This window comes from Amblyomma americanum, chromosome 5 (genome assembly GCF_052857255.1).
Source record: "Amblyomma americanum isolate KBUSLIRL-KWMA chromosome 5, ASM5285725v1, whole genome shotgun sequence".
Taxonomy (NCBI): Eukaryota; Metazoa; Arthropoda; class Arachnida; order Ixodida; family Ixodidae; genus Amblyomma; species Amblyomma americanum.
Genome location: NC_135501.1, coordinates 112,172,397 through 112,291,163, shown reverse-complemented (window position 1 = coordinate 112,291,163; position 118,767 = coordinate 112,172,397). Strand labels below are relative to the sequence as shown.

The 118,767-nt window shown below is 48.0% G+C and overlaps 3 protein-coding genes across 3 annotated transcripts in view; 2 read left to right on the top strand and 1 right to left on the bottom strand.

Moving 5' to 3' along the window:
• The first annotated feature begins 24,379 nt into the window (after positions 1–24,379).
• Positions 24,380–53,414, top strand: LOC144134126 (uncharacterized). The gene is made up of 12 exons (XM_077667103.1): positions 24,380–24,581; positions 27,174–28,477; positions 29,287–29,485; positions 37,613–37,755; positions 40,216–40,454; positions 41,664–41,739; positions 44,511–44,671; positions 45,630–45,936; positions 48,613–48,828; positions 50,616–50,738; positions 51,918–52,124; positions 52,515–53,414. Exons 1-12 carry the CDS (start codon positions 24,380–24,382, stop codon positions 52,707–52,709), a joined length of 3,372 nt encoding a protein of 1,123 aa, XP_077523229.1. The 3' UTR covers positions 52,710–53,414.
• Positions 53,415–63,467: 10,053 nt separating this feature from the next.
• Positions 63,468–100,070, bottom strand: LOC144134125 (uncharacterized). Its single transcript, XM_077667102.1, has 10 exons — positions 99,839–100,070; positions 97,320–98,437; positions 85,740–85,975; positions 81,567–81,642; positions 79,058–79,218; positions 74,037–74,343; positions 70,525–70,740; positions 67,133–67,255; positions 64,965–65,171; positions 63,468–64,084 (listed from the first exon to the last, which is right to left on the bottom strand). The coding sequence occupies exons 1-10, from the start codon at positions 100,068–100,070 to the stop codon at positions 63,890–63,892; spliced, it is 2,871 nt and encodes a 956-aa protein (XP_077523228.1). The 3' UTR covers positions 63,468–63,889.
• Positions 100,071–107,290: 7,220 nt separating this feature from the next.
• LOC144134124 (uncharacterized) overlaps positions 107,291–118,767 on the top strand; it is an 11,853-nt gene continuing 376 nt past the window's right edge. The window contains exon 1 of the mRNA XM_077667101.1: positions 107,291–107,560. Coding sequence (XP_077523227.1) covers positions 107,291–107,560 — 270 coding nt within the window. The remainder of the gene's footprint in view (positions 107,561–118,767) is intronic.

Genomic DNA, 118,767 nt, shown 5'->3' with positions numbered 1-118,767 from the left:
GCTAGAGATAAGTCGAGAAAGCGGGCTCGTCGAGTTTATGGAACCGATGAAGAATGGGAAGTGCACCTGCAGAAGCAGCAGCACAAGCAACAAGAGTATCTCAAGTGGAAAATGATAGCAGGTGCTGTGAACGTCTCCGCTTCGACATCGGCCACTGGTTCGGTTGCCTTCCACTTCATACATATAACCTGGCTCAGCTAAGTTGAGCCACAACCATCTTTTGAAGTAGCTTAGTTTTTAGAGTGCTTCGCATATTGGGCTACAATGAGGCTACTGTGGTGTTACATTTGATATTGCAAACAGCTGCGATCTTATGTTAGTAATAATGTAATTATCCGAAAATGGCAGTACTGAAGGCAGATCACACAATAACACAGTGGGTTGCAGACAAGGTAACCACAGGCTGTTGCATTTAAAACTGCCCAACACGCACCCACCTTCATCAGTACGAGATCAGGCGCCAGGCAAAATTTTAAGAAGTGGCTCTACTACACAAGAATATCAACCTAAACAGGAGTTTAAACTGTTGGCATCACCCTTTGAACTGCACATGCGGAAACATTTACTCCATCAATGTGGAGCAAAAACGTGCTAATGACCTATTTTACTCACTGCAGTCAATAATGGGGTATAAAGAAGATTTCTCCTTACAACTCCCATTATTAAATGTAGTTTCTTGTTCTCAATTAATGCGCCAAAGTCCGCAGTGGAGTAAATGAACACCATTTTGTGGCATCCACCCCGCCACTTAGCGCCTTGTCTGCTTCTGGTCAGTCGTCTGATAATGGCGGTGAGTGACGACCCCCTGGTTACCATCGTTGCTGGATCTCTGCTCACTTCTGCTGCTTCGAGCGTCTGTCGCGGTATAAGATATCGGCTTGTCGGTGTTTTCCGCTACAGTAAGCTACATAACTGCACTGCTCTTGTGAAGCCTGCAGTGTTCTAACCATAGTTGACCTTCCTTAAATTTGTATCGCCACCCCGTTACAGCCCCCCTTGGGCCTAATTCTCACAGCTCTTTTCAGTGTAGTTCTCGTGGTGTGTTGCAGCAGATTATAGTGCGTAATTGAACATGGAACTGTCAGAGAACATAGTTTCAACGCTGAGGTCCTGATTAAGCTGATGAAGCTACATTTTTCCTCAGTCATGTTGAAAAGGGAAGCCTTAAATAGGGGGAGGAAAGTGCGAGCCACTTCCGTCCCGGCTAATTGAAAAACCTCCGATGAAGCCGTCACTCCGCACACCATCTGTTGTGAACGTAACCGATGGTAGAATTGGCGCTAGCGTCTGTAGTAAAGGACAACATATAATCGCAAGAGGGTTCTGAAAGGATAAAGAGTCTGTCCTCTCACTCTCTTTCCCTTTTCAATTTCTGACTCGGGCGGCCGCTGCAACCGCCACTCATCCTTTCCGTGTGTTTCGCGAACTACGGCAGTCGCGCGTTATCTCCAGCGCTGCCGCATGCCTTGCGGCGCCGGCCATAGGCACTTTGGCGTCGTGTTCCTTCATGCGTTAGTGACGTCGGTGCTTCGACAACTACGGTTATGTTTTGTTTTGTGTTCGTCACGGACCTCCGAAACTGCAAACAGTATGTACAGCGATACTCGCACGGATATGACGGGAACCGCAACCTGCGCTCGCTTTCTCGGGAGCCACCGTTCAATCATTTCGTCGCCGTGGACCATGGACAATGATTTGGTCACTGCTGTTGACGAAGAAGTCATCGGGCTTGGTCCGCAAGAGTCGCGGCACTTCGTGGGAACAGATTATGCAACTGTATGTTAACTGAATGTGGTGTCGCATGTACCAGCATGGAGAGTGAAGTCCTTTAATTGCGTGATAGTGGTTTGCTTTCACGTGTTTACATAAATACTGAATTTTTTTTTGCTATTGTCTATATATGATTGTAAGGTACATCATGCAAGCATTAGCTGCGCACAGACTGATCCTAATTCTGTATTGCGTGAAAAGTAGGCAGGAATGATCGCATATGTATTGCGTGAATGATGTATTGAATGTGTCAGCTGCGCCATTTGAGATAAACTTAACACCTATCTTGTGTGTCAACACACACTATCTGCATTGTACGGAATGCTGGCACTTGGAAATTTATGTAGAATGCTTTGAGAGATATCTCTTAATATACAGGTGTCAATAAAGCCACAAAAAAGTTCTTTGTCCTCCATACATTGGCTCAGCGCTGCGGTTACCATTATTTGTTGACCAGGAGCGCAACCAATTTTTCAACATGCCACAGCAGCAAATGAAGGGCGCGACCGCGCGCAGCAAGCGGACGACAATACATTCACCCACCTTTCCTAGGGGGCCCGATTTTGGACCACTCCGCGCGCGAAGATGGTGCCGCCGCGGTGGCTCGAGTTTATGGCGCTCGGCTGCTGGCCCGAAAGACGCGGGTTCGATACCGGCCGTGGCGGTCTAATTTTGATGGAGGCGAAATTCTAGTAGCCCGTGTAATGTGCGAAGTCAGTGACCGTTAAAGAACCCCAGGTGGCCGAAATTCCCGGAGCCCTTCACTCCGGCATCCCTCGATCGTAGCTCGAGTTGCTTTGGGACGTTGAACCCCCATCAACCTTAAACAAGCCATGCGAACACCCCCGCGCCCGCGTGTTTCGGTCGTCTGTTGCCATGGAGATAACTCTTACATCAAACGCTATGAACGCAACTGAAGGAGGAATTAGAGCTAGCGTATGTAATTTGTGGCCGCTGGGAGGTATACAAAGTTTCAACCCCCTGCCTTGAAGTGAATATCAAAGCAGACACTGCCATACCAAACTACCTTCAGGGATGTTTTCATTTTCAACTTTGGTTTTTAGTCAAACATCAGAAGAGTAACGGATCGGGCTAGTTGGTGCACGTTTGACATTTTTCGAAAGCGCGTAGACAACACGGACAAAGAAGGGACAGCCTCGTCCCGGTCTGTTCCTTCCTTGTGGTGCATGGCCGTAAAAACCACTCCGCGACTCCTTTCAGTTTTGAACTATTTACTCTAATGTTGCATCCCTTCATCTACGAACATAGCCAACCAAACGAGCTCGTACAGCAAAAGCAGACGACTCCTGCCACCTACGCCGCCGCTGGCCTTGCAGACGGGCATTAGGGCAGCGCAGTTTCCAAAGTTGGGTTGTCGGCTAACCCCGCGGCTACTACCCGTTTCCGCCGCTGGCACTCAATGACACTGAATGAGGATAAACAAATGTCATGGCGCCATTATTTTTGTTTTATTTTTCAGGGTACTAAATATTTTACTCCCTTATACTCCTAACACTTCTCTTGTATAATGGAGTAAGAATAGTTTATACGGAGTAAAATGAAAATGAAATGAAGATTGGTTTTTGGGGAAAGGCAATAGCGCTGTATCTGTCTCTCATATCAGCGGACACCTGAACCATGCCATAAGGGAAGGGATAAAGGAGGGAGTGAAAGAAGGAAGAAACAGGTGCCGTAGTGGAGGGCTCCGGAGTAATTTAGACCACCTGGCGATCTTTAACGTGCACTGGCATCGCACAGCATACGGGCGCCTTAGCGTTTCGCCTCCATCGAAACGCAGCCGCCGCGGTCGGGTTCGAACCCGGGAACTCGGTAGCAGTAGCCGGAGTTTCCGGGTTCAAAACCTCTTTTTGGGCGTGCACTAGAAGATAAGCCATTTAATCACACTAGGGCGGTTTTTTGCTCACAGTGTGCCACGGAAGGCACCTGACGGTTTGTTGTTACACAGGTGAGAGGAAGAGGAGACGAAAATAGGGGTTTATGGGGGTTTAACGCCCCAAAGCGACTCAGGCTTTGAGGGACGCCGTAGTGAAGGGCTCCGGAAATTTCGACTACCTGGGTCTATTTAACGTGCACTGGCACCGCACAGTGCACGGGCCTCTAGAATTTCACCTTCATCGAAATTCGACCGCCGCGGCTTGGATCGACATCGCACAGCACACGGGCGCCTTAGCCTTTCTTCTCCATCGAAACGCGGCCGCCGCGGTCGGGTTCAAAACCTCTTTTTGGGTGTGCGCTAGAAGGTAAGCCATTTAATCCCACTTGGACGGTTTTTTGTTGACAGTGTACCACGAAAGGCACCCGACAGTTTGTTGGTACACAGGTGAGCGGAAGAAGAGACCATTTTGTTGCAGGAAGATAGGGGTTTATGGGCGTTTAACGCCCCAAAGCGACTCAGGCTATGAGAGACGCCGTAGTGAAGGACTGCGGAAATTTCGACTACCTGGGATTCTTTAACGTGCACTGACATCGCACAGTACACGGGCCTCTAGAATTTCGCCTCCATTGAAACTCGACCGCCGCGGCCGGGATCGAACCCGCGTCTTTCCGGTCAGCAGCCGAGCGCCATAACCACTCAGCCACCGCGGCGGCTGTTGTTGCAGGCAAATGTTCCTCTCTTAAGGTCTGTTGCCCATTGCCCGTACTTAACACACTCGGCTCGGAAGAACTCTAGTATTTCGAGCGCTACATCAAGGTGGCAATGTGCACTGCCTTCGTCAGAGATGTCAAAGCACGTTGGCATTGAACGCGAAAACCGATATGTAATTCTATTTTAACATCGTTAGGAAATTACACAGACTTCGTTAGAGCCAACAGCATAGCGATGGTAAACTGAAGTAAAGCACATACAATGCTGGATTTTTTTAGAGATTCGCCAATGGAGTAAATTGCGGAAACTTCCTTTATGCAATGCGACAGTGAGAAGCAAGCTCCTTCTAGGGTTTTCAGTTGCATTTAAATGACGAAACATATTGGGACACTGAACATTGTACAACACCGTTCCCGGTGTAATTCGGCTGATGAATTCAATCAGACGCGAAGCGTCGGCGGCACAAAATCGTTAGCAAAATTTTAACACGATAGAGACGAAATCCTATTCCACGGCTTCATACAGACAGATTTTCACAATGACTAACAGTAATGATACATTAGGGCAGCGGGCTGCAGAAATACCAAGTGATGATAATATTTGCACGAACATAACGAAGGCCACATGTCGAGTCTCAGAGCTCACAAAGTATAGAGTTTTGTATAATGCGCCGTAAACATAGGTTTCGTGCATATAGAAGGTTATAGGGAAAGTTCCGCGATTATTAATTGACAGCAGTTTACTTAAACGTTCTATATGTCTTAATGAGCACTTGAACCAAACGCCAGAACAGCACCTCCTGATGCATGCACCAAAAGACACTTCTGGAAACGTGTGATCTCTCACACGGGCTCTCCTCCCTCAGATGTAGTCGCGCATGCCCGTGGTGTCGACATCAGAACCGTGAAGACAGGCGAACGCTCTCAGAAAAGGGGCAAACTTCTCCAATGCTACCGTACAGGGATAATTTGAGGGGACGCCCACACGGTCCACGTAACAGCCTGTGTGGCATGCGGTAATAAAGAACAGTTGGTCAGCGCTGTATGTCTCAAGGCCTTTGATGGGCAGATCTGAGGCTTCATTCCAAAAGCGAGCGTACGCTGAATAAGCGATGTCAACAGCTTCGAGTACAGGAAACAGCCTGGCGCTGCCGTTGGCATAGGGGCACCAAAGCGGGCAGGGCGTACTCTGCAGGGCAAGCCGGCTGTCGGCTTCATTGAGAAAACCCTTGCCGTCTTTCAGAAGGCACAGCATAGAGTTGAGAGCGTACACTAATTCTTCGGCGTACATAAAGCCCAATCCGCCGTAGAGCATCGCGCTCGTACCCGTGGAATAGTAGAACGGGGGCGCAAGAAGTCCCACGGACATAGAAATTACGCCCAGACCAGCGTTGTACTGGGCCAAGCGATTTGTGTCCATGCTGTGCACGCTGCTTGCCGCTGCGTACCGAGTCGTACCAATGGCGCCCTGCATCCGCTCTAGGATCCACGCCCACTCACGAAAGAAGCTCAGCGAGCCTTTGTACGCTGGGCCGTAGAACTTATCCAGGTTTTTGATGCTTTCGAGGTGTTTATCTGGCCAGAAGACTGTTCTTGTCTTACTGATCATATCTGCGAGCGCTGATCTTGCTGTTGGGTTCAGCCTTGATGAAGCGTGCACCTTAAACAGAGTGACCTATTCGACGTTCCTCAGCGTGCATGCTATTGATAACGCCTTGCTCAATAGCTGGAAGACGTCTTGCGCAGAGCGGCTAGAAGGGCGCCGTACGAAGCTTCGACGTGTAAGAGGCAATGCACAGTCTGGATGGACCTCCCCAGCGGATGTGTCCTGATTGCGGTGAACAACGAGTCACTAACTAGGGGGCCCATAATTTGAACCAACCACCAAGATGTGTGGAACCAGATCTCCTTGGCAGTGTACGCTCTGAATATAGTGTCCACAGCCTGCAGAACCATTCCGTTTAGCAGGAGCAGGCTGTCACTCCCTAGCGAAGTACTGTTAACACACTGCAGCGCTACCGCCCAGTCCTCGGGGCTTAAGTTAGCGATCGATGTCAGCCCTCGAATAGTCACAACCTTGGGTAAAGAGTACTTGAAACCGACGGCGTCACTTATGTTGTCGAAGACGTCACTTTGAATCGTTTCACATTCTCGCCGGAAAGTCTCGAATACACGAGCAGCTGGCCTATGTCCTCAATGTACCTTTCTACGAAGTACGAATACACGTCCTCGCCAATGGTGATGGACTGAAGACGACCCGAACCCGTAGCAGCTGTTTGAACTTCGGTAAGAAGTCAACGCGGAACCACAGAGGCAGCCCTCACAGCACGGCCAGCTCCACTAGTGCACGCAGAGGTCTCCAGGACGGTACCACTTCTTCTTCGTCCCAGTCCCGAGTCGGCCAGGCGAAGATGCGACCGTTCACAAAGTTCACCAATTCAAGAACTTCGTCACTGCCCTCCCCGCTGCTCTCCTTGTTCACACAATTGCGCATCATCTTCAGGGGCCTCTCTAGTACGGTGCTCGTTACTCCGTATTTCCATGATCCAACTGAGAATAGCCTCTCCACGGACGTTGAATGCTAGGTTGCTGTGCCTCATGGTCCATCCGGAGGAAACAAAGTGGCCAAAGTTTGCGCATGGCGCTCTTACCTGGCTGATGTTGATCCTTATGATGTGGGCATGGTTAATGCAAGAGATCATCGAGCAGACTGGTTTTGTATCACTCAAGGTCCCGTTATTGCACAGCTGCAGCAAGACTGTTAACGCTGCAGCGACAACAATCGAAAGTGCTGCCAAGACGCAAACCAGGACTAGCGGCTTGGGTCCAGTCTGTTCTCGCATTGTGGGTGGTGGCTGGTTGACCTTCGCATCGATGGAAGGCTGCAACAGAGTTTCAAAAATGAGGCGGGGACTTACAACCTTGCGCAAATTACACGGCCCCACGGTAATATTTTATTCAAAGTTATCCGAAACGCATTTTGTGTGGTACGAATGCTACGCCTCATTGTACAAATGAGCACTGAAAAAAATATAATGCCTCAATGGCTAGTAAATCTGTTGGGTGAGTTTAGGAATATCCACTAATACAAATGCATTGCGCTTTTACAGACGTCGTAGCTAAACGCGTTGCGATGCAATCCCCAGGCCGTCGTCTCTTAGCTGTATCACTTTAGGGAAGGTCACAATAGGCGAATATAATCGCCGAACGCGTCCTTTCTTTGGTGATACCGCTGTTAAACACCCCACTGCATGACATTGGCTCCAGAATTTACGATCCTCTGTGATACACCCAGCTGTGGAAGGGACTGATGGTGGATAAAGAAGCCCTGAAAGTGGCCGTAAATTATTAAAGCAGCCCAGTGTATACGGTGAGCTCGCTGTATGCTTCAAGCTTTAAAATGAAGCATTCAGACTTCACTTGCATCCCATAGGGAGGGTGTTCATGCTGAGGAGGGTGGCACTTAACAGGCTGTTGGTAGCCACCAAATAGAATTACGCCGCACTGTAGGTATTGCTGTGCCTGCACCACAAAGCACCCATATTCGATCGCGTGACTAAAACGGGTCCCATGTTACAATCATAAGTGTGCCGGCCGTGGCTTTTTCCCCAAGGAACATTGTGCGTGTAATGTGAGGTGTTCAATTTTATTTTGCATAAGCATATAAGGCTAAGATCGTATCCAGTACGCAAGACATTTCTCCTCGTACCTGCTCGCACTGCTTTTAGGCGCAACGTCCCTGGATTAGCACTGGTCGGCGTTCTTTTTGCCGCGCTACCGCTTTTCTGTCATGTGAGGCTGTTATTTCCGGATACGATTTCACTTTTTCGATGAAACATCGAAAACGTCAAGCACTAGTTTGGTCTAAAGTCACTGGAACGGGAAAAGTACCGCATTCGTTTTCTCTCGCCGCCGCGCCGGCCGGCCAGCGCGCGCGCGTTCCCGATTCGTTCTTCGCGGTGACGCGGTCATTCCCCGCCATAAATGGTCCGCTCGCTTCTTTCTCGCGGCTGCCGGCACACAGATAATCCGGAGCATTACGTAGCACTTGCTCTTACGGGCAGAGATAAGCGTGCACGGCAAGCGGCGCTGGACCAAATATGGCGGCTGGTTGCGGGACTTTTCCCGTTCCAGTGACTTTAGTTTGGTCCAGAATCGTCTACGCCGATCGAGATTGCGGGACCAAAAGTTGGCAGCGCCCGGTTTCCGCCGATATGCGGTGGTGGTGCCATCTGTCGTGTGCAGCGCCGCAGACGAACCCAGATTTTCATGATCAGCGGATGAACCAGGGAAATGCCGTTGTCAGACAAAGGTTAACGCAATATGCAAGCACCGTACGAGGTTTCAACCAAATAAGCCACCGGCTGAGGTCGGAGGATTTTTAAAAGCAGCTAGGAAAAATATTACATCTCAAGTTATAAGCAATGCACATTGAGACGTGACTAGAAGGGTGCATTTATCTAAAACGAAACTCACGGAGCACTGTTCGCGCAGACCTATAGCTTTAATAGCTTTATATTTTGTCAAAAAAGATAAAGAAAGTCCAATTAAACATGTAGCTGGTTATGCCGTCCTTCAAACTTCACTGTCCTCCTCCTTCAGGCTAACCTTTGCAAACATAATTGCAAGTTAGTAAAAAAAGGTTACGTCTTTTTCCGAAAGCATTTGCCATTGGAAAAGAAACTAGAGCCACAAAATAAGAGGAATTTCCGGTCAAGCATTCGGACTTAGGAAAGATGTTGCATACTCAAAAGATGTGAACTGTTATGCTTCCCAAACACCGTCGTTATATTGAACGCTAACATGTGCCTCCTGAACCTCCGTGCACTCTCCTCGAAGAGGTCGCGCTTTCAGCCAGCGCGGAGATCAAAGAGCATCTCAGCCCTCGCAACACCGCCCCGGGAAAACATGTCGATTCAAAGAGCAATAAAAAGGCGGCACTGAAACAAGTCAAGTAACCGCAGGCCAATCGCGCGTCGATGGCTAGCTGCGAGAGCAGTCATTGCCTGCATATTCGCCGGCTAGACAAAGCATTGTAAATGAAAGAAGCCCGGTGCATGGGCGCGAGACAGGAGCATCATCGAAAGCGAAGCTACATGTGCAAGCACATGGTCGTCGATTACCAACAGCAGTGACTTTAGCAGTTTAAATGCCTTGTTGGCCTTGCTTAACACATGGTATGGGTCGCCTTCCCCCGTTGGCTTCATTTTATAAGATGCCATACTATGTACAGCCAGCGTCCGACAGCGAACAGTGCAGTTGATGTATTCTGTGCCACGAGCTCTGCGCTGCTTTCTTCGTTGCATGGGCCTAAAACGATAGATGAAGCTTGACAAAACACGCGTGGTCAGACGCATGTTGATTTGTGGCAAGGCGTATTTGATACATATCTTGCCACATGTTTCCTCAGATGACTACGCTCCTACGGATCACATCATCATAGAGCCGCGTGCTCTGACGAAGCCGTTGAACGCCAAGGCTGAGCACTCCCCTAACGCAAGAAATCTGATTCATGCAGCCGACCTCCCTCGAGTTTTGACGCCTGAGGTGCGATTAGTTATATCCAATCTAGGGTGCCTCGATGCAGCTGGACCGAGGGACCCTATATCCTGTCCCGAAAGTTGATTTTGGCAGCAAGCGTCTCACCCGACCGTGGCGGGCACGCTTCGATTGAGGCGAAACGCTAATGCGCCCGTGTGTTCTGCAATGTCTTTGCACGTTAAAAACCCCCAGGCGGTCAAAATTATTCCGGAGACCTCCACTATACGGCACCTCTTTCTTCCTTTCCTCTTTTACTCCCTCCTTTATCCCTTTCCTTACGGCACGGTTCAGGAGTCCGCCGATATGTGAGACATACCGCGCCATTTCCTTTCCCCAAAAACCAATTCCAATTCAAAGAGCCTCAGTGACCTCCCCTGAGAGCCTGGAAAGAGCCGCGGTATGGTCTATTTTGCACAAGTAGACGCGCAAAACGTAGCTTTTAAAGAAATAAACGCCACTCTTGGCGGAGTAACACTTGGCGGCTATAGGGACCATCCAATTATTACGAACAAACTGATATAACGGACCGAATCTGCGTCATTGTGAAGCTCGATATAAGTGAGCTCCACAGCAGAGATTTGTTAACCTGCGCATTAAAGAAGCCAACAACATTAAGTACTAAGAAAATAACAGGTCGCAGATGTGCTGTTCTGCTTCGGAGGCGGGTTTCTGTTCACTGACTATTGCCTTTGAAGTGTACCTGCAGCTCCTCGACTGGGCAAGCACTACACGTTCATTGAATCTCCGCTAACAGCGCAAAGAAAATGAGGACAAAGAAGTACAGGAGGTCTATCATGAATTACGAACAGACTCGGACGTCGACATTGCCTTTTGCAGTTCTACATGATCCTGAGTAGATTTCGACCGCTTAATATACGGAATGCTTACTCTTGGAAAAGGAGGCATATTCCTATTGCAAAGCATAGTGGCTTGATGCCGCTAGGAATGGCAGCAGGCTTTTAAGCGCGGCCCCGTAGGTATTGAGGCTATAGCAAATAGGGGAGATTGAAACTTCGGTTAAAGTCTTCATAAATGCCAGCATTTATCATGTTTTTGAAGAGGAAATTTATTTCCGTGGCCATCCGTGAGTTTTCCGCATGATCAGTGATAAAAATCTGCCCCCGGCGATCGCCCACCATAATCTACCAAAAAAGGAAGTGCGCTATAAATGACAGCTTGCTGCCTTTTAGCTAATATGTAGGCTAATTCAGGTTTATACTGTAGTGCGATGTGGCATCCGCTCACCCCCCATGTCCATCTCTCTATACACTTTTTCTGACCGCAGTGGCAGCCATTATTCCATTCTTCTTGATAGCGTACAGCTCTTACGCGGAAGAAGTACATGGTGTATTAATCAGGCGAACAACGTTCTTTTCAGGTCAAGCGATTCTGGCCTCTACCATGATGTCCATTACTAAGAGTATACAAACTTCGATACAGCATTCCAGCAACATTCTGGGGCCTGGCTGTCTAAAAGCACGTGGACCTACTCTTTAAATAGGGCATGAAATAGTGAGAACTTAAGAGGAGATGACGTAAAGACAATGATTGTGCAGCTGTCCTGCGGCCGGAAAAATACAGCCCCACCATTAACATGAGGTAGCTCCCTCCTCTCCTGGAAGACGCTTTCCTGAGTGCGCCACTCTGCCACTGGCGCCCATGATGCAGTGTTTCATCATCACGATCAGCTTAACTACTCGCACAGCAAAACAAAGTCCTTTCCAATATCTAATTAACCCTTTCCTGTGCCAGCTGCCGCAGCCTTATCCCCGTAAACTGCTGTCCCCTGAAACAGTTGTCTTCTCGCAGAATCCAGTCCGTTGCCATTAACGACCATCGACTGTCTTGCCTTCGCATTGCATGTTCATGCCATGCCTGTTTCTACTTGATTTCCACGGTGGTGTCATTACTTCGAGTTTGTTCCCTAACACACACTGCTCTCCTTCTGTCTCTGAACGTTACGCAAACCATTTTAATGTGGAAGCATTATATGGCTCATCGGAATCCTAACACACTGTTGTTGACCACAAGAGTTAAGAAGGTATCACATGGCGTAACCGTGACATCAAAGAATAATAGAATTTTTTCCGAAGGCGTGGGGAATTGAACACAGGACTTTCAGACAGCGAAGTGAGCACGCAACCCATAGGCCCTAAAACCGCGTTGCTCGCTTGCGAACAAAGGTGAAATCCGTTGCCTTAGGTCTGTATGCTAATTGGTACGTGTGTCACTGGGAAGAGAAAAAATAAAATAAAGCCAAAATAAAAATGAAAGGGACAAGAAAAAGAAAACAATGTTTTCGGATTCATATGTAAGTACTTTTGAGAGCCCTCCGTTAATTTTCGTTTCATTAGCTCGCTGCTTTGTCCTTTCGACTAAAACTTTGCACTAGCCTCCAAGTTTCTTACATACAGGCGGGTACAGGTAAAATACAGCTGTAGCATACTTTTCTCTTGAGGATACCGGTAAACTGCCGTTCATGATCTGAGAGCGCAAGCTTAATACTCTCAGCCCCATTCTTATTCCCCTGCTTGTATTACTCTTGTGGTACGGGTACGGATTTCATGATCGGTAGACGCCGTTCCTTTTTTCCAGTAAATAAGCTTAGCAATGACACGTTACCGCAGACAAGCTATTTGGAACGCATCTGTCATGCATGGGGCGCTTCCACTGCGTTTCCCTTACTCTATGTCTTCTCCAGATGAAAACCCCTTTTTCAAATGTTCGGTGGTTAATTTCATGTCGCGTTTAGTGCAACGATCCTCCGCAGTACTATCTGCAAAGCCGCTAAGTCACCACGACCTCCTCTCCGCACTCTACAACATGCGAGCAGTGCTACAGGCACAAGAGGGGATTTCAGCCGACGTTGACGACTCAGTGTACGGTAGTCAGTCAAGGACTGACCGGGTGTCGGAATTGCGCCCAACGCTGAACTCCGTGCCAGGTGTCCTGAGCCGACCTAGCTGCGCCAGCGCCCGTGGCTTGGGCCTCGATCGACAGCCACGTCCCCGAAAGAGCCGCCTCACGAGAGGCCTCCCTTTTCGCCGCCTTCGACACAGCCGTCGCGTGGACCTGGGAGAGCGGTCGGCTCTCGTCCGGCGGTGCTGCGCGTAGAACAGACCCTCCTCTAAAGAACGACGGAATTTAGTCATTTATCCAACTTCGCCTCCTAATCTACAAATTATATGTTTTGTTTCCTTTTTGTCGCGTAGTGAGGCGCTGTCTTGGCACTTCTATTGTCTGTGGTACGTGATGTCTCACTTAGAGTGTCAGATCACTCCGTCCTATAAAGCTTCCTTCCTTGAATAACTATTCAGTACTAACAGAATTTTCTCACTCTACTTCGCCCACCAGAACTGCTCACGAATACTATCGTTCGTTTTAAATCCAGAATTTTCCGTGTGCCCCCCCCCCCCCCCCCCCCATGAAGACAAGCTCCTCTCTGAATAAAAATAGAACTGCCATCCGGTCCTTTCTATTAAGGACGAAGTTTTTTATCTTAGCTGAGAACTGAGAGTGCACAGGCCAGAGTAAATTGGCATTTCCTTTCCTGCGTTCCTCATTTCTCGTTACCGTTAAGAATGTAGGTTGTAATGATCCATTCATGACTAAAAAATAATTGTCTGTCGTCGCTGGTTCAGGAACGCACAAATACACTTTGACTGCGAAGATGACTAAGCCAAGCAGCACACAGATATATGATCTAGCGAGGATGTCCAATTCGTTTAATGGAGATGTACTTAATACAGTAAGCAATGTGCGCGAACATCACCTTTATCGCTGAGTGGTACGATTTCTGCTTGTGGGATTAAAGCGAACCACTCCCGTCTTGCTCTGTCTCCCAATATATTGACCGATGGCCGTACGTCGGTCTTCACTGCTTTAGCGATCAATTTATTGATCTGTCTGCTGTCCCGTCAAAGGATAGTACTACAAATATGAGCTAACAAGGCATCCGCGTGTGCTGGCCTGCCTGCTTTCAGGGAGCTGATCCTTCTCGTGGTGCCAGCCGCAGTGAGGTGTCTCTGAATTGCGAGGTTGCGGAAATTGTCGCCAGCCCATACTCACCCGGTAGAGTCTCCACTGCGCCTGCACGGTCTTGAACAGCAGATTCTGAGGCTGGCGTCCACGTCTCGGCCTCAGCAAGTGGTGAACGGGCCGCCAGAGCTTGCTCATCGGAAGACTGCAGTATACGTGCCGAGAGAAGACGGTGCTTTTCACGCAGAAAGCGGAAAATTTTAAAGCACGAATGCTTACACCGTTGGCGTTATTCCCCTCCCTTTGTCCACCATTTCTGTTCGTCCATCTATCCACACCATCCAAAAATAAGCGCCAGAAAATAAAATATACCCAAAATATTTGTCAGTTCCCATTGCGATCAGAGCCTATGCCCCTCGAACGCAAAGCCCGAAGTGAACTGATTCAAGCAGGATAGATAAGCGGGCGAGTTGGTGATACATAATGCAAAAAAACAGCGCGAACAAACGGGGACTAGACGAAGAATACACAGGAACAAGCGCTGACTCTCAACTAAAGTTTAATCACAGGAAGCACACTTATAAAAGGAAACAGAAAACGAAAAAAACACAAAATCAGAACGCATGTGTTACTATGTGATGTCCAGATATGCAACCTCACAGTCACGCAGGAGCAGGGATGGATGGCTGACACATAATCTTGGTTTCTTTGTCATGTTATACGCCTCGATAATTTCCCTGGTCAACTGGTCGGGGTGTTTGTACAAAATGTCAGTAAAATGCAAGGACGGAAAACATGATTGACACTCTCGGCAATGATCAACTAGATTAGTGGAGCGATTAGATTCTAATGAATTGAGATGTTCTCCGAGTCGTGTGTTAATACAACGTTGCATATCTGGACATCACATAGTAACACATGCGTTCTGATTTTGTGTTTTTTTCGTGTTCTGTTTCCTTTTATAAGTGTGCTTCCTGTGATTAAACTTTAGTTGAGAGTCAGCGCTTGTTCCTGTGTATTCTTCGTCTAGTCCCCGTTTGTTCGCGCTGTTTTTTTGCATTATGATTCAAGCAGCTCAAAATACACGGGCATATATGGAAGGGCGTGCGCGATGCCTACTTTCTCTCTGTCGTGTTATTTTTTGCGCAGAAAAAATAAGTCATAATCGTACGCAAGCACCCTTTAACCAGGAGAAATCCACTCACACCGCTAGCGTTCTAAAACGCCCTTGTCTTGGCGTATCGTTGAGGCGTTGCTCGTCGAAGTTAGTCCTGAGCCGTTCAGAGCACAAAGTTGTACTCAACGAAAGCATTTCATAGACAGTGTTGTCCGCGAGAAATGACGTCCCTATCAGGTGAGCGTCTCTGGTGACATCATCATTGGTCGCGTAAAAAATGAGTCATCGATCCGTGACTCACGGGTCGCCGATGCGCATCATTGTCACTGCAGTACACCCTGTTTCCGCAACTACTGGCAACTAGGATGAAAGTAGTGAATCGAGCCATTTTCCCTCCCTCTCTCTGGCCCTCCTATGCCTTCTGGTTTTTTGTACTATTACAGCAAAGGCAAACAGAGTAGGGTCACTCTGAAGTGCGCCGCCTCGCAGATGTCTGGCGGACGAGGCGCCCGGAGTGATTTCGTTGGAAAGCAGATGATATGTTATAACCACTGAAAATGCTGGCGTTGCTCACGTAGCAGACGCTACGACTCGTTGTCCCATAACTAATTATCAATTTTGTTCTGATGCTCGGACACCTCACTCTAACACTTGCGTGATCTAACACCCCCAATGTTTCCCTGCTCACCTGCTGTGTGGGGTTGGGGATGCATGGCGACGCTCGCTTCCTTTTTGCGCCGCGTCACCCGGGGAGGTCTACCTACGGCGTCCCTGAGCTGCGCGCCCGGAGCCTTTCGCGGTTTTGGCGCAGACTCCCGCGACGTGTCGCTAGGTCCCGTAGACGCGTTGGAAGACGCTCCTGAGGGGCGTCGGCGTCGTTGACGACGCCGGAGGCGAGTCGTCGGGTCAGGCGTCTCAGCAGGGGCGTCTTGTGCTCCGGAGAGAGCTGTCGCGGTGGACACCCCTATATCCGAGTCGAGGGCCTCTGGAGGAGCAGCTTCCGCGGCCGAAGCCTCGGACTCTTCGGGAGGCGCCGCAGGAGGCGGACGAGTTCCCTGGGACGTCATTCGAGAAATTGCTTGGTCGGAGGACAAAGCGCAATGCCTTCTCGTGGCAGGAGGGACAAAATGACGCTGCTATCCTGTTCGGTGCTTCTTCGTTCTGAAGCACGTGGGCACGGGATGGTCACTGATGGAAGGAAGGAAGGAAGGAAGGAAGGAAGGAAGGAAGGAAGGAAGGAAGGAAGGAAGGAAGGAAGGAAGGAAGGAAGGAAGGAAGGAAGGAAGGAAGGAAGGAAGGAAGGAAGGAAGGCCTCATACGTTGCTGGCACATACCCACTACGGGGGAGTGGCCAAGACACAGGCGGTTAATTACTGGATACAGGAAAGTTTTGACGGGAAAAGCAGTGGCAATAGTATGTAGTCTGATAGATTGGAAGAGGGAAGGAACGGGGTCCAGTTAACTTGGAGATCGAAGACGGGACAATTGCTTAATGTGCATAATAGTACACAATGCCTGTAATGTTGCAATGTCGTACTGACTGAGAGCGGGAAAAAGAAATTAGAATGGGAGTCGCTGCGTTTCTTGGAGAAAATTTTGCACAGCAGAGCGCACACTCCTGTCGCTTCGTCCAAGCAAAGATGCGCCAATGGAAAGAACAACCGCAGAAGACACAGGCAAGCCCAGTTGATGAAATGGAATTTGCAAAAGACGCTTCCTCAAATGAGAAAAGCGGCGGCAGAACAGCAGGAAGTGATCTATTGTCTCAGGTTCGGCACAAAGAGGGCACAGTGGGGAAGCTGCCAGGCCAGATCTGTGAAGGTAGAAATTTAGAAGGGGAACCCTGCAACGCAAGCGCGTTAAAGAGACCTCTAGTCTGCGTGAGCGCCAGTTTTTGCTACTCCAAGGATGCAGAAGATGCTGATATTCGGGAGATGATGTAAGAACCGAGGCAGCAAATTCCTGAAATATTGTGTAGCTGCGAAACCTCACCGCAGCTGTATATGCACACGATGGTAGGACAGCAACAATTGGGCCGCTGAGAGAGGCTCTTGCTAAGGAATCTGCAACCTCATTTAAGTGAAAGCCCATGTGACCTGGTACCCAAAGCAACCTTACCGAATTTAGATGGAGCGGAATCAGGAACTTAAAGAGGCGTAATGGCCGAGAGTCAGTGGGTGACGATAAGGAAGAGCAAATGGACAGAGAGTCTGTCATAACCACGACCTGGGAAACGGTAGATTCTAATTTTCGTAAGGCTAAGATTACTGCTAATAATTCAGCCAGAAAAATTGGAGTGAAGTCAGGAAGACGGAGAGAAAAAGACCAATCCAGTGAAGGTGAAAAAATTCCAACACCTGCCTTTTCGCGATCCTGCGACGCATCGGTAGCAATAAGAACATGAGAGGGAAAGGACCTTAGGTGGTCCTGAAATAGACCCCGAAGAAGCGGGAAGGGCTGCAGCTTTGCATTCAATGGGAAAATGTCATCGAATTCAATCTGGACAGATGAGGAGTTGTTATATATTTGGCGGACATCTGTGAACTGAATATTTATGCGATCAAGGAGGGACTGCACGTAACATATCTGCGGGGTATGAAATCGAGACCAGGCAGCACTAAAAAAAGGCGGAAGGTTGACTGAGAAATATTATACTGGAAGCGTGAAGAGGTGAGTCGCACAATTTTAAAAATGTTTGAACTGTTAAAAGGCGAAACCTAGCTGATAACGAAGGCATTCGCGCCTCAAGGTGCAGAACAGCATTGGCGACATATTTTGGAAGCCCCAGACAAAGGCGCAACGCCTCACGCTCCAAAAGCACAAGAGGGCGAAGTTTAAAGGCAGGAGCTCCTGAGAATAAAACATACTCTAACTCCAAAATTGGGCGGACGTACATTTTATAAATCATCAGAAGCGTATGCCTTCTCATGCCTGACCTAGCACTACAAAGCCTGCGCAGGATGCCAGTGGCCCGAACTCCTTTTGCAGAAACTTGCTCAATGTGTGGCTGCCAGGAGAGAGTAGAGTCGTATATTACACCGAGATACTTCACCGTCTGAACTTGAGTTATTATGTTATTTCTATAGACCAGGCAGATATTTAGAGGAACAGAAACTGGAAATACTAACAATGCGCATTTCTTCACATTAAGGAACAGATGAATTCTTCCTAGCCAGTTGTCAAGAACATTGAGGTAATTTTGCAACGTTCGATAAAGAGTGTGAATGTCGCCTGCTGATGCAAAAAATGCAATATCGTCGGCGTACACATAATTTTTCACATTTTGAATGCATGGAATTGAGCTTAGAAAAATGTTAAAAAGAACAGGCGAGAGAACTGATCCTTGCGGAACATCTCTTGTCTGTGGAAATCTCCTTGAGGAAACACCATTTTGGCAGCAGTAAAATTCTCTATTTTCAAAAAAAAACAGAAATCCAGGCTCAAAATAGCTTGGGAAGTTGAGTTCCTGTAATCTTAGTAATAGAGTCGAGTGCTCCACGCTGTCGTATGCTTTACTGACATTCAAGGCGACAAGCGCAGCAAACTTTTTTCTATTGCGAGCTAATTTAATACGACTCTCAAGGCCAGTATAAGCACACCAATTTGAACAACCCGGCCTGAAACCAATTTGACATGAATTCAATACAGCATTTTCTGAAATGAATGACATGACACGGTTGAGAAGGACCCTTTCCACCAATTTCACTAGGTTCGATGTTAACGAAATAGGGCGTATATTGTCTAAAGTTAAGCCCTCCCCTTGCTTTTTAAGCAATGGAACTATTTCAGCAAGACGCCACTCATGCGGTATCCAAGGACCTTTAATAGAATGGTTAATTAGAGCCAACAGGTCTGCAGGAGATTCATTGAACAAAATTTTGATCATAGATGAAGTGGCCTTATCGGGGCCAGGAGCCGCTGGGGATAAGCGCAGAACAATTTGCGACAGCTCAGGCATAGAGACCTCAGTGAAATCACTTGAGGTGCATGTGAATATAATAGGAGAAGGTAAAGCAGATGTAAAGTGAAGCTCTAGGCCATACGCAATATCCTCTAAGGCCTTTGCGATGTCAGCAGGGGACTGAACGAGGGATTCAATGTTGGTAGCCGGAGGAATCACCTTGTTGCGCCTCATGAAATTAAACAAAGCTCGTTTACTTCCTGATTGAGAAAGGAAATCATAATGATTTGTATTATACTCCTCCTTTGCACGGGCGGCAGTGCGCTTAAATGTTGCTGCAACATACTTATAATCCAGCCAATTTTTTGGGCATTGATTGATGAGAAGTTTCTTCCAAGCTGCTTTCCGTCGTCTATATGCACGCGTGCACTCAGCATTCCACCAATTGTTCGCGATTGCACCCTTTGTTCTCTTAACCGAAAATTCAGACTTTTGCCTTGCATGGTCCAGTACTGAACATAGATGTGCAGCCTTGCTTTCGGCACTTCTCTGAGCGCGAGTGTTTGAAGTGATTTGGAGGACTGATTTTAGCGTGTCTTTAAAGCAATTGTAATTTATTAACGTGGGCTGATGTCGCTCAGGAAGAGTTAATTTACACGCAAACTTGAAACTAATCGGTAGATGATCACTGTTTGTTGCACAGTCAACAGGCGCCCAAGACATAACAGAGACTCCTGGGGCGGAAAAAGTAAAATTTAAGGCAGAGCGGCATTGACTGCGAACAAACGTAGGCAATCCGGAATTGTTGCAGATCAAGTTGTTGCCAGAAGCCCAATCAAATAGTCTTGAACCAAAGCTGTCTGTTTTAAACCCCAAAATCACATGGTGCGAATTGAAGTCGCCAAGTAATAGAACCTGAGATCGGCTACTAGACATGAGTGAGTCAAGGGGCCGAGTGTCACGCACACCATACGGGAAATATGCATTAGCTACCGTAAAGGGCTGTTGACCTGGGACACTGAGGTCAACCGCAAGGATTTCACATTCATTGTCCGCATATTGAAAAGAAATGCATGCCCTGTGGCAAACCTTTGTAGATATGAGCACTAACAACCCTCCCCCTCGTGATGACCGGTCAAGCCGGAACGGATGGTAATCCTTGAGATGATAATTGAAATTTGAAGTTAGCCATGTTTCCTGTAAAGCAACTAAATCTGGTAGAAGCTGATTGCATAGGCAATATAAATCTATTGAAGCTGAGAATATAGATCGACAATTCCACTGGAGTACACTTAAGAACCCTATCTTGGCGGAAGTGCCGCAGCCGCGACTGCCTTTTCTAGAATCCTGGTCTTAGCGTTTGGCTTGCGTTACTTTTCTTTGTCTTTGACTGGGGGCAAGATGAACATGCAATATTCAGAAGAGACCCACTTCGTTTCTGGGCGCGGAGATCAGACTCCATATCCATACAATCCATAGAGGATGCGTCCATAACGCTATGTGAAAGAGAGGCCTGAGAGGTCTTTTGTTGCTCACATTGTTTTTGGCCCTGTGGAGCGGAATCGATAATTACAGAAGGAGGGGTAGCTTCCGAAGCCAAAGAAGACAAGAGCGGAGCGGTGGACACCTGCAGAAGATTGGTCATCTGAGCAGCTATGACCTGCGAAATGCACGTGGACACGGTTTCCATAATGCGATCTATTGCATTTGCCACAGCTTTCTCAACTGCCGCTGTAATAGCCTGGGACCAACTAGAATCCATTATGGGTGGACATTTGGCGGCCACACTAGAGTAGGCTGAGGTTCTCTCCTTGACTGCGGCAAAAGCCTCTCTCCGCGTGCATCTGCGCTTGTCTATGAGCTCGAGCACCTGAACTTCTTGTGCTCGCGCAGGACAGTCAGGCGAATCAGCAGGGTGAGCACTGCTACACAAACAACATTTCTCTTGCTGTTCAGGACATTCCTCTCTGCAATGACGTTCCCCACAGGCACAGCAGCGTAAGGCCGATTTGCAGGCTTTGCCGGTGTGGCCAAATCACCAGCAGTTTTGACACTGAGGGGCCGAGAGTTAAAGGCATCTACTCGAAAAACCAATGGCCACACCAAAATCTCTGACGGGCAAAATATTCCTGCAAATGATGGCACGAGCAAGGTAGCACGACATCATCTTTGTCTGTGTCACTAGCCGCTTGGCTTAGGAGTTTGAAAGGTCCCCAGGCAACGCAGGTGCTTTTTTCTCCTCTTCCAAGCGCTAGGCGCCAGTGTGCTACGCGATGTCAGTGCGTGGTACAGAATGATACTTAGTGGAAACTTATCCGGACCTTGCCAACGTCGCGTCCCTCAAAGCGCCTGTTGCTTTGGGACGTTAAACACTATTTGTCATGCCATAGCTTCCCCATACGCAGATCAGCAGACCAGATAATGATCCTTCTGGCCGAGCTCAGTGCTCTTCTATGAAATTAACCTGTCTATCTTTAATAAAGGGCATCGCCTCTAGGGTGCATCTCGACAGGCCAACGTTGATAAAATTACGGCTTCGACTAACGTTGCCAACAGGCAGGTCTCGCGGCGCACTCTAAGCATTTTGAAATTCGCTGATTGAAATAAGAACTTCGAAAAAAAACCTGCCATCAGTCGAGAAAGTCAAGAAAGTCGAGAAAGTCACGTGGCCTTGTGATGTCAACAAACCTGGCCACCGGATTCTGAGCAGTATGCACAACGCGGCAGGGCCATTCAATTATTTGCTCGAGGAATGTGACGTGAATGTGTTGTGACGTAAAAAAATGAAATTGGAAATTTGTTTTCACCAGCCATCACTCGGAAGTGGCCGCAGTACCGAGAATTGTTTCCTCAGCGAGGGTGTCCGATATGTAAACACGAGGACATCGAGGCCGACATTCATCACTTACTGTGGGACTGCCCAGCTCTCAAGCCTACAAGGATCCGGCACCTGATGGTAGCAGGTCTTTCACGAAGCAAGCCTACTTCATACATTGCCTGGACGCAGGGACCGTACCATCGATCTCTACTGGACTTAATCAAATCAGCTAACCTTCTTCCATTCATCTAATCTCTACTACATCATTCATCACACCTTCACCCATCACTGATGCCCTGGGACAATAAATTTCGCTTTAAAAAAATTTGGTTTTCAGGAGCGTGAAGCACGAGCGATAGGGCACAAACAAAGGTGTCGCCCGAGGCTGTGGTCTTTGCCGAGTGTTGTCGCATGATCATATAAGCGATGTCTAGCCAGGTGGGTACGTCGGTCGGGAAGCTGTCGTCACCAGCAAGATGTAATCGTCATGAAAAGAACCGAAGAATCGTCTTAGCACTTGAGTGGTCGCAGGAACAAGTTCTTCGGAACATCGTGCTGCAACTACGAATGTCAGCCCGAAGTTCCAAGTACTGAACGTTTGAGCAAGGGCTGGAAGAAACAGCGAAGGAACAAAAAGAAAGCCAAAGTAAGGTGGTTAACTAGAGGTAAATCTTAAATCAGGGAGTACTGCCCACGGCGTAAAATGTTTTCCTGCTTGGGGGACCCTCTAAACACAATAGGTGAGAAGTCGAGTCGACTCCCCGTTAGTTAGAACAAAATCACTAAAATGAGCTCATGCAGCAGCAGTTAATTTGTGTTTATAGTCCTGCCATTCAATACCCTACCTCCAATCTATACATCCATGCGAGGTACATTGGATTGATGATGGTGCAAGTATGCCTAAGTATGGCCGAAGTGAATAAATTTAAGCTCTGTCTAACAATCACCTGCAATAAAAAAATTTCATTTCGACAACATCTTCCAACAGCTGATTTTATGCTGCACGCTGAGGAAACGCGTGGAAAAATAGTAGACATAGGCCAGCGGTGTTGAACCGATCTAGCTAAAACGTCATTCTATAAGATGAGCATATTCGTGTCCCGGAATTATGATTGACGAAGAATGAGTACATGGTTCACATCTGTTTCCTAAGATGTCAGTGAGTAATATCTATGCACAATCTAAAAATGATGTAGATACAACGTCACGAGTATTAGAAGGGTAGACGCGAAAGCCAGTCGCATACTCGCAGTCGCAAATATATTTTCAGTTTTTTGTTGTCAACAAAGATTAATTTGCGGGACGCCAGAAAGATGGTGCCTATGGACGTAGACTTTTAGACTCAATAGAGTTTGAGGTTTCGAGTGTGCCCCTCCTGTTTAACGCGCTCAGCGTATTGAGACGCTTACTGACAGGAATAAATGAAAGAGTAACAGCAAAATGAGACGCTCTTAGCCGGGGGAACCTCAATACAGGCGGAAGGTGACTTCAGTTCGAAAGCACGAAGACTGTCTGTTGTTGTAGTTGGCTCTGAAGCGATGGCACGTACCCACTGTGGGGGTTGGCCAGAGTTTGGTGCACATCCAAACAGGGGAAAAGTTCATCAAGACTTATCTGAAGCGGTTCATAGATAAAAATTGAGGAATCTTCGAAAATGAATCATAAAATTTTGAAACATTCTGAGGGAAATTGCAATGAAAATCAAGTAAAATAAAGGTGAGAGAAAAAGTAAATAATTTAAAAAGTGATAATACTAAATAAATAAATTTTGAGCGAAAAGTAAAGGAGGACGGGTATAGTAAACAACAGCCCTAATCGAGCGATGGGAATTTTTATATACTTATAATTCTCTACCGTGAAAACTGCCTGGCAGGAGAGGATAAAATAATCTAAGGATTCAACGTCCCCGCATAACGCACCCTCAGGAGAATTAATCGACCTCACTTCTATTTCCTCTCCTTGAGCTAATATGTTCGCGTTTTTTTTTTCGTTGGTACTCATGTTCTCTTGTTCGCGTTTCATTTGTTGCTGACAGTACATTTCGCCATACGGGCGTCCATACACATTGAGCTCCCAGCAAGACTCACCCTCACTCCTTCTTTGAAGAAAAAAAGCAATTTTGGTCTGGAAAAATCTTTCCGCAGTTGTTATCATCCGCATAAACTAGGCTCATTTAAAGACAGCCATCTAGTCGTTCTTCATCAACAGCCTGTTATAAGCCCACCGCTCACATAAAACCCACCAGTTCTTTACTGGACTTTATCAAATCAGCTAACCCCTTTCCATTCATTTAATCTCTACTACATCATTCATCACACCTTCACCCATCATTGATGCCCTGGGGCAATAAATTTCGCTTCAAAAAAAACCCACCACCCGAAGGAGCCCTTGAGGTACACCAAACAAATGGAAAAACAAGATCCAAATAAATAAATAAATAATTTTTTTGCTCTCTGTTCAGAGGAGTAGGTAGGTAGGTAGGCCTCAGGCATTGCTGGCACATACCCACTGCGGGGGAGTGGCCAAGACACAGGCGGTTAACCAGAAGAGTATTGGGAATAAAGAAGAAGAAACGGCGGCTTCGCGCGATGCGCGCGCAGTGCCTGGAAAGGCAAGAAGAAGCCGACCGAAGAGCCTGCCGGACGCCATGTTGTCACCGTCCTCTGGGAGCAGCGAAGACAGCGAGAGCCCAGCCACCGTCGACGACGGAAGGTCGCCGACGAGGCCAGTGCCGCCCAGGCCGCCGCCTCTAATCGCGGCGACCTCGGACAATGGCCCTCCTCACACACCGCAGGCCTCCGAGGCGTCGCCAGTGGACCTGGGAAGAAGAGCTGCGAGTCACGGAGGCCGTAAGTGTAACCCAAAGATTGGAGGCGACCAAGGTCACTTCGTAATGGTGGGGAGTGGCTCTATCTTCTTCCCTCTGCGAGGATCACTGCTCAGAGGCAGGGGAGGGGGTTCCGGGAGCTGGGGCTCAACACACACGAGGCAGGCCACTTGGGAGCTTGGCAGGTAGGCCTTCATTGATGGTGCGAGGTGGTGGCGACAGAAACTGCTTCACCACGACTCAGTAGGCAGCGCACCATAGTAAAACTTCGCTGCGGTACGTGGAGGGGCGTATAGGGGAACCGAGAACTGCACTCCGGAGGCGACCTGCATTTAGGTCATCAGGTCATGCTCTGAGACCTTGATCAGCCCACAGCGCAGTAAACATGAACACGAATCACACGTCTCTCGGCGTAGGAATGGGCAAGGTTTGGAGCGTGACGTAACACCTGTCGTTCGTATTCAGCCATTGCCGCGCCGACAAAGCAACGCAAGCGGGGAAACGGGAGGCTCTAGCTCTTCATTTTTCTATGTGCTTGGTTATATTACGCCTTGTTGTCTTTACCAAAAACTAAACAAACAAACAGGATACTGTCTGCCGTGCTTGTCATTGGGCCGATTTGCTCGCTCTAATCGATTCATAACTAGGGGCAAAGTTTCATGCTGATTTTTTCTGTGTAAAATAATAAGGTTAAATTTCCGCTGGGTTAATATCAATTGAATAGATAGCCGCGCTCTTCTCGAAGGTAAAGGAACTTTCGAACCTGCGTTGTTAACCCATGCGTCTACAGCTATTTCCCGAAGATTGGCACCAGCTATCGGTGAGCGCGCGAGTGAACGGGAAATAACGCAGACCCGACGACGACGTGGTAGCACCGTGGTCACGAGTTACCAAAAAAAAAGGCGTTTCATGTTTAGTCGAGTTGAGTCGGGGGCAAGAGTTGCTCCACGTATCTCATTGTAGCCTCGGTTATATCATGAAACCAATTTGGCATTTAATAAAACGTCTGTTTGTATGAAATTTGTTTCTCGCTATTGGATGTTGGATGATCTCTTTTAAGAAAATTTAGACTGTTGGTTACTACCTAACCTGTCATGTACAAAATGAAGGCTGTAGCGCTGCGCTTTGATTTTGACTTGTTACAAACAGCTGCTTTCGCGGCGTATGAAACTCGGTATGCAATTTCTAAAAAACTTCCAGCTCACGTCATCAGCTAATTTAACAGCTGTCGGTGCCCCATTATGCTTTCTTCGTGCTGTGTTTATTGTGTACTGCTCATATTTTTTTTTTGTTACAGCCTACCACATTGTTCGCGCTATGTATTCAAACATGTTAGATGTTATCTTTTTTATGTTTGTGTGTGTGTTGTACATAGCCGTTTTTACACGAATTTAATGTTAACCCCACTCTTCTAAAACCCAAATAGGGGCCGCAGTATATAAAATACATATTTATCACCAGTAACCATCGAGCCTGTCCGAACGATCATGATACTGAACATTTCACTGTCCTGTTCGCCCTACTACAACCGGGAAAACACCAAAATTTAATAGCCGTAACCCTTCTTACAAATTCGGAAATTTCCTATTTTTTTGACGATTGTCTTTAGCACTATTAAGAACGCAGTAATGCGATTTCTTCATTCTCAAAGGATCGCTCTATTTGGACGGCATGTACTTCTGCGGTGGACGCACAGAAGTATTGATTTATTGGTAAACCCGATATGTAAAGTCTTTCTAACTAAAGAATAGCTGTTTGCGACAAGCGCTAATTGCCAACTGAGACCTATTCAGAACAGCTCACTTATAAAGCTGCCTACTATTCGAAAACTATGTCATTTGTGTAAAATTCAATTTTTTGAAAACAAACTTGGACACCACTATAGTGGTGTAACTATAGTTACAAATCATAGGCGTTTTGGGGGAGAGTTGAAGGGCGGGAACGCAGAGTGTTTTTAACACTTCTAAGTACAAACGTGAGGGCGTAAGCAACCCTTTTGCAATGACACCATCAATGACTAATTTGTAAACACTTCTCCGACAATCTTAGAACAACTTTCAAGACTACAATCTGCTAACCATCCTGTTAAGGATTGTCCATTAATGTCCTTCTTCTCCTCCTCCTGTTAAAGATTGTGCAATATGTTTTGAATTACACAGAAGCAATAAATAGGAAACAAAAACTGAAACCGGCCTTTATCACGATGTGGTTGTTAGTTAAGAGCGCTAAAGCCACTGACCAATTCATTTTCTTCATATAGTGTGATTGTTGTTTGGACTCCATGTGCGCAACTACGCCTTAAACGTCCGTGATTGGTAAGGGAGCAGATATACCAGAGCATTCCGGATAGCGAGAGCAGATCTTTGAAGTTGGCCAAGTTCAGACGCTGGTGCCATGTTGCAATATTTGCTCCACAGAGGTTGTGTCGCCCTCCGTATACGACGCCTTGGCTATCAGTTTCTTCTCATTGTATGTCGGTGTAGTGGCGCAAAGGCCTTAATTTCTATCAACAACATAGTCCTGCTAAATTATATGTCTTGATCATATATCATGTGAAGTATACGCCGAGGTGAGAACGTAACCCTTAACTGTATTTTGCGTTTCTCACCTACAGACCAGCGGGATCTCGGCTCGACCGCTGAGCCGCATGGGAAGGTCACTTTGCCAGCTGTGCCTGACGCGAGCGGCTTGAGCCACTCCGTAGACTATGATGACCGGCCAAGAGACCGAAAAGAGCTTACATCATCCTTGAAGACCACAGATGGCGTGATACGGCGAGAGAACCAGCACGGCCGACAGCCACAGGGAGGCCCCGCACCCGGTGACGACACCAAGCGGATCAGTGTGCTTCCTGGTCAAGTGGCCGTCGTCGGAAAGCACCCCAGCGCTGCCAGTGGCCCGGAGTCGACATCCAAGCCGGCTTCTGCAATACCACCGCATGCACCGCCGCCTATGACTTCGCAGTCCGTGATTCAGATCGACAGTGCGACACCGTCGACTGCACCACGCCTCATCCTCACTAAGGACCAAGGCCTCGTCCCGGTACAGCCCCTTCCGCAAGTCGGCGAAGCCGTCAGACGAACCGCCGCACCGCCTGTTCAGGAACAAGGCGGCACGGCAGTGGAATTGCCTTTGCGAGTGGTAGCTGCTCTGCCTGTAGCAGCCAAGAAAGAGGAGATGCTGTCTTCTAACCGCACCAGCCAGGGATCACATGATGAGCGCGCACATGGAATGCGGGGCCGTCCTGTGCAACACGATGAGTCGACATCTTCGGAAAGTGAAGATTACAGCTCGTCGCCTGCCAAGCGATCGCCGGTAAATGTTAGGCGTCCAATGGCAGAGGCCAGGCGTACGTCTGAAGAAGCCAAACGTGCCATTGTGCACGACAGACGCGCGTCGGCGGAGTCCATGCGTTCTCCGCTAAAAGCCAGACGTGCGATGGACGACTTCATTGAGATGAATGTAGATGACAAAGGCCCGTTACGACATGTCAGGCGTCCGTCAGTGGAGTCCGTACGTTTGCCGGTACAAGCCAGACGTGCTACGGAAGACTCCTTACGTGGGCCTGTAGATGACAAAGACCCGTCATTACATGCCAAACGTATATCTGCAGATTCTGGCCGTCGATTAGTATCAATAGGTGAACCACCCGCTCAGCAAGCCACTCGAAAAGCACCAGAACGGAGCGCTGTGGCACCGTCCGAGAAGGCAGTGACAGCAGCCGGCAGCCAGAACTCCGAGAGGCCGTCGAGCGAAGAAGGACCGCCTCCTCCACCGCCGAGTGCAGATGCGATCGGGGCGTCCACCAAGGCCGCCGCATCTGCAAAGGCAGGTATGAAGAGGAGCGGAAGCATCGCTCCGACGCCCGCCGCTCAGCCGTCTCCCCCACCCAAGCCCAGCTGGTGGTCCGCCTTCGCCGTAAGTCGGAGCCTGAAAACTGGGTGCCGGTAATGTGCGCTGCGGTGCGTTTATGGTTTAAGGAAGTAATCACTCATTAGCGCAGCCATACACGGCTACAAAGAGAAACCATATTTCCAGCTTTCACATATATATCAAGAAGAATTGAGTTCAACTTCACTTTCCTTTGAAGCGTGCTCCTGGATTGGGGGTGCTAATGAATAATGTCTCCCTCGTCTGACGTTGCTCCGAACTGTGCGAATCCGCTTGCAGCGGTGGCTCAGGCGCTTTGGTGTTTGGCTGCCCCTTCCAAGGTGTCACATGTATGCCTGCCACGGCTCCAGTATTTTAGGTGGAGGCAGCATATAAAACTCTCATTTGTCGCTCGATGTCAATGCATGCTGAAAAGCGCCAGGTGGTCCAAAGCATAGGCGTTTTCTGTCTGAAAACAGGACTTTTCTTTTTGAGGAATAGTACCCTATTGACGCTAAAAAATATTTCACGTGAATCACATTGATAAATTCCGCCCGGAAGGGTTCGTTTTCACGTTGCACATCTTTGGTCAAAAGTCCCCTGACCACAGGGTCTGCCTTTGGGCCTCATAGCCGAGTCCTTATTAATGAAGATGAGACTTCATCGCAACCTCCTCAGATTTCGTGCTTGTGAGATTCAGTAAGTGCCGCAATTTAAGGTTTAGAGGAGATCCTCTGCAGACAAATGGGAGGGTAGTCGAGCAAGCGGGCAAGCGGGCAGGCGGGCACGCAGGTGGCATTGGTGATTGATCCAGCAATATATTCATTGACCTTACACATGGACGTGGCACCTCACAGAATCCTTTCTCACTGGCGGCTGCGGACGCCGTCCCTCCGGCCGGTGGACACGAGGAAGCGGCCGCTCCCTCCCACGCGCACCGCCACTCCGTTGCGGTCGCAGAGAACCTACGCGCACTGGGTCGCACCAACCTGCGCATGAAGCGGACCCCGGTCATCGCCGAAGAGCTGAGGGAGTACGCCGCCGCGCTCGATACTGGTGCGTTGGTCTCTGGCCACAGTCCCAGCTGCCCGTCTAGAGGAGCTCCGCTGCGGCCCACGTTTTCCGCACGCGAACTGCAGATAAGGTGCAGTAGCAAACAGCAACGACGATCAAAATCCTGCAAGTTTCAATTTTTTCAGCTAGGTCATTCGAACCTGAAGGCAAGGACATCTACCATCATCAGCATCAGCATCAGCGTGACTACACCCACTGCAGGGCAAATGCCTCTCCCATGTCTCTTCAGTTAACCCTGTCCTTTGCCAGTAATGCCCACCCTCTGCCTGCAAACTTCTTAATCTCATCCGCCCACCTAACGTTCTGCCGCCCCTGCTACACTTTCTCTTGGTATCCACTCCGTTACCCTTAAGGACCAGCGGTTATCTTGCCTTCGCATGACATGCCCTGCCCAAGCGCATTCCTTCCTCTTGATTAGGACTAGGATGTCATTAACCCGCGTATGTTCCCTCACCCACTGTGCCTGTTTCCGGTCCCCTTATGTTACACCTCTATCATTTTTCTTTCCATGGCTCGCTGCATTGTTCTTAACCGAAACTGAACCTTTTTCGTTATCCTCCACGTTTCTGTCCCCTATATAAGTACCGGTAAGGTACAGCTGTTGTACTCTTTTCTCTTGAGGGGTATTGGTAAACTGCCATTCGTGATCTGAGAGAACCTGCCTTATGCGCTCCACCCCATTCTTATCCTAGTTATTTCCCTCTCATGATGCGGATCACCTGTCACTGCCTGCCCTAAGTAGTATTCCTTTACCACCTCCAGTACCTCGCTGCCAGTTGTGAACTGTTGTTCCCTTGTTAGACTGTTGAACATTAGCTTGGTTTTCTGCACGTCAATTTTAGACCCACCTTTCGGTTCTGCCTGTCTAACTCATTGATCATGATTTGCAGTTCACCCCCCGAGTGACTCGATCACCAAGGCAATGTCACCAGCCATTGATACCAAATTAGCCTTATCTTGCGTGGGTTGCAGCTTCTCATCCGAATTGGGTGTCGGCCGGCGCAATTAAGTTTTGGAATGGCATTACTTACCTAAAAGACCGCAGTTTTTCAGTTCAGCTCATAACTTCTCCTGTCCCACTCTATATGCACATCTTGATTTTTTACCTCGTTATCATAAACTCGCGTATTTTTCTTGTGCACACTGGTTTCTTTGTCTCTTGATTTTTCGATTATAATTTAGCTTTAACTCGCTGTGATCTCAAACTTTAATTTCCACAATCTCATTCACGTTCCACTTACATCATTGCTAGCATTTAGAAGTTAGGTGGAACATAAAAACTACTTAAGCAAGTAATTCATTGTAAATAATTAAAGGCGCCAAAATACACACGCAAGAGAAGACAACAGGATAGGGCAGCACTCGCACCAGCTTTATTTCAGAGAAAGGCCGTACAGATAAACCCTCAGCAGGCGCATGCTCAAAGAACACAATAACGCATCGGGTACGTAAGACATAATGAGCAACGGCCAAACAGCTTTTTTGAAGTTTCTCTGACGCATATGCTACCTTTATTTTTGAAGGAGGAAGCTTCAGTCAGCTCCCTGGCCTTCGTATTGTTACCTTTGGCAAGAATTCGCGTGTAGAAAAACGTGGCTCACGAGAGAGTGAGGGACAGGTCCTAATATGCTTAGCTCGAAGGCCTTTTCCCTACAGGATCGGAAAACGAAAGGGAAAGGAAAAAGGAAGAGGCTGTGGACCAAGCATAAGCGACCTTTCGTGAGATGCGCCTTAGGTGTAGTACATGAAATTCCCCTCCCGCACGGACAAACCGGGCGCTATGCAACTGAGAGAATCAGAAAGTACGAGCGAAACGTTGAGCAAAATAAAGACAGCCCAAATTTGCCAAAGCATAATGCCACGTATAGCGACTGCCTTCCGGAGAGCAGGAAGACGGCGAAAATGGCGTCCAAACAAACCTGTTTATTTGGGCTGACCAGCGCTCACAATGGACTGAACCACTAGGCCGTAGCATAGCAACAAGCGTGCTATACCACAACATTCTAGAACAACGTCGAATCGGCTCCACCTTGAATCGAGATAAATCTGGCCACGTCTTACATCGCAAACAAAGCGATAATGCCTGGTGCCGACAGCTTTGAAGAATGAACGAACAAACACGACGAATATTCGCGGAATTACGAGAACCTGCCCCTCAAGCTGTTGTGGGCCATGTTTTCCTGACGCGCGCATTCGTACCAGACGTAACAATAAGGAGGCCAAGAAGGTGATTGAAGCGTTCATCAGCAAGAAAGGGAGCATGTGCTCCAGTGAAACATCAGTAGCATTGCATATAGTGGAGCAAAAGTTTTGTGAGCGTTGCTTCTCATGTCACATTCCATGCGCGAATATGTTTTTTTCTTCATGCTCTTACTGAGAGTATATATGTGCTTGCGTTCTGTAACATGAAGCAGTTTTGAGTGGCACTCGTTACGTTGTTTTGTTTTGTGTGCGTATTTCTGCGACTATGATTATTTACAATGAACATCAGGCAGTTCTTGAGCCATTGGCTGGAAGAAATGCTGCCCGGCTGCGTTTTATTGACTCTTTGTATTTAAAAAACTAGGCATTCAGCCACAGGAGTACTCCGAAAGGGAAACAACCAGACCTTCGCGACATAAGCATAGTCATAGCGTCAATCCAATATTTGCCCGCACGAATTTATACAAATATTCATTTTTTCCTAAAACAATAACTGGTTGGAATTTTCTGCCTCATGATTCACCACTCCTTTCTACAAACATTTGAAAGCCTATGTTTCTGACTGTATGGTTAGAATTGGTTATTTATTAACAGTGCATAGTGTGCTCCTTTGCCTATGTGCATTTGTTTGGGGCATGTACGTACTCTCACAAAGTGTAAGTACATTATAACCTTGTTTAATTTTGTTAATATATTTTCTTGTTGTAGATTGTAACTTCACCATTGTCGCTGATCTTAAGGCATAGTGATTACTAACAAATGTATGTGCCCTCTCCTGCTCGGACCGATTCGGTCTGCAGTATTCTGTAAAGAAATAAAGTGAACAGCTACCAACTCGTCCGGCAAGAAGCTCTCCTATTCGATGAGTAAAATATATGAAACAATATTTAATACAAATCCACCCGGCATGTGATATAGTGCTGCGGCGTTCTGCTCACGTGCTCAAGTTCTCGGCATCGATCCTGGCTGTGGCGTCGGAATTTCGGTGGGGGCTAAATGAAAAAAAATACCTCTGCTCTTAGCGATGTTGATGCACGTTAAAAATCCCAAGTGGTTGATATTAACCCGTAGAACTCAACTGTAGCATCTCTCGGAGCCGATGTGCAGCTTCGGGACGTTCAAACCATACAATATGTTTTTATTTTTTCATCTACAACGTTCCTTGCGGAATTGTGGTCCCCATACGCGAACCTGGAGCAGAGTCCCGTTTAAGATGCTACATTTATATCTGGCGCTGCTACATACAGCCGCCGCGGTGGCTCAGTGGTTATTTGCTCTCGGCTGCCGGCCCGAAAGACGCGTGTTAGATCCCGGCCGCGGCAGTCGAATTTCTATGGAGGCAAAATTCTAGAGGCCCGTGTACTGTGCGCTTTCAGTGCACTTTAAAGAACTGCACGTGGTCGAAGTTTCTGGAGCCCTTCACTACGGCGTCCCTCATAGCGTGAGTTGCTTTGGGACGTTAAACCCCCTTACCAAACCAAACCAAGCATTGTACTTACACTACTTAAAAGCAAACTCAGGGCAAGCATATGTGATTAGTGTTATCACAGAAATGTTTTCCCACGCTCTTTCTGGCTATCGCAACGCTGGTCCGGCGGCATTTATCACCGAACACATTAAGCATGAATAGCTTACTGCTAGTGAATTAAAAACCTCTGCCGTCCTTACTAAACCGGGTGGGTTCCACTTTTGTAGAGTGAATGGATGGGTAGAGTAGCCTTTGGGATGCGCGCTCTAAAATTGGAGGGGACACTCAAGCTCCGCCTTAAGGGTATACGATGAGATAGATTAAATGGGTTAGTGCCCATATATGCAGAATGGGCATTCTCTATTTAACATTCGTAGAACCATAGGAGTCCTCATACCCCTAGTGGCGCAATGGTGCAGCGGTTTAAGCGATGCGCCACTGCCCTGCGATGGCAGCGGCCGCCACCGGTGGGACTTGTGCGACCCGACCCCGGTTGTGATGACACCACAAGGTCACGTGACGTAGCTGGCTCGCCTACTTCGAAGGTTGCTTCTCTGGAGATTTTTCGCTGTCGCCCCCTAATATTATCGCCTTAAAGTCAGTGCCGACGCACGCATTTCGCTCGTGAAATAGGCCCGTGGTGGAGACGTAGGGTTCCTTGGTGTTTTCTAACGGATTAAAGCTCCGTTTTCGGCGTGAGCGGTCCCTGCGATTACAACACGGCATCTTTTTAGTACAAACCAGTTTCTATGTATTTCTTAGAGTGCCCTTTAAGGAGTTTAACTTTCCATTGTTTTGATTGCTGTCGCGCTGATGCTCTGCAGCGCGCCTAACCACTCTTCCTGTTTAGCGTCCTCACGTAGTGGTTTAAAGATATTATGAACACTGCTGATTCAAAACTATTTGACGAGCATTCTCAATTACAAGGCCAACCCTGCGAATAAAATTCAATTTTCTCATCCTTGATAATGCTTCGGCAAAATACCCCGAGAAGCACAGTATTCAAACCTGGCTTTATCTTCTAACGTGGAACATGGTGTTGTCATAGTACATCTATGTTTTTTAGTATGAAAATTATTACTTATATACATTGCTCTAAAAATGCTGGAAAAAGTTGATATTTCACTAAACACACTGTTTACGCACTCTCCACAAAAGCAGAAACACAAGTGGAGTCACGGGTATCACAGTACAAATGTGTCCATGAGAAGTAATTGATCGTTTATCAGAGGTACTACGGGTGATCCATATTTGAAATAGACCGTCATGGTTTAGAAGCACAATCTTACTTTTCAACAGTTCTGAAGCATGAAAGACGTGCTTAAAGTTGTGTTCAAAACCAGTGTCGCTTCGGACTCGGAACCATTAATAGTGTTTGTACGGTCTTCACTTTATTTTTCATTTATTTTACTTTAACTGTACTGCACTTTGAATGCAGTAAACGAATTTCCTTCTTTTTAAGGGTAATAAAACAAGTTTAGTGAACATATTTGGCAACGGTTGAAGCTTCCACTTTCCATTTTCCGACGTCTAAATAGAGCACGACTCTCAAAACGCAACTCACCCCAAAAAAAATGATTGCAAAAATATGACCTGCGCATCATCCTTTGCGGAGCACAATTTCGACAAGCAGAAGAGTCGCATTCTCGCCACACGGTACTCGACAGGAAGACAAATTCATAAAGTTGAGCTCACGAATGACGAACTCCGTCAAAGGCGCCTTCATGATAGCTCATGGGCTTTAGCTTTCGGCTGCTAATCCCCAGGATACGGGTTCGATACCGGCTATAGCGGCCGCATTTCGATTGACGCGAAATACAAAAACGCTCTTGTGCCTTGCAGTATAAGCCGGCATTGGAGGATTACAGTAGTTTAAATAGGCGGAGGTCCCTATCTTATCCCACCCGCTTTTTTGTTGCGTGGTTGTACCATATTTATTCTGACACGCTCCTGAATAAGATTTAGTCTCTTCTTCTTCTTCTTCTGTGGTTGTAGGGAAGGATGAAAGTGGGAAGACACGGGCTTGTCTACTGGAGGGCTAGCCTCCACGCCCACTGCCAGCGTGAAATAGGAGGAAGGGGAGGGGAAAAAGATTGAAAGGAGAGGGTAGGCGCGCAGCCGCAGTGATCATGTCAGATGACATGTGCTGCCCCCTGTGGCCTATAGGCGGCCGGAGAGGCCGGTGGCCTCCAGGAAGGAGAGGAGGTGCCGGAAGGCCTTGGCAGGATGGTGGCCGCCGGAGAAGAAAAGGTGGTCCGCTGAGCTGCAGGGGAGGCCCAAGGAGCGATAGCCCGCCTCCATGATAGTCCTTGCGGACACAAAGGCAGGGCAACCACACAGGAGGTGATGGGCTGTCTCTTCTGGGTAATTGCAGAGGGACCACCCAGGGGAGTCGGAGAGGCCCATGCGGAAGAGGCGGGAGCCGGTGTTGGCGCAGCCTACCTTCAGCCTCAGGAGGAGGCTTAGTTCTTGGGGAGTGTGCCGCTTTAGCCAGGGAGTCCACTTCCTCATTGCCCAGGGCACCGACATGGGCGGGACCCAGGTCAGCCGGATGCGGGTTCCCCTGGTGCACAGTGCGTCGAGCCGCCAAGCCAGCCTGCGGGCGATGGGTGGGTCCTTGAAGGGCCTCAGGAGGAGCTGGAGGGCTGCCCTGGAGTCAATATAGATGGCTGCCTCCTTGATCCCAGGGCATTCGTTCAAGATGTCAGCAGCCAAGTGAATGGCGGCCAGTTCGGCGGTTGTGGACGAGGCCACAAATTGGAGCCTGGCCTGTCTGCTCGAGTGGAGCGATGGGGCAGCGCAGGCTGCAGCCGCAGATGGGCAGGGTCCTGCGAGAACGGAGCCATCCGTGAAAAAAGGGACAGTGCCAGGAGGTTCGGCCTGGAGAACCGCAGCGACCTCCTGACGTAGGCCCAGAGCAGCAGTGTTCCGCCTCGTCCGGGAGCCAGGTAGGGAGAGGTGGACCTCGTAGAGGTGTCCAAGGTCCGGGCGAGGAGAGAGGGGGAAGGTCTCGGGCTGTCCCCCAACAAGATCTTCGAAGTACTGGGCCACCTGACCCATTTTGGAGTTGGGCCTCGTGAGAAGGCGGTCCAAGAGGGGGCGCCCATCGGGCGCGTTGTGGAGGCGCTATATGTGGCGGAGGTAGGTGCGTCTGGAGAGGAGCTCCAAGGGCCATGAACCTGCTTCTGCCAGGGTGGCAGCCACAGGAGAGGAGCAAGGGAGTCCCAGGCATAGTCGTATGGCCGCCCACAGTTTACGCTCGATGGCCAAGTGTTGGGCCACAGTGAGCCGGACGAGAGGTAGAGCGTAGGTGAACTGCGAGACGGCCATGCCTTGGTAGAGCTGGAGTCCCAGCCTGGGGGTGATGCCGTTGCCCTTGACTAACAGGGACCGTATATCCCCCTGGATCCTGGAGGACTGGGCCAGGAAGTGGCATACTGCCGGGTTCCAAGTGAGCCGGACGTCGATGAGCAGACCCAGGTATTTCCCTTGGCGGCTCCAGGCAAGGTCGCGGCCACCAACATGGAGGAAGGTGCGGCCGGGGCTGGCGCCAACCCTGGTGTTAAGGAGCATCGCCTGGGTTTTAGAGGGGGAGATGCTGAGGCCTGCACGCACCAGGAAGGCGGCGACAGCATCGATAGCCCTCTGCACGTTCTTAATGATGTGGACCCTGTATCTGCGGGGCCCACGGCACCAGATGGCAGTCATCCGCGTAGATAGCCACGTGGATGGGTAGCCGGAGGTCCTTGGGCAGGAAGTTGGGCAGGAGGGCCCAACTTCCTGCCAACTAAGATTTAGTCGTAAGTACAGCGCTTGTCCCTTCCATCTGTCCGTATTCTTTTTCTGGCACGCAGCTCCTTATTTGAGTTTAAATGTCGTTTGGGACATTAAACACCATAAGCCCTGTACCACCTGTCCTATCATTGGCTCTCGGATAATATATGCAGAACGGCCGATGCAGAGAAAAAATTCTGATCCCTGTTACCTCTTACCTTACTTCGCTTTCTCTCGCTGCTTGCAAAACGCTTCGCAGGATTAGCTGCAATATATAATAATCAGCAACCCAAGACAAATGCAGTTTCACACATAAAATCGAGACGTTCAAATTAAAGATTACGAAAAGTCCTCCGGAGAAGCACTTGTTCATGATAACACACGGTGACATTTTGCATAAAGTCTCGTCCCTGCTGAAATACGTGGAACAGAGGTCTTATGCGGAACTTCTCTGTGAAGAAGTCGTCTTTTTTGCACTATAAAAAGCTTTACCTCTTTCGTTGGCGTTAAGGATGAATTTCGGCTTCGTTCATTTGTTTTAACGCTCCACCCCGACTGAAATTCGAATCCTCAAATTGGCGCTTGCTAGTTCACTCTGCGACCACTGACCCTGAGCGGTGGGGCCCCTGATCGTAAATACCTGACGCGGCACGGTTTATTCTCAGGTGGAGGTGGGTGGACAAGTACTCCACCTGTAGCGCCGCTTGCCACCACCGGGGGCGCTGCCCCGCAGCAGAACGTGATGATCGAGGACTACCTGGACTACGAACACGGTCCCCGACTGGAGCACAGCCTGGACATCGAAGTGGTGAGCGCGACACTTCAAAGCGACGCTGAGAACAAATAAAGCTTGGCCTGCATTTTTAGATTACCACGGTGTTTTATTTTCAGTTTAAAAGGGGCTTTGAACGCTAGAAAAGTTCTAAATACGCATTAAAGGTCCCGCCACCACCAACACTTTTCGCAAGCAAACTACAATGACGAGACGGCAGTTATTGCACGGCACGAATCTCTCAGGCTAGGCCAAACCACCATTCATTTCCAAACGTTAATCACGAATCCCCTTTCAGTCTTGGCGTGACGAATTCGAATCGAACATGGGGAGGGGTGGGGGTAAATTTTTGAGAAAAATTTTCAAATGTGTATTTGGCTTTCAAATTTTCAAATGTGTACATGTCTCCATAACTAGAAAGTCTCATAGAATCAAACTTTACTCAGATCAAACGTTGGATGGAATTGCCTTCACACTGTGCTGTATTAGCCGTAATTTTTTTCCGCATATTGGTGACATATACGTCAAGACTATTCTATAAGATGCAGAATGCGTCGCTATTGCCGTAATGTGTCGGAACCGAATACACGTTCGCTTACCTGCCCGGTCGATAAGCATAAGGTAAACCGGTGAGCAACAACATTATAAGCCTGTGATCACGTGACCAAGACTGTCATCACTCGGCTGAACCTTGGAGACTGAGATCTTCGATTAGGCCAGTTGGCAAAATTCAACAACCCGGATATGAAATTGTGCCGCTACGATTGGAGAAAAATTCGTAGGTTAGCAGACTGTCAGACCAAATTCGTGTTACAAGCTAAACACGCGTATCCCTTGACCGCACTGCCCACACTAATCCTTTGATGCCTAAATGTTTGTTTTGCAATCCAGGGAACTAAGGAGACTAATATTGTTTGACCACACATAATAGCATGAAACACTACTGAGCGCAGCTGCTTTTGCGGCGGCAGGTCATTTTTCTATATAGTTCACATGACAGACAAGTCTCTGTGCTGCCACATCCAGGTAGGCTTTCTTCTAATTTCATGGCGTGTCCGGTATTGGCAGCAGTGTTAGGCAGCACTTCAAAGGAACCGCTTGGCACTCTGTTGTCCTTATTCTATGGAGCATTGTTGTTTCGAAAAGTATTAACAAATTCAAGTGGGAAATGGTCAGCGAAAGAGCTCTCTTGCCTTGGGTCACATTCTGTGTCGTCCTAGTAGCTCTCGGCGTCGACGTCAGATATGCGATAGCATGAAAGCCTCATAGACTGCCGTCGCCACACCTGTCAGGAGGCCACATCTGCCATATGCCCATCTGCCACCAATTCTCGGCGACGACCGCAGCGGTGGCCAAGTAGTTGACCCTCCGCCTCGCACGCGGGAGGTGCGGGTTTCGATCCCCAGTGCCGCCGGGTACCCACCGGTGGTAAAATAGGGTACAAGCTTTCGCTTGGCCTGGTGTTTGGCATATATGGTTTGTAATGGTCGGAAATCGGGTCTTTGACCCCACCTTGAGTAGCCGAATACACCTTTTGCCATGGCGCTCTATGGCCTCAGATGCCCTTGCGCCATAAAAAAATCCATAATCATCATCAATTCCCGGCGACGAAATTTGATTAAAAAAATTTTCCACAACTGGAATCAAATTCCTTACGCCAAGATTTAAATGGACTATCTGATCACCATTTGCAGCTCAGTGGTGGTGTAACCTGGCCTCAGGGATCAGCGACTAAAGCTCTCTTGACGCATCGCAGTTTACTTGCGAAAACGGGCGGTGGTAGTGACAAATTGGGCAGGATGCCATTTTCCTTCCATTTTCCATTGCCCATTTGGCGTTCATTTGGTCCTCTGTCACTTGCCACTGAAATATGGCCGCGTCTTTTAGGCATCTGTGGAAAGCGACCCTGCCATTAGGCAGTTGGCGACGGCATTTCGCCACTGGCTGCCATTGGCAGCGATAAACAGCCAATGATGAGCTGTTTGGCAGCGCTGTCAACGGCAGGCGACCGTATCTGGCCAGTGATTGCCATTGGTTGTTATATGCAACCAATAATGAGATGCGGCTGCTAGCCACGCAGTGGCTTTGTCGCTTCTGATGTACGCTTGAAGGCTGCGGGTATATCTGAGCAACCAATAACAGTGGACCAAAGTAACGCGAAATGCACAATAGAAAAAGACACCTTACAGAATGCGGCCCCTGCTTTTCATTATTTCATTTTTTAATCTTCTAGCTTACACGAGCTCTATTTTCAGTTGAGTAGCGTTTTTGACGTTATACCGCGGGAATCAGTGCAGGATTGCCGACATATGTCCTCATTGCCCCCTTCAAGCAAGTTCTACAGTAGCTATCAAGCTCACACTGAGTTGTACAAGCGCACTTGTACGCAAGCTGTAATGGCGTATAATTGGAATCCACCAGTCGCTGTCGGATGCATCAAGCCCCGCTATCATTCTTGGCCGCGATGGACATCGGTTCGCCGCATACCCTTCGCAGAGCATCGACGATTCGTCTCGACGCCGGCGCCGCAATCGTCGCACCTGTGCAGGCCTCATGGCCCGGTGCCTGCTCCTGTTGATGCTGGTCATGGTGCCCTGCACGCTGCTCTTCTTCACCTTCCGCCTGGGACAGCTCCTCTACAAGACCACGCAGCAGTATAACATCGCCCAGACGAAGACCACCGAGACCACAACTAAAGAAGAAACACCCACAGCCGTCACCGCCGTCCCCACCGGGTAGGCACTTTAATGCTGGAATGCACTGGAAGACTGCGTTTTCGCTTCGAATCTCCTGGTGGACAGCAGAGCCCACTTGTAAACCAATAGATACCTTTGGAGACTAGTCAATTCGGCTTTCCTGCTTTACACGTTGCCCCACTAATAGCGCCTCTGGTTACTAGTAAAATGAAGGTCATCAAGTTAAACATTACTGCTTCGCTTGTGCATGCAGCATTGCGACGATGAACTCGTAGACACAATTCGCCGCATGATGTGCGCCTTATTCGACTTGAGGTTCTTGGGGCTACACTCCCCATAACGAGAAAGGGACCGGGTTGCTGTTACAACCCTCCATCCATGGCCACCACTATCTTCATGGGCAGTCCGGCGTCCCGCACCGAGGACCGCTGGAGCTGACATCACACATACCACTCCTATCTGCCAGAATGTACAATGCGGCAAAGACTCTCTAAGAAACGACGTTCTCTGTAGCTCGAATCGGTTGACCAGCTATATTTAAAGGGTGGCAGTGGCACTTCTATACAAATCGCAAGTGAGACTGCCGCGGATACTATATCGCTATTCTATCGGTGTACATGACTCGATGGCACATTTAATCAATATTAGCTATTAGGAGTGTCGAACTCGTTTCCACAACGTTACGCCATGCTCGGTAGCGTAATGCGGTGTGCTTTGTGTGTCTGCGACCGCACTCTAGAAACCAATGCCCGTTATACTCACAAGTTATTGTTCTTATCGCTAGGCCATGTGCTACGACACCGCTATCACTGCGGTAAACGTTTTTGATGCTGTCCATTGAGCTGGCGCGTATTAAAGCAAACGCTAACTCGCAACGCTCTTGGCATCACCAGCAATTTCTTTTCTGCGAATTGTCAATACATTTCCGGCACTCAAAGCCAACGAAGTGCCGGACAATGCTGCAGGCTAGTTTTCCCTTTAAGTCGATTGCATACAAAGTGTCTTACCTACTAGGTAGAGGTGTCCCATGAATCGAAGACGCTGCAGTCTTCAATATACTGATCGAACCCCAAGCAGCGCGCACTTTGACACTGTTCATCGCTTAACACGCCAGAACAAATGACGGTCGCTTCAGTGGTCGGTCGGTCAAAGTGATTACCACTTGGTAAGTGGTACTTGTGTAAAGTGACGCCTGCGCCTAGAACACACGTAGTCGCCTGTGACTTCATTATCGGCGTTTAATCGCAGGTCGCAGAGCATTGCTCCGACCTCTACCACTGCCGCCACAACGACGTCCAGCACTACCCCTCTGTTTCCTGACACGGTAATGGCGTTTCCAGCATTTTACCACTTAGCTGGCGTTGAGAAAAAAAACGAAACACTTCACCTGTAAGCAAAATTTCTCGCAGAACAAGATAGAAACATTAGAAACGTGAAACCCTCACAAAATTTATCGTATTGCCAGTTCATCAGAGTTTCCACGCGAAGAAGCGCAAGAGAAGGGTCCAGAGCCCAAGCTTATGTGTTGTATATGCCTTGTTGTGTTAGACACAGGTGGCTAGTCATAGCCAGTCGATGTTGGAATGCCAGATTCTGCCCATAGCCTATGCTGCGACACCGCCACCAGGCCCGTGCAGCGCTTGAGCTATCAGTTCAGAGGCTCACAAATTGCTTGATTAAGCGGTAAGTGCCGCTACTGAAATTAAACAGTTTCACCCGTGTTAGTGCGGATGACCAGAGCCAGACGGTCGACATTTTGGATTTGCAGTTGTTGGTTTTCCCTTGAGCGCTCCTACCTGCTATGAGTAGGCGGCAATTGCGCGGTTAAACCATTGCTTTATTATGTGGAAAAGCTGTTGGTATGGACATGAGTACTGTCGCGAGTAAAAAAAAACATTGGCTGTGGTTTAGCTCTGGTTAACACTAGTTGAATTGGGAAAGCTTTGTTTCCTCGGTACGTCGTCTACGCATCGTCTCATTCCGACGCTGTCGAGAATTCCGCAGTTGAAGAGTCACTCCGGGACGTGGCACGACTTCTTCTAGCTGCATCTTCGTTACAATGCTTCCCGAGTCGTGCAGCGCGTTCTTCTGGCGTCTCTTGAGCGCGTTGCCTCTTCCTCACTTGGATCTGTCGTTGTTGCGTCTCTTTCGCGCTCTCTATAACGACTACAATACACTGAGGCGAAGCGCATATATATAAACACACCGCGAGGCGACACCTCCTCTCCCTCTACCCCAGCGGAGCACATCTGGTGGAGCGAGAGGAGATGGCAGCGGCGTCGACGGCGGCGCCATCTATTGGAGCGCGGCTGCGGCGTTGCTAGGCAACGGCGGCTCAAGGTCGGCCACGGCATACGGCATACGGCGCGGCGAACCGAAATGGCTCGCTGGCTGGCGTAGTAAAGCTTGCTCTTTGAAAGATTAGTACTAGTGGCGAGCCACAGGAACGTCAGTAGCAACGCTGCGTGCGGCGGTTACGAACACTCCGATAATAAAAGTTCCAGGCATGATCGCAAAGCACGGCGCCGCGCCAGTCACTGTTTCGATGACGTCATTCTGCTAAATCTTTTTCACTCGCGACTGTACCTTTACGGGGCGCATTTGTGGTCAGCCTCCCGAGAGCGTTCGTCCTTGTTCGACCCGCCGCATTTTCGTGGCACTGGACGTGTAGCGTTTGGAGCACAACGCTCTTCCTAGTCTTCATTCACGGTCTCCTGGCAAGGGAACTGACGTACCGCGTATCCACTGGCGGTTTCATCATTACTGCTGCGGAAGCTTCTGCGCAGGCGTTTGGATGGAGCGTTATGCTGACATTTGAGGAGTGTATGGCGGACGTAAGGAAGCTCAGCGCGTATTATGTGACTCACGTTATGGGCTGCCGGGAGCTGTGTTGCTGGCCAGCCACCAGCGGGAATGATATGATGTTCATGGTGGTGGGGCGGAGAAAATGATGTGATGAACGAGAAAATGTCTGAAGGGGTCGAGACGTGCATTTCCTCTTCAAGCTCAGTGGATATGGCACTCGGCTGCGGACCCGAAAGACGCGGGTTCAATTTCAGCCGCGGCGGTCGAATTTCGATTAGGGCGAAAATCTAGAGGCCCGTGTTCTGAGATGTCAGTGCACGTTAAAAAACCCCAGCAAGTCGAAATTTCCGGAGCCCTTCACTACGGCGTCCCTCATAGCCTGATTCGCTTTGAAACGTTAAACCCCCTAAAACCATAAATCTTCAAGTACCGTGTCTTAATTAGCCCGTTTGAGAACAACAAGCGCAAATAGAGACTCATAGATTAAATCTTTAGATAGAGCTATTATTTAGACCGAGAGGTGCTCCTATTTTGTTTTAGGTATTCAAATTGCAGACATTTTTCCCGGCTTTCTACGACCATGATTACCACCTCCTCTTACGCAGCCTGTGAAAGCCATGCAGACATAATTATCGACCTACAAATAGCGTCTTATGCATTGGAAAGTAGCTTTACCGACGTATCTGCTACAAACCCAATATGATGGGTTCATTCACTCTGGTGAGAAGGGCAAACTGCGAACGCTTTTTGAAATTTATATTCACAAACTGCACGCAAAAAGCCCTGGGGAGCAGCCCTGAAATGCGGTCTGCATTAAGAAATGCAGAGGAAAAGACACTTGAGGTGCGGAAATGCCCGTGCAGTGCAGAGTAAACGTACATTTAAAAAACTTCCGCTCACCGAAAGTAACTTGCAGCCCTTCACTACAGGCGCATCAATAGTCCACGTGCACCTTCGGGAAGTCAGAGACACGTATACCGAACCAGATGCCACACCACACTACATACCATAACAAGCTGCCTCATACCATAACACACCACTACAAATGCCACACATCACACCACACAACAGCAAACCACATCTAGCACAGCAAACACCACACCATAACATACGATGTCATACCATCACAGCTTCCCTGGGTCCGCTGCAATCGGGTACGTTCGGCGTCATTTGGCTTTTACGGGGAATTGTTTTCTTTCGTATTGATTGCTAACCTGCACTGCCTCTGCGATGTCTTGCCGCTGCAAGTCTGCGGCACCCGCCCTGTCACGTCTAATGCCGACACTGCAGGAGGAGTTCTACGACGACACCTCGGACAGGGACCCGAGTTGCGCAGAACCGGTGTACACCGCGGGCGCAAACCTCACAGAGGTGGTCGACTTTAGCAGCCGTAGTTACACCAACCGGACCACCACCCAATACCGGAAGCTGATCTGCGTCCTGGACAGCAAGTACGATAGCGACAAATGTTTTCACGCTTCATTCGTAGTCTACTTCAAGCGGGAAAAAAGCACCAATTCAAAGGACATGGTGAATTGAGAGCGACAGCAGTGAGCTGGATTAGTTGAGTCTAATTTAATCTTCTTGGAGTGTAACACCCGCCGTGCAAAAATTCTGACCCCTGATTTTTCGGACATGCTTGATCCTTGGTCGTCTGCGGCACTCTTAGATGCTTAATTTGTGGATCCACTGTAGAAGAGCACCAGAAATTTCGGACACGTCTCAACTGATTGCTAGATTTTTGGGGTTCAAAATCTTTTTCGGATAAATTAAGCGAAATTCCAGCTAAAAGGTAGTCACTTAAACTGCCGGACTGATATTCTCCGCAAATTCGCACTTCGTGCACGCGTGGTTCCCAGCTGGTACCTTTCTCTGTCGTCGTCTCCTGCCCAGCTGGCACCTTTCTCTGTCGTCTTCTGCTCTAACTCGAATACTAGTGAAAGTTCGCGGAACTTCTTTTACCGAGTACTCGGAACGTTCCGCTTTTCATTCCGAATATGCGTAGAGGCAGCAGCGAAGCGCGCGGTAGGCGTACGACTTCGTGGATACAGCAAGCGGATAAAAACTTGTGGTACTTCTGAAAGCCAAAAGCTCTTTCCCGGGACAGTCCGCTCCACAGATCAGACAGTATTGTCGCAACACCGTCAAAGCTTGCGTTTTAATGGCAGGTAAAATGCCTATCTTTATACGCAAGCCACCGTACAGCGTAAAGTGACGTACCGTGTTTCCGAGATTGGTTTTGGGCTCTAGTCACCAGGGCTAATTACGAAAGGCAAACACCGATGAAGCACTTCATACAGCCGCTTGTCGGCTTTCTTATTGATCATAGCGGTCCGAGTTCTTAAGGCGTTCGCGTAGCCTTCCAGTTATCACAAACGACAAAAGCAATGCGCTGCTGTGTTCATGCAGGCACTTCTCCCCCCGGCGCCTCTACGTCCTGGAGCGGCTACCCATCGCCTACTGCTCGGAGCTCATCTACTACGCCCTGCACGTGACCAGGACGGTGGCCATGAAGCGGTTCAGCCTGGACAGCGACATCTTCAACGCTATCGTCCACCTTCGGGACAGGCGTCTCCACCGGGGCAAGAAAATGCGTCTCCACGTCGCCCTGGGAGGATCACGCCGGGACTCGCCCTCGCTTGTGCGCTTGCTGGAGCACTACGAGGTCCGCGACGCCGCCATCAAAGATCTCGATGCGCTCAAGCAACACTTCGATGTACGTGCACAGCAGTACTTCCAGCGCTGAGTGGAGAGGGCGAAATTTTGCAGTGGTGTCTTTTTATAGGCTGTCGGCACCGGTGTTTTGAGTTGGCTATTAGTCCCTGAAAGGCATATAACATCGCGGCATATTACATCATTTTGTTCACAACACCTCTAAGAGAAGTATTTAGAGCGCAGGTCTTTAGCATGGATTTTGTTGTTGGATTTATATAAAAGCTGTAGGCGGACTCGAGTCACGAGACCATGTGTTCAGAGAAGTGGGCCGCCAGTAGTCATAAAGTGCGCAAGAAGTTCCACTCTTTTGGTTCATTGGGGCAACGGCAAGGTGCTGTTTCAATCAAGCAGAGGAAATGATCAAAATGAGAAGACCACTCTCCGATGCATTCGGGGCCAAAAATGAAAATAATTCCATCAGTCAGTCCTCAATAAACAACTGTTTTTCTCTGCGGGAGTAACTGTAACTGACGTCTATTGGCTATTAGTCCCTGAAAATGTTCTCGGTGCTCACTTGAACGACGGGGTTGATGCAGCGCAATTACATTGGAAGAGTAATTCCGGTGTTTTAGTCCATTCTGTACAGGAGCGTACAGATCACATAAGGTAACTTCACAAAATACACAACTCTAGACTCATACAGTTAATGCTGTATAGAAAACATTTATTCAGACGATATATAGGACCCAAGCTCTATCCAACTCTATATTAGCGGCAGGAAAAGAAAACCAGCGAATTCTGAGCGTCATTTTCGTTTGTTTTTGACTTGGTCAGTGTCCCAAACTTCACCCTGTTATTGAACATGTAGATTAATTTGATGTCATCACAGCACCAGGCAACGAGCTGAATATAACGCGCTCCAAATCATGGTTTTAAGCATAAAAGGAAGCCCTAAATGAGGTACATACATCAGGATTACTGCAGGCACTCCTTAGTCAAACACCCTCAGAGTCTGTTTTGAGAGCAGGGAGAAAACTTGAAGCACAATCATTGTCTAAGAACGCGTCATATCACATCATTTTGTTCACTACACCTCTAAGAGAAGTATTTGGAGCGCAGGTCTTTAGCATGGATTTGGTTGTTGGATTTATATAAAAGCTGTAATAAAAACTAGTGCGGGCACTTAAGTTTCCTTAGGTTCTATGAATGCAAAAACATTGTGCACTACAGCTGCTTCCGTTGGTGCGACTGTTGTCGATTGTGCCTGTGGTATTTTGTGCGTTTGTGTAACTTAGTTTGCGTTGGCCACCAAATTGCACACCATTCGGAGCTCCGTGGGTTAATGCCCATATATGCAGAATTAGTTCTTCTCTACTTAACATTCATAGATGACGGCGAGTTCTCATACCACTAATAGCGAGTGCAGTGGGCGCAGTGGTTAAGCGATGTGCCACTGCACTGCAGGTGGCTGTTCCTGTCACAGCCACCCGTAGGGATTGTGCGACCCGTGTTGCTCTTCCCGAGCAACTTCCCGCGCAGCCTGCGCAGCGCTCCTCCGAACCCACCCGAGCTTACCCGAGTTACTGCCCGAGCTTCCTCCGATTGGTTGCTGCAGCTTGCGTGTTGCTCCTCCGATGTTACCCGAGCTTAGCCGAGTGGCTTTGTGAAGAGAAAGTGCGGACACTTTCGGTGCACGCCACGCATGAGGCAAGTAATGCTTACGCATTATAAACAAGTCAGCTGTACAGACCGTACTAAGCTATTGGCACTCTTGACGCAAAGAAAGCTAGCTTGTTGCCCTAGGAGTTATTTGGTCACAGCTGCCTTTGCGCTGTGCAATTAACTTTATCTGTTCAAATCCCCGGATTAAGGTTTATACAGGAGTTATCGGGCATACCTAAGCCATCTGTGACTTTATTAAATGCTTTCCGTATGGATTAGAGTGTTATACGTATTTAGGCCGTGAACATGCATAGTACAGCGGTAGGCTTAGAAACTGCGAAAAAAAGTAATTCAACGGTCAAGGCATTGGCGAAAGGGGCACGGGTGCAGAAGGCCTACAGTCATTAGAAGGAGATCCGGATGTCTGGCCCTGCCTCAAAAGTGATAATGGGGCAACTAGCTAGTCTATTCTACTCCTTTCCTGGCCTCGCACATTGTTGGGTGGTTGCACCAAAATTTCTCCACGCCGAAGGCCGTGTGCAGCCATGGTAGCACACTGGTCGGATGCTAGACTTCCGGTACATACAAGAGTAGATAGCTGGACCGTGATCGAGCATGTCTCAATGCGAAAGGGGGAAGGAAGACCACAGAACACAGAAGGCTCCACTGAAACACTAGTGGCGGCCTCTGTTTTGTGTCCCCTTTTTCGTGCCTCTCACAGTCAGAACACGTATTCATGCACAGGGCGTCAGCTAAGTGTACGGTGATGAAAAGAGGACATGACAAGGGCGCTTGTGCCCTGACCAAAAGACTGCGCCTGTTGTGACAGACCAGAGGGACATTTATGCATCAGTGGGCGTGCTTTTCTCGGTTCGCGGTGTCTTGACTTGGCAGGCTGGTCTATGGCAGTTTATATTCATTTATTCACGCCCAAGCTGATAATTATCTTTCATTTACACTGAACCCATCTGCGGCAGGAACACGGGTGGTCACCATGGCTTTTGGGGCAGCGTTAGGTTGCCTGCTGGGCAGGGCGGGCTGGAGGCACAGTGTAAGCTGAGGTTGCATTGAACAGGGAGTGAACATCCACTGGGACCGGCCGGGAGACGCCTGCGATAAGGAGTTCACGGGGACCTTCTTCCGGGCTCTGATCGAGGAGCTGCGCCGTCGCCGATTTGTTGTCATGCTTACGGTGCCGCCCGTGGTCGAGCTGGTGCGCAGGTTCTGGCTCATCAACATCATGCGCTACCTAGAATACGTCATCGTCTTGACACACACGCTGCGCCGGAAGGTAAGACAATGATGCCGCTCTTCACGCGGACCTCGCTATCGTATCCTTATAGGGCAAAGTTAACTGCCGATCATGTTAGTTCTTTGCTGCAGTTTGATGGTGCTGGGCGATCCAGTCATTTTTCTAGTTTGTCAGATTAGGAAAACCATTTACCTAGCTCCTAATCTGGCATTTCTACGCACTAAAGTTGCATTCAGTCGCCAAAAATTTCCTTAGACAAAAAATTAATATTATAGGCTATCTTCCTAGACGAAGCCTTTCAGAAAGTGTCTGCATTCACCACTGCGTTCTTTGATAATCATTTTTTTTATTTATTCATACTGCTTGATTGGGTTCATAAAATCCAAACGCAAGAATTTCTAAAGTATGCTACCTTTTGCTCGTGTTTGCCTTATTTCCCGCGACTCCAATTATTTCAAGCGAGAAGCAAACACTAAATAATGTCGCGCAGCACCGCCTACGGACACGCGTTAAAAAGAAATAAAGTATTTCCAGTCAGAAGCAAACCCACAATAATGTTGCACAACACCATATATGACTATGCGTTAAAAGTAAATGTTAAGATTCCGCTTTCAAGCTGCGTAATTCGAATACTCTATTTAATGAAAGCAAAGGAAACAACGTCACGAAACGTCATATGATAATATTCTTCTTTGGTCTGTGGTGCTGTATATTTAACCATGTGCAATTCTCACCAGACGGGCTTCTATCCAATTCTTTGCTTTAAAACACGTAAATTACGAAAATTAAATCCACGAACTCCAATCTCGTTGTGAGTTTTGCAACGGAGGGTAGTGCCAGCACACCATTATTATCGAACTATCCAAGCTATCCATGACTATGCAAGGCTCAGCGCTTCGAAGACAAGGAATGAAGAAAGAGGTGAATACGCAGAACGCTAGCTTCCTACAGCTTCATTAGGAAACTATCCATGCATGCATTGCCGTGACGTGAAAAAACGTGTGAGAACTCAGTGGTAACGAATACAAGCAAGTTCTGTTTTGAAAACTGACTGATGGGGTGCTTACGCAAGTACTGCCACTTCTGGCTTACACAACATGGCCCTTGTTAATATATTCATTTTCATTCATAAAACTACACGGAGACCATGAAAGATGTTCCTATTTCAGCGTTGGCTGGTCGCTTAACCCCTCTTGTAATGTTAGTGGCAAATTAGCCAGTTAAGCTTAAAGCTTCCACTGAACTTCGTCACATTTTACACAGTCCTTCGAAGACCAAACATGCGGTGCCAAACGAATAGGTTCTGCCGTGACGCTTAAAAGTCCAAGTGGCACCCTCGTGGTTTGCCTGTCTCCACCACAGCAACAAGTGATTGAGTCGCGGCTCGCTCAGAAACCAGGCACCAGGAGCCATGAGGCGCTTCAAGCAGGAATCACGCTCCAGCTGTTGCGGCTTTGGCTGGCGTCAGTATGACGGCTTGACTTTACCCGAACGAGGACGACATAGTGCCTCCTGACACCCCAAAAACATCTAAATGTGTCGAATTCTGGACGATCAGGCGGGTGCTGCCTTCACTGATGGACTGCTAAGGCTCGTGGTGCGTAGGGTTATGGTTATCTGATTAATGTGCGAAATGTTGCAAGTTTTTTCATAATTTACACGTTGTCTCAAGCGTTTCGGGCGACGGCGTTGACGTGGCCACACGGAACATCTTTCCGGCCAACCTGGAAACCGATTCTGTTCGATCGCGAGTCCTTCTGGTCGTGGCATCTTGCACTAAAAGGCAGCCGTTTATACTCAGAGTGCGAACCTTTGCTCTGTTGCAGGGAGTGCTGGACTGTCCCGGAAGGCGACAATTCGCGGCAGCTTCGTACCACGCCATCCAGGAGCACGTCTTCAAGGAGACGTCGAATCCCCTGCACGCCACGAAGATTGTCTACTCCATATCGGTAAGTGATCCCGACTCCCAGTCTGTGTTCACTAACATTGTGTTCATAGCATGCTAACTCAACGAAGGTCACGCAGGCCCTGTATAGATATCGCTTCGAACAGCATGAGCGAGCTAACTTGTTGAAGCCTTTAAACTCCGTATTTTGTATTTGTATTTATTCACGTTAAAAATAGTGAACGTTGAGGTAAAAGTTGCATTTAGCAGGTTGACTCAGCCCTAAGAATAATGGCAACAGAGAAGACCATAGATATACATGCATTGAGACGTAAATATGAAAAGAAATAAATTAATTACCGAATAAATACTTTCAGTAAAGTTGTTGCATTGGGATATTATTTCTACTTCACGTGTGTAAACCTATTGTTTTAGAACTTTTCGGTGAGGTGCGAAATCATGTGAATGCACAAGAAAAAGCACACCATTTGGCAGACATTGCTGAAGAAAACACAAAGCACAGAATATAATTAAAGGGAACCGTATGAGTTGGGTGCAAGGGTTTACGGTTTTCTTAAAGTGAGAGAGCGTAACAGTGGTGACATTTACGCGTTGTTTGTGGCATGCCATTAAGCTACGAAGTGTATTTTCGATCATGTGACCCCCATAATTAGTTCGTGAATGAGAAATATACTTTTAGGAACAACGAGTGACATGCGGTGGAACACTTTCATGTAGATTAATAGCGTCATGTTACTGCACTTGGTGTTAAAATAAATGTCTGTCAACAGCACACATTTGCACAAGGGGTGTACCTTCCTTATCTCATATTGTTTAAACAAGTGACTCAAGTGCTGTTATAGGAAACGTTCCAACATATTTAAAAGGACATAAGAAAAAATGTTGAATAAAACTTGTAACCTAAGCTTTTATTTAATAGATGTTATGTTACATACATTATTTACGCTATGCTGCTGGGGCCATTCGCGGGACACCGTTTCATTTTTTTCAGAAACCACTATTATTATTAGGGAGTCTCAATGCGTCCACGCAATAGAAAAACGCACGCTACTCCAGAAGCCTAACTTTTCAGAAGGGGCCATCTAAGAGCACGCTACGCCATTCCAGCAATCAATATTGTCTACCATTTTTCATAAAATGAAAAATGGTAGAAAAAGTCACTTTAAGCCATACGATGGACTGCAGCCTTTTACTCCAGTTTGAGCACGCGCGCTTGGCGCAGTTGGGTGCCGACGTGTTCAAGGCGACGTTGCCTCTCAACCACCCCCGGCTCCTGGACGCCGCCACCCCCTCCAGTGTCTTCAACGGCCCCACAGTGCAGACTTACAAGACCAGCTACGACCACGTCTGCCGGCTGCCCAAGCACGCCTTCGACAACGACGGCGAGTGCGTGTGGGTCCTCGGAGCGAGCAGTGCCAGCGGAACCGAGGTACGCCGCACAGTGCCTCCAATGGTTTTAGTCTGGAGGTCGCCATCAATTTACTGCTCTAACCAACACATCCTGTATTTTTCCGTGTCTGCCACATAAACCAAAAATACCAAATCCAGCTCAGAAACTAATCCTTTGGTCACTTCTCTTTTGACATCGGCTGTACTTGTGCAAACAAGACGCTATGTTTTCATGATGCTATGACCGGGTTAACGCGAACCCCGAAGAAAAGCATCAAGCCAGGCTTCAGGATTCCTCCACCTCGACGACATGAGCAAGGGATGAACGTTAGCTGAGCAGAGCGGAATCACAGCTGCCAAGTGGGCTCGTTTTCACTACGGTATTCTACTGCATGTGGTGAATACGTGCTCGCGGCTGTCTTCTACTCAGGTTGCCCTTTACTCCGGCCCCGAGGAGTTGACGCTGCGCATGCGCCGTTCGTACGCCGACCGTATCGGGGATGCCACGGTGGCCGTATACGACCTGTTCTTGGACGACTTCGACGGCCACTGCAGCCGTCCAGGACAGCTGGTGGCGGAGTCGCCCCTGGTGGCGGCCATTGCCGAGGCCTCCCTGCCACACTGAGCCAGCACGAGCGCCTCCTATAAGGCCACTATTTCATGACCAGTGCTACCCAACAGACATGCGTGCAGTGCTACGAGAGATGAAGGGATCGCAGGCTCTAACTTTATTTTACTTAGTAATCTTTTAAAGCGCGTTCTCCATTGAACGTTAACTGCTTACGAATGAACGTTTTATTGATGAATAGGTGACAGACGAATGTAGAAATTTTAAGCCATACATATTTTAGGTTTTTTCTTAAGCATTTCGCGCTTTTTCTTCTAAATAATGTTTAGGTATAATGCCTTCTCGCGTGCCGCAGCCATTTCTTCTGTCAAGCTGCGCGTGCACCCACGCAATTGGCAAGTTTTGAGTAGTTTCGAGGCTTCTTTGGCTTCCTCTTGTGGAATGTTTTTTTTCATCCCTTTTGCTTAATTTGACGCGTCTTATTTCACGTTGATACTCTCTTACCACCTGTCGGGCGCTAGTTTAGCCAGGGGCTGAAAGAACGCTGTTGTAATCGTCGGTGAGCATGAGGAGCATATTGCATGGGGTATACTGTTTAGCTCCTCAAAGAAATCTGCGCCTGTCCTCCGCTAACATCGGCGAATACAGACAGATAACACGCCATTCCAAAGACGATAAAAAAATCGCATACAATAAACCACCTTGAGGGGCATGACGTCACAGCCTCTATTTTGGCTTCAAAGAAATGTCGCATTACCAACCCGCAGCCGGAAAAAGCTACAGCACGGCTCACTATAGCGCAGTATCACGCTAAAAATTGGCGCATCATGCCCCCGCTTCCCTAATCGCCCTCGGCCTTTGTCTCCTGCACTGCTGGAATGTCCATGTCCCAGCAAACAACGTACCTCCCCAGCAGCGCCCAGAAAGGATGGAATGTCCCCGTCCCAGTTCAACATTTATCGAAAATTTCCAGACCGTAGAGGCAGGACATAGAAACACAAGCAAAAGGAAAGAGCGTCCACTAATGTCCTAGGAACGTTTTTTCGAGGGTGTTAAGCAGAAACAAAAAAAAAATCATAGCATTTTGGTTCAAGAAAGGTAACTGGAAGAACGTTTCTGGAACCAATGCTTTTCAGCAAAAAAATACAAATTGGCTCCTCGCTCCCTTTTCTCTCTCCTTCGCGCCAAAAGCTACGGGGAGAGAAGGTTTTGCGCTTGCACTCGCCGTTTTGAAAGATCAGACAGTTTTGTTCGAACAGCCGAAGGAAGCGCAGTTCACCCCGCATCTCTCTCGTGGGCCGTCGGCTCCATGCTGCAGGGAGGCAGGCGACGGCGGCCTGCCTTTTCATCGCATCGCCGGGAGCGGCGGTCACCAACGTGCCCGTCTTCAATAGTGTTTCCAACTTCAGCACGGTGCGGCGGTCCCTGCAGGCATCTCCACCTACCAGCAGTCCTCGTTGCGCCGCTGTCTAGCAGAGGCGCAGCAATGGGCCTCCCGTCGCTCGCCAGGCTTTCTCGCTGGACGGAAGCCATCTTGCGCACACGTATTCGCGCGGCCCCTAGCCGCTCGCGCGCAAGCCTCAGCGCGCGGCAGCTCTTGATCTCATCACTGGGCGGTCGTGAACTTCGTAGCTGCGGATTCATGGCAGCTTTTCCGCGCACCTCGGCGTACCCACATAATTCCTTTTGGAACTGGTGCAGCGGCGCGCGGCGCATCGCAAGTCATTTGCACAGCTTCACGGTTCTACACCCTAATGATGCTCTTACAGGCGCCGTTCGCGGCAGCGGATTTCAAGGCAATGGGCGACTCCTAGCGCGTACTCTGCATCCCTCAGCGCCTCCCACGAATGTGGTGTGTTGTTGGTGGCAGCGTGGCCGTCCACTGCGGTCATAGGCGGGAGAGATCTGCGGAAGCCCACCAGACTCTTGCTGCGAGTGCCCATGGATTAACCTGCTCTACTTACATTGCCGTCCTGTCGCAGCGGTATAGTTTGTGTTGTGTTCGCGTCGCTGACTCCCAACCCACCCCCACCAAATTACTTGTGCCTTGATCACCTTGATCTCGCCTCCCACGCCGTATTGTGCAGCAAGCGCGGTCTGCTGTACCATGGGTGCGGCGAGCCAGGGCTCCTACCTCAAGACGTCCCCCCTTTCCATCCGGCTCCAAGCAGTCTTATCTCCACACTTAGTCACAAGAGAATAAAACGGGAGTGTAACGAGGATGTAACGCGTATGTTTGAGCGTTCGGTGTGCCGTGAGAAGGCGCAAGACAAGGCTGCGTTGAATTCATGTATAAAGTTGCAGCATTTTATTTCATCCCCGGGTTTCTGTTGGCAACGTCAAGGTATGTGGTTTATGCTCGTTTTTTATTTTCGCCGCGTAGTATTAATTTTTTTTTCCTGTTTTGATGTGCGAGAGGCAAAGCGAGAGGGAGGTTTCACGCTGCAGAATATCCGTAACCTGAAACCGGATATCTGTATCGTACGCCCATATCGTCTTTTCTTTTGGCACCCAGGTTGCTCTTTACATGGGTTTGCTTTTGCGTGTGCATATATGCTTTTGTACCCTTTAGATTGTTTGCTTCAGGTGCATCAACTTTCAGCCTGTATTATGTTTTTATTGCTCCATTTTTTCCAGATTTCTCAGAGCCAGAGAAAATTTCGGTCATTATTATTTGCTCGTGTCGTAGTGCTCCGTACATTGTGTGTTAAATGGTGCACACATAAGCGTGTCCTGTTTGTACTCATTTAAATGCAAAGAGCACATCAAATAAAATGAAATTACTTCTGTATTGCGCTGCTATTTCCTGTTTTATGGGCGGGATCGGGCGACTCTTCGAATTAATATTTCCTTTGTGTGTAAAATTCTAGCACATTTCATGTTCTTGTGGCGGGAGCAGCGCTGCACGAAACAAAGAAGAGGCGGGAATCAACGCTGACTAACAACCAAATTTTTAATCCACGTTCGATTGAATATATACATCTCGCTCGTGCAATAAGGAAAGGACAGAAGCATTGACAGACGCATAAAGTGTACACATGGTCAAAGATTAGAAGAACGCACGCAGATAATCAATTTCGCTGTCACGAAGCGCTAAAGTATGCTGACCCATATACGTCGCTCTTTGGTCGGATGTTGAAGGCTTCTTCAATCTCCCTGGTCCGTTCATTAAAATGCGACGGGATGACCATTGCGTTGATAAGCTGCGGAGCGCATTCATGCTCTCTGCAATGTTTTGCTAATTCATTGCTCATTGCGCCCTTTAGGGATATTTTGTGCTCTCGAAGCCATTCATTCAAACAGTGCCCTGTTTGACCAATCTAGGTGCGTCCGCATCACAAAGGTATTTCCTAAACCCCGCTTTTCACACATGACAAGTTTATTTTCTGGTGCTTTTTCTTGCATTGATTTTTCTTTGCTCGCGTTTGATTTTGGCGCACAGGCTTCTTAATTTGTTGGGTGCTGACGTGCGCACTTTTACACCAGCTCTTGCGCCTACCTTTTTGAGACTGTGGGAAATGCCAATAATGTAGGGAATGACCGCGTACGGCTTCCTTTCTTCTGATGTGGCTGTGACATATTTTCTGCCTCTAAATGTTTGCAGAATCCCTTCTGCGACACTGGATAGCAGTCTCGTCGGGTAAACTGCTGCTTTCAGCCGCTTGTTCTGGGCGTCAAAACTTCCTCGAACTTCATGATGACAGGATCTCGTCAATGCTGCTCTCATTACTACTTTTGCTAAGGACTAGAAGAACTAGGACTAGAAATAACAAGTGAACTCCCAGAAAACAACGTTATGCGAGTTCTTGACGCTAGCCTTTCTAGGCGCTCACATATGCTGGCGGTACGGACCACGAAGCTAGAAGGAACTGCTCCCCTACACATCTGCGCAATCCAAGATCATCAAGTGGGGGTAGAAAAAAACAGCAATGAGCGCCGCATTGACGAGATCCTGTAATCGTGAGGTTCAAGGCAGTTTTGACACCCAGAACCGTGGGCTGAAATCAGCAGGTTGCCCGACGAGACTGCTATCCTGTGTCGCAGAAGGGATTCTGCAAGCACCTAGAGGCAAAAAGTATTTCACAACCACATCAGAATAAAGGAAGCCGTACGCGGTCATTGCTTGCATTAATGGCATTTCCCACAGTCTCAAAATGGTAAGAGCAAGAGCTGATGTAAAAGTGCTCATTTCAGCACCCAACAAGTTAAGGAGCCTGTGCGCCAAAGTCAACAGCGAGCAAAAAAAAATATCAATGAAAGAAAAAAACACCTGCAACATGTGAAATGTGTGAAAATCGGGGTTTATGAAATACCTCTGTCATGCGGACGCACATACATTGGTCAAACAGGGCGCTGTTTGAATAAACGGCTTCGAGAGCTCAAAAGATCCCTAAAGGGCACCATCAGCAGTGAATTAGCAAAACATTGCAGAGAGCATGAATGCGCTCCGCAGCTTATCAACACAATGGTCATCCCGTCGTATTTTGATCAACGGACCCGGGAGGTTGAAGAAGCCTTCAACATCCGACCAAAGAGCGACATATGCGTCTGCATACCTTGAATAGCGCTTCGTGACCGGGAAATTGATTATCTGCGTGTGATGTCTTAATATTTCTCCACGTGTACATCTTATGCGTTTTTCAAGCTTCTTTCCTTTCCTTCTTATACGAGCGAGATGTGTATATTCGACGAACGTGCATTAAAAATCTTGTTATTCAGCGTCGTGTCCCGCATCTCTCTTTGTCTCGTGCTGCGCTGCTCCCGTCACAAGATCATGCACCAACCAGCCCAAATTTTCACCTTGTTAAAGCACATTTCATGTAAACAGGTAAGTCTGAATGGGCTAGCCAGCAAGCATTCACGCTAGTTGACAGATGTATTACACCACCTGTAACGTAAGACTGTGCCTGAAATTTGACACATATGTGCGCTTAGATGCCTGAAGTCTGCATGAAAAAGAAAATTTTATTGAGTCAGAGCCGAAAAATCTAGCATTATCCTTTTGGGGCTGTCCCTGGGACGCACAACTTTTTGGACACGGCTAGTTGTGGGGACGTTTTTTGGACGTCTTCGGGAAAAATGAGAGCCTCCTGGGGACATTCCAAATGTCCTGATGGGATATTTCTGGGAGATTTTGAGGAGGTTTTGTGTTTGTTGGGTATCAAAGTAGCTTACCAGTCGATACAGTTGCTTCTGCTTCCTCCTTGAGGCAAGCGCACGCACATTTAAAGTCGCGACAGAAATTGTCGCATCCATAATTACATCGTAAGGCGGTGACGAGACCGGGGTAAGGACGCTTACCTTACATTTGCGCTGTGTTCGTCAATGCCGTGGAACGAAGCAGTCCTCACACCGGCAGTAAAGGCGGCGCCTCCGCTGTCTTCCACTCCGCCGAAGAGTTCGGCCGTGGCCAAAAGGAAATGCGCCGCACGGAAGTCGTCTTGTTTGCCGGCTCATCCGTTGCAACATCACTAGGTCCCTTCACTACTTCGCCTTCATCGTGGGGCCATTTTCCCGGCGCACTGACACTGTCACTATCTGTCCCGGTCATTAGATCTGGCTCGCTGGGAGTCGCTGTGGCTCCGCTTGAAAGGGCGTTGCCCGCACTGCTTGTCTTAATTTGATCGCACCCACTTTCCGCTTGTCCATGCTTACCCGAAGCATCAAGGTCCGTGGCTGCATGAGTGTTGGACAATTCATCCTAGATAGCCAGGCTACGCCCGCTCTTGCTGCTTCCCCTGAGTGCCTTATCCATGATGTGGCCGGATGAAACATTCGCATCCAGTGGTCCCGCTACGCTGGCGTGCGTCTTTGGGAATTGTGCGTCATTGTAGCCGAAGCAGCGGCACCTTGCACTAAAGATGTATGTGCTCTGTGCTCTTAGAGTGCAGACACTGTGGCGTGCGGCCCGGCAGAACGCAAAGGGTCAACTTTCCCGATATGTTGAGCTCATGTGGCATTCCGTCCTTTTTGACCGTGGTGTGCAATTTAAACGCCACTATGCGAATCGTTGACCCTTTCTTGGTGACGCCAAGCGCCCGCCACTTCTCCCGCGTGACCTCCGACGCCTTTTCGTAGGGTGAAAATGCCACATGAACGTCTTCGTCGATAACTCCGTGCAGCAGCCATTGTGTAGATTAAATCGAACCTCCTGGTTATTTGGCTAGATAGTCAAACATGGGTGATTCTTCACATTCACATCGACGACGGAGAGAAACTCCTGAGCGGTGTCAGCACTTGCCAAGTCTCACAGCCCACACGTGGTTAATCTGGTACGATCCCAACGCCAAAACGTCGGGGTTCGCACCGAGGTTGGCCAAAGTGTTCTAGTCGTCCTCGACACGAAACGCTGTACGACTAACGGTTCCATCAAAATTTTGATGGGAAGGCATATAAATCGGGCATATAACCGGGCATATATAATTGAGTCGGTCCGCTAGCTTCCACAATGACTAGCACATGTAAGCAATATGTTACGAGAAATCGTATCACATCACCGGGGACGCTGACGACAAACTTTCGGTACGGATGTCGGGAGAACTGGCCCCACATAGAGGCCGACCAGTGACGAGTATATATAGATGATAGACATGTATAGTATTACACTAAGCGGCGGTGCGCGGCTTGCTGTGTTGCGTCAAATGGTCGCTTGGTGACCTCACCCTACTTTTCTTGCCATCGCTGGAATTTTCTGCACCTTCTTCGGCCGCGCACACAAGCCGCCGGATTTTCTCGTAATCGAAATAGTAATACATTGCCATTAATAAACCAGCAACAGAACAAAGGAAATAAATATTGTCACAAGTGAATGACGACGCTGATTTCTGCTCGAAGATTAAAAAGACAACATGCTATTCGTAAAGGCGCAGTGCACAGCTCCACAAGGTACAAACTGGGTTTTACATTTGAGGATTGATACAGGCAATACCGCCTGGTACTTTGGCAAGTATTTGAGTCATGTAGTATTGAACATGGTGGTTCGATCTTGGCCGCGGCGGTCGAATTTCGATAGAGGCGAAATTCTAGAAGCCCGCGTATTGTGCGTTGTCAGTACACGTTAAATAACCCCAGGTGGTCGAAATATTTCGAGTTCTTCACTACGGCGTCCCTCGTAGCCCGAGTCGCTTTGGGACGTTAAACCCCCATAAACCGTGCCACTCTTTTGGCAACGAGATTCCTTGTGCTTACGGTAATGACATGGTTACCTCTTTTAAAGCACTTTCAAAATAAAACACCCTGCTTTTCGGAATTTGTGTCTCCATTCTTCTGGAACATTTACTGGTAATATGTTATTTTTCGATTCAACTACTCATGCAGATTTGAAAAGAGACAGAAGCATTTTTTTGCCTTGGCAGTGTTTATGTAATGACATTTTCAAACGCACTGCCAGGTCCAAGGCACGTGCTTGTGTTGTAACTTTCAGCCATCTCACAGTGCTCAGTTTAGAATGTATAAATGATAGTCTGTCAATGAATATTTTAATTTCTATATGTTCATTGAAGGGCGACTCCAATTTTAGACCTTACTTTAAGCGCCGCTGATGGTAGATACTGGAGACCTAAGAAATCCTTGCCTAGTGTCTTCACCAGCTGCTTTATATTGACTAACATTCTTTTTTGTTTATTTTGGGTTTTTCGTCAATTTGCTCATTCTAGGCAGAATTCCCGTTCGGCTTCTACTCTGTTTAGTTACAATTTTATTAGCGCATAGAACAACCCCTTTCTAGGCCTCGCTGCAAACAGTCGGAAAATATGCGTTAGATCTGCGGGAACCGAAAACGTGCTCATAATCGGAAAGGATGTCTGAAGCACCGCCCTCCAGTGCATGCCACTCCATGGCGCAAGAGCAGCGTGACCATATCTGTACCGCCTGCGCTGCGGTGCTCACCGCTACTCGCTGCTTCAGTCCACACGAGAAAGAGGCGGTGACGTAACACATGCGGCATGAAGTGACGTGGCTGGCGTCGTATATAACTGCGTCATGAGCAATGCATCAACTTCGCACTGCACATGCTAGCTCTATTTTTGTAGGAAGCGGTTCTTGGCAAAAGTGCAACATTTGGTGTTATAGAACTGCGGTAAAACACCCACATTTTTTTCCAGGATTTCGCTACAGAGAAACCGAACCAGAGGCTAGCCTAGATAAAGCTCGCGCTTATCGAAAAATCGGTGGTTGCCCCACGACGCCGCATGGGCATCGAAACATGCGCCTCCACTATGCGAGGCAAATGTACATGCCTGATGGAGAGAGTAATGCAAAGGAACCAAATCCAACCAGTGCTAAGAGAGCGCAAGTTTGTTGCCCTCGGTTATGTTTAAATTGGCGTTGGCGAGCCTGTAGTAGCAAACTGCGCCATTATCAGGTGGTCCGAGGTATCGTTCGAGGACAGCGCTTGCACCATAATGTCTCAGAATGGAGCGATTTCCCGCCCATTTTTCACCGGTACGCTCTCCATGTTGTTCTCTTTCCCGTCTTATGACAATCGGATTCGATTTTCTGCCTTTGTCTTAAAGTTGTGCAAATCAGCAACGGGGAACTGAAAAGGAAATCTACTTTCTTGATATTCAGCATCAGTCTAGCTGCAGATTTCCACTTGGAATTCCACACCTGCTTTTGCTGTTAATAACACCTAGCAGTTTTCGCTTCAGCTATTTTGTGTGCGAACTCAGCATCTGATAACCGAGGAAAAATTTCAGTGCATTTTGTCTCCCAAGTTTTCTCCATTAAGCTTCAAGTGCTTTAATATTTCGTCAGCTCAGTCTGGCTGTGTCCAAATTCGAGAGACGAACTGCTAGAAAGATAGCAACACGGAAACAAGCCCCAGGAAGGTAGCACTGGAAAACCTGAGGAAAAAACGGATGCTTCATTCTGACTTCTTTAACTATTAACAAAGGAAATATTTTTATTTTAATACACATAACAAACCGATAACTACTCGCATACTGTTTCAAACAGCAAATGCAAGAGCAAAAGAAAAGGGTTGAAAATATGCCTAGTTCACAATTTCCACATTTTTCTTAGTAAGACCGACGGTGATTCTACAGTTACCGTGCAGTGAGCGCGACCATCCGACGTAATCTGGCTGTCTTGCTTGCTTTTATATTCTGTGATGTTCAGGCCAACGACCATTTTTTTGTGGCATGAGGTGAATGCTGATGTTTCGGGCTGTCGTCCGAAATGCCTTCTCTTCAAGGTTCGTTAGACTTAAATGTTCCAAAATAACGATGAAATGTGACTTTCTGTTGTAATCGAGGGCTTTTTCAAATACCGCATGCGACCTTCCTCCCGCTGAAGAAGACACCTAAAAACGAGGACATATTTGAAATGTAAGAAAAATATGTAAATAAGAGAACGGCAAAAATACAAGAAATATCTCAATTTAGCATGAAAAACAACTTAATCATTCCCTCTCTGAAATCTATTTTAACAGTAGCGCCGCAATTTCCCTTCGAGTTGTTGCTTCTACACCTAGTTACGAATGACATGCATGATGATTAGAACTGATGCTTAAGCGAGTTGGTATGTCATTTGAAAAAGGAACAGCGCGACTTTTGACAGCGACGAAAGAAAAGACACGAGGACAGGCGCTGACTTGCAGCAAGAGTTTTACTGCTTGGAACGACGAAATATACAGGACGCTCCAATTTTTTTGCTGATGTTGCTACAGAGGGGCTGCTAACACATTCGTCTTTGGAACATGCGATGTGCGCGGCTTCACTAATTTCACGCGTTACCTTATTATGGTACCTGCTCAATAACTTTGCATGAAACATCGGTGGAAATGTTTAGTTTCGCAATCTCTGCAATGTTTACCGAAATGCCCGTTCACAGTTTGGTGCACATTGTTATCGTGCTCCTTTAGGCGTTCATTAATACGTATTCTCCTCTGGCTCTCCTAGTGCTTGCCACAAGATAGTGAGATGGCACAGACGACACCATGACATGAGACGAACCGATTCTCGTTGCTTTCTGGTGCACCCTTGTGGAATGAATTCGATGGTAACTTTTTTGCGCATCTTTGCAAGCTTATCGGGAGCCGAAAAAACAACTATAACGTGGGGTGGCCTGCGAGAGGAGCGATGAATGTAGGGAACAACTGTTGTCTTTTATTTTTTTCGTCTTGGGTTCTGCCAGTTCCTCCGTGTTTCTGCTTAACCTTCTCAGGACTGCTTCTGATGCAGAGACAAGCAGCATCTTGACATAACCCGCCTTCACAAGACGACCTATTTGGTAATCGAAGATTTTTTGCATAGAGTGAATCAATATGGAATTTTGCTATCCAGATGATGTCGGCAGGTTTAAAATCCGCGCCACGTACTAGCTGGCTTAATAATTGTCCAACCTTATGCCCAAATCAGTTTCCCATCAGTACATATGCTAGTCATTCCGAGTGCATGTACAGAGATTGTCAAAAGTCCCCGGGCAGCAGGGTCTGCTTTTGCGTTTGGAAATGGCGCCACGACAATCAGCTATAGCGTGGGTGGTACAGCTGCAGAGCGCTTCGTGTTTATATCCGCAGCCTGCAACAAACCAGCACGTCAAATCGACAAGGCGTACGAAAGAAGCTGGATCGCGGTTCGAAAGAAGCCAAGCGCTGGCATGATCGAGTTTCATGTGCCTTATGACAATGCATTATTATTTTTTCCGAATATATGAACAATTTCACATTGCGACACATGTGTTCGAGCAGAGTATGTAGTGAAGCACTATACTTCGCATGGAACAGCGCCTACACGTGCATAGGTAGAGCCGTTCAAACTTCAAGCCGGAAGAAGAGCAGCACTCTGAAATAAGGGGTGCAAAAAAAATGCGCAGAAAAAAAAACTTCACTCATCAACAGAGCAAAGTAACAAAAAACTTCTGGTGAGCGTGTGCAAGCATTACCATGATATACCAAGCATTGGTCCCGGTACCCGTGAAGGCATTTCACCGAAAAAAATAGTTCACAAGCAAGAGTCAACTACGAAAGAAAAACAGCATAACATCATCCATGTCTTAAAATTTGTCCATTGTCGGTCAGCTGTTCATCGTGGAAACGTTCACTAACTGTCCCAAACGCCCTATTCGTCGTAAACAGTGAACGTTCATCAGAGAAATTATTAGAAAATTACTAAGTAAAATAATGTGGAGTAGGTGTTCCTTTCTCCGCTGGTGTCGCTGCACGCATGTCCGCACAGAGGCTCGCTTCGGCGCTCTGGTGGTGTCGGATTGGCCTGTATGGGGGCGCGCGCATCAGCTCATTGTGGCAAGGAAGCCTTGGCAATGGCAGCCACCAGGGGCGAGTACACCTCCTCCTCCCAGGGTAGTTTGCAATGTCCGTCGAAGTCGTCCAAAAAGAGGTCGAATACCGCCACCGGCGCCTTGCCGATCCCGTCGGCATACGAGCGGCGCATGCGCAGTGCCAGCTCCTCGGGGCCGGCGTACAGCGCAATCTGAGTAGAAAAAGAGAGCCACGTGCGCGTGTTCAGCACAGGAACTAAAGCACGTAATGAGAACCAGCTAAACTATACCAGCTAAGACTGCGCTCTCCTAAGCTGCTGTTGCTTCCTTGCTCACATCGTCTCCTTAAGGTGACCTTGCTCAGCCCGATCCTTGATTTGATGCGGTCCTTTCGGGCTCATCTAAACCAGTTTTTGTTTGTCAGCAGAACCTTCTTGGGACCAAGTAAACAGCAGCAGAAAATACCCTCCCAGTAAACTCCAATAATCCGTACCTAACGATACTGATGTGTGTTATGGCGGTTTAGGTTTGATTGCGCATGGCGTATCTTTGCTACCAACTAATTGTTTCTACGGTTACTTTTATTTACGGACAATCTTAGCTCCGACGTTATCCGGCCGAATGCTTCTGTAGTTCATTCCGGAGTCGGTTCCAATATAAAACTTAAAACAAAGTTCACAAAATGTCAGTGTCACGAGAGCCACTCCTACTCCCTCCTTCGGCTAGAAAAACACATCCTATATTTTCAATGTCTTTTCTATCATCCACTCTCATTAGGATGGAAGCAGAGGGGACGCCCTCTTCAGCAGTAATTCCTGAGGTGGCTCGCTTCGGCGTGAACCTCCTTTCCCATCACACAAGCTGCGGCGCCGTACGACGTTTCCTACGTCCTCTGCGAGGAGATACCGGGACCCTATGCGACAGGCCAGAGCCGGAAGGGCAAAAAAGCTAGGCAATATTAAATAGCAGTAGAGAGTGGAAGGAAAGGGCTGGATTCGCGTAACTGAGATGACGTGAGAGGCATTGAAAAACATGGGATGTGTTGTTTAAATCAGAGCAACGTCGACGCCTTGAAGGCGCTGGGCGGCTCACCTCGGTGCCGCTGGCGCCGCTCTCTCCGAGGGCCCAGACGCACTCGTCGTCGTTGTCGAAGGCATTCTTGCGCAGTTGGCAGACGTGATCGTAGCTGGTCTTGTGGGTCTGCACCGTGGGGCCGTTGAAAACACTGGAGGGCGTGGCGGCGTCCAGAAGCCGGGGGTAATTAAGAGGCAGTGTCGCCTTGAATACGTCGGCGCCCAACTGCGTCAAGCACGCGCGACAAACTGTATATAGTACAAGGTACTATACAAGGCTGGAAGTCCGCCGTATGGTTTAAAGCGACGTTGAGGAGATATTGATGTTGTGATGCACCGATAATCACCGCGCTCTAGTGAGAGAGGATACCTTCACTGCAAACGCAGCGAGCTATATGGAAAGCAAAATGATAGGTGTAACGTTAGAAGACCGGAAGCGGCCAGAGTGGGTGAGAGAACAAACGAGGGTGGATGACATCTTAGCCGAAATCAAGAGGAAGAAATCGTTTTGGCCAGGGCATTTAATGCGAAGGAAAGATAACCGCTAGTCCTTAAGAGTAACGGAGTGGATTCCAAGAGAATGCATGCGTAGCAGGGGGCGGCAGAAGGTTAGGTGCGTGGATGAGATTAAGAAGTTTGCGGGCATACGGTGAGCGCGGCGGGCAAAGGACAGTGTTAATTGAAGAGACATGGGAGAGGTCCTTGCTCTCCAGTGGGCGTAGTCAGGCTCTTGATGATTTCCTCGTCGTCAAGATTAAGTGGAAGGTTGATGTGTATTTCTCGAAACGTGTGGCACAGTTTTGGGTAGTTTCCTCTCGAAAACGTCGGCTTCTAGAAAAGCGCGCGTTCCCCCGCTGGCTAGACCCGTTCAGCCGTAGTGGGAGAGTGGTACTGAGAGGGGAGTTGTGCCATACCACTAATATACGAACACACAGACCGATAGATCTACTACACAGACTCTTTACCGTTGGTCAGCGCTCTATATTATTGACTCACCACGTTAGTTGGTTAGCCCTTAAGGGATGGTCGAAGCACACGCAATGCTACGCGCTTCTATCATATGCCCAATCTTCGCCCTCTCTCGACAACCTTCAAAAGCCATCACAGCGCGCTTTTGCTCACAACACACCGGTTCATTTAGCGTCCGTCCAGCTGCATACCGCCGCAAGGGAAAGTTTAGGAAAGTCTGCTTCATGTTCGGCGTCAAGTTCGTTGTCAGGTTTGCCATCTGCTTTGACGTTAAGTTCGGCCTGAGGTTCAGTGCGGCTTCTGGATAATGTTCACCTGAGCTTCCCGACGACAGGAGCTAGAACGATTCAGATGCCTAATACAGGCTTCACCGCCAATGGCTGCTTTCACAAGCAAGCTGCGATGACTTCAAAACGATTTTTGCTGCTCAGGTCTCTAACGCTAGGGTACAGCGTTATTATTTTCAAAACGGCATTCCCAGACACATTAGAAGCTTGATCAGCAAAAAATGTGTTGTTGGTCAATAACTTGGCAGCTCGACTGAAGGACGTGACGTCATTAGACCGTATAATTTCCTTGACCGGAGAGAAGTGACTTCCGAAGACAAGGTAATTCTCCTTGGTTAAAGAGAAGTGATGTCACCAGAGTAGAACTGCCTTCATTTCTGCTAAATACAACAACATTATGATATCCCATATTCAACTCATAATATAATTAGATAAGCCTGTGAATATTTTACTATCGTCAAGATTTTCAGTCGAGTACCGGGAAAAAACTCAGTTTTTAACGCAATTCGTTCAACAAAAACAGTCTTTTGCTGCTAAACAAATATCAGCGTAGCCCCAGAGAACCAAGAATCCGAATTTTGTTATGGGAAAAATTACATGGAGTAATCCCCATTGTCATTTAGGTGTAAATTGTGCCTGAGCTCTTGCGACAAAGCAGACGCAACTGCACCAACGGTCTGGATGGCGCATAGGATCATAACTTATGCAAGATACCAAACCTAGGGTATGTGAAATAATAACTGAAGTGTTCGAGAACTCAATTTCACTTTGACCTTTGAAGCTTTAAAAGCTTCTAAATGTTTTTTTTTTTGGGTGTACTGTTTCAGGCGACATCTACACAGCGCCTGTGTGACTTCCGTCTTGCTCGCAAGTTACCAACACAACATGCTCGTGGTACGACCAGCACACACTAGGAGTCTGGATGACTTGCCGATACGGAATAGACGATGATCGCGGAGTGCAGAGAATTCGACGTCTCGTTGAAGACGTGCTCCTGGATGGCGTGGTACGAAGCTGCCGCGAACTGCCGCCTTCCGGGACAGTCCAGCACTCCCTGTACCAACGGAAAGGTTTGCCCTCTGAGCGTAGATGCACTGCTTCCATTTAAAGCAGCAGCTGCATAACGTACGCGTAGGATGCTCTAACCAACTAATCGCACAGTCACTTGCTGACCAGAGAAATCGCTCTGCAGGTTTGTCGGGAAGAGGGGGGGGGGGGGGGGGGAAGGGGGAGGCGAAACGCAAAGGCACCCGTGTGCTGTGCGATGCCAGTGCACGTAAAAGATACCCAGTAGGTCTAAATTATTCCGGAGACCTCCACTACGGCACCTCTTTCTTCCTTTCTTCTTTCACTCTGTCCTTTATCTCTTCCTTCAGGTGTCCTACGAGATGTTAGATATTGCGGCATTTCCTTTCCCTCAAAACCAATTTATTATTATTATCGTTTATTGTCCGGAAGGAAGTAGCCTAAAGAGTGCTGTCCACGTGGCCAATGATCGAATTTGGTGAGGATAGGAGTAAGAATGCGACAATACAAAAACGCTACAAATTTTAGCAGATTAGTCGGGTCAGGATCACCTTGTACTTTGCGAGCCCTAAGGAACAATCAGTTATGTCGGCACCTGCTCCATCGTACAGCATTTTACACCAACACGTCTTTGTCCGAGAGAAGTGAAGCCGTGTGCATAGTGACGTATGATTTATTCGCAACAGCCCAATGATTCCTGGTTCAAGGTTTGCGTGCAAGGCTCGTGGTTCTTATATTGTGGTAAATAAAATTGGAGGGGACAATTTAGCTTCATTCAAGGGTATGACGCGATAGCGGTAATGGGTTATTGCCCATATATGCAGAACTGGTCATTGTATCTTAACATTCGTAGATCTCTTGGAATCCTCATAAAACCCATAGTGCAGTGGTGGAGCTGTTAAGCAATGAGCTACTGCCCTGCGATCGCAGCTGCTGCCATCGGTGTTTCTTGTGCGACCCAGGTTGATCTGCCTGAGAAATTCCTCGCGACCATTCATTAATTTAACCGCCACCGCCATCAGTTTGCTCATATTTCAGTGGGCAGGTTGTGATGACGCCACAAGGTTACGTGGCCTAAGTGGCTTCTTACGTTGCTTCTCTGGGGATTTTTCGTGGAATATTCGTTGAAGGTCAACGACGCCGGATTTTCTGCGACACGGGTTCTTTAATGCTCCTCGACTACAGCGCGACGAACGGGACATACAAGAAGGAAACACGCAGGGACACAACACTTCTCCTATGTACCGTTCGTCACACTGTAGTCATGGAATATCGTCACAAACTCGCCCAACAGCTTACCTTGTCCTGAATGCTATCGCGTCAAAAATTAGCGCCACACGCAGCACATGTACAAGAACGTCCAGAACCTCTTTGAAAACGAGAACCTAAGCGACCACTAAGTGTAGCGACGGAGCCTCACGCCTTGAAGACAAGAGAAAACTTCCACAGAAAGAGGATTGTGACGAGGGAGTTTCAGATGCCGAGATGAGATTTCCGCCGGAATCGCGATGTGTGCGCCCGCACAGCGATGTTGCCACACGTGACAACACACATGAGAATGATGGTGCCGCTTATGAGTGTGAGCCTCGTTTCAAATGCAATCCACTCGGCACTGTACGCCCGTTCTGCGAGAGGCCCTCAAGGATGCTATGAATTTCCGTCGCCCCTAACCGGCTCAGTCATAACTGATGTGAGAGGAAGGTGGGGTAGAGTGGCCAGCCAGCGTCGAAGTTCGCGGAATCTTTGAGAGCCACACCGGGTAACTTATTTTGAACAAATCAGAACAAGTTACCAAAATTGTAGCTGCGTAATTATGTGAGAGGAGAAAAAAGTGTCCAGGGAGTGCCGGTATAAATCAGAGACTACCAGAGTACTGGCTAACATGACAAGTTACTAGAGATTATGTCAGAGCGAGCACAACTGAAAACAAAGTTCCACTGCCCCCTTTCATGGCACGGTTCAAGCACGAAAAGATGAATAGAATAATAACGGCAAGGAAAAAATTAAGAGATCGAAGTGATGTCCTTATACACGGCCGTCCTATTCAAGGCGGGTGATTCTGTTCCGCCAAAAAAGGCGTCGCTTTCCTGACTACGGGCGTAAAACGTATTCTTTCCTTGAACCACTAAAGTTATACTTGAGGACTTCCTTTTGTTTTTTCAAATAAGTTTCGCTCTAAAATGGAGGCTGAAGGAAGATTTGTGAGTTTTTAGGGAATCTGTAAAATTTTTTCTTGTTAAAGATAACACCAAAATTCCAGGAAGAAAAACTGTGCTACAGGACGGGAAAGAGATACATGTTGGTTTAACTATTACAAAAATGGTCGAAAAATTGCTGGTAAAAATGATGACATCGATAACACTACGGAAGTCCGTCGAGCATTACTAAACCTAAAAGAAGGCGGTTTCATCTAGAGGCTTTCTGCGCGTGTCTTCACGCTCGCGCTTTTTTCCTTGGTGCAAATACAGAGCTGCATCTTCATCGGCGTTGTGGTATACGCAGTCGCTGACATCTTAGTCCTATGCTCGCTGCTCAAAGATTTGGTTGATCAAGCACTCCCATTCATCATCTAACACCCAACCTTATTTTTTTTAACTTCATGAAGTTCAGGTATGAAGTAAGCGCAAAAAACGGCCGAGTGACAGAATAGAGGACGCAAAAAACGTTCACGAGCGCTTCAGGTGTCAGCGTGCATGACGGATTGACCAATTCGGAGTTAGCACGCTAGTCTTTGTGTGCTAAAACTAACCTGTGTTGTATAACTCACGTAGGAGATATCAGTTCACGCTATTCGTTGATTCGCTTCAAAGTCAGCGTGATTGAAGCCTCTCTGGTCGGAATAGTCTGGCAGAAAAACAAAACACTGAATTCCTAAAGACAAATGGAATGACGTTTCGGCTCCCACGTTACAAACACGGCTGTCCGTTCGGAACCGAAACGTCTTTTGATTCACTTTCTGTTGGCATCGTTTATTTTTGTCACCAGCGTGGTTGTTTTAAAATGTTTGAATATTTAAAAGTGGATTCTTAACAACGCGGAAACGAAAACACAAGTGCAGCGAACAGCACATGCGAAACACTTTCCTTTTGTTTTTCATGGACCTTACTGCTTTACACTGCCAGTTTCACAGATAGATATTCAGTTTTCGGGCGGAACAAACCAGGAAGATAATTGTAATGTGCGAAATTTATCCCATAGGAATGAAATATAGTAACATGATCAGGGGTTTACTTTGCAGTCACTCGATAAGAACCTACGTCGGCCCCGTGAAGAGCGGCGTCTATTGCGTACATATACCTTTCGGCGCAGCGTGTGTGTCAGCACGATGACGTATTCCAGGTTGCGCATAATGTTCTTGAGCCAGAATTTGCGCACCAGCTCGACCACCGGCGGCACCGTGAGCATCACGGTGAATCTCTGTCGGCGCAGCTCCTCGATCAGAGCCCGGAAGAAGGCTACCGTGAATTCCTTGTCGCAGGCATCGCCCGGCCGGTCCCAGTGGATGTTCACGCCCTGTTCAAGTCCAGCCTCCGCTAAGAGTATGCCTCCAGCCCGCTATGGCCAATGGCGCTACCTAACTCTGTCTTTGAAGCCACGGTCAGTACGCGGGCTTTGTACCCGCGAGAGGCGTCAGTCATTATAAACATCACCATCAGCCTGACTGCGCCCCCTCCAGGACGAAGGCCCCTCCAATACCTCTTCAATTAACCTTGTCCTGTGTCAGCCCGCGGCAAACTTACACCTGCAAACTTATTAATCTTATTCACTGAACTAACTTTTTGATGCCCCCTGCTAAGCGTGCCTTCTCTTGAAATCCACTCCTTTGCACTTAACGACCATCGGTTATCTTGCCTTCGCATCACATGCCCTGCCGAAGCAAATTTCTTCTTCCTGTAATCGTCCAGGATGTCATGAACCCTTATTTATTCCCTGACCGACTTTGCCCTCTTGCTATCTCTTAACGTTACATCTATTATTTTCCTTTCCATATTTCGCTGCGTCGTCCTGAATTTAAGTTCTATTCCTTTTCGTTAGCCTCCAAGATTCTACTCCATCGGTGAGTACCGTTAAGATACAGATCTTATATACTTTTTGTAGTAGTGATATTGGCAAACTGCCATGGATGATCTGAGAGTACTTTCCTAAAGCGGTCCCACCCCATTCATATTCCTATATAGTTATTTCACTCTCGTGGGCGAGATATGCGGTCACTGCCTGCCCTAAGTAGATGCACTCCCCTACCACTTCTAGCACCTCACTATAACTGGTAGACTGCTGTTCCCTTCCGAGACTGTCGACAATTTCATTAGTTCCCCGCATAATTTTTAAACGCGCCTTTCTGCTTTCCCTGTCTGTCTTTCATCATGCTTTGAAATTCATCCCTTGGTGGCTTCACGAGGGAATTTGATCACCGAAAAGCACGTTGCTACGATATTATTCTTCAAAACTAATCCTCATCTGGCCCCACTCCAGGTCTCAGCATAAAGGCATAGAGTCAGCACACAAAACGCAATAAATATTATATTGCCCTGTCCGCTCCGCCGAGGTAGCTTGAAGAGGGAAGAGAGCAAGAGGCTCTCGCGCTGGCTTATCACGACATTCGCTGCCTTTTTTTTTCATGTAGAGTTGCACTTCCATCTCTTCTTTCGTCCATAGAGCGCTTATCTACCGCCCCTGATAAGAATCTATATATCCCCAATATGTAACGAGAGAAGAGGGCAGAACAAGCCAGAAGACACCGCTAGCGCATGAGTGTGTAATCTTCAGTCTTGCGTCACCTTCTTTCCGCCTTTCACGCAGAGAAAATGCGCGATCTCGCCTAACAGTCTGCCATTTTGAAGAATCTATGTAGCGATGAGGGCAGTATCCGACCACTGTGCGGACGTAACTATACATGGAGCCTGCGGTGTAATCAGGGGGAGTTTATTGTGCCTACCCAACAATGTGCGAGAAGGGGACAAGAGCGGGATGGAGTAGCTGCCTGCCGCCCTAACAAGCCGAGCCAGGGCTAAAAGTCCGGGTCACCTTCTAATGCCTACGCGCCTTTCGGTTCGTTTTTTCTTTTCGGCCACGCGCTGGCCATCGCATCCTACTGCTTTATACTTTTTTAACGCGACAGCGTTAAAGGCCGCGTTGTCCGCAAATCCCTTGTCGGCGTTGAGAGCGAAAAATCCCCAGAAAAGCCACGTATGAGGAAGGTGGGCCATTTAGGTCATGTGATCTTGCGGCTTCATCACAACCTGCCCAACGGATAGTGAGCAGACTGCCCACCCGGGCAGGTGGCAGTTAAATTAATGATTGGTCGCTCGGTAAGAGCAACCTGCGCCGTACAAGGCCCACCGCTTGGGACACCTGCCGTAGCAGGGCAGTGATGCATTGCTTAACCGCTACACCATTGCGCCAGCAGGGCTATGAGTACTCCCTGAATGTAATGTAGAGAATGACCTTCTGCACATATGGGAATTAACCCAATACGGTATCGCGTCGTATCCCTAAGGCGCAGCTTAAGGGTAACCTCCAATTTTTTTAAGCCTACCGCTGCGGTTTGCGTGTTTAAATCCTAAATAGGTAAAGCACCCTAATCAATACGGTGAGTTAATCAATAAATCTAAGGTCACTGATGTATTCTCAGTAGCACTCCGCAATGATCCATCGAACGCTCAGAAAAGATAAAACTTTTCAAGGCGCAAGGGCTGTAGCGACCCAATAGCGCTGAGATGCAGCAGTTTTCTTAACGCCAAGAGCGTCAATAGCTTTTACTGCTACCTGCACACATCACTCGGGTTTACCGCAGCTTTGAAACAAATCCAAGAACTCATGGCTCATGCTGAAGTTCTGCGCTCTGAATACATCTCGAAGAGGAGCAGTGAACAACAACGATGAGGTAGGCCTCGTTCCCCTTATGCCACTTACGCATCGTTTTCTCACTTCCCTAAACACGGACTGCTTTGCACTGGCCCTATACGTGTTTTTCAGAGCAGTTGTGTACGCCACCTGGAGGGGGTTGATTACTGAGCGTCTGCATTAGTCCTGATGTTAACATGTAATTCAGTGCTTCCCGTCATAAATAAATCCATGATTTGGAGCTCATAATTTTCAGATGGTTGCGTGTAGTTTTGACGGATGACATCAACTTAAACTACTGCTGAGTACCTTGCAGAAATTGAGTAATTTTCCTTTGCTTACACAAAACGAATAATTGTATTGTGTGCACGTTATAGCACCTGAATCATATTTAGGAGCCGGTAAATTTTTTTGTTTTTCGCGGTACCTTTTCCGTTCATTGGTACTTTATTATTTTTTTTAAGTGTGCGGCACGCCTGATGTTGTTGTAACAATAAAGAACCAATTCTAATCTGTACACCCGTAGGTAGTAAGAACAGAAAGCGCCGATGCACTATTCTTTTCGGAAGACAGCGTCGTGACAACTCCGTCTCTCAAGAGAGCAACTATTGAACCCTAAGCTGCTAATTGCATTTAGACTTCAGCCTACCTACTCTCTGGACTAACCGTCTTGCCGTGCGGACTAATAGGTGCAGTTAGTCCCATTTGTTTTACTCTAGCGTTACCCTACATTACTTGTCCCTCCCGTGATCATTTGCTTTCACTGATTTCGTCTTCTTGAATGACTGCGACTTCACCTTATTGTGGCTCAAGTCAACCAAGGACAACAGACAAGTGCAGGTGTTCTCCTGTTAGAACGCAACATGCCAAGGCTGTCTACCTAAATCAAAATTCCTTTAAAAAACCATCGCTTGCAAAAGTTGGCCCTCTCAGCAGAGCGCTATAGAGCGCGGCCGTATACGTACGTCGAAGTGTTGCCTGAGTGCGTGGAGCTTGTTGATGGCGGCGTCGCGGACTTCGTAGTCCTCCAGCAAGCGCACCAGCGAGGGCGAGTCCAGGCGTGATCCTCCCAGAGTGACGTGCAGACGCATTTTCTTGCCATTTTGCAGCCGCCTATCGCGAAGGCGGACGATGGCACTGACAATGTCATCGTCCAGAGTGAGGCGCTTCATAGTCACCGTCGTAGTCACGTAGAGGGCGTAGTAGATCAACTCCGAGCAGTAGGAAGTTGGCAGCCGCTCCAGGACGTACAGGCGCCGCGAGGAGAAGTACCTGCAAGTGGGGAAAAGCAAGGAGCACTCCAATCTCGTTTTTATCTGAACGCTGCCGTTGCCAGTTTGTGGTTTTCTGCCATGGTGCATGACCTTTGTCACTATGATGATCGCTCCTACTTCTTCCAGATAGGAAGAGAACAAAATTCTTCGAGCTTTCAGAGTTTAGAGCCGACCGAGAAGTGCCTTCAAAGTTCACCGTTCATGAACCTTCCTAGTGCCTAATAAAGCCTTAATCAAAGCATTCGGACCTTTGGGCCCTTTCGAACCTTGTAGTGGGGGCACGTAAGGCACGTCCAGAGCTTAAAACCTCTATATTGCGACGAGGACTGCGGTATCCAGCCCTCTAAACTATGCTAGATGAATAGCCGCCCTAAGTGTTCCACTACACCGCTGAAATGGAGACCATTTTGCCCGGAGATATGTTACCAACGATGCACACAGTGAGCGCGCGCTCAAAGGTTTAGGCGTGAACGAGCAGGATTCATGAGCCGGTCATATGCACCAGTCCATCGTGCAAGCGAAGCTGGGTGACTCCATGCAAGCCGGGAGCAAGCCCAATCAATTACTCATCTGTCATATCGGCGTTCTAAAAGTGTGGTTTAAAGGAGTATAGACAAGTAATTTTGGTGGCATGTTTTCTTCTTTGCAATGGTGCATAAGGCATTACTGTACAGCGGTAACCACGTGGTATCTGTCTACAACTGATAAATATTTTAAACTAAAATTTATCTCAGTCTGTGTCAGGTTCGGTTTCAACAGCTCTGTGATGTTAATGTTCCGCAAGGGTCACGTGAGGCATGAAAAATTTGAAATATAATCACTGCTTCTTTGTTCGTTGTCATTCTGGCTCTTCAGGCAGACTGGCTTTAGCGTTGCAGTTATCTAAAACGACAAAGCAGTGATTATATCGCATTTTTTTATTTTGCCTTGTGCGACCTCTACTCAATTCCGACATCACAGCCATCGTCCGACTGTTGAAATCGAGACCAATTTATTTGATTAGAAATTATTTAGCGTCCGCAGGCGAATACCTCGTGGCAACGAAGGAAACAGGTACCAAATAATTAGGTGCCCATGCTCATTTAACTGCAAAAAATAGCACTTCAAGCAGAAAATAAACCTTTTCCAATATGGCTAATGGCTACGATAACCCGGATAATTTCGCTGAGATGTATAGGTGAACAGAAAGTTTTACTCCGACTCGCACACACCAACTCAATAGACAGCATTTTTTAACTAGGTGCGCATTTCTGGACAGTTCATGTAGGCAGCCATGCTGTATATAACTAAATTGAAATAACAGCGGCTGAAATGAAACTCGGACGAACAATATTTAATCGAGTCCGGAATGCTCTATCGGTGGATAAACAAACAGGTGTCGTTAAAGCAATAGCCTCTACTCCACATCGAAAAATATCAAAACGTGAATATTGTCAGCGCGCTCCAGTGTGTCCTTAACGTCGCGTATTCTTAAGAGTGCTGTGGCGTGGTTCTTTTAGAAATATCGCTGGCAGCGGGCTTCGAATTACACCGAAATATTTTGCCTGCCTGTGGTCAAACATTAAATGAAGGGGTCCTTAATTCGGCCAAGCGTCAGAGCCTGCTCGCGGCGACTAATTGCCATGGGCAGGTGACTGGTGAAAGTGACGATGTGACTTCTCAAGGATACCATAATAAGGCAGCTTTATAAGTAATTGTGGTGTTCCTTGTATATGGGCTCGGAGACGTACAGCCGTCCATATCTTAAACTATCGTGCTCGAGACCCACATTTTCTGTGCTCCTGCGACTTACGACGAAGCAAACTCGCTGAAAGCAAAAGATTAAGCACGGGCTTAGTAAGCCTGTGCTTAATATTGTCACGACTGGGTAAAACCCCGAGGATAAGAATGGTTTACTGGTCAGCCAGAAAGAGTCCCTGTGCGTTTAAAGCTTCTTCCTCTTCTAGCCTTGCGCTCGTAGATCCATTCATCTTTTAAATCTTCTTGCATGCGGCATTTGCCCCCCTCCTCAGGAAGCATCGTCTCGATGATAAGAAAAAGGAAGTAGGAGGTAAGGATCGGTCCGAGTAGTACGGCTTCATACGTACAATATGAACGACGTCGACTTGTTGCTGGCGTCGCTTGGATGTTGATAACCCGTCTGGCGTCACCTCATACGTTACGTCGGTTAAACGTCTCAGCGCAACATAGGGCCCGAAGTAATAATAATAATAATAATAATAATAATAATAATAATAATAATTGGTTTTGGGGGAAAGGAAATGGCGCAGTATCTGTCTCATTTATCGTTAGACACCTGAACCGCGCCGTAAGGGAGGGATAAAGGAGGGAGTGAAAGAAGAAATCTTTCACTCCCTCCTTTATCCCTCCCTTACGGCGCGGAATACGGCGATACTTCGGGCTGCTGGCACCAGACTTGGAGGGCAAGTCTGGTGCCAGCAGCCCCAAGTATCGCCGTATTAGTTTTTCGGAGAGCCCACGGCGGCGAATAGGCGTCCAGACCCACACCTTGTCACCAGGTTCATATATGACATGTCTGTGGCGAAGATTGTAGCGTCGTGCATCATACTCCTGCTGAGTTCTGATGCGCACACGCGCTAGTTGGCGAGCTTCCTCTGCACGCTGTGCGAATTCCTCAGCGTCCTGATCGACATCGTCGCCGTCGGCATTCGGGAGCAACATGACATCAAGCATAGTTGTCACTGGTCGCCCAACGTTGGGCTTCCAGCAACCTTGCTTCGTCCTAAGGCGCTGCGTCGATGGCGCTGCTTAACGCATGCGCAGAGAAGTCACTCACGGGTGGGTGCGGCGATGTGAGACTTTTGGCGTTCGTGCAGGTGGCACGGGGAGTTAACATCCATATTATAAAACAGACAGACATTTGTGTCCTTGCCTGCTGCAGCGGCCAGTGTAGAAATGCATCGACAACGGAACTCACTGATTGTTCATGACTTTGAATAAACGTCCTGAGGGCTTCGGACTCGTTTGCGGGCCTACGAAATGAATTTGCCGATTATTGATTTTCTTTGCGCTCCTCTCATGTTTTCCTCAATGCAGAAGTTGAAAGATAAGCTTAACCCCTGACTACTGCCTCTGGCTAACCGAGTGACATAACACAGATTGTGAGGCTGGCTCGTACCGCCATAGAATTCAAGGCACACGAGCACCGTGAAGAATGGCAATAAAATTACAAATAAGCCACGAGCACGTTCCAAGCGTAGATACACTTGGCATGAATGCACTTCTCAAGGCTCCTTGTGTTGTTCAACGCCTGCAGCACCAGATATGGCCCTAGTGTTCCAGTACGTTGCTGTAGGGCTCAGACAACACGGATACAGTGGACTAGAATAGACAGTGCAGCTGACAGGCTCTCCACGTGGCACCAGCGACGTCGCCAAAATTGCAAATTTTGTTTGCAGCACAGGCAATAGCGCCGCGGACTTCGAGCGGCATTTTCGCGAGCGGACACATATTTTCACCTTAATCGGAGTCAGTAAACCGCCTGCGTGACCAAAAAGAAATATTCTGTGTTTTTAAGCACCAGGCACACAGCGAAAGGGCCGAAACCACTTCTGCTTGCAGACGAATCCTCCGACGTCTTCAAGAGTGGGCGACTCAAGCGCCGCCGCTTCATTTGCCTATGGCGGGGACCTATGCCCTAATGCTAAGTATCTGCTTCGCACTCCACTGCCTCTCTAGCACACTGCAGCACTGATTTAGCTTGCAGGAACAACGCCGTATTGCTGTCTCTTACTACCGGCTCCTCCGGTGTTTGGCCTGGTAGAGGTCGCGGCGGAAGGCAGTGGGTCTGCGAGCGTACGCCACTAAACCTTGCAAGCATGTATCTCCTTAAATCCCTTGGCGTAGAACTTCGTTTCGGTACCCCTTCGACATAAACGAGCCTGCAGCTCGTAATCATGTTGTTTTCGATGTGGCGTTAAGGAGTATATACACCTAATTTTGGTGGCATGTTTTCATCCCTGCAATGATGCGGAAGTCCATACTCTGCATGAATCAATACTTGGTATTCGCCTTCGACCGTGAATAATTTACAATACAATTTTGCTGTCAAGCTGCCTCGGTTTCAACAAACGAATGATGACTAACGTTATCGTGTGCTCATAGGTCACGCGAGACATGAATAAACTGCAATATAATTGCTGCTCCTACATTCGTTGTCATTTCGTCTCATGGGACAGGCTGGTTTTAGCATTGTAATCAATTATAACGACGACGCAGCCATTATACAACAGTTTTTTTTCTTGCCTCACGTGACCTATGAGCACGCGTTGCCGCCACAGTAATCATTTGGCCGTTGTAACCATTTTTCCTCCATGGCTGTAACCAAAACTGAAACAGCACGAGAAACAAATTTGATTATAAATTACTTCAGTGATCGCAGGAGAATACCTCGTCGTAATACATGTATAATAATGCCTTGGACATATTACAAACAAGAAAACATGCGCTCACAAGTTAGGGCTTTATACTCCTTTCAGGCTGGGATGCTGGCAGCTGCGACGTGCGTTCTGTTCATCATATACGTCAATGAGAACAAGTGAACTAATACTTAAAGGATAAAAGAGTGGGGTTCAAGCACTCGATCTCACAGCCGCAGCTATCAGTTCGTCATATTGCGCGAAAAGCACATTATGTAATTCTTGGCTCTACTGGACAAGGAACGAAACGGGTAGGGAGTGTCTTCTTCGAACTTGCTGTCTAGGACGCAGAGCAACTTCCGGTGCTGGGTGGCATTCCGGTCGGTGTAACTGCGGCTTCCCGTGTCCACCACATCTGCCATGTTTGGACCCGCGGTGTACACCGGCTCTGCGCAACTCGGGTCCCTGTCCGAGGTGTCGTCGTAGAGCTCCTCCTGCAGTGTCGGCATTAGACGGGGCAGGGTGGGCGCCACGGACTCTTACGGCGGCAGGACGTAAAGAAGGCAGTGAACACGAATGTCTTTGAAAAATAAAGACAAGATAGCCTTTGAAAATAGGTGACGCCGGGCCAGGTCACTGGTCAGGAAGGGATGATTTACTTTGCTGGTATGCTGCCACATGGTATGGTATGGTATGGTATGGTATTGTGTAGTATGGTTTATTATCACGTGACACAGTATGTTATGATATGGTGTAGTGTGGTATGGATTCATCGAATGCTAGCATCGCGAAGCACACGGGGTTTATCGATTTGCTTTTGCGTTCTGTCCGTTTCTTTCCTTATGGTATGGTATGGCATAGTATGGTATGGTATAACCTTGTATTGTATGGTATGGTATAAGAGGATTTAAGGTCTATAAGGTACACCTGGGCTTCCGCAGGCTTCTTCATTGTACGCTAGCGTCTCGAAGCACACGGGGTTTCCCCATTTTCATAGACCTCCTGTCCAGTTCCTTTCATTAATACGTGGCGCACTGCAGGGCTGCTCTCACAGGTTCATTGTCCACAGTTCTCTGATATAAATTTCAATAACTTCGCTCTTTTAGCTTTCATAAGAAAATAAACGCAGCTAGCCTGGGATTGTAACGATTCCATCTATAAAGCTCAGCTTCCCTGCAAACTAAAGACGCAATTTGTACGCCGCTATTTATACATGGGTGGCTTTGACAGGCTACTGAAGACGACGTGGTAATAGTATTCGTAGAAAGTTGAAAGGATCCCCAGTTTTAGCTCTCTTACTGAATGCCCTTCTGGACCCTGCAAGGTGTTTTGAGTAAATAAATAAATAAATAAATGAACTACACCAAGTGGGTCGCAATGAGCTTTTATCTGAGCATTATTACATATTATTATCCGAAGATGTCATTTACATTGTCATAATTGCGTTTGAAATATATTAACGAGTTAATACCGGGAGACTGGAGGGAAAATGCGAGTTTCAAGCCTTTGAGACAATTATTCATCGATAACCAGTGCGTTTCACCACCATTATAATCATAATCATATCGCCTTGGTGACTCGACAAGAACGCTAAACGTTATGCACTGACCATCATTACGTCCACCGTTTTCTTCATACTGCTTAGCGAATCGTTTATTGAAACCACATAGTTTGTTTTTCAGTGACGTATTTAACACCTCTTCTTGGGCTAGTTTGGGAGAAGGGAAGCGTAGCAGAGGGCGGCAGAAAGTTAAGTAGGCGGATGAGATCTAAGAAATTTACGGGGATGCGGTGGCCGCAGCTGGCAAAAGACACGGTTAATTGGAGAGACATCGGAGAGGTCTTAGCCCTGCAGTGGGCATTGTCAGGCTGATGATGATCTTCTGACAGAAGCACTTCCGAGCGTGCCTTGTCAGTCTCCCTCCTGCTCGTCCTTCCAACTAATGGCGACAATAAGGAGCGTTGTTCCAGCGCGAAGGCACGGAAGGGAGAAACCAAGACTAACCCTAGCAGCCTTAAAGCGTGTAGAGTCACTTTTCCTTCGCCAGGAGACTGAGATGTTGGAATTCTTTTGAGCCTCGTCACCCGTCCCAATATCTTGACAGGTGGCACACGCGTCCACTTTGTATTCCTAATCCAGTCACAGCCTGATGGGGGCTGCGTCGTTCGCTTGTGCACGAGCAAACGCTATGTATTTCGGAAGGGCATGGTCTGATGGGTTCCGACTACTCCCGCTGCTGGCGCACGAATACCCACCGACGTGCGAGTTCTGCCGCCAGGGCGCGGGGCTTTGTTCACGTTCCGAGGACTTTTGGTTCTTCCGACACCCGTGGCAGTTGTGCATAACGCCAGTTTCTCCTGGCCTATTTTTTTAGAGTTATGGCAGGGCAGTAGGTTACCCTGCTTTCTGAGGATTAATGGGGTATTCACAATGCCACTTATCACTAAGTAAGCATAAATTCGCTCAGTTTAGCGCATTTTGTCCTTCAGCGTGTGAGTTCAAGCACGTTTCAGGGCCTTGCGTTGCTTCTAACTTTACTATATGACCCGAATCCCGCACATAACACGGGCTGTCTACAGATAATCTGTGTCGAGCTGTCGTTACGGCTAATACGTGTAAGACCTGCATGCAGGCAGACTCACAAGTTTCAGTAATGAAAAATTAACTTTCTTTCCGCTACATACGTGATAGAACTGATAACCAGCGTATGCCCGACAAAATTTTGTTTGACCAACTTCCCGTGTCTACTTTTTCTTTTCCATGTAAATGCGTGAGTTGTGCTTCGGGGTGGAGCCCTCTTTCAAAGTCAGTGAGGCGGTACGAAGGGAGAAGTGCCATTACCAGGCGAGGCAACCTCGCGGTGGTGCTGGGCGTTGTTGAGGCGACAGTAGTTGAGGCGGAGAGAGCGGTCGGCGACCTGCGATCAACGGCCTGCCATTAGGTCGAGCAGAGGTTTCAGGATTTGAAAGCAGCCCAGTAGCATTCGGCCCGGCTAACAGTAAATTACCAATACGCCCATCTGGACATTCTTGCGACTACCGTCGGTGTTGCGGCCTAATCGACCGAGTTAATGTCCAGCATGAAGTGGAGAGGTTAAGGGACGGAACCCTTCCTTGCTACGTGCTCGTTCAGGTTCATCCGTTTCGCTGAAGTTGTCGAGCGTGGTTAGAGAAATTCTTTTACTCCGCAAGAAATTGAGCTGCATAAGAAAGATATAAGGGTAGACGCACGGGCTTGTGGTTTGTTAATTTGTGAGAGCATGCATGTTAACGGGGTTTTAGAACATTCGCCTTTTTTATCAGAATTCTACTTTCGCCAAGTTCGAAAATAGTTTGTACGTACAAAAGAAGAAATTGGCATTGTTCATGCATTAAACAAATTATTAGCAAATTACTTTTATAGTTTTGTAGCCACTGAATGCAAAGGCCTTGAACCACGTCCGTTACTCGTTGGCGGTGAATACATTCGACTGAATGAGTAAGTCGCCGTGGAAGTTTGTCAAACGGCATTTTCAGCCTAGTTAGTGTTTTCAGACTGAAGCAGGACCTGTGACATCGGTTCCTGCAAACCTTCGCTCCGTGACCGGTGTTTCGGTAAAAAAATGGCTGGGGTTCAGCGTGGCTTGAACCTAGCTATACGAGCGAAAGCTCTCTTAACCATGGTCTCTATTGTCTCAAATCTAATTTCAATGTCAAAGGTCATGGTCATGTACCCAATGGTCATAGTCATATGATCGCGTGGTAATATTACCATAGCTTGGGCCATGCCACCCCGCAGTTAAGTTCGGTTTGACCTTGTGAGACATTGAAGGTCATTGTCAATGCGGTGACGACTGTCCGAAAGCAAATGTCAAGGGCAAGGATTAAGGTCAAATGTCAAATTCAGGTATCCAATGGTCACAGAACATTTACAGTGTGCAGATCTTCATACTCATACAAGTAGAGCAAAGCTGCAGTGTTTGAAATTTCTTTATTTACTTCTTCACAATTCATTCCAGCTAAATTTTTCAGTCTTGTTAGATCTAAGACACACGCGCCAAACCAGACACATACATCTAAAGTAGAGCGAAGCTGCAGTGTCAGACTACCACAGCTTAGGTCATACCACAGCGCAGTTAAGATCAGTATGACCTTGTGAGGCATTTAAGTTCATTGTCTCATCCACATCGAAATCAGAAGTTGCCCCCCCCCCCCCTCCCCAGCAGTAGTGCTCTCGCTCTAATAACAGTGGCAAGACCAGGGCCGTCATGCCAATGGCCAACACGGCCCGCAGAGTGTCCCTCCAGGAAGCTAAGGATCGAGGGACTGCTGCGAAGAAAACTTAACACCGGAGGTGTAAACCCCCTGCCTTCGTTCCGCGTTCGGTAACAACTTGTGTGGGTAGACTCCGACAGTTACGAGCCCTTGCAATGTAAAGATTTTTCTCTAAATGATATCTGAAATGTCACAGGCCCCTTTGAAAAAAAAAATTATCGGGGCGCATAAGGAAATTACGTGCGAGTAGTGCGAAAGCATTGCACTTCTATTCGAATCCCATTCTAAATATAATCCAATTATATTCTATTCCTTTGCAGCTGGTGCAGTTGTAAGTACTAGTACTGACCATTACTCGTTAATATTTAGTATTTTCCCGCATTTGATGACATGACACCGTTTCGACCAATCGCGAGTTCAGTAAAGCCTCCACTTTTTGTGTGACGCCGGGTTTTCGTGTCGATGAGTCTTCTAATGTTTTCGCATTAATATTTTCTGCCAAGTCCGCGCTTCCACCGGGCTAGACCACTAAAGTAGTGCGTTTCTGCGGCGCCGTATTCTGTTGCCACGCATAGGACAGAGAAAAAATGGTTGTCAGGAAATGAAAGGCGCAATAACTCTCATCTCGGTGTTCAGCTCAACCGCCCCGTAAGGAAAGAGGGCGAAACTGAAAGAGGAAAGAAAGAGGCGCCGAGGTAGAGAGCTCCGGAATAATTTCGACCACCTGTGGATATTTAACGTGCACTGACATCGCAGTGCACATGGGCGCCTTTCGCGTTCCGCCTCCATCAGAACGCTACCGCCGCGGTCGGGTTCGAACCCGGGTACTCCGGCTCAGTAGACGAGCGCCGTAACCACTGAGCCATCGCGGCTTTTTTTTCCTTTATTGCTGAGCCACCGCGGCAAGTATAGGACACACCGAACGCTGTGGATCGGTCGCGGAGTCGGAGCTGCAGGTCAGCGCCTCTTAGTTACTGCGCAATTCCTCAGCTCTTCTTTCTTTCACGGGAACTCCCGCAGAAGCTGAAGCACCTACTTCTGCTACTCGTACCTTTTCTTCAAAGCACGCATGGACCAGCGTGTAAGCCTGCCTTACTACCCACATGGCTATGTATACATTGTGTATATTTCTGTAAAGAGATCCGTCTTCTTATACACCGCCTTTTGTTTTATTCATTTATTTGGAATACTGACAGCCTCGCGGGGGTCACTATAGGAGTTGGCTGAAAAATCAAGACATTAACAGAAAATGTACACACATGGACAAACAGGGTCAACAGTGCGTATAAGAAATAGCTGTACTTTCAGTGAGCACAATAATGTTTTTGCAATTATCGCCGCGCGGTGACACACGGTTGCAATGCGTTCCATGCACGTACGGACTGCAGAAAATAAGAATGCAAGAACGAGTAATTATTGCAAGAAAATTCCTGTATCATATTTGCGTGTGTGTGTCTGGTTTGGGGAGTGTGTCTTATATCTAACAAGACTGAAAAATTTAGCTGGAATCAAATGTGCAGAAATAAAGAAATTTCAAACGTTGCAGCTTTGCTCTACTTGCCAGAGTATTAAGACCTGCGCGCTGTAAAAGATCTCTGCCTGAGTCGAAGCTGTTGTGGCGGTTAAATAAAAAACGTACAGCTTTCCTTTGGACCATTTCCTGTGTGTAGATATTGCCTTTTGTGCGCGGGAATCATACAATATTTGCATATTCTAAGGTAGGTCTGGTAAGTGTGACGCACATGTAAGGCGTTTGGTCTCCGTTGTGGCTTGTCTCCAAGCTCTTTTTATAAATAACAATTGCCGCATCGCTGTGTTACCTTTCGCACATGCACTGTCCAGGTAAGAGTAGAGTAGATTAGAACACCTAGATATTGATGCGAAGTGACACAAGGTAGTGTGGTCCTGTTCAGAGAGTATGAAAAATTTAGTTTCTTTTTTTTTTTCACAGCACACATTGAAACTTTTTTTTTTCTGCGTCAATACACATATGCCATGTGTCGCACCATCTGGACAATTTTGTTCAGAGCACTATTAAGCTTAATTTGGTCATTAACATCCTTGACTTCTTGGTAGGGCACGCAGTCGTCTGCAAATAGTCGGATTTTAAAGTCACTTCATTGTTTATATCATTTACGAATAGTAAGAACAGAAGCGGAGCTAAGACAGCGCCGTGTGGAAAACCGGAACACACTAATTTTGTCAGCATTATGGTTGCTAAGCTGTACGAACCGCCTCCGATCAGCAAGATAATTGCTTATCCAGCGTGTGATCGGCCCGTTTACGAGAACGGAAGTTTGAAAACAATTTTTGCTCGAGAGACCCTGTCAAATGCTTTTGATAGATAAAGAAAGATCATATCAGTTTGAGATTTGTTGCTGAGAGCCTGAGCTAGGTCATGTATAATTTCTAATAGCAGCGTGACGGCGCAATGTCCGCGGCGAAAGCCATGCTGATTTTGGTGATTTTGATTTGGGAAGCCATGTTGATTTTGAGTCCAATGCACTGAAAACAAAGGAAAGGTTGATTTTTGTAACAGAAGATACAGCCGTCAATCAGTGCGTTTCATGACATGTGACGAGACCATGTGCGCAAGCGAATCACTAACATGACAGTTGAGCACCTTATTCTCGTTTTACTGATTACCAGACACGCTAGACAGCCTGCGATATGACAAAGCCAAATTAACTAATTATCAGCTGCGTCTACTGGTAACCAGGTGGGGCGAAGATAAAATGAATTGCCCCATTAGAGTGCCTACACAGTGGGGGCGATGGTGGTGGCTGAGGATGCTGCAGTTTTGGTAGCGTTCTCAGTGGTAATCGGCCGGCCTATGTTGGGTTGCGGCACGGGCCTGTACAAGATCTGGGCCAGACGAAAGGTGAAGAAGAGCAGCGCGCCGGCCACCGTGACCAGGACCAATAGGACCAGGCAGCTGGTGAGGAAGTCCGAAAAGGTGGACATCTTGCGCCGGCGCCGGGAAAACTCGTCCACGGTCTGCGAAGGGTGCAAAGTTGGTGCATTTCTTTGCGTTGCAATTAGGGGTGTGCAAATATAGCAATTTTCGAATACGAATCGAATACGAATGTGATGAAAAAATGGCTTCGATAATCGAATCGAATATCGAATATCTGGTCAGCACAAAAAATAAATTCAGAAAAGATAACAAGCAAAATTTGGTGCTGATATTTTTTTTTTCAAACTAGTGTATTGCCTTTGCAACTGAAATAAACAAAACTATAGTCCCTGAGCATCGTATAAAAAAAAAGCCGTGCGCAAAAATGTATACTACTTAAATGAACTGCATAACAGTATTTAACCTGTAATGTGGTCAGGCAAAGTGCAATCCATAATATGACAAGACTGGAAACAAAAATAACATGATGGCTAGTAAAACCTCATTAATTCGGAGTTCAAAAAACCGACAGAAATGCCCAGGTTATTTGAAGGTCGATTTATAGAATGCCCCGCGCCCCCGAAAAAAAAAATACCGAAAATGCGGTAGTCTTATGAAGCGGCTGTATCGTGAAAACACCTGTAATCCCGTGACGAGCACAGTTTCGGCGTGCTGGAAGACATCGCGAACGTAAGCGAGATGGAGACGCGCATTGACGTCGTAATGGCGAGACTGCTTCTAAAAAGAAAAAAAAATTGACCAGCGACGCATCAGTCAGCATCTCAAAGAGGCACGGTGCTGAGATCGAACTACTGGCGAATGCGCGGGCCAACAGTTGCCATTCCAACAGGCGAGTGGCCAAGCTCAGAAACTAAAACTACGCGGACAGGTTTATTTTTTGACCTAGTGACAGGGGCCCCCCGAACGTTGTCACGCCTGCCGTTAGGCCCACTTAAGAGGCGCATGGGTTACAGTGTACCATGCAATACGCAGGATTTTTACAGGATCGCTAGCCCTGTTGCGACATCTCGACTCGCCCCTTAGGGAGCCTCACGCGAAATTGCGCAACTAGGCTTTCCCGCATAGCGTAGTTGACCAAAATAAGATGGCGGTGGCCACGCTCAGAGAGTTAAGGTCACAAAACGAATGCCATGGGTGTGGGCATTAATTAGATAACATATTACGGAAGGATAAAAAATAAACGCGCTTTCGCGTTGCAATTGTTAGAAGCTGGTCATCACCCATGTTGTTCGCAGCACGTGTGATATGTGGGAAAGCCCACTTGCGGAATTGCGCACAAGGTCAAGCCAAGCAGCATCGGAATGCGATCGGTACACGCGATAAACGATGGAGAAGAAAGAGAACAGGGCCTTTATATTGTTTTCCTGTAACTTTAAACTCTATATTCAGATAATTTGCCCAGATATTGCGCTTTTGCAACAATCAGATTTATGAAAGTCGGCGCAGTATACGATCGCTACCGAGTATTCGGGAATTTTCGAATGTTCGGAAATTCACGAATATCATTTCTCGAATACGAATATGAACCGAATATGAAGCATATTCGCTTCGTATTCGAAGTTTTGAATGTTCGAACACCCCTATTTGCAAGGCTTAATGTGAGGCTGTACGCAGTCGACAGAGACAAGCGGGTTCCTAGTGTATGATGTTACAACTTGCATAAAAGCACATTTGCGCCGCACAGTCCGCAGAAGTGCAAGTTCTTTTTCGCGCTTCATGTCAGGTACAGAGTGCTTAAATGTGCATTGAGGATAAATTTACGTTGTTTTCCATCGATACATTCCGCCGTTGTAATGACAAGCTAGAAAAGTTCACAAAATTAAATACAGGTGTCGCCACCACCTGCCGTTGTAGCCACGTAACTTCGGTACGTACGGTGTTTTAACCACGGATAACTGAGGCTATGCTGCACTCCCACTCAGCTCCAAACGGCTATCACTGAGTTCGTTTGAATTTGGACGTAAGAAGTTATTAAATCCAGTGGCGGAAAATTTTTTAATCCAGGTCGGCTCCAAGAAATGAGTCATCTGCTGCGGCCCAAAAATCGGCATAACCACAGTGTGGAAAACGATCGATTTTTGCTAACAAGAATTATATGTAGTCGTCCTCCGTGTCCCTTTAACACCTTTAACGAGAAAGCAGGGCGCCACCCCGAACGCTCCAAGACGGAATGTACAGCATTTGTAAAAATAAAGCAGTCCAAGAGGTTTGGTTCTAGAAACATGCTGCATGGTTCGTTACGCGTCGCCAGCGTTACAAATCTCTCGAAAGTGAAGAGAGTCCTCGTCCTAAACTGTGTAAGCAATTCCACGGATACTACGGAAGCTGCTCTCCACCGGACAGAAGCAAACCGCTTCGCCTAAAACTTTTGACAAAAACAATGCAAAGGTTTTTCAAGGTTGACCTAGACTTTTGAGTGTAAGTAGGAAATATACGAAACTAGAGACACCGAACTATGATAAAAGAAAATGATTTCCTCTGAGCGGCTACGCAAACCGCTTCCATGGATCTGTCAGCTCCACGACCCCTTTGGTGTGGAGAGCTGTGGGCGGCTGTCGCACCCATTGTACCTCATCTCCCGGCAGAGCTTCACACTTCTCGAATTTCGTCCGTTCAAAGTGAAATGATCACTCGGGGCTAGGTCTGGAGTCTAACGTGCCGGGCCAAGGATTCCGAATGCAAGCGTTGCAATTGCTCCACTTTCCCAGTTATGACGACGGACAATACGATGCGACAGTCACGTTGACACACCACATATTGCAGGCCTTCTCTTCCAAATCGCATTTCGTACGGGCCCCTAACAAGTGTGGAGTAATATCCGACGTTTATTGCGGCCTCTGGCGGAAAAAAAAAATATTTAAATGGGGATAGCACATTCGAGGTAATGCAATAGATCAGCACTAGTTGGTTTCCCATTACGCTTTTTTGTAAACGATTCCACGAGTTTTGCTTCTGCAAAAATCTCCGATCTGGCTTATGCGTCTATCACGGGTGGCTTCCACCTAGCGGGAAAGATCCTTAGGGTCCTGGCCTCTTTAACACAAGGCTTCTGCTTGTTGAGCCTGTACACGAGGATCTTACAGTCTTTCTCCGGCGGTTTGGAGCTGTAGCCACCACACTCTGGAGTTCACACGCGCCTTACCTTTGGCCTCGGCCCAATGCTCCTCCTGCGAACGCTTACAAATGTAGATGCGGAGCATTCAATAAGTTTTCATAGGTGATAGAATTAATTTACTAAGATTTCATAGGTCTTACGGCTTCTGTTATAAATTTCATCGCAGAATGCAGGATAATATGGCTAAAGGAAAGTGTAACAGCTTTCGATGTAATACATTATTTTCTCTCACCACACAGCTAACACTAAAACATTCGCGCCAAGCAGTTGTAACCGCCATTATAGATTTTCAGCTTTTCTAAGTTTTAAAAGCTCAGTTATTACTCAGAAACCGTATTTCCCATTAGAACGCGGTAATTAGCTAGTATATATGGCGCCAAAACTTAAATTTATTCTATGAGCCTTTAAAGCGTAGCACTCACCGTTGAGGAATACAAGCTGCTGCGCCGCAGTCGGGTACCATGCCCGTAGTCCTCGACCGCCATACTCTGTTGCGGGCGAGTCCTCCCGGTGGCGGCTAACGGCGCCGCGGTTGTTGAACCCGTCCACCATCCAATGCCTGCGGGAATGCACGCACCTCAGTTATTTGCGCGCAATGGACGCACCGCGGTGGCTGGTTCGCTGTGGAATTCTGTTTCTCAGCAAGAATTGGAGGATTTGAATTTCGCAGGGAGGAGATAAGAACGGAGACCATCTGCATACCGTGATTTTGGCGTGGCTTAAAGCAACCTTGAACAGAAAACAGCGCAGGAAGAGGGAGAAGAATGAAGAAGACGGGGCAAATGCTTGTCCCGTCTTCTTTTTCCTTTTCCCTTTTCCTTTTTTTTTCAAGTATGTACCAGCCCTTGCCGCAGATACAATTGTTGCCGGAGATATAATCAAGAAGTTTTTCAAAAAAACATTTTCCTGCCTAACAGTCTGGCAGCAGCTTTGTCAGGTACACACCAATTACGCGCACTGCATTAGAAACAGTGCGCCATTTGTGCATTGTTCAAAAAAAAAAATTCACTACTCTTCCTAATTTGCGAAATTTGCCGAGAGCCAGCATGAATGTTTCCTTCTTTTTTAAACCTCCGCCCCTTTCACCCTTTCCTTAACCACTTCCTACAGGGCACTGTGCATGTGTCCACCCAATGTGTCGAGACGAGGCGCGGTTTATAAATGACGCCATGGTGGAGAGCTCCGGAATAGTGTGTGCCTCGATTGTGTAAATTAAGCATCCATTGCGATTCGGAACAGCAAAAAGGAGGGGGTAACGTTAAGATATAGTAGAACAACAACGTGGGTTACGATTAAGGTCCTAGTAAGTGATTTCCCAGAAGAAATCATAAGGAGGAAATAGGCGTGTACGAATGCATCTTTGAGAATATGTAGCCGTTCGTCTGTTGTGGTACGGGCCTGGGTAATAAGAATTGGTTAGAGTAAACACATGACCCGCACCGTGAGAAAGGAATGACTTTGTGAGATAAGAATGAAAAAGGGGGAAATGAGAGAAGGAAAGCAGACCAGCTGCAACACATGCTTGCTCACCCCAGTGTTGTGTAACCAGGCATAAAGAGAATCTGTAAGGGGACAGGGGGGTTGCAGCCACCGCAGGACTGGGCTGCTTGGAGATCAATAAGAAAAGCCTTTGTTTTGCAGGGCACATTAGCGCAGAGATGATGATAACAAAATAAAAATGAAATCGTAGAAAAAAGAATGGCTTGCTGTGTCTTTGGTTGGACATCTCAATCTTACGGCAGCAACACAACCCATATAACCTAGAAAATAAGGTATTCAGCCACTATACTTTGCCGTTAACTAAAAAGGGGAGATAAAACGAAAACACAAACTAGAAGTCTACACCCTAAAAGATTCCACCTAGACATGACTGGTTCCTTCTGATCTTCACCTAAAACCACTGTTCCGCATATTTCAGCTGGAATGGCACTTAATTAGAGGTAGGTCACCTTAGTATGCCTCAAAAGAAACTTATGCGAGCCCCTCACGCTTCTTTAACAACGAACGCGCGATTTTATTTGGAAGACCCGCATATTCTTTTTTTTCGCTCTGTGACAACTGTTCTTTTCCAGTTCTGTTCCAGAAAAGAGGTAAGACAGAGGGGACACCTTTTTCGGGGGGCCGTTGTACAAGCGTTATCCGTGAAAAAATAACAGGAAAATGGAGTAAGTGATCTGTGTCCTTTAACGCCATGAACCAACACATGCGGTTCTGCGGGACGACACAGTAGAGCGTTTTGCATTAACTTAGACCACACGTGTACTGACATCACTCTCCACACAAACGTTTTTACATTCTGTCTGCATCTAAATGCGATCGCCGTGGTCGGAATCGAACTCAGGACCTTGGCATCAGCAGATGAACGGAAAATCCATTGAGCCAGTCACCGCAGGTGACGCTAACAGAAGCCACCGTTAAATTTCACACATCTCCTCTGCGGGACCAAATCAGAAAGATGCCTCTGGTGAAGCGGGGTTTCTCATAGGTTTCAGTAACGAGTTGTTTTGCCTGTCGAGCACCGTGTTCAGCACAGAGACTGCCGTACTCGACTAATGTGTGCTCTGCTGGTATTCGCAAGCGTCTGGTAACTTCCGGCAACCAAACGGCCGTCTACACGGAGTATCAACACTAAATTTACTGCTCTGTGTTTTCTTCTTTACACTGTAAACAAGAATAAACCCAAATGGGAATTTAATTGGTTGGCGCCACCATTTATACCCTATACGCGGAACATTTACTCTGTCAATATGAAGTAAAGATGTGCTAAATAACCTATTTTACTCCTTGCACTAAATAATGGGGTATAAAGGAGGATTCACCTCCTTATAACTCCCATTTTAAATAGAGTTTCTTGGCCTATATGCGCCCCAAGTCCCAAAATGGAGTAAAAAAACACCATTTTGCGCCGTCCGCCCCGCCACCTAGCATCTCGTCTGCTTCTGGTCAGTCGTCTGATAATTGCGGTGAGCGACGACCCCCTGGTTACCATCGTCGCTGGATCTCTGCTCACTTCTGCTCCTTCACGGGCGCTTGCCGCGGTACAAGATATCGGCTTGTCGCCGTTTTTCATTGCAGTAAGCTACATAATTTAACTTGATGAGGTTCACTGGTCACTGACCAAGGTCAACAAATAATTACGTTTCGGGAGCGCTACGACTCCCTTGTTCACAATGAGCAACCAGCTGGACGTCCCGGGATTTTTTGTAGCGGTTACTATCGTTCTGAGGCATTTCGCGTAGATAGGGTGCACTGTGCCGTCATTCTTATTTATTATGTTGGGCGTAGTCTGGATGATTAATGACTCTAGATTTCGGCGGGCTGATACAGTCTTTTCCGTCATCACTATATCTGATTCATCTCAGTCATTATTTTGTTGACCTTGGTCAGTGACCAGTGAACCTCATCAAGCCATGATTCCTGACCAGACGGTATGCCGTCGAACCCTCGACTACATAATTTAACTCCTCCTTGAGAATCCTCCAGTGCTCTAACCATATCTGACCTTCTTTTGTTAGTGTCACCATCCCGTTACAGCCCCCGCTTAGGCCTAATTCTCACAGCTTTTTCATTGTGGGTCTCGCGGTGTGTTGCAGCAAATTATAATGCGTTGCATGAACATGGAACTGTTTAGTTTCAACGCTGAGCTCTTGAATAAGCTGATGAGGCTATATTGTTACCTCAGTCATATTCAAATGCCGAGCCTCAAAGAAGTGAATATGAAAGCTAACACAGTCATGCCAAACAATCTCCAGCGGTGTTTTCATGTTCAACTTATTCTGCTCTGGTTTTTACTCAAATACAGCGTGCATGATGCAGACAGTGAAAACTACCCCACGACTCTTTTCAGATTTCAACTATTGATTCTAATGCTATATCCCTATATCTACGAACATAGCCAGCCAAATGAGCTCGTACAGCAAAAGCAGATGACAAGCAGACGCCACCTGCCGCCTCCGCAGGGCTTGCAGACGGCGAAAAGAACAAGTGACGTGGGTTCAATTAGGGCAGCGCAGTTTCCCAAGTTGGACTGCCGGCGGCCCCCGCAGCTACTGCCCGTTCCCACTCCTGGCACTGCTGTAAGAATGAGCCTTAGTGAGGAAAAATAAACATGGCGTAATTTTTGGGCTCCATTTCTGTAGGTAGTAAAAAAATTACTCCCTTGTACTCCTAAATGCCTCCCTTGTATAAAAGAGTAAACAAAATACTCCATTTATATAGAGTAAATAAAACCTCCATCTGGGTGTGCGCTGGAGGGCAAGCCATTTACTCCCATTTGGGCGTTCACTTGTTAACAGTGTAGAGTGGCGAACAAGACAAAAGTTCGCATTAATCACAATTAAATTAGAGAAAAATTTGCCAGAGACACTTAAGACAGGTTACGTGTGGGAATGCGAAAGCATTAGTGCCCCTGGCTGCATTCACAAACATACAAATCTCCCACACACACGCGCGCGTATGACACCACCCAGAACAGTGTACGAAAAACGATTGCATCACAATTTTTATACGTGAATTGGTTTTTGAGGAACGGAAATGACGCAGTAACTGTGTCACATCTCGGTTGACACCTGAACCGGGCCTTAAAGGAAGAGGTAATCTGGAAAGACAGACAACTGAAGGTACATGTGTTGTCGGTTCGAACCCATGTCGCAAGCTTGCTTCCAAATTGACTACCACATGTAACCTACGTGCAACGAGAAATCATACGACTCCTACGCTTGCCGTTCAGCTGCTATGCTTGCCTTCTCTTGGAATCCACTCCGCTACGCTTAAGGACAAGCGGTTATCTTACCTTCGCATTACAGGCCACGCCTAAGCCCATTTAATCCTTTTGATTTCGACTAGGATGTTGTTAACCCGCCTTTGTTCCCTCACCCACTCTGCCCGCTTTCGGTCTCATAGCGTTACACCTAACATTTTCCTTTCCGTAGGTCTACGTTGTCCTTAATATAAGCTGAACCCTTTTCGTTATCCTCCACAGATACAGCTGTTGTATACATTTCTCTTAAGAGATATTGGTAAAATGCCGTTCATGATCTTAGAGAACACGCCATATGCCCTCGACCCCATTTTTATCCTTGTAGTTATTTCCCTCACTTGATCCGGATTAGCGGCCACTATACCTTCCCTAAGTGATATCCAGGCGAAAATAAAGAGGTGGAAATGAATCGGGGCATGAGCTGCACTGCAAACGTTTAAGCCGTGGTGTATTAGGGTAACAAAGCATTGTAATCCGGAGGTTCTTGATTCGGATTCCACCAGCAACATGCAGTTTTCTGTCGTTTTTATTCAACTATCATTCAGGCAAAATATGAAATATATTATAATTTCGCAATTACGCACCCAATGAACACACCCCCATGCTTTCCTAGGCTCAATCGCTGTTACCATCCGCCATATGTGTACTTTAACGAGGCCCTCATTTCCAAACCCTTCTTTTCCTTATAACTTGAACGAGGACCTCGGTTCTGACTGTTGATACCACCGGCAGCTTAAAAAGATTCGCGCACAACTCAAGGTCGCCCCAATCACGTTACACATCGCAGTTGTAGTAAGACAGGACGTTCTGCGTCCGCCGCAATGGGCGAGGGTATCGCTGCTGAACATCCTCAAGGTTAGGCCACACGCAACATAAGTATACTAGAAATCAAAAAATTGTACACCCGTCGTCATTGCTCAGCTGGTAGCACACCGTATGCGAAATTCGAAGCACCATGAATCGAATCTCACCGCAGCATGTCGTTAATTTTTTTATTTTTTTTTATAAAATATATCTGTTCGGGGAAAGATTGCAAAGAAATTGCACATTGATTAACACACAAATAAAAAGATGGAAGATTCCCCTATGCTTCCCAAGGTACAATGGCTGTTGGCCTCCTTGACATGCAAAAGCGCGTTTATATTCCGACCTTGCGCGCGTGCGCGGTGCAGCGAGATCACGTTGGCCAAAGCGCTACCTTGTACATTCCATCGGCGCAGCGGCGACAACCAGCGCCTTCCCGCGCGGAAGAGAACCATCTGTTTCGCGCCGAGCTAGCCAGCCGCCGCCGGCCCGACCAGACCCTCCTCTCATCGATGAGGAGGCTGCGCTGCTTCGCGAACCCACGTCGTCCACGACAGATGGCGTGCAGGGCGTTCTGCGCATGCGCTTATCCAGCCACAGCGCTGTGCCGCGTATGAGCAGTTGGCCTCTAGTATACCTGTAGGCAGGCCAAATTCGCGCCTGTCGCGACGTGCTCGCGGGTCCTCGAAGAACGAATTTCTTGCTGTTTTCGGCCGCGCTAGATTTACAGCTAATAAAGAACGTTCGAGACAAGGCACCAAAAGACGCTACGCAAAACCTCGAACGATATGGAAGCAGTTGTGTCTGGCTACAATCATTACAGATAAACTTCGTCGTATCTCGGTCCTAGCTGCATAATGGCCGCTTTCGAGCATGAACAAACAATCAGTGCAAAGCTTAACATCAATATTGCTGGATTGGGATCAATCATAGAGGTCTTTGTTCTGCATCATAATTGATCTGGATGAAAACTATTAAACTTGCATTATTTCTCCCGCCACTTCTGTTTTCTGCTGCACCTTATCTTCACCGCTACTGTCCACAAATCGTGTTAGGGCGGAGCGCCTCTGGACACGCAGCAGCGGGTTGGGGTCCACTGCAACATACCAGCATCCGCCGCAGCGCTGTACTCCCCCAACTCTTCGGTCATGTCCGGGGATCCTATCATCCGCGGGGTGGTGCGACCTGGTGACCGTTGGTTCTCGCCGACCGCAACGGAGGGGCGCCGTGGACGGGAGGCACCCGCCGGTTCCCCGTGTCCACCAGTCGGAGAGACAGCGACCGCAGCCACCAGCAAGAAGGGGCTCTGTGAGGGGCCACGCCAGTGCGCAAGGTTGACGACTACATTCAGTGACAAATCAATGGTTCATACAAAGAAACCATCTGGTCCATCCGTCCGTCCGTCCGTCCGTCCGTCCGTCCGTCCGTCCGTCCGTCCGTCTGTCTGTCTGTCTGTCTGTCTGTCTGTCTGTCTGTCTGTCTGTCTGTCTGTCTGTCTGTCTGTCTGTCTGTCTGTCTGTCTGTCTGTCTGTCTGTCTGTCTGTCTGTCTGTCTGTCTGTCTGTCTGTCTGTCTGTCCGTCCGTCCGTCCGTCCGTCCGTCTGTATGTATGTATGTATGTATGTCTGTCTGTAAGTCCGTCCGTCCGTCTGTCCGTCTGTGCACGGCAAGCATCGTCTAACGACGGGCACTTTCTAGAACTGAATTTGGCCTAATACCGCAGCGGAAAAAAATTATCTCACTGTGAAGCTCCACATGCGAGGCCTCCAGAGGAGGCCACACAACCCTGCACCGCCTCTCTTGCAGCCGTTCAATAATTCTGAATCTTAATTATTCTGAGTTCTTAATTTAAACGACTTTTAACCAGTGCATAAATCCATCAACCTATATATCAATTCATAATGTGAGATTATCCATCCATCCATCCATCCATCCATCCATCCATCCATCCATCCATCCATCCATCCATCCACCTACACACCTGCATGCATGCCTGCCGGCCTGCCTGACTACCCGCCCACCACACACTTGTTAACCGATTTACCTGCCAAACTGAAAGCAGGGGCGCGAGCCCTGCAGTCCTTCATTCTTTTGTCGTCCTGTCATAGCGCTTTTATATATTTTCTCGCACTTGACTTCTTCCTGACCTAAAAGCCAGCTAGAAGTCGTTAATATTACGATGTGTTTGGCGAATGCCGTTGTTTTCTGTGCTCCAGCTTTTAACGTCCCGAACCGACACATTGCTTAAGACGGACGCCTTAGTGGAGGGCTCCAGGTAAATTTAGACAGTCTGAGGTTTTCTAACCCGCGCATACGTCACACGACACACAGGCATTTTCGTACTTTGCCTGAATAGAAATGCGGCCGCCGCGACGGGACCGAACGGGATCGAACGCACGAGCTTAGGATCAGATATCGGACGCCAGTTACCGAGCCACACAAGCAGGTGGAGTCCCACAGTGCTGAGCAATACAAATAAAATAGTACTTTTTCATATCCATCCATCCAAGCGCATGCTACGAAGGAAATCTATAAAGCTTTAACACAAATCATGTAGTAGAAGTCTGTCCTCATGGTGGAAGAAACATTGAAATTTTTTCAGTTTAGTGGTTCATGTGAATGCCGCACTAATTTTGTAGCCGTATATGACTGTGCTCCGGTAGATTCGAATGATTAATTACTCCCTTAAAATATAAGCTCACAGTAGCGCACCTCAGCAGCGCTAAGTTTTAAGGCTTGCAACTTACCGCGAAGGCGGACCACCAGCTGGGCTTGCGTGTAGGGTGCGGCTGAGCGATGGGTGTAGGAAGAATGCTTCCTCTTCTCTTCATGCCAGCCTTGGCAGATGCGGCTGCTCTGGTCGACGCAGCGATCGCATCTGCATTCGGTGGTGGAGGAGGCGGTCCTTCTACGGTCGACGGCCTCTTTGAGCTCTTACCGGCGCCCGCGGTCGCTGCTTTCTTGGACGTGGCCAGAACGCTTCGTTCTGGTGCCTTCGAACCGGATTGCTGGGCGCGCGGCTCACCGGCTGGTATTAAGGGATGACTGGAATCTAGCGATGCACGTTCAGCATTTACTGACGGGAGTTTGTCGTCTGCCAGCGCACGTGCGGATTCCACCGACAAAGGCCTGGCTTCTGGCGGTGGACGCCTGCTATTTACCTGCGAGCGCTTTGCAGGCGACGAGCTGCGGTCTTGACATTCCGAGGATGTGGACTCACCGTCCTGTACACGACAGGCCCGCACGGCATGTACGCGGTCATCATGGTATCGCCGACTAGTGTCATTGGAGCACAGCATCTCCTCCTTCTGGGCTGCAACAGGCAGATCAGCTTGCAGCTCCAAAGGCAATTTCGCTTTTGGGTCGCCTTGTTTCACAGCAGGTGGTGGGGGGGTTGGTCTGACGGCTTCGCAGACAAATTGTGGGATGAGCTGGGTCGAGAAGAGGCCTTTGCTCATAGTAAAGATGAGTCTTCGTGCGGTCGGAGCGGACGCTTCGTCGATCTGCGTGGGCTGCCGCGTCAACGTTGACAGGGCAGACGCCGCTACTGCAGAAGCCGGCTTGGATGTCGACTCCGCACCTCTAGGAGCGTTGGGGTGTTCAACGCTGGCCCGCTGACCGGGCAGCATACTCACCCGCTCCGCGTTGTCATAAGATGCGGCGCCTGCATGCGACTGTTGTCCGCTCTGGTTCTCCCGACACCTCGCGCCTTTATAGATCGAAGATGGCGCAACCCCTTTCCGGCGGCTTGGCCGGTCATCGTCGTCTACGAAGGCGTAGCTCTCGCTGGTCGCGTGAAGTACACCTGGTATAGTCTGGCTCCCGTGTTGTTCATTGGCCGAGGCGAAATCCGGCTGGTCTGTACCTAAGAAACGTAATTTACACTTAAGGCTTCTGTATTCGGTTTGCGCATACTTCAAGTAATAAATGCGTCAGATATACAAAAAACACCACGCTCAGTTTATATCAGGCAATGAAGGACCTTTCACCGCAACCTCGATATACATAATGCGGAGAAGCTCAAGCCAACGGCGTCATATAGCAAGAACAACACCCCTGCTGCGGCACTAAGCCATATTGTATGATGGCAACGGCGTCTGAACATGCTGAGGAAGAACGATATGCTCTCGCTGTCCGGAATGTGCCAAGGAACCTCTGATTTACCCGCCACGCACATTTAATCTCCTTCTAGGCAGGCTGATGATGATGATGATGATGATGATGATGATGATTACGAATTTTAATGGCGCAAGGGCATCTATGGCCAAAGATCGCCATGGCACAAGGTATTTTCGGCTTCTCAAGGTGGGGTCAAAGACCTATTTCCCAAGCATTAAACCTTAAATAAGCCCAGCATCAGGCCAGGGGAAAGCTTGTATCCATTGTATCACCGGTGGGTACCCGGCGGCACTGGGGATCGAGCCCCACACCTCCCACATGCGAGGCGGATGCTCAACCACTCGCCCACCGCTGCGGGCCTTCTAGGCAGGCATTAGAGACACCAATCACACTATCAAAATATATTGCCCAGTGCCATTCGTGCCCTAGGCTCACTACCGGAAATAAAAAATTCACATTGATGTTTCTTGCCACAGGCGGGTTTCCGTTTTACTTCTACTACGAAATTCCAGCGTCCGCGTGTAACGGACAACGGGAGTGAACTATCCATCCCGCAGATGCGTAACCCACTTCACCCTGCGTAGATGCATCGCATCCGTTGATTTGATCAATGGGCACTTTTTCCGAATTATTCCTTGAAATAAATTGCATAAAAACAAGGCAATAACAGGCAAGTCAACCAGTTGTACTTAGGGGAACACCTGAAAGCTGTAGGCAGCCGGTAATCTAACCTAACGCAATCTGCCATCAAATTTTAATCCAGGTTTTGTCGTTCACAGACGCCACACTAGTCTCGTCAGCACCCAACACCTGAAAACTACCGGCAGCTGACAATCTAACCTCATCCAAAGAAACCTAAAGCAACCGAACCACACCAACGGGTACTTGAGCGCACAGACGGCGACACTCAGTACCACGCGTCCAGAACCAGTGAGTCAAGAAAACACTGCCGGCATTCTTTTTATCGGAATATTTTGTCGGCTGCCGGCCAAACATCCAGTTTTCTCCAGCTGGGTTGTCCACCTATTCCGTGTCGAGAGCTGTTCAAGATCCTCATGCATCAGCTGCTGGCTTGACTGCAGGTCACCTCCAAAGAGCATAGTTCAGTGTACCGCAATCGGTGGGTGACCATTAAGTGAATACTTACAGCCTATGTTACTCGCAGTCCTGTCTTCTAGGCTCAGTGGCGGCGCCACAATAGCCTGAGGTGCGAGAGGAGGGCCATTGTGCAAGGTCGTGGCGATGGGAGTTGGCACCCTGGGCGGCAGTGAGCATGTCAGCGGCCCCGCGCAAAGCACTGTTGCCGACGATGACCCTGTGTCATCAGGGAAAGCAGGGCTCTCGCTCCTCTTGCTGCTCCTAGACGATGGTGCAGACATGACGTAGGGCGGCCTTCTTCTTCTTCTTCCTCTTAAAACATGGCACATGTCCACATGGAGGGATTGGCCGCTTCGCTCGGCTTCTTCTTTTTAGAGCGCTACGGGCGCATACCAGGCGAAACATCTGTTTCTTCATCATTCCTAATATTATTGGCAGAGAGCAGCGAAGCTAAGTTGCATTTTTAACGCGACAGAATTAAGGCTCCCGTTATTATTGTGGTTGTTGGCCTCTCGTGGAGTGGCACACACCTGCAGTAGGTGATTTTGTTGGTTGGCCTAAAATAAAGATGGCACGTACCCACTATGGGACAGTGGCCAAGGCACAGGCGGTGAATTGCAGGAGACCGGAACGTTTTTGCGTAAAAACAAGAAAAAGTATTAATAGGTTATTGTCTGACAAATTATACGGCGGAACTTGAGGGGACCTGTTAACTAATTAACCTGATAACTATGAGATTTATAAATCCAGCGTCGTCGTCGTCGCCGCTGTGAGCGAAAAATCTCCAGAGCAGCAATCTAGGCGGGCCAACTAGGTCATGTGACCTTGTGGCGTCATCGAAACCTGCCCACCGGATGGTTAGCAAACTGACCTCCGTAGCAGGCAGCAGTTAAATTAATTTTGGTCGCAAGACGTTGCTCTGGATGAGCAACCGTGGCCTATCAAGCCCCACCGGTGGCAGCGCCTGCTATCACAGCAGCGCCATTGCGCCAGGAGTGCATGAGGATTGCCAAGGATCAGTTAATGTAAAGTCTAGAATTACGAATTCCGAAAATGTGAGCAATAACCCATTAACGTTGTCACGTTATAACCTTTATGCTGTGCTTAAGTGTCCCGTCCATTTTTTTTTCTTCACACTGTCTAGCTGGTGCTGCTGCCACTGAAGCGATGGCCCACTGCGTCTTCATTATTTGATGATGATGATGATGATATATATTTTTATGGCGCAAGGGCAACCGTGACCAAAGAGCGCCATGGCACAAGGTGTTTTCGATTACACTTCGTTATAAGAGCGGCAGGCAGCCTGACGTGTGAGGCTAGTGAAGGAAGCGTCGCGCATATCTGCCACTGTCCTCGTTTTGATGCCTAACATTTCACCCTGGGAACAAACTTAGCCCCCTTGGCACCAGGTCGTTCTGTAAGGCTAAGATACCTTACCCGTTGCCACGCCGTTCAGTGGTACTTCCAGGTCTCAAGGATCGATCATAAACTCTATGAGCATTGATGCGAGTGCCATTTACTCTCTGTTTTTTAACTGATCACTTTTCTTTTCAAACAATTCTGTCATTTTATCCGTTCACCCAGTGCATGGGGTCTACCCGGCTCATGTCATTTCTAATGTGCTTAAAATATCCCCCAAGGTGAAATTGTTTCTTGTTCAGATTGAACAATAATCTATGTGTAGAAGCACCGAAATGGCATGGCCCTGGAACAAAGTTGTGAAAAAAATTGCTGACATTGGCATGGAAAGCAGAGCCCTAAATCGTCATCATCAGCCGAGCTACATAGACTGCTTAGCAAAACACTCTCGATTTGCCTCTAACTCTGAACTGCGTCACCTGTGGTCTCTCTTTCCTCACAAAGGTCAATATCATTTACACACTATATTCCAGGACTCCAGTGGTCATGAATTTTTTTCTTGCTTATGACACCAGGTTACGCTGGATCCTCAGCCCAGAGCTGGACAGAGCGGCCTCCCACTGCTTCTTCGTGTAGTGTGTTTGTAGGTTGCCTGGTATTTCGCCCCTGAAGCCCCACGTGACGTGGTATGTTGTAGGTCCATCGTCGCACCATTATCATGCGCCTTTATAGTGTCAAGGAAATATTATACTCTATTTATGTAAATTGGAGAACGTGTAGGTTTGGAGTTGCCCCAGTCCCGAGCCTCTTGTGCTCTCAGCCCCTTGCGTGGATGAGGGAGGAGTTGGCGCATTCACCGATGGTATTGTAATCTGGTGTTGTGGGTCGTAGGTATTGCTGTGGTGTCTAGTTGGGACGCGTGAGTCCCTATGTAGCCTGCTCAATTTGTATGTCCTCAAGCTATGTTATGCAAGACCTTGTTGCCCTCGAGTCCTGAGTGCGCTGGTATCCACTCCTGGGAAGCAACCACGTTCAACAGAATAGTATAGCTAGCTAGGAGGATCTTCCAGCGCAGCATTAAGTACACCAAGGAGCACTGCTCTCGGAACACAGAGCGATAACTGTGGTGTTTCGGCATGTGGGTACACCGTACGGCTCTTCTACAGACTCAATAGCCCCATCAACACAAAGCTATCACAAGTCACAACACGGTTTTCCTCAAGAGGCAAAGAACATAGCATCACTGCAAAAAATAAAACGGCGATAAATGGTCCTGACGTATTGCACAGGCGGAAATTCACCGTCCCTTTGCACAAACACATGCTTATCATGAAGCCCTGTAGGCAGTGTCGATTCATCCCTTTGACTAAAAACATTTTTCCAGCAGATTGAATGCACATTTGCTCAACACGCTATGACGCACTAATGTCAAGAAACCCCGGAGAATGCTGCCGATCGAACGGTAAACGGAAAGTAAACATCGTCTCACTAACAACTTGAGTCATCTGCCGTCTGGAGAAACTGCTGAGGTAACCTAAAGAAAATCGCACAGTGAGAAAATTGAAGGCCAGCAACTTCCGTAAGGAATCCTTATAGAGTCCTCTCGCGAGCTTGTCCAGTAGGTGCAAATAGGTAAGGCAACTGAGCATTAAACGCCGAATAAGAGCGGCTATTAAAAATTAGTGGTTTGTGAATATTAAAAAGAAAGAACGCAATGCAAGTTGGTCCACAAACAAGTGAACAGGGTCTAATCCCCCAGACTTTAAAAGAAGAAGCAAGTCGGCACGACGCATGATCTCCCATTGAGAGCACCGCAGAAAGATTGCGAATCTTCTATGCATTACCTGCACCTTCTCTCACGCACAATGCTGGATTTGTAGGACGTAGCAAGCTTTGCAACCTAGAAGGTGGTGCAGACTTGCGCGCAGCAAACATTGAGAGTTTTGCCTGAGTTGCGTCACAGGCGCAATGAGAATGGTGGCTTTTAATTCCGCCGTTACCGTTTCTAAAAAAATATTCTTGACGTCTCGGGCATGCGCAGAACATAATACGAATGTTTTCTGTTCGAATGTTTCGAGTATGAACACTAAAATATTTCATGGTTGGAAACAAACCTTAAAACCAGTGATTAATGATTGTAGGGACTCGCCCTGTTCTTTTCCCTTGGGTTTGCTTCCCCGTGATGACGTCCTTCCTGGTTACCTTAACAAGGGAGGGCTCCTCTGTCGCAGCGATACTAGCGCCACTGGAAAGCGGGAACTATACACGCGTAGACGTTTCGGCGAGACGCTCCGCTCTCCGCCGTCGGGGCGGACCTCGTGAGAACGTTTTCGCGAGCTCGAACCGTCCGGCCTCGGTGTTTCTCTCCTGCTCTAGAGTTGGCGAACCTTCGCTCGTAACCTTGCTGGTGCGCTGGACGACCTTGATTCCATAGCACATTTTGTTTCTCGCGGGTTTTAGTGCTGCGGAAGCAATAAATGCCTTTCTGTGTTAGCCCATGTTGTTACATCCCAGCAGAGCTAGGCCCTCTTTGATCCGGCGTGCGCGATCAGAGGGTGGGGTCGGCAGTTTGGACGGTCAGCAGCGGTTGGGTGGGCAGGACGCATTTATTCCGTCTAATTCAACCTTACGTGACCGAAGCGCTTATAATATTCGTTTGCCATACCGTCTTTTCGTTAGCCTCCCCGAAACAAAACGTGGAGGCAAACGAAAAGGGTTCAGCTTAAACGGACCCTGAGGATAAACTGAGGTCGGCTTGTATCGATAGAATACAGCTCCAGATCGCAAAAACGCCACTCTTACTTAAAAACAAAGCTCTTGTAAGGTAGCAAATAGCAAGCACCAAAATACAGGTATCGCCGCCACAGGCCAATCTCACAAGTACAAGCGTGATGACGTCATAAGACAAGAGACGCCACCTTGGAGGAAATTTTTAATCGCGAATCTCTGAGGCTGACAAAGGAAGGTTGCGCGGTTCAATATTGAAGTAAGTTTTGTATTAAAACCGATAGTTCACTTTTATCACACAAGGAAGACAGACAAAAGACAACCGGAATGTTGGAGGCGAAGGAAACTGATGCTTAGCGGCGCCACAGGCGGCCAGGAGAGTTTCGATTTGTTATGGCGCTTCGCGTCTATGCGGTTTGCGTGCCCCGTGGTTTTGTTTTTGACGCGCCTCGATTTACAAGCGCCGAACAGCAGAGGAACTCCAAGTGCCGCTTCAAGTGCTAGTTAACCTTTGAAGTAGCCTGTTAAGGCTGGTCCGATGACCGCCGCGGTTGATGAAAAACTATGATGGCATGGTGGTCGGTGATCACACAAGGCAGTCAAAGGCCCTTGTGTCTTCGCACGCTCGCCCGGCAAAACATGCCCGGCTGTGCCAGTCAACTTCAAACTACTTAACGGAAATCGTTTATTAGGGACGGGGGAAAAGTTACAAGGCAGTTAAGAAAAATTGCTGATGGCCTAGCTCTGTTAGGCCAGAATATACGTAGCGAAAGCGAGGAGACTTCTGCATCGGAAGAGTGAATTCACTAGATGCGCCTTTATTCGTGGTAAAATCTTGAGCCGTCGTGGCGGAGAGAAGAATAAGCACGCTTACGCCACAAAACACCAGGCCACCTTACCTCTGCATGAACCCTCCTTCCAAAACATCGAAATTCTGGGGGGCACACACATGCACCCAGATAGGGGTGCCAGCTAGGCGGCTCTTGCAGGGCAGTATTTACTCCCCGCACCAAAGCGCATTGTTCACGAAACAAAGATTTCGACGACCGTGGCGATTCGGAGCGGCGGTCCATCATGCGGCTCTTCCAGAGACTAAATAGTCTCAGCAACATAAATAGATCATATGGCACAGCACTGTTTTTCTCCTCGGGCAAAAAAACGAATACTGTAGGGTGTGATGTCAATGTCATTCTTAATTGTTCGCTGTAAAATCTCCCAGAAGAAGATTGCATCAGTGCACAAAACAAAACAATGGTCAATTGTCGATGAAGTATTACATAGGCGACAATTCACCGTCCATGGCGCAAGCATCTCCTCAGCATGAAGCCATGCCTTCAGAGGCAGCGTTGACGTGTGCAGCTTAAAAAAGAATGTTTTCGCGGCAGAAGAAATGCACATTCGCCTAACATGTTTCAAAACAGTGGTGTCAAGGAACTCCAGAAAAGGTTGCCGATACAACAGTACAGGGAACAAATACTCTGTAAGTGTCTTTTCGGCACTATTTCCATGCAATAGAGAACAAAAAAACGAACCGTCGTGGCCGCCCCAAACGCCAAAGGCCCTGGTTTGATTCCGAGCCTCGGCACAGGTTTTCTTTTTATATTCAGTGCTTGGCGGGAGGTTTCTGTGGCTCCCATAGATGCCGCCTGCGAAGCCGCCTGCGTGGTTAAGCGCAGGCTCTGTTAAGGCGCGTTTATACTCCGGCGTATGCGCGCGCGCGCGTTGCACTGCGACGTCACGTTAGCCAAAGCAAGGCCCTCTATACTCCAACTGCGCTTGACCGCCAACGCGTTCGGAGGCTTCGGTGCACTCTGACCGCACTGGTGGAGACCTGGAGCATGTCTCTATTTCGCGCCAAGTGCGCCATCCGCTGCCGCCCGGACAGACCGATTCGGCTCCGCGGCGAAGAGCGCGTTGTGACGTCATTCAATAGCTTCGGCAGTTGGGCGGAGCTGTTATTTTCGAGCTCTCGGCTAATTTAATCCATTCACAGTACACATATGAAGGTACATGCAAGTGGGCGAGAGAGCCCGATCCAGCGGACCCCATACCTTCGGAAACGCACGGAAGCCGTTGAAGCGTCCTGCGTCGTCTCTAATTCCAAGTCGCCAACATTAAACGCGAGCGCCCTTCAGCACCCATCCGTTTTTTGCTGCAAAAAAAAAAATAAACAAACAACCTTGCCCTTGCAACCGTGGGAGACCTCGACACCGCCTTCTGCACCGTGCAACCGCGCCGCGCCGTTCAAGGAATCTCAATCCGTTGGTCCCAAAGCCCCGGCCAGCCTCCGATAGGCGCGACGCGCCGACCTTGTCCTGTCCCCTCGCGACTCCACGCACTGGGGTTATGATATTTAATTTGCAACGGCTATTCACTGGGGAAAGGGGAAACGACCCGCCGGCGGCTAACCTCACCGTGTCGCACGCTCTGTGTGGCTGAGGTCGCTGAAATACAGGCCGGAGTTTTTGCGAGAACTTCGTTGGCGGGTTCGGGAACGGGATCCATCATAATGCTGGCAGAACGCCGGTGCAAACGTAAACGAAGCGATGGTAGCGACCCCCGACAGATGCGTTCAACGTGCGGTGGCGGTAGCTTTCATTTCGGCTGCTGCTAGACCGCACCGCTAGCCGCCAGAAATCACAGAGTCTGCGTTTACGTCACGTTTCACGTCACTCCGTCCTATTACGTCATAAAAGTGCGCCGTGACGACATAAGAGTTCCCGAGTTTGAATCTTAGTGGCGGGAAAAACTTTTTCAACTTCGAATCCAAATATCTTTGAAATGAATGCATATTTCCCTCCCGGACAAGCGGCAACAAAGCCATGAAATGCCTAAATATCAGATTTTGCTAACAAAAAAAATTGATAGAGTTCTCCTCACTGTCCCTTTAAGTTAAGGGCAACGCAGCGAGCTATGGAAAGAAAAATGACACGCGTAATGTTAAGAGGCCGGAAGCGGGCAGAGTGGGTGAGAGAACAAACGAGGGTTATTGACATTCTAGTCGAAATCAAGAGGAAGAAATGGGCTTTGGCAGGTCATGTAATGCGAAGGCAAGATAACCGCTGGTCCTCAAGTGTAACGGATGGATTCCAAGGGAAGGCAAGCGTAGCAGGGGGCGGCAGAAAGTTAGGTGGGCGGATAAGATTTAGAAGTTTGCGGGGATACGATGGCCGCTGCTGTCAGAGGACAAAACTATTTGGAGAGACACGGGAGAGGCCTTTGCCCTGCAGTGGGCGTAGTCAGGCTGATGATGCTGAGAATGATGACCATCTTTTCTCCAAACTATGGGCGATGTATATACTGCGGAGGCCCTTAGTACTTTCATTGCGTGTCAAATCGCCTGCGCCGGCGTGTCGACCCAGTGTGGTCACGAGGCACGGGCAAACCACTACGAAGCAGAAGAAGACAAAGAAGCATGAGCGTCACGGGAGACCTGTCGGCCGCCGCTAACCAGGACCCGGCCCCCGGCGACGTCGCGTATGCACCCCAGCAAGGGCCGGAGGCTGCAACGTGGAAACAAGAGCAGGCGGTAGTGCCGCCTTCGCGGAAGCGCCAGGACGGCGCCCATAGCAGCAACATCGGCGACCCTGCCGCGGACCTCGACCTGGCCAGCGCAGCATCCACCTTGGCGCAGGCTGGCAGCGAGTACCGCGTGCTCACTTCCAGTACCGACAGTGGTAGCCAGGTACAACACATGTATTCCGCACTTTACAGGATGTCCACATATAGAGTCGCTTCTTTTCGGCCTTAAAACAAATTCTTGTACCCTACGCGGTTAATTATGGAGCTTGGCTGCTGAGCTCGAAGCCCGGTGATTAAATCCCAGCCGTGCAACCGCATTTCAATGCAGGCGAAATAATAATAATTGGTTTTGGGGGGAAGGAAATGGCGCAGTATCTGTCTCGTATATCGGCGGACACCTGAACCGAGCCGTAATGAAAGGCATAAAGGAGGGAGTGAAAGAAGAAATTAAAAAGAGGCGCCGTAGTGGAGGGCTTCGGAATAATTTCGACCACCTGGGGATCTTAAACATGCTCTCACATCGCACAGCACAAGGGCGCCTTAGCGTTTTTCCTCCATAAAAACGCAGCCGCCGCAGGCGAAAATGCAAGCGAAATGGAAAGCGCGGTATTGTGCTGCGTGATGTCATTGCATGTGAAAGAACCCAAGGTGGCCAGATTGATTCTGAGCTTTCAAGTGTGGGGTGCCCCAGAGGTCATGTGTAGGTACTGGCTTTTAAACCGCACATTACGTGACAAAATTTCTTATATTAGTGCCATGAATATCTATTATGTGTTGTCAGCGTTCTCGGTTACTTCCGCTGCGGGATAGCGTTCCGTAGTGGTGCATAACGACAATGACTATATGATGAAAGTGGACATGGCGGCTACCCGTGCATCGTGGCGTCACATCGTGGCGCCAAGTCAGAAAGAAAAAAAAACAGCAAACTTCTCAGCGCTGGTCAAGCCTTTTAGCAGGCTATTAGACTCGTTTCAGCCGGCGATGCCTATGACGATGCGCTGTTTATGTGGCGCCCCAAGAAGAGCTGATCACGGCGTGTGTTTTCGCTTTTGAAGACGGCAGTTGTGACCATCTGGCCGTAATTACCTTTTGTTTTTCTTTTCCTCGCAATAGAAAATTTTTAACGATCTCCCCTGGCTGTAATTTTGAAGTCAGATATTGAAATGCGCTTTGATTTTTTTTTTATTTCATTTCTTTATAGTACGAAAGCACTATTTAGCTAGCAATCCTGAAAAAGGCGACGTCTGTGTAAAACCTCGCAGATGTCCGCAGATATAAAATAAATATTGCTGTGACTGGGTTACGAACCCGCGGGTTCCGAACAGATGAGCTTCGCTGGCCACTGCACGAGAGCACTGTGCTATATATCACCTCAGTCGATCATGCATTGTGTTAAGCCGCAACCCTCGCGCTATGCACTGCACATCATCGTCTCTATCAATTTCCATCTGCTGTGCGAGCGCATCAGCTACGCTGGCTACTGCACGAGAGCACTGTGGTACAAAGCTTTGTTTTCTGAGGCATAAACTAAGAAATTCACCTTCTCACGTAAAACTGCTAACGTATAATGCTTACATCAGGCCAAAGCTTGAGTATGCTTCGGTTGTTTGGGACCCATTCACTAAACTTAACATATATAAATTAGAAAGGGTCCAAAGAAAAGCTGTTAGGTTTATCTATTCCAAATTTAAAATCACCGACTCCCCCACTGACCTCATGGCGGCTAACAATATTGAAACATTTGAAACGCGAAGAGGAAAATATCGCCTTGAGTTTCTTTATTCTTTACTTAACCATAAGTTTGCTTTGGATCCTTCACAGTACATATCCCCCTTAACCACACGTTATACCCGACATCATCACATTCACTCATTGACACCGTATTTTGCGAAAACTGACTGTTTTTAATATTCGTTTTTTCCGCGGACAATATCCGATTGGAACCATGTTATGACATCGTAATGTTTTGCAAAATTTGTCTCCTCATTTTTATGTATATTTCTTTTCATTGTGTTCTGTATCTTTTGAGTTTTAAGAATATATGCCTGTCCTGCTTGGACCCTGAAAAGGGTCTGCAGTATGTACTAAATAAATAAATAAAAATAAAAAATATCACCTCAGTCGATCTTGCCTTGTGTTAAGCTGCAACCCTCGCGCTGTGCACTGCACATCATCGTCTCTATCAATTTCCATCTGCTGTGCGAACGCATCAGCTACGCTGGCTACTGCACGAGAGCACTGTGCTATATATCACCTCAGTCGATCATGCCTTGTGTTAAGCCGCAACCCTCGCGCTGTGCACTGCACATCATCGTCTCTATCAATTTCCATCTGCTGTGCTAACGCATCAGCTACACTGGCCACTGCACGAGAGCACTGTGCTATATATCACCTCAGTCGATCATGCCTTGTGTTAAGCCACAACCTTCGCGCTGTGCACTGCACATCATTGTCTTTATCAATTTCCATCTGCTCTGCGAACGCATCAGCTACGCTGGCTACTGCACGAGAGCACTGTGCTATATATCACCTCAGTCGATCATGCCTTGTGTTAAGCCGCAACCCTCGCGCGGTGCACTGCACATCATCGTCTCTATCAATTTCCATCAGCTCTGCGAACGCATCAGCTACGCTGGCTACTGCACGAGAGCACTGTGCTATATATCACCTCAGTCGATCTTGTCTTGTGTTAAGCCGCAACCCTCGCTCTGTGCACTGCACATCATCGTCTATATCAATTTCCATCTGCTGTGCGAACGCATCAGCTACACTGGCCACTGCACGAGAGCACTGTGCTATATATCACCTCAGTCGATCATGCCTTGTGTTAAGCCACAACCTTCGCGCTGTGCACTGCACATCATCGTCTCTATCAATTTCCATCTGCTGTGCGAACGCATCAGCTACGCTGGCTACTGCACGAGAGCACTGTGCTATATATCACCTCAGTCGATCATGCCTTGTGTTAAGCCGCAACCCTCGCGCTGTGCACTGCACATCATCGTCTCTATCAATTTCCATTTGCTGTGCGAACGCATCAGCTACACTGGCCACTGCACGAGAGCACTGTGCTATATATCACCTCAGTCGATCATGCCTTGTGTTAAGCCACAACCTTCGCGCTGTGCACTGCACATCATTGTCTCTATCAATTTCCATCTGCTGTGCGAACGCATCAGCTACACTGGCCACTGCACGAGAGCACTGTGCTATATATCACCTCAGTCGATCATGCCTTGTGTTAAGCCACAACCTTCGCGCTGTGCACTGCACATCATCGTCTCTATCAATTTCCATCTGCTGTGCGAACGCATCAGCTACACTGGCCACTGCACGAGAGCACTTGCTATATATCACCTCAGTCGATCATGCCTTGTGTTAAGCCGCAACGCTCGCGCTGTGCACTGCACATCATCGTCTCTATCAATTTCCATCTGCTGTGCGAACGCATCAGCTACACTGGCTACTGCACGAGAGCACTGTGCTATATATCACCTCAGTCGATCTTGTCTTGTGTTAAGCCGCAACCCTCGCGCTGTGCACTGCACATCACCGTCTATATCAATTTCCATCTGCTGTGCGAACGCATCAGCTACACTGGCCACTGCACGAGAGCACTGTGCTATATATCACCTCAGTCGATCATGCCTTGTGTTAAGCCACAACCTTCGCGCTGTGCACTGCACATCATCGTCTCTATCAATTTCCATCAGCTCTGCGAACGCATCAGCTACGCTGGCTACTGCACGAGAGCACTGTGCTATATATCACCTCAGTCGATCTTGTCTTGTGTTAAGCCGCAACCCTCGCGCTGTGCACTGCACATCATCGTCTATATCAATTTCCATCTGCTGTGCGAACGCATCAGCTACACTGGCCACTGCACGAGAGCACTGTGCTATATATCACCTCAGTCGATCATGCCTTGTGTTAAGCCACAACCTTCGCGCTGTGCACTGCACATCATTGTCTCTATCAATTTCCATCTGCTCTGCGAACGCATCAGCTACGCTGGCCACTGCACGAGAGCACTGTGCTATATATCACCTCAGTCGATCATGCCTTCCGTTAAGCCACAACCTTCGCGCTGTGCACTGCACATCATTGTCTCTATCAATTTCCATCTGCTCTGCGAACGCATCAGCTACGCTGGCCACTGCACGAGAGCACTGTGCTATGTATCACCTCAGTCGATCATGCCTTGTGTTAAGCCACAACCTTCGCGCTGTGCACTGCACATCATTGTCTCTATCAATTTCCATCTGCTCTGCGAACGCATCAGCTACGCTGGCCACTGCACGAGAGCACTGTGCTATATATCACCTCAGTCGATCATGCCTTGTGTTAAGCCACAACCTTCGCGCTGTGCACTGCACATCATTGTCTCTATCAATTTCCAACTGCTCTGCGAACGCATCAGCTACGCTGGCCACTGCACGAGAGCACTGTGGTATATATCACCTCAGTCGATCATGCCTTGTGTTAAGCCGCAACCCTCGCGCTGTGCACTGCACATCATTGTCTCTATCAATTTCCATCTGCTCTGCGAACGCATCAGCTACGCTGGCCACTGCACGAGAGCACTGTGCTATATATCACCTCAGTCGATCATTCCTTGTGTTAAGCCACAACCTTCGCGCTGTGCACTGCACATCATCGTCTCTATCAATTTCCATCTGCTGTGCGAACGCATCAGCTACACTGGCTACTGCACGAGAGCACTGTGCTATATATCACCTCAGTCGATCTTGTCTTGTGTTAAGCCGCAACCCTCGCGCTGTGCACTGCACATCATCGTCTATATCAATTTCCATCTGCTGTGCGAACGCATCAGCTACGCTGGCTACTGCACGAGAGCACTGTGCTATATATCACCTCAGTCGATCATGCCTTGTGTTAAGCCGCAACCCTCGCGCTGTGCACTGCACATCATCGTCTCTATCAATTTCCATCTGCTGTGCGAACGCATCAGCTACACTGGCCACTGCACGAGAGCACTGTGCTATATATCACCTCAGTCGATCATGCCTTGTGTTAAGCCACAACCTTCGCGCTGTGCACTGCACATCATTGTCTCTATCAATTTCCACCTGCTCTGCGAACGCATCAGCTACGCTGGCTACTGCACGAGAGCACTGTGCTATATATCACCTCAGTCGATCATGCCTTGTGTTAAGCCGCAACCCTCGCGCGGTGCACTGCACATCATCGTCTCTATCAATTTCCATCAGCTCTGCGAACGCATCAGCTACGCTGGCTACTGCACGAGAGCACTGTGCTATATATCACCTCAGTCGGTCTTGTCTTGTGTTAAGCCGCAACCCTCGCGCTGTGCACTGCACATCATCGTCTATATCAATTTCCATCTGCTGTGCGAACGCATCAGCTACACTGGCCACTGCACGAGAGCACTGTGCTATATATCACCTCAGTCGATCATGCCTTGTGTTAAGCCACAACCTTCGCGCTGTGCACTGCACATCATTGTCTCTATCAATTTCCATCTGCTCTGCGAACGCATCAGCTACGCTGGCCACTGCACGAGAGCACTGTGCTATATATCACCTCAGTCGATCATGCCTTGCGTTAAGCCACAACCTTCGCGCTGTGCACTGCACATCATTGTCTCTATCAATTTCCATCTGCTCTGCGAACGCATCAGCTACGCTGGCCACTGCACGAGAGCACTGTGCTATGTATCACCTCAGTCGATCATGCCTTGTGTTAAGCCACAACCTTCGCGCTGTGCACTGCACATCATTGTCTCTATCAATTTCCATCTGCTCTGCGAACGCATCAGCTACGCTGGCCACTGCACGAGAGCACTGTGCTATATATCACCTCAGTCGATCATGCCTTGTGTTAAGCCACAACCTTCGCGCTGTGCACTGCACATCATCGTCTCTATCAATTTCCATCTGCTCTGCGAACGCATCAGCTACGCTGGCCACTGCACGAGAGCACTGTGCTATATATCACCTCAGTCGATCATGCCTTGTGTTAAGCCGCAACCCTCGCGCTGTGCACTGCACATCATTGTCTCTATCAATTTCCATCTGCTCTGCGAACGCATCAGCTACGCTGGCCACTGCACGAGAGCACTGTGCTATGTATCACCTCAGTCGATCATGCCTTGTGTTAAGCCACAACCCTCGCGCTGTGCACTGCACATCATTGTCTCTATCAATTTCCACCTGCTCTGCGAACGCATCAGCTACGCTGGCTACTGCACGAGAGCACTGTGCTATATATCACCTCAGTCGATCATGCCTTGTGTTAAGCCGCAACCCTCGCGCGGTGCACTGCACATCATCGTCTCTATCAATTTCCATCAGCTCTGCGAACGCATCAGCTACGCTGGCTACTGCACGAGAGCACTGTGCTATATATCACCTCAGTCGGTCTTGTCTTGTGTTAAGCCGCAACCCTCGCGCTGTGCACTGCACATCATCGTCTATATCAATTTCCATCTGCTGTGCGAACGCATCAGCTACACTGGCCACTGCACGAGAGCACTGTGCTATATATCACCTCAGTCGATCATGCCTTGTGTTAAGCCACAACCTTCGCGCTGTGCACTGCACATCATTGTCTCTATCAATTTCCATCTGCTCTGCGAACGCATCAGCTACGCTGGCCACTGCACGAGAGCACTGTGCTATATATCACCTCAGTCGATCATGCCTTGCGTTAAGCCACAACCTTCGCGCTGTGCACTGCACATCATTGTCTCTATCAATTTCCATCTGCTCTGCGAACGCATCAGCTACGCTGGCCACTGCACGAGAGCACTGTGCTATGTATCACCTCAGTCGATCATGCCTTGTGTTAAGCCACAACCTTCGCGCTGTGCACTGCACATCATTGTCTCTATCAATTTCCATCTGCTCTGCGAACGCATCAGCTACGCTGGCCACTGCACGAGAGCACTGTGCTATATATCACCTCAGTCGATCATGCCTTGTGTTAAGCCACAACCTTCGCGCTGTGCACTGCACATCATCGTCTCTATCAATTTCCATCTGCTGTGCGAACGCATCAGCTACGCCGGCCACTGCACGAGAGCACTGTGCTATATATCACCTCAGTCGATCATGCCTTGTGTTAAGCCACAACCTTCGCGCTGTGCACTGCACATCATCGTCTCTATCAATTTCCATCTGCTGTGCGAACACATCAGCTACGCTGGCCACTGCACGAGAGCACTGCGATATCGCCACAGCCTATCACGCCTCGGGTTTAACTGCCACATTCTCGCGCCGTACATTGCACGTTGTCGTGTTCGCCAACTTGCGTCTGTTCGCAAGTCATGAAATGAATGTAAACGCCCATAACTGGCTCCCTGAATCAATGGACAACTCAATCGTGCCTTGAGCTGCGTAGCGGTAGTGACAAAGAGATGTCCGCTGCTTGCGTTTGCGTTGACAACGTTTTGGCAGAAACGCGGCACTGGAGCAATAGGCCGCCGTTCTATGGGTTCTTTCAAGCAATGTTGTAGGCGTTACCGAAAAAAAATAACTAGATACGTTACCCGTTACGCTAAAAAAGGAACGCGTTACAGCCCTCCGTTACCTACAAAAAAAGGGAAAGCATTATCGTTACCGTTGCCGAAAACATTACCGCACGTTACTTTGCCGTTACTTCATGGCCATAAATTTTAATTTGTCTTCGCCTTTAGAACTTACTATAACAATCTTATAAAGCTCAAATTTCACATAAAACTTCTAGCCCAAAGATGATTTTACGCGAAATCCTCATTTAACGAGAAAACTTTGCACAAATGTGCATGAGCTCAGCAATATGTTATAGTGGCCTAAAGTTGCCTGTAGAGTTACATGTGATGGCTTCTAGCTCAGCGGCACATGGTGAAGCCATTTTCTGAGTTTGACATAAACGCAAAATGACATTTCATCATCAATTCTAACATCACAAAGAAAACGTCGCTGAACTCTCAACAAATTTAAGGTAATTCTGAAAAATGTGATGTTCCAAAGTGCTCCTTCTGCATGCATCCACTCTGTAGAGTTGTATGGGTGAGTTTTTTGGTAAGGGGAGGTAGGTGAAGGCAAGTGTGCGAATGCGTGTTCGTGCTCGTTTTTCTTGCTTTATGGCTATTCTGTCTATTTTTTTTCGTTTTTTGCGTTCTCAAGAGCAGGTGTTCTCTGGCATGCATGCGAGCCGCAGCAAGGGTCTTCGAGAGCACCTGCATTTTGTTTATTTACATATCTTTAAGTGCTCTGCGCTTTTTTTTTCAAAAAAGAGGGCGGAGAGGGTGACAACTGGAACAAAAAGTAGCTAGTAACGTGACACCTCGCTTTACCGAAAAATGTTAACGTAAGTACTTTACCCCTTGCAGTTCCGAATTGGTAACGAGCATATTACTAAGTTACCGGAAAAGGTAACGCGTTACCGCCAACAAATTCGTTGGCACTGGCGTTGACAGCTCCGTAGACTTCATTGATTTGAGAAAAAGAAAGATGCATAACTGGCTCCCTGGGTCAGTGGACACCTATATCGTGCTTTCAGGTTTGGTTTATTGTTTATGGGGATTTAATGTCCCAAACCGACTCAGGCTATGAGAGACGCCGTAGTAAAGGGCTCCGGAAATTTCGACCACCTGGAGTTCTTTAACGTGCACTGACATCGCACAGTATACATATCGCGCTTTCAGTGTGTGGCGTAGAGTCAACGTGGCGGTGGTGCCCCTCTAAAAAAAAACTGCTTTCGCACAACATTTTGTGCTTAACAATGATAAACCTACAGAATTTTTTATTCCGTTCGACAGCACACGTGGGCGCCGCCGCGGTGGCTGAGTGGTTATGGCGCTCGGCTGCTGCCCCTAAAGACCCGGGTTAGATCCCGGCCGCGGCGGTCGAATTTCGATGGAGGCGAAATTATAGAGGTCCGTGTACTGTGCGATGTCAGTGCACGTTAAATAACCCCAGGTGGTCGAAATTTCCGTAGCCATTCAATACGGCGTCTCTCATAGCCTGAGTCGCTTTGGGACGTTAAACACTCATAAACCAAACCAAACCAGTACACGTGGGCGCAAACCGAGGAAGAGCAGGCTGAAGGCTTTTATACAGCACCTGACAAATGTTTGCCCTCCTAATAATAAAAATACATGCATTTCAAGCAGGAAGCCCTTCAAAGACGAAATACTTTTCTCGAGGCGCAGCTGTAACTTATTGTTCGGCGTGCCACTAACTGCACGCATAAATGTGTCGCCGCCGCGGAAAAGCCTTATTTGCTATTCGCCATACTACCGAAGCCACTGACTATTTTGATGGAGTGATCGTGATCACGTGCGGGTAATCCTACAATGTTCTAAATCGTTCACGATGACGAGCGCCCTCCTGACGCAAATACCGAAGTCATGATTTTAAGTACTTCGCGGCAGAGGGCCTCGACCACCGTCAACCGACGTCAGATGCCATGCGTATCACTGCCTCCACCGCCGCGTTGTTTCTTGTTCTGGGTTCGCGTAAGGTGCCTCGATGTAGCGTTCCTTCGTTAGGGTGGTGACACGTGTTGTTCGTTCCAGCGCGCCATTTTGAATCACAATGATTGTGCCGACCTTCACAATGACGGTAAAGCTTCTAGAACTTAATTTGAAATGCGATCGATGTCTGGAGGCAGTCTTGGATGCTTTTGTTTGAGAAAAATGCAAAAATATTTCGATTTTGCTAAACAAGCCCGTGCTCCAAAATAGAGGAAATGTCGCCAGCATATGGAAAAAAAAACTGCATTGAGGCACTCTAGGTTCGCGCTTTTAGGGGACTCTTATTCTCGCTGCAAACAAATTGCAATTCTCGGAGCCATAAATCTACCGCAAGGAGGCTCTTCGGGACAGTTTTACCTGCAGCAGATCGCGGTATGCTGTCTTCACCACAGCCAGTTTTGTCACGGCGACGTAACCAACGCCTTTGCGGCCAAGACTGGGTGTCAAGACAGGCAACAATTATTTTTGTCGCAGTTTGGGACAAATCCTTCCGTTACTGTGTGCTCATAAACATTTAAGCTACAGGAAACGTATTCCAGGTTTCCTGATGTCGCAATTTACAGCCTGTGCTACGAGTGTATCTCCATTGAGTTTTAAACAAATGAGCCTGAGATATCGCTTAAGGCATAGAAATTAAGCTGTTGACTCCTAGATATTAGGGCAACTCTGCGTTTTGTTACCATTCAGACGTGAAGCCAAGTGCATTTTGACGTGGAGGTAGAAAACCGGTTCGAAACGACGAATGTCGTCTGGTCAGCGACGCTTCGAACCCTTCGCAGTCAAGGTGTGCTTTGGCGATACTGTTGAAGCGCACCTGGCACAGCGGAGAGACATGCCAATACATGGACTATCGCACCGGCACGTAGCCAGAAATTTTTTTCGCGAGGGGCCCGAGGCAGTTGTATAGGGCGAAGCCGAGAGGCCCTGCCCCGCCCCCCCCCCCCGGTGAGAGAGGGGGAGGGCACCCAGGGGGGAGGGGCCCGGGCCCCTCCTGCCCCCCTTGGATACGTCCCTGTATCGCACACAACATATCCTGTCTCATTTCTGTGTCGTTGTCCTTTCGTTCGTGTTCGTCCGTACAGCACGCCTTCATACTTACAGAATGTGCAGCCAATTATTCATTATTGCACCTTATACTAATAATAATTACTCATTATGACTATAGAAAGTTTTCCGTCTTTAAATAGTGGTAGGAGAAAAGCAAGCGCAATAACAGACCGAGGATGAATGCCACTCTTGAGGCATATTATGCGTTACCGTTAGTGTAGTGCCCCGGGCCTTCTTTTCCTTTCCCCTAGTTGCATCCACTCTCCTCGACCCTTTCTCAATTCCCTCCCATCACCTCCACACTCTCTCCTCCTCCTTTCTCTTTCTCTCTCTCTCCCTCCTATCCCTTCCCACGCCGATGCTAGGCACTTTTTGCGGTAATGGGCTAATGCATTCAAAAGCTTGTGGAAGGACCACAGTGCGTAGGAGACACAGCCACAGCCGCAGGTTACTCGCAGTACGTAGGACACTATAGCGTGACAAGTCCTCGTGTATAAGTAGTTTTTAATCGTGGCAGATTTATATCCCTCTTAACTAAACTGCGTCTGCAACATAAGAGAGACGTACTGGGATAAAAAAAGACTCATCGCGTACAACGGTAAATCTCCTAGCGAATTTTTATTTCCGAAGGCTCATAAGGACACCTACCTTGAGGTGTTAATCACGCTGTTTTTCAAGCGACCGTTGATCTGGATTTGTGTTGCTTGTAGAGCTATGTGTGGAGTATTGTTTGTATGCAACTGTACACCTCACCCCCCCCCCCCTATGTAATGCCTGAAAAGGGCCTTTAGAGTATGTGTGAATAAATAAATAAATAAGGC

Excerpts from the sequence above, each read along its gene's own strand:
- LOC144134126 (XM_077667103.1), top strand. The coding sequence starts at position 24,380 with ATGTTGTCACCGTCCTCTGGGAGCAGCGAAGACAGCGAGAGCCCAGCC. Across the intron at positions 44,672-45,629 it reads ATCTGCGTCCTGGACAGCAA|GCACTTCTCCCCCCGGCGCC; the intron begins GTACGATAGCGA and ends GTGTTCATGCAG. Across the intron at positions 52,125-52,514 it reads GCAGTGCCAGCGGAACCGAG|GTTGCCCTTTACTCCGGCCC; the intron begins GTACGCCGCACA and ends TCTTCTACTCAG.
- LOC144134125 (XM_077667102.1), bottom strand. The coding sequence starts at position 100,070 with ATGTCTGCACCATCGTCTAGGAGCAGCAAGAGGAGCGAGAGCCCTGCT. Across the intron at positions 98,438-99,838 it reads GACTGCGAGTAACATAGGCT|GTACAGACCAGCCGGATTTC; the intron begins GTAAGTATTCAC and ends TACGTTTCTTAG. Across the intron at positions 81,643-85,739 it reads ACCACCATCGCCCCCACTGT|GTCGCCGACCGCTCTCTCCG; the intron begins GTAGGCACTCTA and ends CGTTGATCGCAG.